Source organism: Lepisosteus platostomus, chromosome 5, assembly GCF_059453375.1.
Source record: "Lepisosteus platostomus isolate fLepPlt1 chromosome 5, fLepPlt1.hap1, whole genome shotgun sequence".
NCBI lineage: Eukaryota > Metazoa > Chordata > Actinopteri > Semionotiformes > Lepisosteidae > Lepisosteus > Lepisosteus platostomus.
The window spans coordinates 12,785,591-12,905,773 of record NC_142615.1 but is presented as its reverse complement, the minus strand read 5'-3'; the positions used below and the strand labels follow the sequence as shown (position 1 = coordinate 12,905,773).

At 44.4% G+C, this 120,183-nt stretch overlaps 2 protein-coding genes, 2 long non-coding RNA genes, 7 other non-coding genes and 1 pseudogene across 14 annotated transcripts; 8 read left to right on the top strand and 4 right to left on the bottom strand.

Annotated features, from left to right (window-relative positions):
- Positions 1-12,095: 12,095 nt before the first annotated feature.
- On the bottom strand, positions 12,096-16,311 carry LOC148663695 (uncharacterized). The gene is made up of 3 exons (XR_015936439.1): positions 16,173-16,311; positions 15,072-15,210; positions 12,096-13,370 (listed from the first exon to the last, which is right to left on the bottom strand). It is a non-coding gene; the product is annotated as an uncharacterized LOC148663695 (long non-coding RNA).
- Positions 16,312-30,031: 13,720 nt separating this feature from the next.
- LOC148663694 (5S ribosomal RNA) lies at positions 30,032-30,149 on the top strand (annotated as a pseudogene).
- Positions 30,150-30,772: 623 nt separating this feature from the next.
- Positions 30,773-30,931, bottom strand: LOC148663693 (U1 spliceosomal RNA). The gene has a single exon (XR_015937801.1). It is a non-coding gene; the product is annotated as a U1 spliceosomal RNA (small nuclear RNA).
- Positions 30,932-38,817: 7,886 nt separating this feature from the next.
- Positions 38,818-38,873, top strand: LOC148663692 (U7 small nuclear RNA). Its single transcript, XR_015939011.1, has one exon. It is a non-coding gene; the product is annotated as a U7 small nuclear RNA (small nuclear RNA).
- Positions 38,874-51,233: 12,360 nt separating this feature from the next.
- Positions 51,234-52,407, top strand: LOC148663691 (zona pellucida sperm-binding protein 3-like). Its single transcript, XM_088632865.1, has 5 exons — positions 51,234-51,399; positions 51,477-51,594; positions 51,794-51,894; positions 51,972-52,045; positions 52,217-52,407. The coding sequence occupies exons 1-5, from the start codon at positions 51,275-51,277 to the stop codon at positions 52,405-52,407; spliced, it is 609 nt and encodes a 202-aa protein (XP_088488991.1). The 5' UTR covers positions 51,234-51,274.
- A 9,600-nt stretch (positions 52,408-62,007) lies between these two features.
- LOC148663689 (uncharacterized) lies at positions 62,008-70,417 on the top strand. Of its 4 annotated transcripts, none has more exons than XR_015936433.1 (6): positions 62,008-62,138; positions 63,926-63,965; positions 65,343-65,613; positions 65,859-65,987; positions 66,563-66,623; positions 69,515-70,417. It is a non-coding gene; the product is annotated as an uncharacterized LOC148663689 (long non-coding RNA). The 4 variants fall into 4 exon arrangements; XR_015936434.1 differs by lacking the exon at positions 62,008-62,138 and adding an exon at positions 62,538-62,560; XR_015936432.1 differs by lacking the exon at positions 62,008-62,138 and having other exon boundaries at positions 63,616-63,965.
- trnar-ucu (transfer RNA arginine (anticodon UCU)) lies at positions 69,219-69,312 on the top strand. Its single transcript has 2 exons — positions 69,219-69,256; positions 69,277-69,312. It is a non-coding gene; the product is annotated as a tRNA-Arg (tRNA).
- Positions 70,418-75,300: 4,883 nt separating the features above from the next.
- LOC148663688 (uncharacterized) lies at positions 75,301-79,949 on the bottom strand. Its single transcript, XM_088631390.1, has 2 exons — positions 79,477-79,949; positions 75,301-76,781 (listed from the first exon to the last, which is right to left on the bottom strand). Exons 1-2 carry the CDS (start codon positions 79,844-79,846, stop codon positions 75,700-75,702), a joined length of 1,452 nt encoding a protein of 483 aa, XP_088487516.1. The 5' UTR covers positions 79,847-79,949; the 3' UTR covers positions 75,301-75,699.
- Positions 79,950-97,994: 18,045 nt separating this feature from the next.
- On the top strand, positions 97,995-98,066 carry trnap-agg (transfer RNA proline (anticodon AGG)). The gene has a single exon. It is a non-coding gene; the product is annotated as a tRNA-Pro (tRNA).
- Positions 98,067-100,178: 2,112 nt separating this feature from the next.
- Positions 100,179-100,250, top strand: trnap-agg (transfer RNA proline (anticodon AGG)). Its single transcript has one exon. It is a non-coding gene; the product is annotated as a tRNA-Pro (tRNA).
- A 2,116-nt stretch (positions 100,251-102,366) lies between these two features.
- On the top strand, positions 102,367-102,438 carry trnap-agg (transfer RNA proline (anticodon AGG)). The gene has a single exon. It is a non-coding gene; the product is annotated as a tRNA-Pro (tRNA).
- Positions 102,439-108,930: 6,492 nt separating this feature from the next.
- Positions 108,931-109,049, bottom strand: LOC148663684 (5S ribosomal RNA). Its single transcript, XR_015938079.1, has one exon. It is a non-coding gene; the product is annotated as a 5S ribosomal RNA (ribosomal RNA).
- Positions 109,050-120,183: the final 11,134 nt, after the last annotated feature.

The window sequence follows — 120,183 nt, the reverse complement described above, 5'->3', positions numbered from 1 at the left end:
TCCCACCTGTCAGCTCCTCACAAGCAGAGGGCTCCGGTACTGTACATCAACACTCCCAGCTGATCCTCAGTAACAGCTCCTGGCATAGAAACACGACCCAGCGCTTTCCTGTCAACTCTTGTACACTTGAACAAGTAACAGCTTTATTCCCTGCTGGTAAGAGGAGAGACATGTCACTATAGATACAGTTCACACCTGAAGAAGGCTCCACAGACGATACGTTGTGTTTTCTCTCTTCTCTTTTCAGCAGGAATAAACCTGGTACTTGTTTTATCTTGTATATATATTTATTTATTGTAGTTGTCACTCAGTAAAGCGCTTTAAGAAACCACCTTTAAAGGCGCTATATAAAATAAAGTGGATTATTATTATATAAAACTCACACAACGTCAGCTCTTGCACACTCGTGTGCTTCTGCATCGACAGCTGTCTCCCGTCCTCAACTCGACCCGCAGACCCACACGAACTTGACCTGTCGAACCTGCTGTCGGGCTGCGGCTGGTTTTTACTGAAACGGAATGAATCCGGATCGGAGCCGCCGGACTGTCAGTGGGCCCGTCGCCATGGAAACCAGACCAACCGAACCACCTCCCCTGCTCGTCTAATAATATCGCATATGGCCACCATTGCAGGTTATTTGAGCCCTTCTCTGTGAATAGCAGGGACCGCAGCCATCGGGCTGATGGGAGATTTCCCTTTGGCTCAAGTAGCTGGCTGGGACCCTGTTGAGTGACGCCGGAGGCCTGGGTTCGAGTCGCCGACGTTGGGGAGCCGACCTGGGGCGACAGTGGCGAGGGCGCGTACCCACGTAAGCCCAGGAGCATTACAATATTAATTATTATTATTTTTGTTGTTCTTGTAACATTTGGATCTTGAAGTCAAACTTTTCACACATCCTGTACCATTTCTCACCTCAGCGTCTCAGACTCAGTGTTTCCTCTTTTAGTTTTAATCACACACTCTTCGGCGCTGACCAGATGTATATCTATATGTGCTTTAGTAACACTGATTCATGACTCGGTGAAAAAATTAACGCAATTTACCAACAGGTACAGGACATTTGGGAAGAAAATAGTTCGCAAGCTGATTTTTTACTTCCCAGTATAAATGTTATCTGCCGTCTTAATGGGACAGTTTATAAAACTCTTCAGGACCGGAGGACACAGGTGAGAGAGACATATAGCATTATTATTATTATTATTATTATTATTACCAGTACAGAAGCACCACATTTTAAACCAGTTTAAACTGGGACAGGGTGCAACCCGGATCAAGACAAGAACTGAGAGATTCCTCAATCAGTTTCAGTAAACCCCACTAATACCCCGTGTAGGAAAGAAGACTCGCTTGTCACTCCTGTTCTGTCCCGGTGTCGCAGTAACTGGGACTGAAGCAGACGGAGAGGAGACGTGCACTTCCAGAACTTTCCTTCCCGCTCAGTTCTTCCAGCTGAGCCCCAGACGGACTTTTCCCCTCCTGAGGAAAGAACATCTTCCTACACAAACAGCCGGTTTCTCTCGGAAACACTGGCAGCCCACAACAGGCACAGCAGAGGGAGCGTTTTTACCAGCTGCGCTGCCACACGGACACCAGGACTCCCCTCATCTGCAGAAACACCAGGGAAGAGCCTCCGCCCTCCCTCCCAGCCCACGGGAGATTCCTGCTGGAAGGAGCTGGCGGGGGATTCCCAGTCATTCCTGGGATTTCCAGGAAAGAACCGACTCCTCACCTGGGACTAAAACAGCCCTGAGAGGAGCTCGATCGCTCAAACTCGGAGCGTCGCTTAGCAAGCGGCACAGCAGCAGGATTTGGAGGACGAGCGAGTTTTGGTGCCGTAATTAAAAGGATGAGCCAGAAGCGGGTTTTGGCGCATGTTTTGCTCTTTTATTATCGGCTCATGAGAATAAAGTTTCCACCACGGAGTAAAAAGAAAAACGCGCTATGGTATCTCACCGTTTTGACTTTAGTTCTCAAAATTACTACTTTTATGACTCGTAATTGTGAGATATAAAGTCCTAATTACCGAAAATAAAGTCGTAATTCTGAGACTTTAAGTCGCAATTGTGAGATATACTAGTCTTCTGTCACATCAGCTAAAAAATCACTTTGTAGGTTGGGTGGTGATATAGATAATAGACTCACAAAAAAAAAACATAAAGATACTTCAATTTTTCAAATTGTACATCCTCTTCCTTCTCTTTAAAAAAATAATTAAAAAAGTGCCAATTGATCAAGAAAATGTCATTTTATGATGGGGTATTGAAGAAGAGTTTGTTAGTCCTGTCTTTTGCAATAAACACACTGTATTTTTGTTTTACATTTCACCTTTAATATATATTTCACTTTTTTATATCAACAGTATCCCAGTTAAGTTTTTAGCCTTGGAAAGAGGTTCAGACACAGTGACCCTTTCCCTGATCCTGCTGGTGGATCTCAAGAAATCCAGGGATCCAGTCACTATCTGGGATCTTTGCCCATCAGTCAAACACACAAAATCACAAGTAATAATAATAATAAAAAAACAACTTTATTTTATATAGCGCCTTTTAAGGTGGCTTCTCAAAGTGCTTTACAGAATGACAACAATAGAACAAGATCATACACAAGACAAAACACAATTACAATATACAGAGGAGAGCATGGATGGTGGTACTAAGAAAAGCAGAGAGGTGAAGAATGGAACCAGTTCAGTAAAGGCTTTTCTGAAGAAGAAGGTTTTGAGTCTGGATCTGAAGGAGTTTAGAGAAGGTGACTCTCTGATATCCTTGGAGAGAGAGTTCCAGAGCTTGGGGGCATAACAGGAGAAGACCCTGTCACCCATACAATGTAGACGGGCTTGGGGGACAGTAAGGAGAGCAGAATTAGAAGAGTGAAGGTTGCGAGGTGGGGAGCAGAGCGATAATAGTGCAGACAGGTACAGTACTGAGGTGCCAAGCCATGCAGAGCCTTATAGGTGCGCATGAGGATTAGTCCCCACAGAATTTGACCGGAAGCCAGTGCAAGGACTCCGGAACAGGAGTAATGTAATCACTTGCATTAGACCTGGTCCGGATTCTGGCTGCTGAATTTTGGACATACTGCAGTTTGTTCAGAGTAGATTTAGAAACTCCAGCGAGTAGAGCATTACAGTAGTCAATTCCTGAGAACAAAAATGTGTTGATCAGCTTTTCAGCCACAGTTAGCGATAGCATAGGGCGTAGTCGAGTGATATTTCTGAGGTGAAAAAAAAGATGTTTTGACAGTATGCTGCACATGTGTGTCGAATATTAAACCAGAATTGAATATTACCCCAAGGTTTTTCAATTTAGACTAATAATTTAAAAGAACTGGGGTGCTGTTCAAGGCAGAGAGAACAGGAAAGAAAGCACACCCCCAAGTTACAGACATTAGTGTTACAAGTATATACATATACACTGTTACAATTACAGTACCTCCAAAAAGTATACATGACATATACAAAAAATACCATAATAAAAACATGATCAAAACAGAATATTAATTTAAAATTAGTTTTCATTTTTGTGTTTGTTCTTGTGTGCCTGTGGGTTGTGCATGCTCCTGTGCGTGAGTCTGTGCTGCTCTGGCTTCTCCTCACAGTAAAGCACTGAGTTCCTGCTCCTATCACTGTTCCTGCTGCTGCTCCTGTTGGGCCCCCAGGGCTCCTGCTAGGGGCCCAAATGCTGCCCTCAGTCCTGCTCCCAGTATCACTGCTCCTGTGCTGAGCTGCTGCTTCACCAGGTCCAGGTGTCTCTCTGCCTCCTCTCTGGCCTTTTCCTTATAGTGCTGCCTGAGCTCCTCCATCTCCCTCCTGTGTGTTCTCCTCTCTCTCTCCTCTCCCTCTCCTCTCTCAGTTCCTCCATCTCTCTCTGCAGCCTCTCTCCTCAGCTTCTCCTCCAGCACTCTCCTTCTCCCCTCATCCCTTTCCTCCAGCTCTGCTATCTGCTCCTCCAGCGCTCTGATCTCCTCTCGTGTCTGGATCTCCTCCTCCATCCTGCGGAAGTAGTTCTGCAGCTCCTTCTGGTGCTTCTCCCTTAGTCTCTCCTCCTCCTCTCTCTGTTTCCTCTCCTCTGTCTCCATCAGGATCTGCAGCTGCCCCTGTCTGATCTGGGACTTGGCCTCCTGGTATATCTTACTGCTGTAGTAGCTGCCCTTGTTTCCTGCTACCAGCTTCTCTATCTTCTCCAGCAGCTCTGTGACCTGAGTGGCGCCCCTGTCCTTGTTGTTGAGGGCGTGATACCTGTTCTCACACTTTCCCAGCAGCCACTGGAGCTCCCTGCTGCCTGTGTGCACAAACTCCTCCAGCGTCCTGCTGGTCAGCTCATCAGCGTGGGTGAACAGGATAATGGTGTGTTCCAGGGCCTTCTCCCCGAATATCTCCAGTGTCCTCTTCTCCTCCCCTGTGGATCGGCCCAGCGGGGTCACCAGGAGGAAGGCATGGGGTCCCAGGGCAGACAAGTTAACACAGAGCCCCACATCCTGTCTCCTGTCCCCCTCAGACAGTCCAGTGTGGAGCCAGTCTGGAGTGTCCACTACAGTCAGCCATCTCCCGGACACTTCCTGTCCTCTTCCGGCTCTCCTGAGTGACCGCGGAGCTGCTGGCTTTGGAGGGAAACTCTTCTGAGCCCAGGATGGTGTTTCCTGCTGCACTCTTCCCAGCACCAGTCCTGCCCAGCAGCACCAGTCTCAGCTCAGAGGGGCGGGGCTGGAGTCTGGGTTTGACTTAATTCACTGCAACAGGAGGAGAGACAGGAACATCAGGGAGGATACACATGAGAGGAGACCAACCTTTCCACAGATAAGAAGGGTTCAGTTTGCTCAAGAGTCAAAACTTAAAGAGCCATTATAAAAGAGACTCATAATCTTTAGCATCAACTAACTACAGAGTTTTACGGGATGTTCATGATTTTGTGAACTTTTGTCAGAACTTTTCCCCCCCAAAGTGAGTCAAGTTTCATTTTAAAAATCATGTTCACTTACCGGCCTTCAAGCAACAACAGTCATGCTGTAGTACTGTACTGTTACAGGGGCTGCCAGGAAACCAATTGGTAGAACAGGAGGAACTTTATGCGCAACCATGAATCTTGCAGAATGTGGGAATGTGAGGGGTTCAATTAGGAGTGAGATTGTGAAACAGTGGGCTTGGGAATGCAATGCCGTTTGCAAGGGAGAGTGTGGGGCGTGACAGGGGCAGAGTGTAGAAGGAAGTTAATTAAAAAAGGAGAGATAATCTCTTCAATCCAGTTAAGAACAGCACTCTAGGAGAGTGTGCAGTCCAGTGCAATCATCCTTCTGGTATTTCACTCTGAAACTGATCACACCCAGAGTCAGAGTCCACTGTGTCTTTACTTCAGAGTATGAGAAGAGAGAAACAGCCTTAAAGCTTAGCACCTCTCAGCGGAATAAACTCAACCTCATGTTCCTGGTACCACATCCCCACGGCTGGGCTGTCCTGCAGTGATTCTCTTCCTCAGTCGGTAAGGAACTGTCCCTTCAACACTGAGACCTTCAGTCTTGACCACTTTGTTAAAAAAGCAAAATTCAGACTCCAGGCTGTTCAGTAATTCTCCATCTCACCCTGTTTGACACAGATTCTACAACAGGCTGCTGCTGTTTAGTCACAGACTCACTGATCTGCAGACAAGCTGTGAGTCTTTCAGACTGATGTACAGAAACAGCTCTTGTCTGGGTTTCTAATGACCTGCTGATGGGCTCTTTCATCCATTCCTGTCCTGCAGGACTTCAGAGCTGCCTTTGACACTAACAGATCAACTGAGGAGGCCATCGCCACTGCTCTACACACTACCCTCTCACACCTAGACAAGAGAGAAACGTATGTGAGAATGTTGTCGATTACAGCTCAGCATTCAACACCATCATACCCTTAAGGCTTATCACCAAGCTCCAGGACCTAGGACTAAGCTCCCCTCTCTGCAATTGGATCCTGGACTTTCTGACAGGCCGACCACAGGTGGTGAGAGTCAGCACAAGTACATCCTCCACCCTGACTCTGAGCATCGGTGCCCCCCCAGGGCTGAGTAATCAGACCTCTCCTCTACTCCCTATTCACCCACGACTGCATCGCCAGGAACAAGACAAACTCCATCATCAAGTTTGCGGACAATACAACGATCATCAGCTTGATCACGAACGGTGATGAGTCTGCAAACAGGGAGGAGGTAGAAACGCTGACAGCATGAAGTCATGACAACAGCCTCTCTCTGAACACCAGCAAAACTAGGGAGCTGATCGTGGACAACAGGAAGCACCAAGTAACAGACCACGCACCCATTCACATCAGCGGGTCTGCAGTGGTCCAGATTTTCAAATTCCTAGGTGTCAACATCATAGACGATCTAACCTGGACCTACCACACCAACCCCGTAGACAAGACAGCGGCTATGCTTTCTCCGCAGACTGAAGAAGTTCTGAATGCCGTCACACATCCTGACCAGCTTCTACAGCTGCACCACTGAAAGCATCCTAGCCGGCTGCACCACTGCCTGGTGTGGTAACTGCTCCGCCCACGAGCGCTAGGTCCTCCAGAGGGTGGTGAAACTGACTCAAAACACTACCGGCTGCGCTACTGAACACAGAGGATATCGACTCTGTTAGATGCCTCAGGAAGGCCAGGTCCATCTTCAGGGACCCCAGTCACCCAAACCACAACTTGTTCTGTCTACTACCATCTGGAAACAGTACCGAAGTATACAGACCAAGATCACCTGGTTTCGTAACAGCTTCTTCCCCCAGGCAGTAAGACTACTGAACAGCCAACCACAGCAGATGCCTGCAGTTACCTCCTTGAACTGCACTCTCAGGACACCTACGAAGAGCACTAAATACCTCCTACCCTGTACCCTACTACTGTCAGGACACCTAAATACCTACAGATGCAGCCATTCAAAATGGGTGGGGTATTTCGCGGTATACCCCGGTGGGCGTGTCGCGGTATCACACAGTATCACGGGGTTAATCGCGTCATTTGACGTCATGCCAGAAAGTATCCGGCATCATCTTGTAAAACCACCAGTAGGAGCCAATAAAGCTTAACCTCTCATGTACAGCATTTGAGCTTTTAAATTTAAACTGTGTATTACAGCATGTTAATCATCAGTCATTAAAATGTTGGTATATTTTATGAAAGCAAGATTGCTTAGTTGGACAAAAGTACACAACCTACCTTAATAAGAAATATTTATGCATCAAAGCCTTTACCGAAGATATTACTAATAGTATTAATAATGAATGACTTTGGACAAGCTGTATACTCAAAGTATAATTTCTTTAGCACATTTGTACAAGCACTTGGAATCTGTCCAAGCCATACTTTGTCAGGCATTTTCTTTTACTTCAACAGACATAAAAACTCCCTTGCTTTTAACAGGTTGTTTCATAATTTCTAACTACGAAAATTATTTAAAATGCGACACTTATCATTCAACTAGAGCTCAAAATATCACAAGGATCCTCAAGAGCACAGCAAAGACTGTATTTAAAGATACTTGTATCAGATACATGAGTATCCAGGCTTTTTTATCAACGCTTTCTTTTCCGTATACCAGATATTATGGAACCACTTCAGAAGGGTGTGAGCCAGTCAGATTCGAGGAATCGGTACTTTAAAGAAAAAATACACACCGGTATTCCATTTCTCTCTAAACATTTTAAGCATCGAAGTATTTAACTAACATGTGAAATAGCGTGTGAAAAAGTGGTAGTTTTAAGCTTTTCTGCGAATATAATATGGAATCGCGTATCTAAAGAAATTAATAACGATATGATTATATTCGTGTACTGCGACAGGGCTGTGTAGGGCTGTTTCGCCTCTCTCTTCATGTGACTTCCCTTGTAGCCCACTGGTCTACGTGCCTGATTACCAACTCATGGGTTGTGTGTTCAAATCCAGCTGGCGTTGTGACTTTTCTTTAAACAAACATTTCTTCGAAAAAATAGAATAGCAATATTATGGACAATCAATTGACTTTTATATTTCAAAATATCATAACATGATTGAATCTAAGTCATTTTTGATAACAATGAATAGTCACCTTCTTCCCTTCTGACAACGGTCCCTGCTTCTGCTTCCTGCTTCTATTGTGTGTGTGTGTGGGGGGGGAGGGATCCCTTCAGATCTCCCTTCAGATTTAAAAGGTTATTAATCATATCTTCAGTGTCACATCTTACCAGTGCAGCTGATCTTTTGCTGCCTGGGTGGGTGAACTATCACAAAGCTTTAGAGAACCTAACATTTCTATTATCAACAAATTGTAAATTTGTAATAGAGTAAATTTTTATAGAGCATTTCGCAATCACGCATTTGTTTCCAATCATGCAAAGTACAGTAATTTTTGAGAATCGATTCACCATGCCTTTCACATGCTCATAAAAGAGATTGATTTAGGAACATAAACATATTACCGTATGCAAACTGTACTGTATACAGTATGTATATGTATATTTAATGTCTTAACTGTGCCCATTTAAGTATTGAATATTTTAATGGAATTTTACCACTGAAGGGACATCTTAGTACCTGAGCATAAAAAGAATAGGAGCATACTGTAACGCGTGTGAAGGCCATAAACGATATGAATTTTGGAACTTAAACATACAGTATATGGCTTGTCTCAGTAGTTTAAAGAAAACATACACACCAGTATTCCATTTCTCCCTAAACATTTTAAGCATCGAAGTCTTTCATTAACCTGATACCGGAGTCAACAAGCATACTTTTTAGAATTTGATTAAAAGGGAATATAATATGGAATCGCGTATCTAAAGAAATTAATAACGATATAATTATATTCATGTACCGCAACACAAGAATAGTACACGCTGTACATTGTCTGTTGATAATGTTTCTGTAGTGCTTTTTCAGCACACTGCATGTGACCTTGCTGGTGGCTCTGTGGGTTAGGTTCCTGACTCCCATGTCACACAGCCTGTGATCGAATTCCACTGCAAACCATTACTTTTTTTTAACTAACATTTCTTTGAAAAAATGAAATGTTTCCCTTGGTCAGAGATTAAATAAAACCTCACTCGCACCAAACAAATTGATATTTCTAAATATCACAACATGATCGAATTTAAGTCATTTTAATAACAATGAATAGTCACCTATGCGTTACAAAATAAACATTTATATTGATTTGAATCGCGTTTTGATTTAAATCATAAACGCGTATTTAAATATATGTGTTTTTTGATTCACAATCAGACAAATGCAACATAAATTGATATCTTTGTCTTCTAAGTATCTTAATAAACTTTCAGCATAGCTTCCTCCCCGTTTAGATTTATTTTTCTTAGGATCTTGGGAGCAAACGTGGAAAGATTAGATTGTAATTGTTTTTATTTGTTAAATACATTTTATAAAAGTGTAATCTATGCTAAACAGTTGTACACCACCTGCTATAAAGATACATATTGTAATACTTTCGGTTCAGATAGGACAGAAACGAGAACTCAGACTTGCGGAGTTAAAGCAAGTTAAAGCCTTGATTTTATATATCACCTTTAAAAGTGGAATCTCAAAGCAAAGTAAATATCCAACACTGATTGTCATGCTAATAAAGCACCTTGAATTTAATTGAGGGAGAGAGGGGGGAGGGCGAGCAAAAGAGCCAGGAAAGAAAGGCAAATAAGAAACACTCCACAGACATTCACAACAGCGACATATCATAAAACGTTTGCACATATAGTTAAGTTATTACTTGGTTTTCAAAGTGCAATGAAATACAATATTGTTGTTGTTGCTGTAATTGTTGTTTTTATCCTGTAAAGCATTTTGAGAAGCCACCTTTAAAGGCGATACATAATAGCTCTGATTCTTATGGAATGTGTTCCGCCGGGGTATATAACTACCGGGGCAGTATAACTTTGTTCATGCACATACAGTGGCATGTTACATTATTAATTTGGGTGTCTCCTCTTGCCAGAAAGCTTTAAATTGCATTTTGAGTGCGGTTTTTGACTTTTTCTAAATTGCAACCCATAAATAAAGCTGATACAGTTTAGACTTATTTTAAACTGTATTACAGCAGCACAATGGACAATGCAACGTAAATTGCAAAAATGCACTTGGAATCTGTCAAAGCCCTACTTTGTCAGGCATTTTCTTTTACTGCAACGGACATAAAAACTCTCTTGCTTTTAACAGAGCGTTTCATAATTTCTAACTACGAAAATTATTTAAACTGCGACACTTATCATTCATTCCATTTCATTTCATTCCATTATCAGTCTTCCATTTCTCCCTAAACATTTTAAGCATGAAAGTTTTCTGAAACGGTACCCAAATATACGATTGCTGTATAGAATGAATTTTAATTTTAAAAAATTATTTAATTTAACGAAAATTAAGCTGGAAATCTCGCCCCCTTCTACTTTGAAAATACCTGTGAAACTGGTTTAATTCGTCACAGCCAGCACTCCCGCAGAGAGGGGGGTTGTACTCGTTAATGTCTTAGCCAGGACACATCATTATATCTCATTTTGTATTTCTATAAAAAAATCGTTTGCCCAGCCACCATTGCTGTTATTGTTTTTATCCTGTAAAGCGCTTTGAGGAGCACAGCTTTCTCACCACTTAGATTACTTTTTGATACCATCCTTACACAAAGCAGAAACTTCTTGTATTTTCCGATGACATACAAGTGGAAAGATTACAGATTTTAATCCTCTTTTTTCTGAACCAGGGAAAATCTGATCATGTTTCTCTAACAATAATACATTTATTTTACATATCACCTTTAAAAGTGGCATCTCAAAACAATACAGTAGATGTAAACCACAGATTACAAAGTAAATACCCAGACAAACGCAAACGTGTTTTTAATAAAATGCTTTTATTCATTCAGCAGAGAGAGAGCGTAAAACCTGGGCGTAACAGCTGTTCCTTTTTCTGATCACTCGCGCTCTGGATAAACGTCTCACCTGTCCTGTTCTTTGTTTTCCTAATTTGCCGATTATGCCTTCTGCGATCCACTCCTGCCCTCACACCTAAAGAAGACTATTTTAAATTTCTTTGCGCGGTCCATTGTGCAATTAACCCTTGTATGTGCTGTCCTTAAGGTGATATCACATAAAGGTGATATGTAAAATAATGTTTTTTTATTATTGTTATAAACATGATCAGATTTTCCCCGGTTCAGAAAAAAAGATCTAAAGTATACTAGTTAAGAAAAATAAATCTTGTGGGATTTGATCACAGACCATGTGACATGGGAGTCAGGAACCTAACCCACAGCGTCACCAGCAAGATCACATGGAGAATGCTGAAAAGGCACTACAGAAACATTATCAACAGGCAATGTACAGCGTGTACTATTCTTGTGCTGCAGTACATGAATATAATTATATCGTTATTAATTTCTTTAGATACGCAATTCCATATTATATTCCCTTTTAATCAAATTCTAAAAAGTATGCTTGTTGACTCCGGTATCAGGTTAATGAAAGACTTCGATGCTTAAAATGTTTAGGGAGAAATGGAATACTGGTGTGTATGTTTTCTTTAAACTACTGAGACCAGCCATATACTGTATGTTTATGTTCCAAAATTAATATTGTTTATGGCCTTCACACGCGTTACAGTATGCTCCTATTCTTTTTATGCTCAGCTACTAAGATTTCCCTTCAGTGGTAAAATTCCATATAAATATTCAATACTACAACGGGCACAGTAAAGACGTTTACTGTAAATCTTTCTACGACAGACCAACGGACCACGAGTGCCCCTGTCGGTCAACCAATCACAATGCGTGACGCAGTAGCCAATTACCTCCGGTACGTGTCTGTACCGCGCACTTTGAATGGCTGCATCTGTAAATACCACCTATCCTTGTGTTACCTCTGCACTATCTGTAAATTGCAATTGTGTAATCTGTTGTATCCTAATGTTAACCCCTATAAATTCCTGTCCTTCTACACTTCTATCCCTCTTAACGAACCTTTAACCAACTCGCGGGGAAAGCATTTCAATGCCGACAACACTGCTGTGTGCTGTACTGTTCGTGCATTGATAAATAAGCCTAGATTATTGATTGATTGTTGGTCAGACAGTCTTGAGGAACATATTACAGAGATTGAGCTGCTGTGTGATGGATTAAATCTAATCATCCAGATAGAAAACAGTTCAATTACAGCACAGAGGATTTAAACAGACACACATCTGTGTGCCACTGTTAGTAATACAGTACAGAGCGGAGCACAGTATTATTTTAATTCCTAACAGGAAACAAGATGGTTGAATCTCTGAGTTTGATGACCAGTAAAATCAGTGACTCAGTAATACAGCTTCAATCACACTCACTGTTGGGAGGGTTGAATTCTTTACTGTTTCTCCTCTTGACAGCCAGTCTGGGCTCCTCTGTCTCTTTCTCCAGCTCCTCTTCCTTCAGTGTCTTTCTCATCTTCTCCTTCAGCTCCTCTTCTCTCCTGCTTCACTCCTCCTCCAACCTCTGTCTGAGCTCCTCATCTCTCTCTCTCCTCAATCCTCTGTCTCAGCTCCTATGTCTCTCTATCTGTCCTCCTCCCTCTGTGTGAGCTCCTCCGTCTCTCTCTGTCTCTCCTCCTCTCTCTGTCTCAACTTCTCTGTCTCTCCCCCTCCCTCTGTCTCAACTCCTCTGTCTCTCTCTGTCTCTCCCCCTCCCTCTGTCTCTCTCTGTCTCTTCTCCTCCTTTTGCTTAATATATTTTTCTGGTTCAGTGTGTAGTTGCTCAATGTCAGTTGTGAAGTACAGCCCATAGTTTCCTGCCACCATGTCCTCTATCTTCTCCAGGAGCTCTGTGACCTGAGTGTGGTCGCCCCTGTTCTTGTTGTTGAGAACATGATACCTGTTCCCACATTTCTCCACCAGCCACTGGAGCTCCTTCCCTCCTCTCTCAATGCGCTGCTCAATGGTTGTGTTTCTAAGTGTGTTCTCCCAGGTGAACAGCACTATTGTGTGTTTCCACACTCTCTCACTGAGAAGATTGAGATGCTTTTCCACTGATCTCCAGTGGTCTGTGATTGAGTCCAGATTAATCTCCAGGAGGAGAGCGTGGGGTCCTGGTGGCACAGAGACACACTGGGCTGAATCACCTTTTTATTCCAGTCTAGAGTGTCCTCGAAAGGATGCTCCTGTCCACCTGAGTACCACTGAACACAGAAATACCATTCTGGTGTGTTAACTACAGTGACCTGCCTCCCAGTTACTTCACCCTGTCTCTTCTCAAATTCCTCCATTCCTCTCTTAGTGTCAAACTCCTCTCTGCCCAGGATGGTGTTTCCTGCCGAGCTCCTCCCAGACCATCTCTCCCCCAGCAGCATGATCCTGATCTCTGAGAGACACTGTGGTGCCTCATGGGAATCAGCCTGTTGCTCCCCTGTCAGAGAGAAAGATCACAGATTACCAAATTTTTATCACACATGCAATTTTTGTATCTATTCTCTCTCTAGACACATGTCCTTTGATGGTAGATGATTTGTTCTATTTTTTACTAAAATATATGGGGGGTCAAGTGACCAATTCAAGATGCCTGCTGAAATTTAAGCTCTGCCCCACCTTCTCTTTATTTTCTTTATTTTATTCAATCTCCCCCCTCATTGTTTACTCAGCTATTAACTGTGACACCAACATGTCTCCCAACCATGGCAGAGGCACAGGAAGTGCAAGATTTTCCTTTTTGTGTGAAGACCCGAGCTCACAGCACCCGGTCAGGGAGGAAAGAGCAGATGACAGATAAAACTCCCAACCTGTGGAAACCTCTCACTGCCTGCAGGCACCCCCTGCTGGTGAAGATCAGGTCAACTTGTTCACCGCCTCAGAGAGCTCATTGATTGAACACAGTGCCTCACCACCAGCGAGGCCGAGATACAGAAACAGAGGGTGAGATGAGCAAAGGGCAGAACTGATGGTGCAAAAGTGTGAAAGTCATGGGCCTGACGTGGACTTCGGAGTTCCACACCACCTGTCGGATTCTTTCACATGCAAGCTGTATTGAACTTGTATTAGATAGTTAATGACCGAGTCCACAGGTCACCAAGCCCCGAAGTGTGTTGGTGTGATTTCACCTCTTCCATCAGAGAGCAAATTCAGAATATTCTCACGGATTTCCAAAGCCAGTCAAACTATGCATGTGAAGCTACATCTGTTCATGTTACCTGTGTCCAAGATTCACATTATAGATGATCATTTCAGGACAGATGAGTCAAGAAATGGCAGAGGTCAAAGGAAAAATGGAGTTAGTGTCTAGGCCCTCTTCACAGTACTAAGTTTTAATTAGTTAACTGGTGTAGAACAGCCAGCTGATCAGAGATGCTGTGTCCGTCCTGCTGTTGAAATTCTGTACAGCAGAGATGTGTTTTCACCTCCTTCATGATGGAGTGGAAGAATCAGGTCAAGGTGACAGTACAGCTCAGGAAAGGAAAAAAAACATGAGGAATGACCTATTCAAAAAGAAACAGTTTTATTTGTCTGAGGTGATAAAAATCCCAGTTACAGCTATGGGTCAGTTTCTCCGGTCATCAACTTTCTGAACACAAGAAGTAGGAAAACAAAAAACAAGGACAGAAGTTTTGGGGACTCAAGTTCAAACACTGAAAGTAGAAATTCCCTGGCTACTGTCACATCTGGCCCTTGTATCCATCAGTGACTAAATAACGAACAGGCAAGACTCTTTTTATATTCTGCGTGTCTCTCTGCTGCTCCGGTTTCAAACAGGAAACAACCATGTCTGAACATATCAGCCGTGTTTAAAACTCCTGCAGATACATTAGTGAACCTGAGGTTTTACACCAATTAAATTGTTTTTACTGTAAATTAACTTCTTAGTACAAACCAGGGGAAATATATGATGTCCTTCCTGTTCAGGTTTCACAGTACTAATCTCCGATCGCTGACAAGAGAAAGTGAAAGTAAATCAGCTCCTCTCTCTTAGTTCAGACCCTGTGTGTTTGACAGACAGAACAAACTCTCAGCAGACAGGAAGAAACTTCTCCAGCTGCTGCTGTGCTCTGTGACAGAGAAGAGACCTTCAGTGACTCCCTTACCGACACTCTGACAGTTAGAACAAGAGACATCTCACCAGGGCTGAGCGCTGAGCTCTCAGATGCCATCTCTCTCTCTCCTTCCCTCTTCCTGGTGACCTGAAGGAGAAAGACTTCCTGTTCTCTTCAGGTAAAGGTGAGCTCACCTGGGTGAGGAAGAGTCTTCTCTGGCGCCACCTGGTAGATCAGTACAAACGAAACTTAATAAACTGCCAGGAAAATTCATAACGCATCTATTCACTCAGGAAGCATTAAACATTAAAATACTTTTCATGAGTAAACTCTCATGTGACTCGTGTTGTTCCAGTAACAGGCAGGTCTGTCAATCAATACAAATGAAAGTTGCTTCAGGTGAAAGACTAAGAAAACCCAGATATTTTAAAAGTAACTGAGGCAAATCGCACAAGCTGTGTCTTTAATACAATTATTAACTACAAATGGAATGAAAAAGCCACTTCTCCTGTGAACCTGGAACACTGAGTCAGTGTTTTCTGATATGTGCCTGTATTAAGAAGAGCTAATATTTTATATGTGCATCAAACAAACACTCTTACTGGGGGAAAAGCATGTAAAATTAATTTAAAAGAAACAAGTAGTATTTAGAGAAACAGGTGAAAACATCACCAAGGACATCAGAGAGTCTACTTCCCTGAAGTCTTTCACATCCAGACTCTAAACCTTCTTCAATAAAAGAGCTTTAATTTCACTGCCCCTGTGTAATTCTGCTGTTTCCTCTCAGTGTGGACTTTTTCTCTGGAATATAAGGCGCTATATAAGATACATATTATTAATGTTCTCACTTCAGCGTTGTTAATTTACCTGCAAAGAATTAAGGAAGTATATTAATAAACTCTTTGTATAAAAAGAATCAATTGTGCTGTTTTTGTTTTAGATTTTGTCCCAAGGCTGTATTCCAGGCATCACGGATCAGGAGAGAGAAATTGTTCGGGGATTTAAATACGATTTAAAAGAAACTGATATGCTTTAAACAGGCTTCGATGTACGATGAGCTTTCAGGAGCGTATATCCTGAAAGCGTGATTTTCGAGCACTTTCTCGATTTCAGAACTGAAAATCCATAATTTCTCGCTAAACCGACACACCGTGAGAAGAGAGAAAAGTTCAGAATTTTCTCCTGACCTTCGGAGCGGCCGTGCCGGCGCTCTAACCCGCTCCGGTCCGCAGGTCCGAGCGCAGTTCACATGAAATGAGCAGAACCGGAGGAACCGGCACTCAGGAATGCGGAGGAACTGGAGGCACCGCCGGGAGCGAGTCACGGCACCGGCGCGCCGTAATACTGCGAGAATAGGCGCCTCTGCAGCCTGAGAGATTCGCACGTCCAGGACCCGCCTCGCCCGGCTCTCGCAGGGAAACCATGTCCACGGAGAAGACGGGCGGGTTCCACGAGTGTTCGTGCCCAGACCACTGTGAAGAGTTTCTTCTGTGGGGCTGCCGTGTACTAGCGGTGACCGAGGCTCCAATAAATGCGGGGACTTCTATAGTAGAGATAAAACGGTAGGAGAGCTGACAGGTGTGTCTATATGGAGGCTCTGTTTTAACTGTGCATGTGTAGCAGTTATTAAATTATATAAATTATATCAGCAAACAAATTTAAATGAAATAAATAATTTCGATATAATGTAATCTGCATTTTAATAAACACATGAGTGAGTGAGATATGTTTTGTGACGTGTTATACATGTTACATGTTGTTATGTGTTATACTGTACATGTGCAATATTTTTCTTATTTTTTGTAATAAAATAATGTGCTGTGGTTTTCTTTTCTTCTCTCTTTTTTTGTTTCCATTCTGTTTAAATGTACAGGAGTGCTGGGTGTCCATAAAATTTTCCCTCAGGGGACAATAAAATCGTATCTATCTAGTGTATATCATGATTAGATGTTACATCAGCTACAATCGTTTTTATACTGTGTGCTTGTTGAGATAGAAGGACTCATTACAGTCTATAACAGTACAGAATCATTTATATCTCATTTATATATACTGTGTGCTTGTTGTGATGGGTATCCTACAGACAGGACTCAGTACAGTCTATACCAGTACAGATTCATTTATATACACTGTGTGCTTGTTGTGAGGGGTATCCTACAGACAGGACTCAGTACAGTCTATAACAGTACAGATTCATTAATATCTCATTTATATACACTGTGTGCTTGTCGTAATGGGTATCCTACAGACAGGACTCAGTACAGTCTCTCTCTCCTTCCATCTTCCAGGTGAACTGAGGGGGAATAGTTCCTATCCTCTCAGTGAATCAGTGACATGCCTTAGAACAACAACCACCACAAAACAAATCAAAGTCGAATCACAGCAAAAGACATACAACACAACCTTACCCACTGGAGCACACACAAACACAACACACACTAAACAACACACACACAAACTGAAATACTACTTCAACTTAAATAGAGAAGCTGAGTATTTGACCAGGGTAAGAAACAGCAAAGAGGAACAGAAACTGAGGAAGTATTTCAGTATATCACAGCGAAACTTGAAAAAGGAAGATACCTCCACACTAACACACTGTGTCACGGATCTGTACTGACCAGCAGTCAGGACACTGGGGTCCTCACCCCTACTCTCACACACAGTGTCCTGGATCTGTACTGACCAGCAGTCAGGACACTGGGGTCCACACTCCTACTCTCACACACAGTGTCCTGGGATCTGTACTGACCAGCAGTCAGGACACTGAGGTCCACACCCCTACTCTCACACACAGTGTCCAGGGATCTGTACTGACCAGCAGTCAGAACTTTTTTTATATTTATACATACTGTATGTGTCATTGTCAACACCCCTACTCTTACAGTGTCCTGTCTGTGTCTGTGGTTTGTAACCTTTCTTATGTTCAGACAGATAAGGGAGAGAAATTGACTTTTATGTTTTATATTGACTTTATTCTCATGAGCCGATAATAAAAGAGAAAAACTGGCGCCAAAACCCGCTTCCGGCTCGTCCTCCGGATACCGCTGCTGCGCCGGTTGCTAAGCGACACTCCGAGTTTGAGCGCTCGAGCTCCTCTCAGGGCTGTTTTAGTCCCAGGTGAGGAGCCGCTTCTTTCCTGGAAATCCCAGGAATGACTGGGAATCCCTCGCCAGCTCCTTCCAGCGGGAATCTCCTGTGGGCTGGGAGGGATGGCGGAGGCTCTTCCCTGGTGTTTCTGCAGACGAGGGGAGTCCTGCTGCCCGTGTGGCGGCACAGCTGGTAAAAACGCTCCCTGTGCTGTGGGTGTTGTGGGCTGCCGGTGTCTCCGAGAGAAACGGGCTGTTTGTGTGGGAAGATGTTCTTTCCTCAGGAGGGGAAAAGTCTGTCTGGGGCTCAGCGGGAATAACCGAGCGGGAAGGAAAGTTCTGGAAGTGCGCGTCTCCTCTCCGTCTGCTTCAGTCCCAGTTACTGAGACACCGGGACAGAACGGGAGTGATGAGCGAGTCTTCTTTCCTACATGGGGTATTAGTGGGTTTTTTTAGGAAACAGGACAGAGACATATAAAAGGACACCAGTGGGAGAGAGTGCTTGATGAATCTCTCAGTTCTTGTCTTGATCCGGGTTGTACCCAGTCCCAGTTTAAACTGGTTTAAAATGTGGGACTTCTGCCCTGACAAGACCCCACATGTGTCTCCACATGAGACGGGAGTCCTGTAACATGTGTTTAGACAGAACGTGTGTTTAGGGGAGAGTTTCTGGACGAGTATAAAAACCGGGAAATTCGCTTTTTACAGCAACACTTTCTGATTAAAATGTCCCGTTACTTCACTCTCAAGAAAACAATTTAAAATGAGTTGTTCCTTCCAGAAATTGATTATTTATTTCTTATTAGAAAAAGATTTCATCTCTTGACTGTTACTCCCCCACGAGGCTGAAGTTGGCTTCTTATTTGCGTTTTTCGTTCCACCTTAAATGCTGCTGCTGTGATGTTATATCGCCTTTCCCCTGTAGATGGCTCTCTACAGACATGTTTAACTGAAACGCATACGGCCAAAATTGCAGGTTGTGCGAGCCGGCTTACCAGCGCTGTGACGTCACCGCCCTTCCCTGTGAATAGCAGGGACCGCAGCCGTCGGGCTGACGGGAGATCTACCTTTAGCTCAACTGGCTGGGTCCCTGTTGAGTGATGCTGGAGTCCAAGGCTTGAGTTCCTGATGGTGGGGGGTTGATCTGAGGTGGCAACAGTGAGGGCGCATACCCACGTGAACCCAAGAGCGGTACAATAATAAAAATAACTAAAATGTGCAAACTTCAAATCGTCATTGATAGAAGCTGCCATCAATTCCTGCTGCAATGCTCTTGTATTTTTATTAATAGAGAGACTCGGAGAAGGGATGTGAATACTCGTGTGTCTTTACTTGATCGACCTCACTTCCACCCTCCATTTCTGGGTATTGTTGGTAATGTAGTACACAAGCAGCTCGCCAGATACAGCAGGTTCACACCTGTCAGTTCCTCACAAGCAGAGGGCTCCGGTACTGTACATCAACACTCCCAGCTGATCCTCAGTAACAGCTCCTGGCATAGAAACATGACCCAGCGCTTTAATGTCAGCTCTTGTACACTTGAACAAGTAACAGCTTTATTCCCTGCTGGTAAGAGGAGAGACATGTCTCTATAGATACAGTTCACACCTGAAGAAGGCTCCACAGCCGAAACGTTATGTTTTCTCTTTTCAGCAAGAACAAACCTTTAATGTTTATTATAACCTTTAGTTATTATTATTTAACTCCTGGGAGACCTGCAGCTGATAGTGTAACTGTGTTTGATCCTGTATCAATTTTTTTATTAATTGTTGTTGTCATTCAGTAAAGCGCTTTGAGAAGCCACCTTTAAAGGCGCTATATAAAAAACACGACCCGGCGCTTTAATGTCAGCTCTTGTCCACTCGTGTGCTTCTGCACCGACAGCTCTCTCCCGTCCTCAGTTCAACCCGCAGACCCACACGAACCTGACCTGTCAAACCTGCTGTCAGGCTGCAGTGGATTTTTACTGAAGAGGAATGAATCCGGATCGGAGCCGCCGGACTGTCAGCGGGCCCGTCGTCATGGAAACCGAACCAACCAAACCCCCCGTGACAACCCTCCTTTGCTGGTCTAATAATAATAATAATAATAATAATATGATGATGATGATGACGATGCTGGCCGTTTCTCTCACCCGTGTCCTCCAGTCTGGGGGAGTTGGAGTTTCTGTGAGAAATTGTCTTTCACTCTGAGTCTCTCGAAGGGATGATTCATAACAATAATTACTTGACTTCTTAGCAAATAATTTATCATTAGTATAAATTAGTACCACATAAAAAAGTGCTTATAGGAGACAGGGAAGGAATTTCATATATGTGCTATATGAAACCACATTCTATCTGTCTGTTATTATTAATTGGACTACCATCATATTCAACCTTTAACCAGGTGTGATACAAGATAGGTACTCGAGCAAACATGAAAGTCCTGCCAAGGTGAAGTCAAGCATTTTATGGAGCAGACAGTACCCGTGATCTTTCACAACCTTTCTTTGATTTGTGAAACTCTTCTTTCGTTTTGTTGTTAGCTCCTCTGCCTGTGGTGTGAACAGCAGGACATTGTTTGTTGAAACTGAAATTCGTCAGTACCTGGTGCTGCTGAGCTATGCACTCAGGCATTTTTAGTCTTTTGACAAGGTCAGACAGACATCCTAAAAGTTCTGTGACAGAAATCTGGAAAAGCAAGGGAACTGCCAAGATAAATTGTGCTGAATGATAAGATCACTTTATTAGCCCTATACAATTTCTTGCATTAGGAATTTGTCTTTTCACATACTCCAGCTTGCTCTCCATGAGACACACAGACAGGAAGAGAGAAGCTTGGGGTCTGAGAGCAGAGTTAGCCATTTATATGGTGCCCCTGAAGTAGCTGGGGTTAAGGGTCTTGCTCAGGAGCCCAACAACGCAGGATTCCTCTGCCAGCTGTGGGATTTGAACTGGCAACCTTCCAGCCCAAGCACAGATCCTTAGCCACCCCACCACCCATTACTATTTATACACAATATTAATACCAAAATCTGAATTTTATAAAGACCTGGGTTCCAGAGTTTTCCATGTGAAAATTTAAGCATATTTATAAAGGCTTTCTAAGCCTTGGGAAACTGTCGAGGTGAAAATTCTTCCACCAGGAGGGTTAACATGGTGGAGATTGTTGAATTTAACCAACTGACCAGGGCCAAAAATCTGTCACATGACTCTTTGGAAGAGTTTCGTAAGCGTAAGTATCAACAACAAAGTGAAATTTACTCGCCAGGCTCTCTGCAACTGTCTGCTACTTGGCTCTGTATATCACTTAAGCCTTTCCTGGCATTTACTGTAGTTACAAAAGCAGGAAGACCCCCACCCTTCCTTCTGGCGCCATGTTTAACCATTCCATGTCCCAATCGCAGCGGGCCAGAGAGAAAAAAGTGAATCCCAGCAATGATACAAATATATTATTGTGGTCAGGGGGAGCAAAACATCAGTATTTACTGTTTGTAATTACTGTAAGACTTATGGCTGAATTCTGAGCCTAAATATAAAGTTAAAATCTCAAAAAACAGAGGAATGTTGGAAACGTGTGACTGTTCAGGGGCATAAATACAAATAGAAGATAAATGCTTTTTAACATCTCAGATCAGTTTCATCAAGGTCTCCAAAACGAACAAGAAAAAGAGCCTTTTCAGAGAACAACTACTTCGTGTTTACATAGAATAAGTAGATGTATGAGTAATCGGATTTCTCATTTGTTTAAACAGTGAAATTTCAGCTGCAGAAGATCGCACCGGAGACAGCACTAGCTCTGCTTCTCATAGACATTCAGGAAAGGGTGAATTAAGCCATTCCAAGCACAATAATAGGGCAAGTGCAATAAGTTTAAAATATACATCAAGTAATGTAAATTAAACAGCTCTGTGGGACAAGAAACAAAAGATAGAGAAAACCTAAAAGCTAAATGTCAGTCTAAATTAAGACAAATGAAAATTTAGGATGTTAAAGTTAATACAGACACTCCAGTACATTAACACTGCACTGAGAGAGAGAGGAGTAAATACAGACATACTGACTGGACACTCCTGTACATTAACACTGCACAGAGAGAGAGGGGGGTTAATACAGACACACTGACACACACCACTCACACATACCACAGCACTGCTACAGGCACAGGGTTTAAAATTAAGGGAATATATTTATACAGTAGATACAGATGCAGCTACAGTAGAGATACAGAACAGATAGAGTACAGCAGACATATAGATGTAGTACAGATATTGAGACAGTACAGTCCTGGTACTGGGAATGGTTTCAAATATACAATATATATCAATAATAATATATACATGTACAATATAGATCTAGAGAATATATCTATAGCTACAGATACAACTACAGTAGAGATACAGTACAGATATAGTACAGTAGACATATAGATATAGTACAGATACTGAGACAGTTCAGATACAGTACTGGTACTGCACAGCACTGCTTCAGGCACACAGGTTTAAAATAAATACAATATGGATCTAGTGAATATATCTATAGATACAGCTACAGTAGAGATACAGTACAGATATAGTACATTAGACATATAGTTATAGTTCAGATATTGAGACAGTACAGATACAGTACAGTACAGATAGAGTACAGTAGACATATAGATAGATAGATAAGACTTTATTGATCCCAAAGGGAAGTTGAGGTGTTACAACAGCCCAGCCCAAGACAAGCAAAAACAAACATCAGAATAGACGAAAAATTAAAATACATACAGTAATACAAAATAAACATAAAATAAATATATAGGTGTGCGCAAAATATGCACAGGTAAATATAGATTGAGTGTTTAAAAAAGTACAATAGTGCAACATGCTGTCCATAGATGAGCAAATGAAGGGCTGACAGTCCTAGCCTAGGGCAGCGTTATACTGTACACACAGCCGCCGGGAGGAAAGACCTGGGAAAACGTTCCCTTGAACACCATAGCTGGAGCAGTCTGTTGCTAAAAGTGCTCCGCTGCCTAATAACAGTCCCATGAAGCGGATGAGAGGTGTTGTTCATGATGGCTGTGAGCTTGGGCAGCATTCTCCTCTCAGCCACCACCTCCAGGGGGTCAAGGCTCAGCCCCAACACAGAGCCAGCCTTCTTGATAAGTTTATTGAGCCTATTTGCATCTCTTGTCATGATGCTGCTGCCCCAGCACACAACAGTGTAGAAGATGGCCGCTGCCACCACTGATTCATAAAAAATGTGTAGCAGTGTTCCACACACACACCAAAGGACCTCTATCAAAATAGTCAGCTCTGACCTTTTTTGTACAGGGTGTCAGTGTTGTAGCAGCGAGGCTTAATAATAAGGCAGAAGTAAGTGTTTCTGAGCTTTCCCAAATTAGGCCCCATTTCTCTGTTCATCTCTGTGGTGCAGCCACAGAGAGACTATTCATGCAGGGTGATTTAAGGTCCTAGGACAGCTCCCAAAGGGGGATGCACTTAGCTAAGCCTGGCTATCATGATCAATGGTCATCCATTGGCGCCTATCTGTCTAGGGAATGCCAGATGGACATCTGGACTGCATTACTAAGTGTCAGGAGTAAGTGACTCATATCTCACCTTGATCAACCAATCAGGGACTGGTAGGGCCGAGTAACCCACGTGGGACTCTGATGCCCATGGAACTTTCAGCCAATCAACGAGCTGAAGTTCTTCATGCGAAAAACCCGTATATGACCATAGGCAACAGAATAGCGCAGTCTCCAATTACTCAGACTGTAAGCACGCGAATAAAGCTTTGTCTGAATTCTGAAACCCTTCCTTTACGTCCTGTTTTCATTCAGGTAAGAGTCAACTATATGCACAATACTACTGACAGCAGGAAGATTAAAATATTCTTTACTCAGCAGCTTATTAAAAACAGCTCCCATGATGTTCAAACCGATTTTTTACACAGAACACTGACACAGCTTTGCGTTCTGAATCTCTTTTTCTCGTGCGTTTATTTAATGTGGCACAATGCACTGGGATAGGGGTATTCTGTTGACAAACCAATAGCATTTAAACCACAGCACCCACAATGCTGCAAGTAAGTGTTTTGCACACTAAGCAGAGAGCGATGTCTTCCTCGTTAGTATAGTGGCGAGTATCCCCACCTGTCACGCGGGAGACCGGGGTACATCAGGACGCGCATTGAAGTGAAAGCAGGATGCGCTGCGACATCCACTGTGTAGATCCCGCCACACTAAGAGGTGAGTGGGTCTGTTCGATCACAGCGCTAGGCGAATCCCCAAACAGTGTGCGTGGCAACGAACGAAACGGGCCTGTTTCCGCCCGGTTTCGATCCGGGGAAATCGGGCCCAGTAGTGGCGGGATCTGTACAGTGCATGTCGCAGCGCTTCAATGTGCTTCCTGATGTCCTACCCCAAGAACAGAAAAGACAGAGTCCGCAGCAACAACAGCTCAGGTGTCTGCACTGGAGCTAAGCTGCCCCCATCTCCTCTGCTCTGCTCTGCGGCTCCTGCGGAGTGGAGTCCTGCCTGGAGCCGTGTTAGCAGGCGGCGGCTCCCCGCGCCCTGTCTGTGCGTCGTGTCCAAGAGCTCCTGGGAGGAAGAGAGAGCCCTCCCACTCGGGGGCTTTTCCACGGTCTGTGTGAGGAGGGGCGGGTGTGTCCATTAGCTTATCGAGCGGAAGCCTGGGGCGGCGGAGAGCTGTGATCATGCAGACCTTGAGGTGTCACCTCTTTGTCTGCTTTCCCGCCCCCCCTCCGCCCAAGCTCTGCTCCAAAGTAGCCCGGCAACCCCTCACACCTGCACGTGTCACAACCTAAGGTGTGGTCATGAGACACCCATGGGGTGTCGTTCTGTTCTTGCTAATTGTTTCCTGCCCGTCGCAGGCAGGGGTCCATGCAAGGAAGATGCGCTGGACAGAGCTCAGAGGGCACAGCTGGATGGCTTTCCTTCTGAGTGACGTTCCTGCAACACTCTCCCGCTCCTCTTGGTGCGCTCATGCCGCAACACAGGAAGGCTGGAGCAGGTGGGTGTGTGCTCTCCGCACTGCTGAAATAGCTCAGTTGGGAGAGCGTTAGACTGAAGATCTAAAGGTCCCTGGTTTGATCCCGGGTTTCAGCGTTTTGTTTCATTGAGCCCTCTGTTCCTCTCTGCAGGGCCCCCTTCCTAAAGTGACGCTTCCCTTTCTCAGCCTGAAACGCAAGCGAGACACAAGCAGCAGTCCCTGCAGGTTTCCGTAGTGTAGCGGCTGTCACGTCAGCCTAACACCTGAAAAGTCCCCGGTTCGAGACTGGGCGGAAACAGCCTCGTTTTGCACGCTCCTGTACTTCACAGAGGTCTTGAGCGACCGATCATTTGTTGCCAATGTATTTCCGGTGCCTTCATGCACTCTTGTACCAAACGCACGTTCCTTCTGTGCGCGGAGCCGATCATTTGCAATTGGGCTGTGCCGACAGACCAGGACGAGCTCTGTCGGCTCAAATGCAGCGCAGGACCTGCAAGAACAACAGAAAGATTAGCATCCAGCGGGGGCCTCTTAGTGAGCCCAAGATCTCATCAAAAATCGGCTCCAGCAACAGGGCTGGGCGCATTGTTCCATTCCCCGACGACTCTTGGTGTAAACAAGTCTCTCCTGGTCTCTGCTTGAATTGCACTTTCCTGCATTTGCTTTGGTGTAACTGGCTTCCCCTGCATGGGCGAATGTGAAGAAGATCCTTAGTAAGTCATTGAAGAAAACCGAGAAGAGGTCGGAGTGGCCTCTGTCGTTCATCAACGATGAACGATGCTCCGGATGTCCTTTTTTAAAAGGGTGATATCCTCGAGCACATCGAAGCCACTGTGCAGCATCGTGTAGAGACGCTGCAGCTGCCTCTGTTTCCTGGCTAGCACTCCTCTCCGTCTGGCAGCAGCCTTCCTTCCCTCAGCCATGAAAAAGGCCTTTGTCCTCACCTTCACCTCCTCCCACCACTCTCCTACTGACCCGTACAGACACTGCAAGGACAGCCACTGTGATAGTTTCTCCTTGTAGCGGGATACTACCCCCTCGTTCTCTAGCAGCTTTGTGTTGAGTTTCCAGAGGCCTGGGCCAAAGACAGTCCCGCCCTGGAGTTCCACTCTACACCCTAAAGCCTGATGATCTGAGAAGAAGACAGGCTGAAGAGTGACCCCAACAACTTTCACTCTCTCTGAGACAAAGCAATAGTCAATTCTGATTCCTCCCTGACCATGTATATCCTGCTGTTGTGGGATATATACATCTATATGTGTCTGAGAGTTTAAAGTCTTGAACTAAGTTTTGCAGGGCCAGTGAGCTGGAATCCAATTTTATCAGAGAGCTAGACTGCCTATCTGTGTGCTCTAAGATACAATTAAAATCCCCTCCCATTATCACGTCTGTGCTACATAACAATAGGGGAGAGAGTGCTTTGAGTAGCTCCACCCTTCCTCCCACGTCAGTAGGACAATACACATTGATTAGACGCAGGTTAACGGTCCCCCATTCCACATCCACACACAGCAACCTGCCATCTATGACCCTCTGAATACTTTTCAATTTGAATGCCAATCCTTTGAAAAGAATGGCCACGCCAGAGGTTCTGTTGTTATTGTCCCCTGACCAATCAGAAGGCCCTTTATCCCACCTATCTTCAAAGCTTTTATACCTCTCTTGATTTACTTCTTTTTCTTTTTCTTCTTACCAATTTCCTGCCAGCCATCCTCTGAATGAGCCTTCATCAGGGTGGCAGCAGTAAAAGCGTTCACGGAGTCCATTTCAAGGAAAGGGGTAGAGGGAGGGGTGGAGGGGTTCCAGCTGTCCCCATCACCATGCTCTCCTTCCTCCTCGCTCGGGGAGAAAATAGAGTCATTTCTCCTTTTCCTCAAGTCCAGCTCCTGGGAGCACTGAGGGGAAACGGGTGCAGCCGATGCACCAGTCTCCTCTTCCCCCTCACCCACCAGCTGCTGCAGATCCTCCGTGATGGACTGGATGGAGGAGAGGAGGACATCTCTAGCACTTGCAGAGTCTGAGAAAAGCAGCTCCGCTGAATCCTGGGTATCCTCGCTGGACCCACTCCACCGGGGGGCCCCACACTGGCCCTCATTCTGAGGAGCAGGAGTGGGGGAGGGGTCCTCGCTGTTCTCGGGGGTTTTCAAACCCTCGTGCTTGTCTGGTGCAGTCTGCAGTTGTGGGGGCGTAGTGGATTTCTCTTCCACCGGCCCCGGAGCCACAGCAGGACTGATCCTGGCTGGAGGCTGAGAGTCTTTGTCCAACAAGGGTTCTTTGTTTGACTTGTTACTTGCTTTGGATTTTCGGGCCGGTTTGGCTGAAACAAGCACTGCCTCATCCTTTCTCATTTTGAGTTTATTGGCGTAGGCGTGAGGGCAGTTCTTAAAAACGTGTCTTTCCGAGCCACATAAATTGCAATTTGGCAGCATTGAACAGTCAGAGGCTAAATGTCCCTGTTTGCCACAGGTCTTGCAGCATTTCACAGTGCAGGACGATGCCAGGTGTCCCACAGCACCACAGCGCTGACACACCTTTGGTTGTCCCACATAAAAAACATAGCCATTGCAGGTGCCCAGCCGGATTGTAGAGGGCAGGTGCCTTAAGCCTCCATTTACACTGTCCGGTAGCAAGCGAACCTCGAATTTCCTTGCTCCTGTTTTTATACCATCAACATCTTTAACCTCAGTTCCATGGTGGACGGTGCAGTACTGGTTAAGCCAGGTGTGAATGTCCTCCGTCTTTGCCAGATCCGAGAACATAACAACATGCACCGTTTTCCTCTCTCTCTGTGTCAGAGGCTGCAAGTTGATCTTCTCAAGGGCAGGAACTTTCCCTCTTTTTGCCTCAAACACATCCACACATCGTTCAAACAGAGAATAGGTAGCAAAAACAACCTCAAATGCTTTCTGACCTGGGAGAGCGAAGATGAAATCCAAGTGCCGAGGTTCAAAGCCAAGTTCCTTCTGCAACACTTTTTTCTGCTGAACTGCATGCGATCCATGAAGAGGTCATCCAAAAGCTCAAAACGCACAGCATTCTTGCGGGATCCAAAAGTTGCCATTTCGTAAACTGCAAAACAAACACTGCTTTAACAAAACAAGAAAACAATCCAACTACTCCACCTACAGGATGATCAAGGTATCACCCCTGCCAGGTAAGTATAAGTTGTATAAGGCCCTGCAAGCGGCCTGCACCCACAGCACAAAGCGCGCAGCCTAGCCCAGCTCCTCGCCCCGCACGCCACCGCCTCCTGCTGGGCCCACTCTTTCGCACACTCACACGCCACACTAACACTCAAAAGGGTGGGCAAAACGAGAAAACGAGCGCGCCGTTTCCTACACATCTGCAGTCGCCATTGCGCATTCGCAGCATGTCCCGGGATGCAATTCGGCCTCATTTGCATAACACCAGACCCGCAAATCGCTACGCAAGCTCGCGTCGTGCGCCTGCCACGCACCGAACAAACACCGGAGCCTTTTCAGCAATTTCCAAAAAATGGGCCTGCTCGCCTGCCCACAAGGCTCCGTCTCTTACCCGCTCTCCAGAGCCTGCTGCCTTCTGTGCTGTTCTCTCAGCACCGCTGCAGCGCACACAACTCCTGCAGCGCGGGGAGAAAGTTTCCACGCTCCGCCGCAGGGAAGGCTCGCTCCGTGCGCACACGTCCTTTCAATGCCAGTTCAACAAGTGCTCCGCATTAGCAGCGTCGGGGCTCCGGCGTGTCGCACCTCACCTCACCTCGCACAGCCCCCTCCTCGAATGTCTGGCGCTGGGCATGCCCTGCTCTCCTCCACCTTATCTTATCGCGTGTGACCACCGACAATGGCCACAATGCCGGGGAATGGCACCTGTAAAGTGTTAATTGGGGCACAGGAACAGCCCGTCTCGTCTTGGGGGCCGGCTTCAAAGACAATACAGCAAACACAGCGGGGCGGGGGAAGAAGACGACACGACACATGCAGGTACCTTCAGCTCCGGTGGGAACGAGTCATTTGTCGGTCTTTTCAAGTGCTGGGAGTCGAGTAATCCTTCGCTTGTATCGTTTCTCCCCGGTGACTAGATCTCACCCTGCGACTCTCGACTGGGCTCACCCACGGCAGCCCAGCAGGTGTGAGCCTAGCCGGCACCCGGATGGGAGATTCCCCCCGGAAAAGCTCAGGTTGCTGCTGCTCCTACAAGAGGTGTGACTGGGACCAGTAGGGAGCGCTCACCCTGCGGTCTGTGTGGCTTTCTTATGCCCCAGCATCCTGATTGCGACACTCTGCTGCACAAACAGGCGCCGTCCTTCGGGGGAGGCATAAAACCGAGGTCCCGACCCTCCTTGGCCATTAAGAAGAGTCTCTCTCTGGTGTTAGTGTTCCCCTTTACCAATCAGTCTGGGTCTCCTCCTAATCCCCGTCTCATATGTAACAATCAATGACGAGGCCCCCCTGTCCCGCGATATTGTATTTGTCTCCTGGCGGCTGGCTGGCGCCGTGAGATTTAGTACTCGCGCAAGAGACCGGGGGCAGAGCGCGAACGCAGTCCCCCGCCCCCCACAAAGTGTGCGCTCCAGGTTCCCTCTCGGGGCTCTGCAACACAGCGGAAAGGCAGCGAGAAGGAGCCTCTTGCTCTGACGCCGCAAGGCCACAAGAGGGCGGAGGCGCCGCGCGCCCGGCCGACGTGTTGGACTGGTGCGCTTTATGTGCTGAAATAAACACGTGACAGCCCAGAAATGTTTTCAGAGTGCTGTGCACTGGAGGTTTTTGTCTTGTGAAGACTTGCCTTGTGCTCCTCCGTGCAGTTTGTTTGTTCTCCTCCAGTGCGGGACAAGCCAACACAAGGGAGCACATTCGCCAACATCCAGGTACGCAATGCGATTTGGAAAGAGGCTCCTTTCCAAAGAGTTGCACACGAACGATCCTTCAGTCCCGCTCGGGGGGGTACAGAGCCCCAGCCACACACAGCTTCAAGTAGCGAGTCAGGCGCCAAGGCTTTCGCTTGTGGCCACACCATCCTGAATGCACCTGATGTCATCTGATCTTGGAAACTAAGCAGGGTTGGGCCTGGTTAGTACTTGGATGGGAGACCGCCTAAGAATACCAGGTTTTCAAGCTTTTGCTCTCTCGGCCAGCAGGGGTCGCCGTTGGTGCCGTATGCTTTGGGAGGAAAACCTGGAGGATGGAAAGGTGATCTATAGCCTCATCTCTAGAGATGTTTTGTTGCTATGGCATGTGTGTGACCCATATAAAAAAAAACCCGTTTGTAAAACGAATATCGAAGCTGCTTCTAAATCTGCAAATGAAGATGAGTCGATAAACCACTTGTTTTTCGTATAACTATACATATATTCATTTATTACTGATTTCATTCATTGAGCACGGATACAATAGAGGTACAGCCATTCACTGTTTGACATGTCTGCACTGGTACAGAACCTAGCAATCAGAAAACGGGTGAAACTGTCTTGAGAATTAGCATACAGTACCGAGGCCCCCATGACCAAATAAAGGCTAACCTCGATAATCAGCCTAAATAATGCAGACTACAGCAAAACGACTGACTTTGAAAAGGGATTGAATGTCCTGAAGGAGTAGTGTAACCAGCTTGAAATGCTTCTCCGGACCTCTAACTAAAAGAAACCGGGAACCAGCAGTGGCATCGACTCCTTTCGAACTGGGATCCTATCGCAGCTCGTGGTGTCGTAACTCTTCCGTATCTGATATTGGACCAAGCACATCAGGGGAGAGCGCGAACGCAGTCCCCCACTACCAGAAATTATGCAGTCGAGATTCCCACATTTGGGGAATTCGCAGGGGTCAGCACAGCCGGAGTGCAATGGCCGAGCCTCGCTCTGGGTGAACCGATTTTTTTTTTAAGAACTTCACAAAAAAAATACTGGACATCACAAATTAGAAAGCTTTACATTAATATACATACTTAAAACAGTATATATGATCACATCTCATTACATTTTGACACGGTACCAGTTACATAGCAACAATTTTCTTTTTTTCTGGTGCAAATCACATTCTTTACTTAAACATGATCATGTTTTCCTTAGTTTCTTGAGATATTGACCTATGCTCTCTATTTCCCACAGATTTTCTGCTTCCTCCCTCCCTTCTCTCCACAGATCTCTGAGGTAATAGTTCTCTCGGGTGATGAACAGGGCCAGGCTACCTGCTGCCTTGACTGGGACCTCGATGCCTTTGAACAGCCCCATGTTCCTCACTCTCCACAGGGCGTCTTTCCCACTGTTCACCACGGCCCAGATCCTGTCAAACACGTCAGGAGGAAGTTTGACAGGAGAGATGCCGTATATGACGAAAGCAGTGGTCAGGGTAAATTGGGGCGAGAGAGCCTGCAACCAATCTTCAAACTGTGCCCAGAAGGCCTTAGCAAAAAAGCAGGACCACAGGAGATGGGTCACAGTCTCCTCCTCGCCGCAGCCCACCCTAACGCAGCGAGGGCTGGGGGTGAGGCCCCTACGGTACAAGAAAGTTCGTACCGGTAAGCACTGGTGGACGACACTCCAGGCTAAATCTCTGTGAATGTTGCACAGAAACTTAGAGGATGTGTGTTTCCACACTGTCCTTGTTTGGGCTGATGTTAAAATGCCCACAGGGGTCTGCCTATTGTTCTGGGGTGCAACGAAATCTTCCAGTTTTTGGACGCTGACATCTCGGAGGGGAATATGGCCAATTGGGTGAAAACTTTTAACTGTCCCATAAATTGCAGGGCATGTGTCAGAGAGTGGGACATCCAGCTTGGGTCTGACACCCCACACTCTGAACACCTCCCTACCTACCCAGAGCCTGGAAAAATAAGTCCAGGTACACGCTACAGGCGCTGTTGCAAAGCCTCTCAGCACAGAGGCCAGGAAAATGCACAGCAGCTTCGTAGCAATATCTGGGACAGACTTCCCCCCTGAGAGTAGCGGCCTGTACATTATTTCTCTTCTGTCTTTCCTGCTTCCCACTCCATAGAAATTGAAACATCAATCTCCTCACCACCGCCGCAACACGGTGTGGGATTGGGAAGGTAGAAGCCAGAAAATTCAAGACAGGCAAGAGCTTGGCTTTGATGACCAGCACCTTCCCTGTCATGGTGAGGTCTCGGTCCTTCCATTGCATCAGTTTTTTGTTTAAGATTGGCAATTTGTTCTGCCAATTTACTGTTCCCATCTCTTCTCCAAAATACACCCCCAGGACCTTAATTCTCTTCTCTTGCAGCCTGAGATCATTTCCTTCTTTTGGCTCCCTCCAGTTCTGATAAAAAATCTCACTCTTAGATTTGTTAATTTTTGCAGAGGAAGCCAAAGAGAAACGATCACAGCACTGCAGAGCTCTGCTAATTGAGGCATTGTCAGAGAGGAGCAGGGTGACGTCATCCATGTATAGAGATGTCTTTACCTCTCCTCCCCCACTTCCAGGAACTGGTATCCCATTAATGGCCTGATCCTGGCGCAAGGCACAGGCTAAGGGCTCCATAGCCAAAACGAATAACAAGGGGGATAATGGGCAGCCCTGCCTCACCCCTGAACAGACTTCAAAGGGGCGTGATCTATTGCCATTCACCATTACTCTGCTGTTGCTACCTGTGTACAGCAGGTTAATCCACTTTCTCATGATGGGGCCAAACTTCATGTGCTCAAGTACCGATGTTAAGTACTGCCAGTTTAGGCGGTCAAACGCCTTTTCTAGGTCTACACCTAAAATGCACAGAGGGAGGGAGCGATCCTCCGAGTACAGACAGACATCCCTCAACAAGGCCAGGTTGTCGCTCATCAGGCATCCTGCTATCCCACAAGTCTGTTCTTTTTCTACCAGTGAGGCCACTTCATTTTGTAGGCGCAGGAAAAGGGCTTTGGACAGGATCTTAGTGTCCACGCCTAACAGGCTGAGGGGTCTCCAGTTCTTTATGTCATTCTTTGCTCCTTTCTTAAACAAGAGAGAGATAGTGCCTTCTCTTAAGGAGTCAGGCAGCAATTCTGTCTTATAGCTTCCCTCGAATAGGAGCAGTAGCGGATCCTGAAGCAGATCCCAAAAGGTGCAATAAAATTCTTTGGGAGCCCGTCAGCACCCGGAGTTTTCCCCTTCTGTAAGCTCTCCATAGCCTGTCTCAGCTCTTCTACTGTCAAATCCCTCTCAAGTACTTCCCTATCTTCTTCACTCAAAACGTTTTCTAGCTTTGAGGTAAAAAAATGAATTTCTTCATCCTTTACCTCTGTAGAGCTGTACAGTCTTGAGTAGAAGGCCTCGGTGCAGGAGAGGATAGCACTCGGCTCTGTTCTCTCTCGTCCCTCCTCATCAACTACACTTTCCATGACAGACTTGGAGCCTACCACTTTCCTGAAAAAGAAGCGAGTACACTTCTCATTTTCTTCCAAGAACTGCACTCTGCTTCTTAACAGCACTCCTCGACTACTTTCTTCGGCTATTCTCCGGATGTCCTTTTTTAAAAGGGTGATATCCTCGAGCACATCGAAGCCACTGTGCAGCATCGTGTAGAGACGCTGCAGCTGCCTCTGTTTCCTGGCTAGCACTCCTCTCCGTCTGGCAGCAGCCTTCCTTCCCTCAGCCATGAAAAAGGCCTTTGTCCTCACCTTCACCTCCTCCCACCACTCTCCTACTGACCCGTACAGACACTGCAAGGACAGCCACTGTGATAGTTTCTCCTTGTAGCGGGATACTACCCCCTCGTTCTCTAGCAGCTTTGTGTTGAGTTTCCAGAGGCCTGGGCCAAAGACAGTCCCGCCCTGGAGTTCCACTCTACACCCTAAAGCTTGGTGATCTGAGAAGAAGACAGGCTGAAGAGTGACCCCAACAACTTTCACTCTCTCTGAGACAAAGCAATAGTCAATTCTGGAGCTGCTATTCCTCCCTGACCATGTATATCCTGCTGTTGTGGGATATATACATCTATATGTGTCTGAGAGTTTAAAGTCTTGAACTAAGTTTTGCAGGGCCAGTGAGCTGGAATCCAATTTTATCGGCCTTTTGGCTAAGATCAAGTTCAAGGGCATGGCATGCCCGCAGTTCCTGTCTTTCCAAAGTTCTAGAAGGCGATCGAAGATCCTGAAGAGTGCTTGAGCTGGTATCGCCCTAGGTTGAGCCTAGGGGATTAAGGCCAAGCAGCAGCTGAGCTGGGTGGGATCCGGCAGCAACGTTCTCTCTCTCTGCTCTCTCCTCTCCCCTCCCCCTTTCTCTTGCTCTGCCTCCTTGGCCTCTTGGCTGGGAGTAGGTACTCGTGGCCTGCCCGCGGTGCTTGCTTTCTTCCTGGAGACTCGGAAGCACTATCCGCCCCCTCTCTCTCTCTCCTCCTGCGCCTGCACCTAGCTGGGCTTTGCCCACAAGGACAAAGGCCAGGGCTCCCTCGCTGCTCCTTTAGCAGCTAAACCCTCCTCTCCACAGGACCTTGCTCTCTCTCTTTCTCTTTTTTTTTTTCTCCTTTCCAGATGGCAGACAAGAAGACACTGATCCGGTTCCACTGGACCAAGAAAACAGAGACGATGCCAACTGCGAAATCCTTTTTCATTACCTTCCTGAGAGAGATCCTGCAGTTGGTGGCTGGAGATCTCTACTGCCTGCAAGACAACAAGGCAGAGAGATACATGGAGGCCTACATGGCCACGGACGCCTCATATGAAAAGGCAACGAAAATGATCAGAGAAAAAGGTAAGCACCCCGGTTTCTCTGATTTCAGGCCGGAGCCTATAAGGAAGACAAACCAGAGGACCATCACAGTCCTCACATACAACCCCTACGTACCAATGGAACTGGTAACAGTGTACCTAGGGAGGTATGAAACTGTGGTGGGCAAACCGACGGAGATCAGGGACAGTTGCGGCGTCTGGTACGGCAAACGCCAGTACCGAGTCCTCCTGAAAGAGGACCCAGAGGGCGTCGACGGTTTCCAGCAGTCCCGGCCCGCTTCAACATCGGAGCCGACAGGGGGTACCTTTACTACCCCAGGATGCCGGATTTCTGCAAGAAGAGCAGACAGTCCGGCCACAAGGAGAACACGTGTGACATCAGATGTCAGATGTCACAACTGTAACAAAGAGGGGCACCTGGCAAAAACCTGCCGGGCAGCCAAAAAGTGCGACGGATGCAGCGCCGAGGAACACCTCCTTCACCAATGCAAGGTAAACAAACCTTCGTTTGCGCAGGTGGTGGAAGCCGGCCGGCAGAAACCGGTCTCAAGGGAGAGAGGTGAGAACAAAGAAGGCCACACCCCCAGCCGCACCAGTGCCACAAGATGGCCGCCAGGACGACGGACAAAATGGCTGACCAGAGGAAGGGCCCTAATAACTCCCAGCAAGAAGGGAAAGAGAAAGAGGGAGAAGAGATGCAGGGCGGATCCACCTTCGGAAGGACAAAAGAAAAGAGTGGTAAGGGAGAACCGTTTCCTCGTCCTAGAGGAAACGGAACTTTCTTCCCCCGAGGCCCAGGAACAACCGGAGGAGGCAGCCTAGGAAATGGAAACCCTCCCCCCCGAGGCCCAAAGACGACAGGAAGTGACAGCCCAGGAAACAGAACCCCCCTCCCCCGAGTCCCACGGACAACAGGAGGAGGCAGCCCAGGAAGAGGTAACCCCCTCCCCCGAGGCCCAGGGACAACAGGAAGAGGCAGCCCAGGAAGTGGAGCCCCCCTCCCCCAAGGCCCAGGAGCAACTGGAGGTCCCCGAAACTCCTGGAGAAAGGGAAGAAAAAAGCCTTCCCGAAGCGGTGGCGGAGAGTATCCTCGAGGAAGACGAGGATTACTTTGAAGCCGCCCTGGAGCCGGGACTGATGGTAGGGCTGGACCTGTCCAGCATGTTTACCTTTCAGTCCCCAGCGAGACCTGGAGGGAGCCCAGCATATTTCCCCCAGGACCCGAACGAGAGGAGTTACATCTAGGCTAAACAGTGCCCAGATGTAGACTCCCAAGTTTTCCACTGTAAGCACAAAGAGAGGAGGTTCAACTTTCACTTGTATTATCATGATTGTGAAACTTACCTTTCTAACAACTAATGTGAGAGGGCTAAGAGACCCGGTGAAAAGATGGGGATTCTTTCATGATCTGGCCTCAAAGTCTTTCTCAGTTTGTTTCTTACAGGAGGTCCACCTGAAGGATGAAAGCGACAAGCTGACATTCACCAGGGAATGGACGAAGGGAGAATCATGCTGGAGCGTAGGAGGGGTCCACTCTTCCGGAGTGGGAATCCTCCTCGGAAACCCAGAGATGACGCTGGTTTCCTCCTTCTCGGTGGTGCAGGGCCGGATCCTGGTCGCAGAGATCGACTGGAGGGGGCAGAAGTTGAGAGCAATTAACGTCTATGCTCCGACAGAACCCTCTATCCGGAAGGAAGTGTTTGCTGACCTGGCCAGCTGCTGCGCCACCAACAGACAGGTGGTGCTTGGCGGGGACTTCAACGTCGACCGGGAGAAGGGGAGCGACGCTAGCTCGGCAGAGGTGGAGTCGCTACTCAAGCAGTTCTCTCTGGTAGACGGTTTCAGACCGTGCCGCCCTAACGACGCCGGAACGACATGGAAAAACTCCCGGGGAGTGTGCAGCCGCCTGGACTACATCTTTCTGCACACGACCTGCTCCCTGGAGTCGGCGACGGTGTCCCCGGAGTGGTATTCCAACCACGAGCGCTTGACGGTGGTGGCTAACACCAACCTGCCGGCATTCGGTCGTGGGTACTGGAAGCTGAACCGGGAGATACTGGAGGAAGACGACTTCAAGGCGCTGTTCCGTAAAGACTACGCGAGCTGGGTCGATCTGAGAGACGGCTACAGCTCCATGGTGGAATGGTGGGAGTCGGTGAAAGACAGGACCCGAACCCTGTAGCAGACCTACTGCAGACGGAAGGCTGCCAGGGAGAGGAAGGAAGCTGCACGACTCCAGAGACAACTAGAGGAGGAGTACAGCTCGGCTAACGGGGGAGGAGCCTTCAATTCAGCCCGGGAACGGGACCTGAAGGAGAGGCTCCGCAAACTCAATCAGGTCCGAGGAGCCCAGAAAAAGAGGGTGATCCACGGCCTGAGACAGGGAGATGGAGAGGAAGTGCTGGACGAGAGCGACAAGGTAGAAGCGGCCACCACTTTCTACATGGAGCTCTTTTCAGAAAAGCAGACGGAGGTGGAGGCAGGCGATGCTTTTCTGGAGGAGCTGAAGGCACGAGTACCGGAGGAGGTGAGGGAGGACTTGGATGGTCCGATCGCGGCCGAGGATCTGAAGGAGGCGCTCTTGTCCATGGAGAATGGCAAGGTGCCAGGGCCGGACGGACTCCCCAAGGAATTCTACACCTGCTTCTGGGACACCCTGGCGGAAGATCTGGTGGAAGTGGCGCAGGAGATCTTCCGCCGGGGGAAACTCGGAGACACCATGAGGGAGGGCATCATCTCCCTGCTCTCCAAGAGCCCTTAGCAGAGATGGTGAGACAGGACCCTGTCATCGACGGCCTGGAGATACCGGGAGGCGCGGGGGAAACCCTGAAGATCTCCCAGTACGCCGACGACACAACGCTGTTCCTGAGGTCGGACAGGGGGTTGAGGAGGGCCCTGCAGGTCATGGAGCAATACTCCAGAGCCTCGGGGTCGAAAGTCAACCGCCGAAAGAGCAAACTGAAGTTCTTCGGGCCCTGGAAGCACAGGACGACGGCGCCGGAGGCTCTCGAGCTCTGCACGGAGCCCCTCAAAATATTGGGGGTTTCCTTCCAGAGCCAGGACAACGAGACCAACAACTGGACCAAGAGGATGCTAAGGTGAACGCAAAGCTGGGTCTGTGGACAACGTGGTCGCTGTCCTACACAGGGAAAGTGATGGTGTTGAAAGCAGACATCCTGCCGGCTTTGGTTTACCTGGAGGTGGTGTACCCGCTGCCGGCCAGACTCAGACAAGCGCTGCAAGGGATGATCTTCGGCTTCCTCTGGGGCGGCAAGTACGAGTACATCACGAGAAACCGGATGTGTCAGCCGGTCGAGGAAGGGGGTCGAGATGTCCCACATTTCCCCCTGAAACTCGACTGCATCTTCTACTGCAACCTCTGTCGGGCGCTGCGGGAGCCCATCGGCCCTCAGGAGGAGGACGAAGCGCCTAGTCGCCAAATGGGGTTTCCCCACGGCGAGGGAGTGCTGGAAAGGACTTTGGGCCCTATACAGGGATTAAAGGACAATAGCGAGTGGTAGGTTTGGAGGGACTCTCTTAATTGCGCAAATCCACCCCCACTTGCAAAGATTGATAACGGACAATCAATCGCCGTTGTTTTTTATTACATGGAGTGTTAATATGTGTGAGATGTTCCTTTTGAGATGTTTTTTTTGCGGAATAAAGTATATTTTGTAGAACAAAAAAAATCTTATGACAAGGTTTACAAGTTATCTGTTGAACTACATTCTAATAGGTGTGGTCACAGTCCAGGTCATTTGTTTACGTTTTTGTTTCTGGAGCAACTGTTAGATGAAATGTGCTAATATGTAACCTAACTCCAGTGTGAATAACTAGAAGAGGGGAGCAGCTCCATTCCAGACCAAGGTAGCTTTGAGATTGGCTGGGCCAGATCTCTCATTTGCATATCTGATTTGGAAATACAACACTAAACCCCCTTCTTGCATGGATTTAACTTGCACCCAAGAGTCCCCTACTGTGTATTGCTACTTATTTTTTTATGATAAGTGGTGATTAGCAGTTGACAGGTTTTATTTGTTGAATTATAAATGGTTCTGTATTATCACCCTGAATGGCCTGTACTCAAGGTTTGGTAGGGTATGTGTTTTCATTTCATTTACCAAATTGAATTTTTGCTCGTTTAGTATTTGTCTAGAAGGCTTTCTGAAGTCAGGAAGCCCATTTATTTGGTGAAAAAAGATTCTGTATTAATATTAATATTTCTCATACAACATAAATAGGGTCTTTTATGAATAAAAAGATCTTGCACTTGGAAATCTTAATAAAGCTGTGTGCTTCCATACACTCGAGCAGTTTTGATTCCTAATATTTGACCTTAGGTGTGGGAAAGGGTCTTTTTTGCCATTTGATTTCCAATTGATCAGCATAGACCCATAAAGCAACCTCAGCAGTGACAAATGTGCAAAAAGTGATCACTTGTTTTCGCCCGCTTTCAAACTGAAACCCTTTGGTGTGTTAAGAGAATGTGATAACCACTACACTGCGCATGGTGGGAATGGGTGACTTGCAGAGAGTGTTGAACTTCGAGAAAGGACTTCTCTCAGGAATATATTTCCACATTCTGAAGAGGAGATTTTCTCCATTTCTGTAGTCTGACTTCCTCTTTTGCTAGAGAGCTGTAGAATGTGGAGTCACCTATCCAGCTCTGGGAGCAGTGTGTAGATAACAGGTTTGTTACTGCCTGATGAGCACAGTAAATTAATACAGCAGAATAAACACACTGAGTATTTGAAGGGAATTAACAATCTTTTACGTCTCGCCATGTTCAATGCTGCTGTCATTTCTGTAATATTGTGATTATCACATTCATCACACATGCGCAAGATCCCCTGTTTGAAATTGGGCAGAAACAGGTGTCTTTTTATGTTCTCACATTTTGCACTCCTGCCAGTGTTTTATGGATCTTGTTTTGTCTTATTGCAAGAATTCGAATTTCCTGTGTCATTCATCACATCACATCAAACAGCCAGCAGATCATGTCACCTTTCAGATAGTCATTCATTTGCTTCCTTAATTTCCTAGAGACAAGTCTTTTCAGCAGAACTGACAAACGTGGCAAAGCAACCTGATAAGACCAGGTCCTAGAAGTCACTATTCAGTCAGTTACTACTGCCGAAATGCAAGCCCTTCCTCCAGCCTGAAGAAGTTGATCCTACATTACTCAGGAAGAAGATGTATCTACCAAACCTCAGAGAGCTGAACTGGATTACTCCCCTTCTGAATGACGTAACGCTCTACCACGCCTCTTCGTGCACTCATGCTCGAACTTTGGGAGGCTACTGCAGACAGCAGAGGTTAGATCGTACACAGAGGTTGAAATAGCTCAGCTGAGAAAGCCTTAGACTGATGCTCTATAGGTCCCTGGTTCAATCTGGGGTTTTGGCATTTTGTTTCGTTGCGCCATTTGTTCCTCTATGCAATGCCCTGTGTCCAAAGTCACACTTCCCTTTCTCAGCCTGAATCCCAAACTAGAGTCTTTGTGTCCTTGAGTCCCTCTTTTACCGACACTGATGAAGTACAGAAATAACTTAACATATTTTGCACTCCTTATGGTGTTTTATGGTGGGACCTGTATTTCTCTATGAATTTCCTTAGTGACAGCCCATTTGTTTTCAATATATTTCTGGTGAAGTTATTACATCGGTCTCCCCTGGTGGCTTGTTTTCATATCTCACTTCTGACAATGACTTTTCTTATGTCACTTTGATGGGAGTACAATTGGAAAAAAAAACTAAAATGTGTGTAGTTGTTTCCATATCAAACCTGTCTTCCATTTTATACAGTATTCCACAGGAGTGAATCAATTCCTTGTTTAATTTTGCAAATGACCCTGCTGTCAAAAAAACTAAATTCCCATGTAGCCAAGGAGTTGCTGAAAAGCTCCTTCACTTTGATGTTTTGTGTTGTTATAACTAATTCATCTCCTTTTTAAAAAATAGATTTCTGTAGAAGAAAGGTGTCTCACACTACAGTTTAAATTGTAAACAGGTCATAGAAAAAGCTCCTTAGCTCCCTGTCAGGAATCAAACCCCACTCTCCTGTATGACAGGCAGGGGTTCTCACCATGGTTAAATTGCAACCGTAATAATATTGACAACATTAATAAATGCATATATAATTGAAATTGAAAACATATCTAACACAGCATCTTTTCTGGTTATATACCACAATGCATTGCTGATATTTGTTGTTTGCCATTTAGGTTAAATACTGTCATGTTTTTCTCAGCAATCGTCTTTTGATGCGTAAGTATAAATAATGATAATACTATTTGAATACATACAGGTCTTAATATTATTTTGATTAAAAATAGTACGTTAATAAGCAATAAATGGCATATAAAATAGTGTGAAGGTGAAGATCACACAAAATCAACTACAAATGTGGGAATTTTACATTTTTAGGATTATAAATTGCATGTAGCACATTAGCAACACTACAGTAATGCTAATATAACAATAGTGTAAAAAAAATCCTGACCTAATTCCTTACAAATGCTGATACAAAATGTGAATGATTTCAGAGTTTCGGGGATTGGGTCTCCTGATAGAGATCAGAGATGAACTGAGCCATGTGGGAAAGTGTACAGAACTGGTGAACTCCCAATTCCACATCAAGAGGCTGAGCACAATGGAAGAGTCCTGTACACACAAGTGAGTCCTTGACAACATGGACAATCAAAACGTACTGGTATGATATTATATTCTCTCTGTGGTGTAGAAAATATTCACTACTAGTATTATAGGTTACAGATAGGTCATTATATGACAGCTTACATCTGATTAATAGGATCCATCTCTGGCATACATTCTTATTTTTAGTTTATAATGTATAATCTTGCTAATTATTTTAATGCCAAAATAAAGTGTTTTATAAAAAGCTTCATGTTCTAAGAAATTACTACAACTTTTGAACTTTGAAATATTGCCACTTTGTATTCTAGGACTTAGCAAATACTGCAGAAAAGTGGAGTTAAAATGTGAAAATGTGTAATGGGTATGTCTGATTAGTTGATTAGTGAAGATCCAGTAGTAAAAATAGCTTCTAATATTATTTCTAATATAATATTATTTCCAGATAAACCAACTTTGGAGAGTAGGCAACAGTGATTTCAAAGAAAGTGTGTTCACAGTGTTGTTAAGGTATTGCTTATAGATTTTTTTATGTTTTTACATTACATTTTTACTTTGATCAAGTTAAAATATCCACAAAATTTAGCTTAAAGATACCTTGTTAACCACTGAATTTGCAACGTGTAAAACCGCTAAATTGTCTTTTAAAATATAAGGATTACAGTAGTACATTTGATACTAAATATTTGAGTAAATAAACGTTGAGTGAAAACTCGCTTGAGAAATGTCTAAGCTCAGTCATAATTTGGTTTTCAGACTTAAGACAAATTAACTGATGATGGAATTCAACTTCGCTGGCACAAACCAGAAAGATCAAAGACAAAAGAGGTGCCTGGGAGACACAAATCTTTTTAGAGCAATTAAAGGTACTCTTATTCTACGTTGTACTTTCAAACTTTGGGTACTCTTTAATTAGGACAGACTTTATTGCTCAATTACTATGATGCAAGCTAAACTTAATACACTGATTAAGCTTTGATCTTAGTAAACCTTAATGGTTCTTTTTTGAGATTATATTCAAGAAGAGATTAATCATCATTTGTCGATCATTTGTTCATTTGTTGGAGAACTTGACAATCTTTGACAATTATTATTAAATGAGCATTATACAAATGTGCGTTGATATTTTTAATATGTACCTTAATTGTAATATATATAAACACAATTGCTTTGATATGGATGTTCATTTGAAGGATTTGAGGAAACTATCAAGGATCGCAGAACAACCAAAGATACATTTGGGCATCTGATATTGGTAAAGATGAAAGAGTACCGTAAGTGTGAAGCTTGCATACACACGAGAGAAAAAAACAGTTCTAATGCACTTCATTAAACTGATGGTGTGCTTATCAATCGTGCATAAAAAATATATAGCAGAGGATTGTTTCGATCCATCGACCTCTGGGTTATGGGCCCAGCACGCTTCCGCTGCGCCACTCAGCTGACAGCTGTCACAGTGTGATTCAACACAACTGCTCTATCTTTGCTCTCTAAAAGTGCGCCCGAGATGAAAAGTTTCAACGGCAAACGCAGACGTCACTTTGAGCACTTGGTCTTTTATAATACGAATCATCACACGCTGCTCTACATGGGCGTGTCTTCAAGATCGTTGAGAACCAAACCTTCTGCTTTCCGAGGCAACTGATTCTTTCCTTGTTAATTCACAAATCTTCAATGAGAATCAGTGAAACGAAAACCAAACACATGTACACACTCGCGTCCTAGCCTGAAAGAAAAATGATGGAAGCATTTGAGGAATAACAAGAGTAGTCTGAACAGCTCCAGTCTATCAACTGCTCTACAAAGTGATCGCTACTTCCACACCCAGTTTATAACACTGAAAATGATTCAGGAAGCACAGCAAAGTTCTAAAAGCAGTGGTTAAAAAGCGTCTACAGATGCAGCCATTCAAAGTGCGCGGTACAGACACCACAGTAGAGATACCGCAGGTAAGATGACACGCGATACCGCGGTGCGTGATTGGTTGACCGACAGGGGCACTCGTGGTCCGTTGGTCTGTCGTAGAAAGACTTACTGTACTGTAAACGTCTTTACTGTGCCCGTTGTAGATATTGAATTTTACCACTGAAGGGAAATCTTAGTAGCTGAGCATAAAAAGAATAAGAGCATACTGTAACGCGTGTGAAGGCCATAAACGATATTAATTTTGGAACGTAAACATACAGTATATGGCTGGTCTTGGTACTTTAAAGAAAAAAATACGCACCAGTATTCCATTTCTCCCTAAACATTGTAAGCTTCGAAGTCTTTAACTAACGTGATACCGGAGTCAACAAGCATACTTTTAGAATTTGATTAAAAGGGAATATAATATGGAATCGCGTATCTAAAGAATTTAATAACGGTATGATTATATCCATGTACTGCGGCAGAGCTATGTAGGGCTGTTTCGCCTGCCTGATCATGCGAGCTGTCTTGTAGCTTACTGGTCTAGGTGCGTGACTACCAGCTGGCAGGTTGTGTGTTCGAATCCAGCTGGTGCTGGACTTTTCATTTTTATTTATTTATTTTTTAATCGCGTAACATAAACATATTACCGTATGCAAACTGTACTGTATACAGTATGTATATGTATATTTAATGTCTTAACTGTGCCCGTTTAATTGAATTTAAAAAAAATATTTAACACGAACATTAAGCTGCTTACATCTTCCGCCTGAGAACAGTCACCCGTTGCTACCCAACGCAGAATGGTGATTGGCTGACACCATCTGACACCCCTCTGATTGGAGAAAAAATACGTGCTGGTGTGCTATACCAGGAAGAGGATTTCTTTCAATTCTAAACGTGTATTTTAAAAGTTTAAGAAGTAAAAACCTTACAGCGTACACAGATTTCTAAACTGATCAGGATCGTTATCTTTGTCTCATGCATAATAATGTTCACCGCTCTGTCCAGCAAATTAATAATAAACTTTATTTTATATAGCCTTTTAAACGAATAAGTAATTAGATTGCTCATAAACCTAATCACTTGCTTTTTCTTTTTATTTAGGCTCAGATTTCAACTATAGATCGTATTATTAATAACCATAATAACAACCAACCAACAAAAACAACCATATAAACATAATACCAACCAAAAACATAGATAACAACCACAATACAAAATCAAATAATCAAACCATTTTACACTCGCAAAGTCCTCCAATTATCATAATCCCGCCCCTTATGCAAAACCAAACCTTCCTCCCACCCCAGTTTATCCTGTTTATCATAAACAAAATCCAACTCAATTTTCAACATAAAGCATTACACAAAATCAATATCTCAACACTCCATACTCAACAACGATAATTCACAAACAGCCAGAACATGTAACTACACATTCCCAAACATACCTAATTTCCATAGCCCCGCCCCTTATGCAAAACCAACATCGTCTTTCATTAGAAGGTTAGTCTGTTCTACTCTGAGAATGTAGGGGGGGTGGGAAGTGCCCGCGGTCATTTAATTAGTATTAAAATCTTAGTTATCTTTCTAGTTCACAGGTTTGCATGCATAATTTAATTTTGAAAGCCACTGAGACATCAGGTACTACTGTTGTATTTATGAAAAAGAAACAAAACAAAAAACATACTAACAACTGTGCCATCCTACTCCTTAGTTAATACATTTTATTATTCATAAACAGTTAACATTGTTAGCAAAATATTTTGAATTATATTTAACCCTATTTTTTCTTTAGTTTTGTATTTAACTTATTATATGATAGTCAGACTTAATGTATATTAATGTATATTTGAACAATGAAAATATATTTTTACAAGATTTTACATTAAGCACTTAAAATTAATATGGTTAATAATAGTAAACTGTAACATGCTGTAACAAGATCGGTTAAACTGCGAAGAAAATCCTTTCAGAGAAAATGTTTCAGGTGTGAAGAACAAACCTGTTCCCACACACCCTGCCCCCACTACCATTAGAATATACACAAACATTTTAGCGTTTCATTCTGAGCAGAAGACCCTCACACCTGAAGAGTGCTGGCTGTGACGAATTAAACCGGTTTTACAGGTTTCAATCACAGATTGGGACTCAGTAAAGTAACACACAGCGCCACTGGATTTGATAATACTGTACCTAACCAAAATCCGCAATATGGAAACAGAACCTGTGTAATTGTTGATAGATGATGTACTCGTAACATTTTTTCAAGACGAACTACAACATTTAAAAAATGACTTGTATGTACTTGATATCTCTAATCAATCCACGGGTTCCAGCACAAAACGAAACTAAAACGCATACCGTTTAGCGCTTCTTATTAGTTGCTCAAAAGTAATTTGACCGTATGAAATGCATAATATAAACCTAGAAACATATACGTGAGCAGTACTTAAGCACTGTAGTATCGGTGTTAAGACATACCTCTCAAATACTGTAAATCAAGTTAAAAATATCTCAAGACCGATTCTGGTCGTAATGAAACCATGTTTCGTGTATGTTTTCTTTTTCATCTTGAAATAACTCATTTCTAAATACCTTTTTCACTGTTAACATCTTGTAGCAACTTTGCGACAAAATATACACTCTGACAGTTCATCCTGCTACCAACATTAAATAAAACAAATCTTAAGATTTCTATATTTATGTCTTTATTTAGTGGTTTCATTCGAAGCTTACAATGTTTAGAGAGAAATGGAATACTGGTGCGTATTTTTTTCTTTAAAGTACCGAGACCAGCCATATACTGTATGTTTATGTTAAGATTTCCCTTCAGTGGTAAAATTAGATATGAATATTCAATACTTAAACGGGCACAGTTAAGAAATTAAATATACATATACATATTGTATACAGTACAGTTTGCATACGGTAATATGTTTATGTTACGCGATTAAAAAATAAATAAATAAAAATGAAAAGTCCAGCACTAGCTGGATTCGAACACACAACCTGCCAGCTGGTAGTCACGCACCTAGACCAGTAGGCTACAAGACAGCTCACATGACCAGGCAGGCGAAACAGCCCTACATAGCTCTGCCGCAGTACACGGATATAATCATACCGTTATTAAATTATTGAGATACGCGATTCCATATTATATTCCCTTTTAATCAAATTCTAAAAGTATGCTTGTTGACTCCGGTTTCACGTTAGTTAAAGACTTCGAAGCTTACAATGTTTATGGAGAAATGGAATACCGGTGTGTATTTTTCCTTGTGATATTTTAAGCTCTAGTTGAATGATAGGTGTCGCATTTTAAATCATTTTCGTAGCTAGAAATTATGAAACGCCCTGTTAAAAGCAAGGAAGTTTTTATGCCCCGTTGAAGTAAAACAAAATGCCTGACAAAGTATGGCTTGGACAGATTCCAAGTGCTTGTACAAATGTGCTAAAGAAATTATACTTTGAGTATACAGCTTGTCCAAAGTCATCCATTATTAATACTATTAGTAATATCTTCAGTAAAGGCTTTGATGCATAAATATTTCTGATAAAGGTAGGTTGTGTACTTTTGTCCAACTGAGCAATCTTGCTTTCATAATATATACCAACATTTTAATGACTGATGATTAACATGCTGTAATACACAGTTCAAAATTAAAGGCTCAAATGCTGTACATGAGAGGTTAAGCTCCCCCTGGCGGTTTTACAAGGCGACGCCGGATAGTTAGTCACGTGACACACGTGATACTGCGTGATACTGTGACACGCCCACCGGGGTATGCCGCGAAATACCTCACCCATTTTGAATGGCTGCATCTGTAGATACATAAAATGACAATTTCTCAAAAGTAAAATCTTCAGCTTTTAAATATTGTCATCCACATATTTTCGTTTTTCTCTTTTTTACATAACACGCTTTCGAGAAATAGACTGTCTTGTAATGAAGGCTGCATTAGAAAATGTGTGTCTAAATTAAAATCGGGTTTATGACTTCTGCGTTTTTCAGCTTTCTTAGCGCTTGGGTCTCGATTCAGATATTGCAATGAAAGCAACAGGGGAGTAAATTTTCCTTTTCTAAATCAAAGGTGATCTGCTCACAAGGAAGTATAAAAACTTCAGCGTTTACTTTTTGAAGACCGCAAATTGTCGAAACACTATTGCTTCATAAGCTAATAAGTAAGGTTTTTGAGCACGCATTGTATTACTAATGCTGTTATTAATTAAAAAAAAGCTTAAATTCACATAATGGAATTCGGACGGCTCAAAGTAGTCTATTCTTTGGACAACTTTACTTGCCCGCTGAGTAGAGTTTAAAGCAACGGCAGCAGTAGCAGTAGCAGTAATAGCAACAACCTGGTTAGAGTGTCACAATACACTCTATGAAATTATTGCGGCTTCAGATCGTTTTGTTCTGTTGAAGCTGCCTACAGGCTCTGAATTGCTGACATCGGCTGTGATCTTTTTTCAGGTTTCATGAAATTCTTCACATATTTGAAATATTTAATTCGGGTTCGCCTTATACACGGTGCAAACCGTACCTGCAGCAGAATGCTGTGGCACATGAAGCCGTTTTGTTTATCGGTTGTAAGGATTTAGGAGCGTACTACAAATCGAGCAAGCGAAAATAAAATTTAACAGGAGTCACTTTTTGGATTGCTAATTCATTGTGCTCTGCTCGTCTAGGTTCAAATCCCATCCTTGTCATGGTTAAGGCCTGAGACGTGTGTGTTTTTTCTTAACGGTGTTTGCATTTGTTTCCTCTTAACTCTTGTAAACTCAGGATTTTTTTTCCTTGGTGGCAACAATACGCTTCTGCAATACAGTAAATGGTAGACTCTGCTTTCAAATTAGCTGCACCGGGATTTAAAATTCAGGAATATGAATGGCCAATTGCTTACAGCTAGGGTTTTTACGTTTTCTTATTTAGCGATTTGTGTATCAATCTTTTAACAATTCATTAAAATGCTAACAATATGTAAAATCAAAACAACAGCACCGTTAAATGCTGGGGAGACAGGTAGTTGTTTTTTTCATCAGATGCCAATCTCTAATGCTGTGTGTGAGAGCTTACGTACCTTTCCTTTTCTCACATTTTCTGACAACTATTCCAAAGGGGCACCCTGTCAGCTCCTAATACTTTTTAAAAGTCTGCCTGCATGTTTGATTATTGTCGTTTTATTTAGAAAAAGTTCAATATTGATCATAACTAAAGAAAATTAGGATCACGAATAAAAAAAGGGCTGAAGATGCGAGTCGCTCTTGAATCAGAGCTGGGCGACACGGGCTTCTGTTCTGATATGATTGTACGAGAAGCAGGAGGAATCTCTTCTCTCCTATGGAGCATGAGCTGAATCAGGAGTGAGACATTTCGTATGCTCGTGCATATGTTAACACATGACCTACATCGTAAAACTAAATTAAAAACTAACATCTAACAAGTTGTCAAAGACATTCATTTATATACAAACAAGAGACAGACATAGTAATGATTCTACATTAACTTGTCCTGCACTGATCAGACTAATTGAAATGTATGAAAGCCCGTTTCCGCCAGGGAGTTACAAAAAAACGTGCTATGGTATCGCAGAATTCCGACTAAGTAACTCAGAATTGCGACTTAGTAACGCACAACTCCGACTTTATATCTCACATTTGCAACTTCGAAATAGCCCATATTTCATTGTCTGTCCTTTTGTTATTGTAACGGATTCGGGTTCTAGCTAGCAAGACCTGGGTTTGAGCCAATACAGTGAGGCACGAAGTAGGGTGGGAGCGGCGAGGGCACAAGCCCTAGAACCCGAATTCGTTACAATAACAAAAGGACAGACAATGAAATATGGGCTATTTCGAAGTCGCAAATGTGAGAGGTAAAGTCAAAATTCTGAGTTTTTAGGTCGCAATTCCATGATTCTAAGTCACAATTCTGAGATACCATAGTGCGTTTTTTTTACTCCCTGGCGGAAACGGGCTTCCATAGGTTCTCAGTGCTGCGAAGCAAAAGCAATCTCTGGAAAATCAGACAAATTATTATCAGATCATGTCAAAAGCTGATCAGTATTTCTTTACTGGGAAGCAAAGAAATGCTTGTATTACACATTTTAATATGACATGCAATTACACATGAAAAATAGTAAAATTATTTTCATTGCGGTACGTATTGATAGAACAGCCCCCTCGATAAAAGAAAGTGTGGACGGACGTGTCGCATGTTCCGTACTCTGTCTGACAGCGAATTAACACACTTTCCTCGGAAATTAGAAACTAATTGAACAATAAATTAATCTGAGCAAATTTTACACGTGTGGGTGATTTAATTCTGTCGAAATTGCGTGGAACTCCTCCGCTGAGGTCAGATACACACGGGAAAGTGTTCAGGCGGCTTCACGGAGTCCCGCCTCAGACTGGAAGCAGGTTCTAATTAGACGCTGAGAACAATCCGGGTCTCTGTATGTAACTGATTGTGTTGATTGAGCGGTAGTGTGACCATGTGAGTGGTAGCATAGTCCTGCTAGTATAAAAACCTAGTCACCGTGTTCACACTTTATGCTCTCTTGCTTCAACACAGTTTGGTGGTTTACTTGTCTTACTTCTGTAGCAGTTTAGCGGGACGTCAATTTGGCAATGCGCTCGTTTCTCTTTGTGCTGTGCCTGTGCGCAGGGGCCGGTGTCACACCCTCTGCAGCCAGAGGGCGCTCCTTCTCTGTCCTGTCCCTAGTTTCTGGTCTGCTGTCCTTCCTGTCCCTCTCTTTCCCTTGGGCTATATATTTCCGGGTCTTGCACTCTGTCCTCGCTCAGCATTGACGTTCGGATGTCCTGAGACCCGCCTAGCACCAGGGCGCCCCACGTCCGCTCCCTGAGGGCATAGGTTTCTATACGGCATTCCTGAACTCTTTGCACTAATGAGCCCGGGCCTTTTTCCTGTCTCGCCGCTATGCATATGGGTCTTTTTCCGCTCTCCTGCTCCCCACGGTTAGTCCCTTTGGACGTCCGTGACAGATGGGCTCCCTGCACTGATTTCCGCTGGGACTCTCGGGAATTAGCGCTCCAGGCCGACCTCCCGGCTCCTGAAGACGCAGCCCAGTCGGAGGACTTAAGCCTGGCAGATGCGCCCTCCGAAGACCTGTCTGCAAGCGAGAACGACTCGCAGTCCTTGGCTCCCGACTTTCGCCGCCTTCCCGTGTCCAGAGACGCGTACTCGCCCTACTTCGACAAGGAGAAGATGAAGCCCGAAGCTGGCAGCCGCCCCTTACCCGCCTACATCAAGAGCATCCTGTTTCCTCCCCAGCGAGGGCGGCAGCCGGCTCGCCCGGCCATCAGGGGCACCCGAGGAGTGGCTGTGTGGTGCGACTCCAGCAGGATGTACGTGAGGGTCAGTCGGCTCCTGTTCGGCTTCAGCTGTCAGCCATCGGAAGTGACCTTGGGCAACTGCAGCGTCAGCCGAACCACATGCCGTTACTTTTACTTCATCTACGGGCTTCACGAGTGCGGCACCGAGCGATCGGTAAGCAGGTCTTCATCTACATGCAGTGTATCGATGTGAGCTGTAGGGCTAGTGTCGGGGTTGCCTTTCCTGGGAATATCCCTTCCTCTGTGACCCTGCAGGTTGTCCAGGGCCGCCTGGTGTACTCCAACACTCTCTGCTATGCCCCGCCCTCCTCCAGTGCACCTGTGCATCACTTCATTCCCTTCTTATGCTGGTCAAGTACTCCTACAACAGGTAGGCAGGGCTCTGCTGCTGCTGGGAAAGTGTCCAAAAGCCCCTCATCCCCTCTGTCCTGCAGGTTCCACTACTCCTACAAGGTTGGCTATGTCCCCACGTGGGCCAGGAGAAGGACCTTCTTCAAGGACCTGAAGAACAAGCACAGCTTTGTGCTGCTCACCACCAACTGTAAGCTCTTTGAGTGAGTGGCTCCTCCTGCCTGCAGGGGGTGCTGTGTGCAGGTGTAATGCTGCCTCTCTCTCCAGCCCACTGGGTCCGGCTCTCTCCCAAGGATGAGTACTTCCTGGGTCAGCCCATGTACTTCCAGGCCACTGCCTACTTTGCCACAGCGGCGCAGAGGCTATACATCCACTCGTGTTACGTAACGGAGAAACCAGACCAGCACTCGCAGCCCCGTTACCCTGTGATCGACAACTTGGGGTACGGCCCCTTCTGGGAGGGGAGGTGGGCAGGAGCCCTGAGAACCTGCAGGGGTTCATCCTTGTCCTTGTCCCCAGGTGCATGGTGGACAGCAAGGCAGATGGCTGCCTGTCCAGGTTTGTCCCCTCCAAGCAGAAGGATGTGCTCCGCTTCACAATTGATGCCTTCTTCTTCCAGAAGAAGCTGTCCAGGAAGGTACTGCTCTCAAAGGCTGCTCAGCCTTCTTGCTCTACTGATCCATGGTCTGCTTTTTTCATCCATGATCTAGATGTGAACCAGACTGTGGCAGCTGTAGTGCCTAGAGCTGCCAGCTTGCCTTCACTGATGGCAGATGGTCCTTCTCTGTCCCTCTATTGGCCTTGATCCCTTAATGCTGTGACCTTCCCTCTTGCAGCATGAAGTGACTGAGCTGTACATGCACTGTGTCATGGCTGTGGCTCCTGCTAAAGCAACACCAGGGACCAAGTCCTGCACCTACAACAGGGAGGCTAAGAGGTACTTCTGCAAGGAGCCTGCTGAGGGTGCTCTGGGACATGCCAGGTGGAGGTCTCACCTGTCCTCCTCTCCTCCAGGTGGGAGGAGCTGTATGGTGACCATGAGGTCTGTGCCTGCTGTGAGTCCAGGTGTGCTGGCAGTCGGAATGAAGGTGGGTCTCGTTCTCTATCCCTTGTGGATGCATCTCTGCCCAAGAGACAACCATGCTTGGACAACTGAGGAATGATCCCGTGCTGGACAAAGGGACTGTTTAGATGAGTAGCATCACTGTGGGACTCTGGGTATAGCAGATCCCTCACTCCTGGGTGTTACTTGTCCACAGGTACCAGGAGCCTGGTGACCAGCAGTCGGGTGGCTGTGGCACCAGTAGAAGCTCCTCTGGATGTGGGAGCTGACTGGACTGAGGATGAGGAGGGAGACCCTCAGAGCACCAGTGAGGATGTGGAGGGAGCAGAGGACTTTGGAGATGTTTGCCAGTGGACAGGTAGGGTCTGGCAGGAGGAGCTCCTGTAGGGGTGGGTGTCCTGCAGTTCAGCTGGATTGTTCTCCTTCTTCCTCCCCAGGTGCTTGAATGAAGGCACCAGCCTGGTCCTTGTGACTCTCCTGCCTCCACTCGCCTTGTAATGGCAACATCTCAATAAAGCTGTGAAAGACCCTTCTGCCTGCCCTTGTTTCTTTATGGTTTATAGGTTTGAATGGGGTGGAGGAATTCAAGGGAAGTGAGACCCATTAATAAATTGAAGTACTGTATTTGTGGGGGTTCCCCTTTCAAGAATGCTTCCTGTATTGCTGCCAATGAGGACTGAAAATGGCTGGAGTAATAAAGCATTGTACTGGGGGAAGATGGCTGCACTTTTCCTTAGGCAGGGCAGTGTGATCTTTTACTGTGGGAGAGACAGAGGTGTTCAATATACTGGAAATCCTCCTGTTTCCGAGAAGGGTAGTGGTTATGGAGTGAGTTGCTACTGTAGTGCCCAATAAGAGTGAGATCTGGTGTCCTATTCTAGGCTGCACAAACTTCCTAAAATAAACACGAGGAAGGAATTGTCAACAGGGGCTTGGTGTAAAGTAGGCCTTCCTTCCTTAGCAGAGGAATAATACTGCTGTGTGAGCATCAGTGAATAATGGTACAGTTAAAATCACGGAGGTCTTATCTTATGGGTGTTGGTTTCACAGCAGTGGTAGTGGACAGTCATGGGAAGTACTAGGATTGAGACTGGAGATCCCAGTACTTGATCCGGAAGACAGGTGTTCACAACTACCTCTACCAGCAGCACAGACTGTGTAGATTGAGACTGAACGCTTACTACACAAAGCCTCTCCACTGTTTCAGTGTCCCATGTCATGGATTTCAAGTGAATCCTAGTCTTCCTTTGTGACTACCTATAATTTGCACAATCATGATGGCCCACTAAGGCTGTCAATTTTTAGTCCTACTGCAGTGCCCTATTAAAGTTTCAAGGATTTTAGAATAAACTGTTTTATATAATGGTTCCGAAGGTGGCTTCACAAAGCACTTGACAGGATTACAATCGGAATACACAGGATAAAACAATTCCAATAGACTGAGGAGAAAAGTAGAAGCAGAGGGGTAAAGAATAGAACCAGTTCAGTAAAGGCTCTTCTACAGAACAAGGTGTTGAATCTGAATTTGAAGGAGTTTAGGGAAGGTGACTCTGGTATCCTTGGGGAGAGAGTTCCAGAGCTTGGGGGCATAACAGCAGAAGGCCCTGTCACCCATACAGTATATATCATTCATTTAGACCATTTCGAAATTGAACTTGGTTACAACTTCTACATTAGATACTCAAAACAAGAACATAACTCTTAGGAATTAAATTGATATCAACTGGTTGGGATAACAATTGAATTCTCGAGCTGTAATGCATTGAAGTTGAATACTCATCCAATCTCTGGGGATTCAGATCTCCTGCGGGGTCAAAGAAACAGTTGCAGGCTGTTGCTGTCCAATCCGCGCTGTCTGGCTAGGTGCCAGGCTGTGCTGTGCTGCTTGCGATGGTGCGCTGCTGATGCTCACTGAACGGCTAGTTAGTGTTGGCTTTAACTAGCAAAGTTTGCACACAGGAGAAAAGATGACTGTGAGTCCCAGCAAGTCAGGAAGAGGACCGGTTCGTTCCTGATGAAGAGCTAGTTCTGAATAGTGATACAGCTGTCCACGGTTCCGACCTGTTCACGAGGCCTGCTGCTGGTGCTAACCTCGGGTGGATCTTCTGGTTACTCTCTGGCAACCTCCACTCTAGACTCTTAGAACAAAGGAAAGTTCTGGCACTCGGACACACTGGCCGTTCCGTGGTTGTCCGGGCAGAGTCTCAGGATGGTCAGGAGGCGTACTGCGAGAATGTCCTGCCCTTGGCAGCCTTCTGCTCCTGGGCCGTCCTGCCCTGGAATTCTCCTTTGAATTCCCCTTAGAAAAGTCCACAGAATTCTACACTACAGGCTCTCTGTGTTGCCTGTTTTTACCTGGAGGAACTTCAGCTTGTTGATTGGCTGAAAGTTCCATGGGCATCAGATTCCCACGTGGGTTACTCGGCCCTACCAGTCCCTGATTGGTTGATCAAGGTGAGATATGAGTCACTTACTCCTGACACTTAGGAATGCAGTCCAGATGTCCATCTGGCACTCCCTAGACAGATAGGCGCCAATGGATGCCCATTGATCATGATAGCCAGGCTTAGCTAAGTGTATCCACCTTTGGGAGCTGTCCCTTATCAAAAGAAAAGATCTTTAAATCAGCCTGCATGAATAGTTTCTCTGTGGCTGCACCACAGAGATGAACAGAGAGATGAGGCCTCATTTGGGAAAGCACAGAAACACTGAATTCTGTCTTATTAACAAGCATTGCCGCTACACTGGGATAGGACATTCCACACTGGAGTATTATTATTGAGAGACAGGATCACTGTCTGTTCCTCAGGCTAAAACAGGAGATCACACACTGGATTATTATTATTGAGAGACAGGTTTACTGTCTGTTCCCCAGGCTGGGGCAGGAGATCCCACACTGTATCATTATTATTGAGAGACAGGCTCACTGTCTCTTCCTAAGGCTGGGAAAGGAGGTCACACACTGTATTATTATTATTATTGAGAGACAGGTTCACCATCTTTTCCTCAGGCTGGGACAGGAGATCACAAACTCTATTATTATTATTGAGAGACAGGCTCACTGTCTGTTCTTCAGGCTGGGGCAGGAGATCACACTGTATTATTATTTTTGAGAGACAATCTCACTGTTCCTCAGGCTGGAACAGGAGATGACACACTGTATTATTATTATTGAGATACAGCCTCAGTGCTCCCCAGGCTGGGACAGGAGATCACACACTGATCTATTATTATTGAGAGACAAGCACACTTTTTGTTCCTCAGACTCGGACAGGACATCCCACACTGGATTATTATTATTGAGAGACAGGATCACTGTCTGTTCCTCAGGCTAAGAAAGGAGCTCACACACTGGATTATTATTATTGAGAGATAGGTTTACTCTCTGTTCCCCAGGCTGGGACAGGAGATCACACACTGTATTATTAATATTGAGAGGCAGGCTCACTGTCTCTTCCTCAGGCTGGGACAGGAGGTAACACACTGTATTATTATTATTATTATTACTGAGATACAGGCTCACTGTCTGTTCCTCAGACTGGGACACAAGATCACACACTGTATTTTTATTATTGAGAGACAGGCTCAATGTTCCTGAGGCTGGGACAGTAGATCACACTGTATTATTATTGAGAGACAAGCTCACTTTTCCTCAGGCTTGGACTGGAGATCACACACTGTTCTATTATTATTGAGAGACAAGCTCACTGTTCCTCAGGCTGGGACAGGAGATCACATTGAATTATTATTATTGACAGATAAACTCACTGTTCCTCAGGCTGGGACAGTAGATCACACTGTACTATTATTATTGAGAGACAGGCTCAGTGTTCCCCAGGCTGGGACAGGAGATCACACACTTTATTATTATTATTGAGAGACAGGCTCACTATTTGTTCCTCAGACTGCGACAGGAGATCCCACAGTTGATTATTATTACTGAGAGACAGACTCCCTGTCAGCTCCTCAGGCTGGGACAGGAGATCACACACTGTATTATTATTATTGAGAGACAGGATCACTGTCTGTTCTTCAGGCTGGGATAGGAGATCACGCACTGTATTATTATTATTGAGAGACAGGCTCACTGTCTGTTCCTCAGGCTGAGACCGGAGATCATGCACTGTATTATTATAATTGAGAGACAGGCTCACTGTCTGTTCCTCATGCTGGGACAGAAGATCACACACTGTATTATTATTATTGAGAGACAGGCTCACTGTCTGTTCCTCAGGCTGGGACAGGAGATCACACACTGTTGTAGTGTGCTCTCACGAGGCACCAGTTCTGTAGGGGTTTGGGCATTTACTGGGACAATTATTAATTGTGGCAGTTAATCACAAAATTGATTCTTTTAATGGTCTCAGAATCCAACCATGCAATATAACTCAAACAACGCACACACAGGTACTAATACACGAGGATACATTAATTAATATATATAATATGCATGTAAACCTAACAGATCTTATTGTAAGGGTTATCAGAATACAAAAAATATATATTCATTCAGTTACAAAGAGTTACACATATCAAGAGGACATACGTTCGGTATATCATTCATTTAGGCCATTTCGTAATTGAACTTGGTTACAACTTCTACATTAGATACTCAAAACAAGTACATAACTCTTAGGAATGAAATTGATATCAACTGGTTGGGATAACAATTGAATTCTCGAGCAGTAATGCAGTGAAGTTGAATACTCATCCGATCTCTGGGGATTCAGATCTCCTGCGGGCACAAGCAGTTGCAAGCTTGTTGCTGTCCAATCCACACTCTCTGGCTCCGTGCCAGGCTGTGCTGTGCGGCTTGCGACGGTGCGCTGCTGATGCTCTCTGAAAACTGGCTAGTTCGTTTTGGCTGAAACTAGCGAAGTTTGTGCACAGGAGAAAAGATGACTGTGGGTCCCAGCAGGTCAGGAAGAAGACCAGTTCGTTCCTGATGAAGCGCTAGTTCTGAATAGTGATTCAGCTGTCCACAGTTCTGACCTTTTCACGAGGCTTGCTGCTGATGCTAACCTCGGGTGGATCCTCTGGTTACTCTCTGGCAACCTCCGCTCTTGACTCTTAGAACAAAGCAAAGTTTTGGCACTCGGACACACTGGCCGTTCCGTGGTGGTCCAGGCTGAGTCTCAGGATGGTCAGGAGGCGCGCTGTGAGAATGTCCTGCCCTTGGGAGCCTTTCTGCTCCTGGGCCGTCCCGCCCTGGAATTGTCTCACACCCCTGGAATTCTCCTTTGAATTCCCTTTAGAATAGTCTTGGAGCTCTGTGTTGCCTGTTTTTACCTGGAGGAACTTCAGCTCGTTCATTGGATGAAAGTTTCATGGGCATCAGAGTCCCACGTGGGTTACTCGGCCCTACCAGTCCCTGATTGGTTGATCAAGGTGAGATATGAGTCACTTACTCCTGACACTTAGGAATGCAGTCCAGATGTCCATCTGGCACTCCCTAGACAGATAGGCGCCAATGGATGCCCATTGATCATGATAGCTAAGCTTAGCTAAATGCATCCCCATTTGGGAGCTGTCTCTTATCAAAAGAAGACATCTTTAAATCAGCCTGCATGAATAGCTTGAAGAGAGAGATGGGGCCTCATTTGGGAAAGCACAGCAACACTTAATTCTGTCTTATTAACAAGCATTGCCGCTACAATTAGTAGGAAGAAATATACAATGTTTTGAAAATGTAATATGTTTTAAAGGATTAAAGGGAAAAGAAATACTTTATATACGCAAACTAATTCAACTGAGCTCCTCTAAACAATATAGCCTGAAGAATTGCCAAAGCACAATGTATCAATTTGGGTGACACTGGGGGAAAAGGATCATAACATTGAAAACCACAAGGCTTATTTTCAACAGCAAAATTTGTGCTTGAAAATATTTGACAAAAAAAGGAATATTACACGCACGGAAACCAATATTTACCACTAGGATAGAATGCAGCATAGAACAGTTGGATAGAAGGTTAGTGTAACTCTATAGTGCATCACAGAGGTCAGTCTCTTCCCCCTCTTTATGCAGGCTGACTTGTTCACAGTGAACTGTCCTCCAGCGATAGTCAGCTGTAATCACTGACGCAGACCTGATGTTAATACTCTGACAGCATCTTGGCTGATTTGGTTAAAGTGTTTTCCTATTAAACAGGAGATTCTGCGTTCAAATCCCAGCAGTGTCTTTCTACAAAATGTATCACTATGGATGATTACATGCAGCTTGATTTTGTTTAATGCAAGTTTTCATTCCCTTTCTGATGGCTCTCTACAGTAATTTTTAAAAGTACTAATCAGGATGGATTGCTGTATTTATCCTCAGTAAATGGGAATATGTAAGTAGTGATTATCCAAATTGCATTTTTGTGTGAAACAAATTTCAGAAAATCGAAAACCAATTTTCAAAACTCACAATAAGAAGACAAAGGCAAAACATAAGTTCACTTGCACTTTATGCATATTTACCACAACCTTGCCTTCTGATCATAAAAAGTCTTAATTTTAATATAGCAGTTTTAAATGGGACATTCAGAACATGGCATATGAGAATATATGGTTAACCGAGGATGACTTTCTAAATGAAAAAAATATTTTTTCAGTGATTATGACACTTCAGTATGACATAAAATATGCTTCAATGACAGAATAAATAATAATAATAAATAAGCATGGAAAAAATACCCAAAGTGGACATTCATAGTTGTGATGTTAGATATCGGGTGGGTAGCTGCGTCAGCATGCGTAGGCTGCAAAGGAACAAGTAAAGGACTATTCCAGCTGAAAAGAGAAGAAAAGAATTACAATGTTTCGGCTGTGGAGCCTTCTTCAGGTGTGAGAAAGACAGGGCAGTAAGCAAAGATAATTTTCTTTTTATCTTTGCTGAGTGCAGTTTATCGCTGATGACAACATCAAAGACATTAAGGAGTTTTTACGGCTAACAGCTCCATATCAACTTCCTTTCATAACTAACCTCATCAGATCCCTCAACTCCCAACTCTTCCAGTTTCTCACTTCAGAGAAGGATAAAAAACTCAAAATCCTCTACAGAGAAAAACCATCAACACCCTTATCACCTCCACCAATCCTAACCTTGGTGTTACTACACCCTCTGACCTTTCCCTTTCACCCCTTTGCATCCTCAGCTCACATATTTTAATAGTACAACAAAATTACAATAGATTGTACAGTATTTATGTTTAAAATTAAGGTAAATATGTCAAAATATGTAATAATGCTTGCAAGTTCTTAAACAAATCTGCATTGTATTTTTAAAATATTTCAGCAGAGGATGCAACGGGGGTATACATGACGACGACTTTTTCTTGGGTGAATATGGTTTTCTGGGGAGTTGCGACGTTGGGCATACAGTAATTGGACATTTCCCGGTGATTCTGACACCTGTTAAGCACTCGCATTTCCTGCAAATATTAAAATGGTTAAGGTTTCGCTGAGCAATCCAATCGACCTTTGCGAAGACAATGTTTACATCGCAAAAGAAACCCGTCCCTGGGTGGACTCAAACCACCAACCTTTCAGTGAACAACTGAACACGCCACACAGACAGAATGGTGGGTCCATCTCTCACATCACAACTTTCAGGTTAAATTTTTTTTTTGCCAGCTGGCACTATTTCTTCTGCACTGATAATCAAGAATTGAATTTCATTTCTCGCAAGCTGTGTGAATTTCTTGAAATACAAGTTTTCCAGAAAGGAAATGAATACATGCATTTAACAAAATCAAGCCCTTTGTGATAGTCCGAAATTGTACGTTATGTACCACAAGATAGGAAAAAAAACATGACTGGGATTTTAAGCTACGTGACCTACGGTACCAGACCGGGGTAAAGTTAGCTTGAAGTTCGAAAACGATTTTGGCACGACTGTAGCGTTTACACGAAACCTCTTAGAATCGTGAGAATACTTGCTTTGTGTATAAAATACATTGTGAATGCTTTCTCAGCCTTTACTGTTTCATTTTTATGACATTTTTTTGACCAAGCACGAATATTCTTTTGTCCATATCTTCGCAACGGAAGCAACGGAAGCACAGAACGCCTTCAAACCAAATGCATTTTAAAGACCACGACATGTGGATATTTCCACAGCCTCTACATCAAAGTATCAGTGAGCTAATTATCTTTTTTTAAACCTCCGGTTTTTCATCGATGTGTAATTACGCACGAACTGGAACCCAGGGGACCGCTGTATACACAAGTTCACAACGCGAGAAATACTGTTCAATACGGCTTCATGCGAAAAACACATATATGACCATAGGCAAAAGATTAGTGCAGTCTCCAATTACTCAGGCTGTAAGCATGGGAATAAAGCTTTGTTTGATTTCTGAAACCTTTCCTTTACATCCTGTTTTCATTCAGGTAAGAGTCAACTATATTCACAATACTACTGACAGCAGGAAGATTAAAATATTCTTTACTCAGCAGCTTATTAAAAACAGCTCCCATGATGTTCAAACCGATTTTTTACACAGAACACTGACACAGCTTTGCGTTCTGAATCTCTTTTTCTCGTGCGTTTATTTAATGTGGCACAATGCACTGGGATAGGGGTATTCTGTTCACAAACCAATAGCATTTAAACCACAGCACCCACAATGCTGCAAGTAAGTGTTTTGCACACTAAGCAGAGAGCGATGTCTCTCTCGTTAGTATAGTGGCGAGTATCCCCACCTGTCACGCGGGAGACCGGGGTACATCAGGACGGCCACAACACAAAGTACTGACCCCTATAAGATCACGGCGAGTTACCGATACACACGTGGCAGGGCGGAAAAGGCTGTGCTCTCTTCGTGTGACATAATTCGGAAAAGTCCTGACGTTGCATTTCAACTGAGCCCCAGTATACATCGACCCTTCGACACTCTGAGTGACAACTCTCTTGCGTGTTTTCTCATATTTATGTAGTTTGCTTGCATGATGCCGGGAACAGCATGGCTGTTCGCTGCCATATGGTCTAGCGGTTAGGATTCCTGGTTTTTACCCAGGCGGCCCGGGTTTGACTCCCGGTATTAGAACGTGTCGGTTTTGCCTCCTGCTTTCCAAAAGATCAGCACCGTGTACGAAGGAGCCGCATGAAAACTACTCGAACATGCAAAACTGCAGGATCTGCGGGATCTGCACAGTGTATGTCGCAGCGCTTCCTGCTTTCACTTCAATGTGCTTCCTGATGTCGAGTCGTGTGCCGTGCGGAGGCTCTGAAAGCGAGAGCAATGAAAAGGTGCACGACGCTGTGAAAGAAAACAGAGAAGTGAAAGGCAGTCTTTTCTCTAAGGAGGTAGAAGAAGAGCAACTCCCCATCAGGGAATCAAACCCCGGTCTCCCGCGTGACAGGCAGGGATACTCCCCACTATACTAACGAGGAAGACATCGCTCTCTCCGACCCCCGGCATCGTGTCCCGACCCAGCGTGCTGGAAGCCGACGCGTGCTGTGATTCCTTTACGGAGCAGAAATGACGACCGAGGAGCCGTGAGATCATTTCAGCATTTTGCAGCAATTCAGCATTTCAGAAACACAAACGACCAACTCGGAATGAGTTGCTTTTGACGCTTTTCAAAGTGTTCTTTGTGCACGACGACTGCGCCGTCTAGCAGATACAAATGGGTTGTACAACTCTGAACTTGCAAATGGAAGAGGGCTAAGCCCCCTCTCTTTTAGCCCAGGTTCGATCTGTCTCCCAGAGTCACCAGGACACACACACACTGTCTTGTTTCTCATACACGTATAGTGTAAAAATTAAGAACCCAGGACGAAGATGTGACACTCGAACAAACTCTTTATTATTTAACCTGTAACCAGTTATTACCCGGTCAGCCCTCCATCAATCAACATGCAGTTTCACTGCTGACGCACACAAATATTATACATTCTGTTATGAATCGCCTCTCTTCAATGCCCGGTGTGTTTTTTTTTTTTGGGGAGATGTTATATATGTCAGAAAGAGCACTGTGACGTCAGAGACACCAGCCAGGGCGCCGGGATCAGAGAGCAAGACCGCGGGAGGCGCGCGGATCACACTGCGGAGAGTTATTGATCACTTATCTATCGACAACCTATTAATTCAACTGAAGAACAGTAAAATTAACGATTAACTTCACTGATTGGTGAGTACTGATTCTTTTCCCGTTCTTTTCCCTGTTTTAAATATCTAGAAAACGGTCAATACCGCCTGGATCGATCAATTACAGTACCATAGTGCGTTTAGTGTTAATAATGTTCAATCCGAAATTAAAGAATGGTTATTCAAATTATTATTTAGGAATTTAATCCTAGAGCTAGAGAATTATATTCCAAGTTGATAAATTTGTTTAAGTAACAGTTGAAATGCATTTTCCATTTGTTTACAAATCATAAGTATGGTAACCACGGCGACACGCGCCACGTCACTGTGCCCGGCTAGGCGTCTCGCATTTGTCACAAAGAGCGGTGTGACGTCACGGACAGCTACTAATACTAATGCTAGTGTATTCCTGTTAATATTAGTGAGAGTACAACTGGTAGTTTTAATATTAATGCTAGTGTTCATGTGAGTATTAATGATGATAGCGCTACTGATAGTTGTAATGCTTGTATTCATGTAATATTAGTGCTTATTATAGATTTACTGTTAGAGTATTTACACTAGTAGTCATGTTAGTTTTAGTGATAGCATTACTGTTATTATAAGTATTAGTAGTGTTGTAGTAATTTTGTGTTATTGTTAGTAATAATGATAGTGTTAGTCATAGTGATAATGTTACTGTTGTAATATTAGTGGTATTTTTGTTAGTGTTTGTTATAGTGTAACTTTAGGTAAGAGTGTATGTGGTGTCCGTCATTGTGTGAGTTTGTGTCTGTGAGTATGTGTACTGTCTATGTGTGATTCTGTAAATGTGTGCGTATCAGTGTGTGGGTGTGTATCTCTGAGTTTAGTGTCTACAGTATGTGTGTGTCTGTGAATGTGTGCTAGTTTGTATTTTTGCATGTGTGTGTGTGATTGTGTGTATAAATGTGTATGGTGTTAGTCAGTATGTGTAGTGTCTTTGTGTGTGAATGTGTGTGAGTGTGTGGGTGTATATCTGTCAGTGTGTGTAAATGTGCGTAGGTGGGCTTGGGCTCCAATGTTGTCGTAGTAGTAATGGTAGTAGTGGTAGTAGCAGTTGTGTCAGTGGCAGCAGTATTAGTAGCAGTAACAGTACTACTAGTAGTTTTAGAAACATTAGTAGTAGCAGTAGGAGTAGCTGTAGTAGCAGTAGTAACACTAGAACCATGAGCAATAGTAACAATAGTAGTAGTAGTTATGCTGTATTTCAAATCTTTAGTTCAACAATATAGTAAAGCTGTGTTGGAGCTTCACTTTAATAATTGCAGCAGCAGGAGCAGAAGAGCAGGAGTCAAACAACAAAAAGAAAACATCAGTACTTGTTAATAGACCAAGGCTGAACAGTGAGAACACGGCTCACATCCTTCTTATTAATAGTAGCAGAAGTAGTAGCAGTGCCAGCAGTAGCAGCAGTAACAGTAGTACCTGCAGCAGTAGGAACAGTAGTACTAGTAGCTTTAGTAGTAGTAGTAGTAAAATATTACTATTACTAGTAGTAGTAGTAGCTGTCATAGTTGTAGTAGCAGTATTAGTGGTAGTAATAGCAGCAGTAATATTTGTTGCAGCTTCACCATAATAACTACAGGAGCAGAAGAGCAGGAGTCTGTTTCAAAGTATTAAAAAACAACAAAATGATTAACTAGAAACAATCAGTTCTTGTTAATACAGCTGAACAGCTGTGATTTAAGGCCACAATTCCTGCTGGGCTAGCATGGAAAAATGTCATATAATGATATGACAGCATATTTTTAGAGAGGGACATATTATCTTCAGTAAAACTGCACTATCTCTTCACTCCCCTGTCTTTAGGAAATGGGCCTGTTTCGACAGAGCTTTACTGGAACTGCAGGTCAGACTGTGCAGTGAGTTTGTGGTTTGTGCAGTGCAGTGTGATGAGGTATACAGGAAGACACATGGGGGAGCACAGTGTTCAGATCTCTAGTGCTGTACAGAGACACACAGGGAGTCCAGTCAGAGCTCTATTGCTGTACAGTGAGGCACACAGGGGAGCCCAGTGTTCAGAGCTCTACAGGGTGACAGGTCTTCTACCCCCACAGCTGTCTCAGGGCTCTAACAGCTCTCTCAGTGTGTCTTTCAGGGCTGAACAGGAGGGGCTATTCCTGTCAGAATGGAGGCTGACTCTTAGAGCTCCAGAGTCAGTATGAGGAGAAGCTCCCAGACCTGACTGCTGCCAGAACCTCTGAGCCTGAGTGGCCTTGAGCCCTGAGCTCCTCAGCAGCTGAGAAAAGCCTCCTGTCTCCTGTGGTCACAGTGTGGCTGAACACCTGCACTGTCTTCTCCTCTCTCTCCCCCTTCCTGTCTCTCTCGCTGTGTGTGCTCTTATCTGTCCATCTCTCTCTCCTTTTCTCTCACTCTGACAGTCTGTGCAGAGTATCTGAATGGGATGTAACATTGATTGGCAAAGGAAAAGACTTCTCACAGACAGAATAAAAAAATGTATCTCCTCTCAGTCAGATTCACAGCTCAGACTCACACACAGAGCATTGGATCCCTCAGTACTTTACCAAAACTCCTACCTCCTGAACAGACAGAAGCTCATCTCCATCCTTCTATTTATCCTGACAATCTGAGTTCTTCAGTTGAATTGTATTCTAGATATTAAAAACAGGGTCAAAATGCGAAAATAATTCACTCTCACCAATCAGTGAAGTTAATCGATTATTCTACGGTTCTTCAGTTAAATTAATTGGTTGTGAGTATTGCCACTCTTACCAGTGTATTATGATTCTCAGCAGCAGCAGACCAATGGTTGTGTCTACAATAGTGACCAGTTGACCAGTCTTTAGCTCTGAGCAGTGGGACTCAGATCACACAGAAGACCTGTCTGTGTGTGATTCCACACCAGCCCTGGGATTCAGCGTCTCCCACACATCTCTCGCAGACAGTCTTATAAATATACAGTTAAACAGAGTCTGATAACAGTTATACAGTTAATTAAATCATCAAACCGGCTGAGGAGCTGAGAGCTCTGGTGGAAATAAAACCAGGAGATACTCTTCAACCTTCAGGATCAGGTGTCTGATCCTCCTGGCTTCTATTCTGTGGAGATTTGTTTAAAATGCTTAAAAGAGCTCATTACAGGGACTTGTGCCCTTTCTCTTCTGCTCTACAGGAGTATGCTATACTATTATTTTAGTCTGTGAAGTTAACTATTTTTTTTGGTTTAATGAATTTTATTCCTTGGTTTGTCACTCTCCATTTCCAGCTGTTACGAATCGCCTTTATTATTGGAGATGTTATATCTGTAAGATGTTATATCCTGGGCTCCGGACAGGAGTCTCCTCCAGCGGAGACATGTCTGCTCCATCAGAACGAGCGCTGTGACGTCACGGTCACCAGCCAGAGCACCAGGATTAGAGAGCGAGACCGCGGGAGGCAAGCGGAGCGCACGGAGGAGAGTTATTGATCACTTATCTATCGACAACTAATTGATTCAACTGAAGAACCGTAGAATAATTGATTAACTTCACGGATTGGTGAGTACTAATTCTTTTCCCGTTTTGACCCTGTTTGTAATATCTAGAAAACAGTCAATACAGCCTGTATCGATCAATTACCATAGTGCGTTTAGTGTTAATAATGTTCAATCCAAAATTAAAGAATGGTTATTCAAATTATTATTTAAAAATTTAATCCTAGAGCTAGAGAATTATATTCCAAGTTGATAAATTTGTTTAAGTAACAGTTGAAATGCATTTTCCATTTGTTTACAAATCATAAGTATGGTAACCACAGCAACAGGCGCCACGTCACTGTCCACGGCTAGGTGTCTCGCCTTTGTCACAAAGAGTGGTGTGACGTCACGGACAGCAACTAATACTAATATTAGTGTCTTCATGTTAATATTAGTGTGAGTACAATCGGTAGTTTTAATATTAATGAGAGTTTTCATGTGAGTATTAATGATGATAGTGCTATTGATTGTTTTAATGCTAGTATTCCTGTTAATATTAGTGATAATTACAGAGATAAGGTTAGATTATTTACACTAGTAGTCATGTTAGTTTAAGTGATAGCATTACTGTTATTATTAGTATTATTAGTGTAGTAGTATTTAGTGTCAGTGTTAGAGAGGATGATAGTGTAAGTCTTAGTGATGGTGTTACTGTTGCAATATTAGTGGTATTTGTATTAGTGTTATTTATAGTGTATTTGTAGTTATGAGTGTATGTGTCTGTTTGTGTGTGGTGTTTGTGAGGAGTGTGTGTTTGTGAGTTTGTGGATGTGTGTCTATAAGTACTCGTAGTGTCTATGTGTGTGTCTGTGAGTGTGTGTAGTGTCTGTGTGTGAGTATTTGGATGTGTGTCTTTCAGTGTGTGATAATGTGTGTGAGTGTGTGGGCATATATCTGTCAGTGTGTGTGAGTATGTGTGTAGGTGGGCTTGGGCTCCACTGCTGTGTCTGACAAAGGTGACCCATCAACAGGTGTTGAGGTCCAGAGTCACTTGTGAATGGAACCACTTTCCAGACCCACGTCCAGAGATCTGTGAGTGCCCTGTTTTTTATCACTATTACTAGTAATGACAGCAGTAGTAGTAGCAGGAGTATAAGTATCAGAATTAGTATTAGAATCAGAAGTCAAGGTCGTAGTAGTAGTTATAGGAGCAGAAGCAGTAGTAACAACAGTGGCAGTTGGATTATTCAAGCAGTTACTTCAGAAACTAAAGTATTAGACATTTATACTCTACTTTTCTATGCATGTTTTGTAAAGTGCCTTGATGCTCTGGATAAATTAAATTAAATTAAATTCAACTTATTTTTATATAGCGCCTTTCACAACAAGGTTGCCGCAAGGCGCTTAACAAAGGAAGTGACAATACAGTTGATATAAAAAGTCTACACACCCTTATTGAAACTGCAGGGTTTTGTGATGTAAAGCCAGAAATCAAGATAAATCATGTCAGACATCTTTCCATCCTTAATGTGACCTTGCAACCAACAAAATTCAAGAGAAAAACAAACAGATACTTATTAGGAAAAATAATTTAAACTAATAAACCTACAACACCCTGGTTGCATAAGTGTGAACCCCTCCCCCCCAACTAATACTTTGTGGAAGATCCTTTTGCATTTATTACAGCAGTACGTGTTTGTGAATTAGTGTCCATGAGCCTTGCACACCTGGACTTTGCAATTTACTCTGTAGACAAGCAAATCTGTTCAAGGAAGAAACTCAGTTTAGTGAACTACTGGTGAATTCAGCCCACATTCTGTATTTGCTTGTCAGGATGGCATCTAAGGTTTCAGACTTAACAACTGCTGTCTTTCATCTTGTTTGGATGTTCTGGTCTCCGAATGGAAGCGTGGGATCAAATCCTACTTCGGATGGCTTCATTTTTTATTTTTTGTGCATTGTTCCTGTCTTATTCTGCTCGCTGACAATGACAATAGGAGGAAAACAGAGAAACCGCTTATCAAGAACACGATGGGCAGGAAACTGCTTTGTCAACACTTTAATGTGATTAGCAGAAAGGAAATTTTAGATGGGCTCCGATTTCTGCATTAAGAACGTTTTGAGCTGTCTGTAAGTGAAGAAAGATTTCTGGTAAGGTATGCATTCAAAAGTCAAAGACCGAAATATAAAAGGAGCAGAAGAATGCAGCAACACTGTGATTTGTGAGTGTTCTGTACTGTTAAAATCCCACGGGTTTCCATGCTTCTTGGATTTCTTTGCCGAAGAAGTGATTCCTGTTTCATTTTCTATTCACCAGCTCGATTTGCATTACGCCCCTCAAACCTCAAAACCGAATAACACACACTAATCAAAGTTGTACAAGGGCTACACTACTTTGCCCCGTCTAAATACCATAATGTGAAATTAAGAAAAAGCAGTATTTTGACAAAGTGCGGTCTTCAAACAGTAAACACTCATGTGTTTATACTTACTCGGGAGCAGATAACCCTCGATTTAGAAAAGCCTTTGCTTGCCCCTTGCTTTCACAGCGATATCTGAATCGAGCCCCAAAGTGGTAAGAAAGCTGAATTACACAAAGCTCATAAGATATTGGGTTGTCACTGTATGCTATCACGTCCTGCTTGCACTGTTCTACTAAAAGATTAGAGTGATAAGAAAGGACACAAATGACCCTTGAATCCACAATCCTAAACTTAAGGGTCGCCAGCTCTACTGGCCGCGCTTCTCTTGCTCCTTAATTACAACAGTAATATTATTAGTGTTGGTTGAACATGGTATAGTAGGCTGACAGCTGGAACAGGTGGCTCATTTACCTCATTTACTGGTAAATGAGGGAGCTACAGCGAAGGACCTAGGTCCCATGATGAAGCGAGCAAAAGAAATCCATTGGGAAAAAATAGATAATCCTTTGATTTATCACTCTGTAGATAAATCACTCATTAAGATACTGTGCGCCACATTGATGACTGGAGTTCCACGAGAGGTAGAAATTACAGCCAGACAGCAGGTACAGTTAGGTGGAGAAATGACAGTTAGTGATCAGCTTAGGGAAAAAATGGAGAACAGCATCCCTATTAGGGTATGGTCAAAACACGATACTGATGTAGGATTGGTAGAATCAGCCAGCCCTGTGTACATAAGCACAAAACTTGGTGTCAAACTCCCTTGGAAGGCACCATATAGCATGAAGCCTGAGGTAGAAGAGGATATAATAATGACAATTGAAGGACTAGTCGAAGCAGGGGTATTGATAGAAACAAACAGTTGTTGCAATACACCCCTGTTGCCAGTTCCTAAGGCAGATAAACAAAAGTGGAGACTGGTCCATGACCTAAAGGCAGTAAACAAAATAGTACAGGATTGGCCTGCTGATGTTCCAAATCCACACACATAACTGACTAATGTTCCCCCTGATGCTAAATATTTTACGGTAATTGATCTATGTGGAGCATTCTTTAGTGTACCCCTGGCAGAAAAATGCAGACATCTGTTTGCATTTACATACAAAGGTAAGAAATACACATACACTCGTATGCCACAGGGGTTTAAACACTCACCCCATGTGTTTAATCAGATTCTGAAAGCAAACCTTGAAGGCCTGACAGTCGAGGGAAACACTAAAGAAAATACAAGTGATGAACATCAAGTGATGGAGGTAGTTACACAGCTCCAGTTGCGCAATTGGTCAGCGCGTGGTACTTCTACAGCAGTGCACAGCAGAGTCATGCCGAGGGTGTGAGTTCGAACCTCACCTGAAGCAGTGTAGCCTGTGTCTTAAGCTACCGAAAGCAACTGACGAGTTTAGATGCTCTTAGGTATTTGCTAGAGATCGCGTCTAAATTAACATGAAATAAACAAGTGAAGGTTTATTTCATATCACACCCAAAGAAGGCTCCACAGCCAAAACGTTGTGTTTTCTTCTCGTTTCAACATGGAATAAACCTTTCCTCCTTCCTTTGCAGCCCATGCATGCTGACACAGCTACTTACTTAAATTACCATCAGCTGTGGACCTCCAACTGACCTGAGAGATATCTACTTAGACGAGAGGAGCACGATGGAGTACCAAAAACTTGAAAAAGCTCTCGCAGTTAGATTCTGTGTTTTTGTTGTTCCCCAGATATGTTTTTAATGTTGTTTTTCTATATGTTTTGAAGTTGTTTCATTTGTTTGTTTGTTTTTATAGTTGTTAGACCACTACAGGGATTTACCTAGGTTCCCAGAAGACTTCTCGTTTTGTGGTTGTTGTTTTTTTCAAGTTACAATTTTTTTCTATTGATAGGACCCCACGCATTACTGTGGGACTAGTTAACTTTAGTTCTTACATTCTACCTGAAATTACCTCAATAACTACAACTCTTTTTTTCTATATGTAACTACAGTTGCTTTCCAGACACCGCAACTATTCACGATGAATCTTATGAATACGTCTTTATGAATAATAGTAGTATTTATTAATAATTAACTTTAATGTATATCTTTATTAGTAGCTGTATTACAGGTAAGGCATGTACAGCATGTCAGAAAGTTTGACGAAAGGTGTCCCTCTATACTACTGACGTTTTCGCCTTCTCTCAGCTTTTTAAAGACTGTCATAAACGCTCAAGAAGTAATTAATTTCAGTTGGAAGTCTGTTTCTGTTGTCTCCGCTTTTGATGAAGAAAAGCCATGCGTGGGAGACTCCCTCTCTGAAGAAGTTTGCCGCCACCTTGCAAGGGAGAAGAGCCATCACCAAAACAACCACTGAGACAATTAACGTTAAACACGTGAAATGCAAGATGTTGTGATTTTTTTCCCACTTAAGGCTTCTATCATTTCTACTCTAACAAGAAAAAACCTCTTTATTAAAAGTGAGATTTGAACAAACATCTCCAGGGGAAACTGTGAACTGAATGCCCTAGACCACCAGCCATCTTGCCTGGGGTTCTTATAATGAATTATATATTTTATTTCTTTCTCCTCGTTGATAAGAAAAAAAGTGAAATCATGTAGAGAAATGTCTTTCTTTCATGGGGAAAACTAGCACGAGCAAATGTAAAGTTTAGAGCAGTGCTCAATAAAATCGATCAGAAACCAAAAGTGCTTCTTATGCGGATCAGTATATTCCGATACCACTGGTTCTGCAGAAGAAATAAGAAAAGCCGAACTCCTAACACTGTGTTGCCATTAAGGCTACTTAGTTAAAAAAAATATTGGCGTTACAAATTATCCGCCGAGCTGTTTTATGTATCCGGCCACCTCTTTCCTTCCTACTTTGCAGTGAGCACAATTCTTTCAGTTCTTCTCTTGTATTTTCCTTGCTATTTTACTGTCCCTTTCCCCCATGTGAAGATGGATCCACAATCGAAACCATGTTTTCACCCTGTGTTTCTGCAGCTGCAGTCTGTATGAGGAGAGGGAGGTATACAGCATCAGTGGCACAATCGGTCAGCATGTGGTACTTATACAGCAGTGGACAGTGGAGTTATGCTGAGGTTGTGAGTTTGAACCTCAACTGGAGCAGTGTGGTCTGTGTCTTTAGCTACTGAAAGCAACTGATGAGTTTAGGTGCTGGAGAGGAGGTTTAAATAATCTGAAAGAAACAAGTAAAGGTTAATCTGTATCACACCCAAAGAAGACTCCACTGCTGAAATGTTGTTTCTCGTTCTTGTTTCAGCATGGAATAAGTAGTTGCAAGAAAATAAGCCCCCTGAATAGGGACCCTGAGATGCAAAGTTCGATATTCTACTGACTGGGCTATTCACGTCTACTCAGTTTCTTTCTGAAACAACGTTTTTCAAGAAATACTTTCAATTTGTGAAATTTGAAATACAATCTTAATGCAGATTATTTTTTCCCAAAAACTGTAAATGGAGAAAACCGACCCGTTTGAGTCTCTGTGGTACAATTGCTTAGTGCAGTCAGGTGAGGACTAAAATGATAGTAAGGTGCTGGTTGAAGCACAACCAGGCGTGCCTTTCTCACTGATCCAACATGAACATCATCTAGGGAAAAAAGGGGCATGTAATGCTTAATACATTATTGACCTTATTGATAATTGGAGGGAATACAAATGCTTTGCATTTATCGAATTAAAGCACGTAACAACTGAGTACCTGAGTTGATATCACTGGGCAATTTCCAATAATGACCAACATCATCAACTTCAAGTAAAATAAGATTCACACATAGAGTTTTATCTTGGATTGGAGGGCGGGAGTATTCATTTATACTCCCGTTGCATCTTGAGCTAAACTATTTTAAAAATATGACGCATATTTTTTCAAGACACTTGTAATCGCCTTAAAGAGAGTTTTCATGAAGATGTACATTGGCTAGCTCTCCACTGTTAATTGATGGGACTTTTGAAGAAACTGTTCTCATACAACCAACATACAAATTACACATCTTAATAAACATGAAGGGAAATCTGTGTTGTGAATAACATAAAACTGTCACTACACATGATTGAGTCCTTGAGTCTGGCACCTAAGACCACTCAGCCATCCTGACAAGCAGTGGAGGCTGGTGTGTTGAATGCACCCGTTGCTTTGTCAAAGGATTATTAACAACTACTGATAGTTTGTTTTTTCTTATTACAGAGATTTCTACATTGCAAGACAATTGACAATATAGATAAAGTAAAGTCTTGGTAAACAAAACAGGCACGGACAGGGATTGAATCTATGAACTTCAGTTTACGAGCCCAACACCTTACCACTTGGCCACCACACCTTAAAGTAAACAACTTCCAATCAAGGCTAAAATGTTCAAATTCAGAACAAAAAAACTATAAACCTTTGAGTACAAATTGCATGAAGAAGAGGAGTAAAACACGCTCAAATGTGATTATTATTGTTGTTCAAATTATTTTTTTCTGAATCTGATTTACATCGCCTGGAGACAGCAACAACAAAAGAAGTGATTCTTAACAAGTAGATAAGCAGCAGCTGTGTGATTCCAACAGATGCCCCCAAAGAACTTGGAGCTTTAATCCAGCTCCTTAAAGCGCTCGGCCGCGTTACTCTCGACAGCACCTCTTCAACTCTTGTTGTCTGACCTAGTGGTGTTATGATGCGTGGAAGCGACTGCAACTTTGTTTTCTGAGATGCTTTCTTTCGCGTGGTGAAACCTTGACTTCTTTGGCACCTCTGGATATAGTTCTTCTGTGGAGCAGGCTTTCACACCTTTTTTTTTTACAGGAAGATGCATTCCAAAACGATCTCTCCTGTTTTAGAAATGCTTTATGCGGCGTGTTTGATTCAACAGATAAACAGTATTCTAATTGTAGAATGCAGATCTGTGCAGCAATCATACTGGATTTGACTGAGATTCTGAAATACTTCTTGCAAAGGTATTCAGACTTTCTTGATCCTATAATAAAAAACTTCCAATCTCTGATGTTACTGTCCTTAAACTCAGACGTGATGTTCTCCAGACGTGCAGTGTCCCTTTACTCTCGTGTTTTCAAAACAATCTCCGTTTCCGGATGTAGTTGAAGTGGAAGTGGCCAGACTGCAGAGGAAAGTATGGAATGATAAAATGTTTCTACAATTTACAAATTGTGGGTTCAAGTCCCCCCAGCATCCTGTGTAATTTTGATTCAACCTTTCGAAATCCTCTAGCGATCGACTTTGATCAAGTCAAATAGAGGACTTCTTCAGAGTCAACAATCGAAAATGAACCCGAGGCCACAAGGGAGGAATTAGCACTAGACCTGGTCAAGCAAGTAATTGCATTACTCCTGTCCTGTAGTCCTTGCTCTTGCTTCATGTTGACTTCAAAATCCTCATGCTCAGCTATAAGGCTCTGCATGGCTTGGCACCTCAGTACCAGTTTGAGCTATTATTGCCCTACTCCCCACCTCACAACCTCCGGTCTTCTAACTTCCAGCCTTTGAAAACCTAATTAGTAAAACTGAAAGAACCATCTCCATAGGTGTTGGTAGTGCACGAGGAGAAGCTGTGACAATGGAAGAGGAGGAGTGAGAAAGGCATGGATGGAAACCTCTTTTCTTGTGCTAATCTGGAAAAAACGAAAATAAAAGCTGAAACATGAAAAAATAATAATAGCCATAAGAGGAAATGGCTCCTAGCAGCAAGCACCCCTTGTTCATATAGTTGTGACCATCCCCATATATCTCATGGGAGACCGGGGTTCCATTTCCCGACAACGAGACTGGTAGCTTTTCTCCCATCAGATTTCAATCTTTCATGCAGTGTGAGAAAGCGTACATAATTTTCCATTTCTGTCATTTTCTGATGGCTATTTCAAAAACTCCTAAATGCTTTTAGAACATCTACCAATGTATTTGATTATTTTTTCCCCTAAACAAGTTCATTATTGATCATAACAACCTCCAGAGAGCAAAGAATGTGCCGAAGATGTGAGGCGTTGAATCTTGAATCAGCTACATGGGTATCTGTTCTGTGGTGGTCAAGATATATTTGTACGAGAAACCAGGAATCCCTTCACTCCTATTAAGCATACAGGATAGGAATGGGACATTTTGTGTGTAAGTGCATATGTCAATGCATTACCTATATAGTAGTGTATATAGTATATAGTATATTGTAGTGCCATTCTCATTTGCACCATACTAGAAGAACCAAGCTCTTTATCATGGGTGAGAATCAAATCCATGCCTCCAGGGTGACACCACTATTAAAAGCTTTGGAAAATGTGTGAAGTTTTATAATCTATCTTCTTTGTGGAGTGAATGTTGTATTTGAGAGAAAAGCAAAGATGCTCACTAAGGTAGGGATGACCAAAACGTCTGGCTATGCAGGAACTGCAAATCATATTCATACGAGGTCATCAGAAAATAATGTTTAATAATGTTTAATTGCATTTAGTTTATGTGGCTGTTAAAGTGTATATATATTGCGGGTCCTGTCTGGTTTAAAAAAAAAATGCATTGAAAAAAACTGTTAAAAAACATAAAAATATGGATTAGTAATGGTGCCAAAATAGATTTTCTTATTAAGAGAGATTCATATAATATCTCTGTTTCCTCATTATTTATCCTTTATTGCATACATATTTCTTGTATTTGATATGTATTCTCTCTGGGGGTAAATAAAATGTAGATTGTGCAACAAAGACTTTGAGCTTTTTGGTAGATTTTAATCAGATGTGGGACTTTTTTTCTTAAGAGTTACAGTTAAGGAACCTAATCTGTTTTATACAAATTTCTTGCTCAAAATGTAAAATGTAAGTTAAAAGATGTTACACAATTACAAGCCTATCCAATGAGAACAGTCTTAATTGGAAATTAAACAGGACTAAACTTAACATTCCAAGACCAAACAGAAATAAAGAAATCAATTTAGACTTAATTCATTTTAAAACTGAATAAAACTAAAAACTTTATACATTTTATTATACACAAAAAAGTAAATGGCATGATTAAAACTAATTCTGTTCTAATCACCCATAAGTAAGGGTAATAACAGTCAAAATTTAGTTGACTAGACTAAATCAAAAGTGGGTGACTACAAAGAGACTATAACAAATAGACATTTTAGGAACAAGTAAAGGCTTATTCTATGCTGAAAAGTGAAGAAAGAAAACACAATGTGTCGGCTGTGGAAGCTTTAACGAATGTCACATACTAACGCAGCTACCTACTTCAACGAATAGAGATTTCAGTGGAAAACTGGTGACTAAATTGGTGTGTTTTTAAGTCGCCTGACTGGATAAAACACTTCCCATACTAACTGTAGCTGAACTAACTCGCTCCTGTGTGACTGCATTGGTAGATTCTAAAGGTCTCCTGTGTGAGTATGCTGGTTGGCTTTTAAGGTATTTGAATCACTAAAACCCTTTCCACACTGACTGCAGCTGAAAGGTATCTCTCCTGTGAAATTAAGGGTAGTCTGGTGGCTCTGTGGTTAAGGATCTATGTCTGTGGGTGGAAGATTGCCATTTCAAATTCCTCAATTGACAGGGAAATATTACTCTATTGGACCCCTGAACAAAGCCCTTAATCCTGATAGCTCCAGGCATGCTGTACAAAGAGCTGATCCTGTGCTCTGACACCAAGCTTCTCTCCCTATCTGCAGGCCTCATGGTGAGCATGTTGTGAAAAGACAAATACCTAATACACGAAATTGTATACGGCCAATAAAGTGATCTTATTTTATGCGCTGGTGAGCTCTTCAGGTGATTCAGTCATTAAAACTCTTCCCACTCTGACTGCAGCTGAATGGTCTCTCTCCTGTGTGAATATGCTGGTGTGTTTTTAAGTGACCTGACTGACTAAAACTCCTACCACACTGACTGCAGCTGAATGGTCTCTCTCCTGCATGAATATGCTGATGCGTTTTTAAGTGACCTGACTGACTAAAACTCCTACCACACTGACTGCAGCTGAATGGTCTCTCTCCTGTGTGAATGCGCTGGTGGGTTTTTAAGGTACCTGACTGACTAAAACTCTTCCCACAGTGACTGCAGCTGAATGGTCTCTCTCCTGTGTGAATGTGCTGATGTCGTTTTAAGAGGTGCAAATGACTAAAACTCTTCCCACACTGACTGCAGCTGAATGGTCTCTCTCCTGTGTGAATGCGCTGGTGTCTTTTTAAGACGCATGAGTGACTAAAACTCTTCCCACACTGACTGCAGCTGAAAGGTCTCTCTCCTGTTTGAAGGTGCTGGTCGGGTTTTGATTTGCTAGACTGACAGAAACGCTGCTCCTCCCTGTGCCATAACGGCAGTTTGTCCACTCCATCTGAGGAAAGCCTTGAGTGATTCTTCCTCATCCTCTGATCATGCTGTGGTCTCTTATTCTGCAAATGCTCCATGGAATGGTCTTGCTCTGTGTCCTGAAACTGAGATTTGTTTTCTCCATTGTGTCCTTCAGTGTGCTGGTCAGCAGTGTGAATCAACTGGGGCTCCATGTCCTGCTCTTTAACATTAAACTCACTCAGTTCTTCTTTGAGTTCATGTACAGTGATGCAGTAAAGTTCATTACAATGTTCTGCAATATTCTTGGCATCCAGATGATTAATCTTCTCCGTAAATATTAAGAGTCCAGGTGTCTCACGCTCAGGTTCTATCTTCATCATGGGCACAGAGTCCAGATCTTCGACACTCTGTCTGCCCTCTGTGTGCTGCTCACTGAGTGTCTCTTTCCCTTCTGCAACAGTGAGCTCTGTTTCCTGCATCAGATTGGAGCCCCACTCCTCCTCACTGTGCTGCTGTTCAAGAGGAGCCCTTTCCCCAGCATCAGGGAGAGCACTGGCCTCTGAGCCTGTAAACACAGGACAAGAAAACAAGACCTTTATAATAATAATAATAATAATAATAATAATAATAATAATAAAAATCTTCTCAAAGTGCTTTACATAATGCCAACAACAACAACAACAAAAAACACAATATAAGCATGATGAGAATACACTGTTTTAGGAGACAGCAGATTGTGGTACAAAATACAGTAGGAGCAGATGGGTAAAGAACAGGTAAATAAAGGCTCTTCTAAAGAAGAAAGTTTTGAGTCTGGATTTAAAGGAGTTTAGAGAAGGTGACTCTCTGATATCCCTGGGGATAGAGTTCCAGAGTTTAGGGCATAACAGAAGGGCCTTTCATTCATAGAGTGTAGACAGACCGGGGGACAGATAGGAGACCAGAAACAGAAGAGAGAAGGTTGCGAGGTGGGGAGTAGAGCGATAATAACTCAGACAGGTACTGAGGTGCCAAGCCAAGCAGAGACTTATAGGTGAGCAGGAGGAATTTTAAGTTGACACGAAACTTGACAGGAAGCCAGTGCAAGGACTCCAGGATAGGAGTAATGTGAACACTTGTACTAGACCTGGTCAGGATTCTGGCTGCCGAATTTTGGACATAGTTTGTTCAATGTGGATTTAGAAACCCCAGAGAGCAGAGCGTTATAGTGGTCGATTTGGAAGAAGAAAAAACTTTTCAGCCACAGTTAACGATAATATAGGGTGTAGTTGAGCAATATTTTTGAGGCGAAAGAAAGAAGTTTTGACAATATGTTGCACACGTTGGTCAAATGTCAAGCCTGAGTCAAATATCATCCCCAAGTTTTTCCAATTTAGACTGAAGCTCAAGTACAGAACCATCTACAGATAGGGTTACAGGATTGGCTTTACAAAGTTGATGGGGGGGGGGGGGGGTTCCAATAAGCATGACTTCAGTCTTGTCACAGTTAAGATAAAGGAAATTTTGAGTCATCCTAGTTTTTATGTCAGAGATGTAATTAGATAGAAAAGAGACAGCCACATTAGCGTCAGGTTTGGTATGGATGTATATTTGAGTATAATCAGCATAATAATGACAGCTGAGGCCATGTGATCTAGTATTTAGCCCTGAACTTTAATACGAGCTTAGAGTAGCGCTCAAAAGGAAGTACTATCCACGCAAAAAGTAGCTTACATTTTAAACTTGAGATAGCAAAGATATTATTTAGTAGCATGTTAGTGGGGCCAGCGGGGGGCGCCCACCCTGCGGTCCATGTGGGTCCTAATGCCCCAGTATAGTGACGGGGACACTATACTGTAAACAGGCGCCGTCCTTCGGATGAGACGTAAAACCGAGGTCCTGACTCTCTGTGGTCATTAAAAATCCCAGGGCGCTTCTCGAAAAGAGTAGGGGTGTAACCCCGGTGTCCTGAACAAATTTCCAATTGGCCCTTACTAATCATGGCCTCCTAATAATCCCCCTCTATGAATTGGCTACATTACTCTGCTCTCCTCCCCACTGATAGCTAATGTGTGGTGAGCGTTCTGGCGCACTATGGCTGCCGTCGCATCATCCAGGTGGATGCTGCACATTGGTGGTGGTGGAGGGGAGTCCCCATTACCTGTAAAGCGCTTTGAGTGGAGTGTCCAGAAAAGCGCTATATAAGTGTAAGCAATTATTATTATTATTATGTAATTTAAGTTTTAAAAACTAATTTTCCAAACTTGATATACATCAAAGATTCAAACACATTTAATCTCTTTTAACACAGATAACGTGAAAAGGGATTAAAACTACAGCAGACAAGTACTTTACGTAACATTTTTACACAAATTCATGTATAGCCATTTAGTGGTGAACAAAAAAATTCAAATACTGTAAATAAAAATGTAAAGAATGTGGGAAACATAAAAAATTCAACTCTTATACACGCAGCTGAGTTCCTTATTTGGGAACTAGTCACTAGTTATCATGCAGCATCACCATCGATATGACAAGTACAAAGAGGAAAGGCAAGTCAAGAGAAGTTAAGCTGTATCACTGTTTTTATTATACTTTAAACTACATACATGCATGTACTAGTAGACTCCCAATCGATTTGGGTTGTTTAAGCAGAGGGGAATAAGTGGGTATAAAGGGGTGTTCTGATTATAGGCGATTTTAGATATACAAGCTATGTTACAAACCTAACTACCGTGAAAAAGTAAGTCTACTGTAATAATATCACAAGTACATTACATTTACACTAACAGTGCACTGAAAGAAAATGAGGGGTTGATCCAAACACACTGACTGGACACTCCAGTACATTAACACTGCACTGAGAGAAAGGGAGGTTAATTACACACACTGACTGGACACTACAGTACATTAAGACTGCATTGAGATTAGTTAATACAGACACAGGCCCTGGAGGACTGCAATACTTAAACCAATTAAAATTATTTTGTATACACAATCATTAGTATACATATAATAATATAAATCAATAAAACGTAAAAACAATATATATATACACATAAGTCTTCTTTCTTAATTACATTGTATTATTATCTGATTCAGTGAAACACTGTAACCAGACAAAACAGTTCAGTTTCCAGTTAAGAATCCCGTTGTTACATCACACAAGTCTTTACCACTTCACTCTGCCTCTCTCCACTATACTCTCACCAGTGAGGAAGTTAAAGACACTGTTTTTAAACTCACACACACCCTGACTACATACAAGTCACCTCACTGACCTGAGAGCTGCAGTTTCGTGTCCATTTCTTCTTTTATTCCTGCAGGGACTTCACAGGGAAGCGTCTGGGTACCCTGATCTCCTCCTGCTCCCGAATCCTTCTCGCACAGCTGCAATCTCCACTTCAGGCTCTCGTTTTCCTTCTTCAGCTGCGCCATTTCACTCCCGACACTGTCCTCCACACACTGTGTGATTTTAAACACGGCCCGTCTTACCAGTATCTTGGAGATGCTGCGGAGTTTGTTTTCAATCTCCTCAGAGTCAGAAATCCTGCTTCGAAACACTCGTGAAACTTCATACACGATCGATTTGAGCAAAATCTCCATGAAAGAGTGAAGCTCAGTTTCCAGATTGAACAGTAAAATTGTCATATTTAACCAAAGTTGATCACAAATACAGAGAGAGTGCTGTGCTGATACTGAAATGACAAACACTCCTACGCACCTACGGGTCTATATGATTGCAAGAGTTTGAACTCACACTTGAAGCAGGAACAGGAACTGAGCGATCACTCCTCCTACATCCTGCCACATGACGCACTTCCTTAGTGATTGTTGCTATGCACTTCACGTGAAGGACTTTCAGTATGTTGTATCTTGTTGAATATACAATGAAAAAAAATGTAGCATAGTTTACAAATATATGTACATACAATATACACATATATATATACACACGTACAAATATATATATATGTTCTATTTTCATATATTTCCAGATCCTTCGCCTGTATTGAAATAAATAACAGCACTTAAACGTGTATTGAAATAAAGGGATCAAACTTTTAATGTAATGGATTCATATCTAAACAATGTCTGCTAATAGACGGTAATGTGAACAATTCCTGTTGCCAATTGGTTTGATATCTCCAAGACATCCAAGAGATCAGGTATTGAAAATATTTTTTTAAACAGAAAATGTTAAATGGAAAGTAGGTCAAAAACCTTCTGATAATCTAAGTACACCATACTACATGTTCTGTGCATCCATTAGTTCTATGGGCTTTATGGCATTTAATTAGTTAGACAAATTATATTTCTGATTACAATAGATAGTTTTATATCTGTATTCATAATAAAGGTTGGTTTTATTATAATTTATGATTTCTATAATTTATAGTAATCCTTTGTTTCATTTTTCAGAAAAAGACTGCAATGTTGATGGAATAAGAAAAAAAAAGTCCCTAAAAGACTGTGATTTGAATGAAGCATTTTTTGTCAACATTTAACATTTTGCAGCTCTCTGACAAACCAGCAGCATTCTGACAGAAAGAGCAGTTGTAAACTGTCATTGTCTCAGTTGTCCAGAGGAGCAGAGTGACTGAGAGGTCAGAGCTGTTAGCTGGTATTGCCAGTGTGAGGACAGCTCTCCAGCTCCGTCTCATTGACTTCACACCACCTGAGTGCTGATGCTCTTTCTCTCCTGCTCGTCTCCTCTCCACTCCCGTCTTTTGTTCTTTTGTTTGATTTATCAGCTGTCCCTCATACATGAAGGAGGCACCAAAGCCAAAACATTGTGTCTCTTTTATTTTCACTATGGAATAAACCTTTACCTGCTCCTTTACCTTGTCTGCAGTCTCACCTCCTGCTGCTCCATTGTCTGCAGTTTCTGTCCAGAGTTTCACCTCCTGCTGCTCCATTGTCAGAATGAATGATGTGTCACAGGACTGTTCTCACCTGTTAACACCCAGTAACATTTCTGCCCAGGTGGCAATTTAAATACCTGATTCTGTATTTTAATGTGTCTGTTTTGTGTTTAATGTCTTCATCCTGCTCTTTTTGTAATGAAATTGTTGTACTTGAAGTTGTAAAACTCAAACCTTGGTTTACCATGAGATTTTAACATGATTTCTTGTTGTAATGTTCATCTGCATTTGATATGTTTATATTTCACTATATTTACTCATAATCATATGTACTCATACATACTCCATGTAGATAATGTAAACGAAATCTCATGTCACAGTAAAGGCTCACACAGCGAGAATTCTTGAAGAATAAAATCACACTACACAACTTTGGAACATCACGTCCAAGTTTAGTGACAGCAACATTAGAGATTTTAAGCTAAGAAGTTCCAGATCACCTTTTTATTAAAAGTTCAAGCAAAATTGAATAACTTTGCAAGGAACATTTCAAAATCTCAATCAAATCCAGTACAATCCCAATGGATTAATCTGAATTTACTCCCTGCGATCCCGACGAGTTTGGAAACAATTTTATGGTTCTTATGGTAAGAAAAATAACACAAGATCACACAGATTCATTAATGCTTACATCATAATGTTATTAGACTAGGACACTGATGTGAATATGTGTTTGGGTTTCTATTCACCGATTCTTGTTGAAGACTTGATGATTTACAATTAAAGAATCAGTAGTGTCGGAAAGCAGGAGCTCTGTTTCTCAGCGATCTTGAAGGCATGTCTATGTAGAGCACAGTGTGAAGATCTGTACTAAAGAACACCAAGTGCTTAATGTGACATCTTTTACCATTGCAACTTTTCATCTCAGGTGTACTTTTAAGAGGCATAGAAAGAACAGTTGTGTTGACACTCTCATCACACAGCAGAGTGGCGCATCTGACGCGTGCTGGGCCCATAACCCAAAAGTTAATGCAGCAAAACCCTTCTCTTCTATGGACATTTTATGGAAGACTTAAGCACACCATCGGGTCAATGTAGTATAAGAAAAAAAAACATAAACAAAGTCTCTTTGTATAAGTCCCGTTCTAAGTTTCTTGCTTTTGTGAGCAAACTTACCCAGATCTGCAATATTTTAAAATATATGGAATAATTAATTGGAAATAACTAAATTATCGACAATATCCAGTTATATACTTGGACAGACAAAAAAAAAGATTATGATATTACATATACCCACATACCTCATATCCTACATATTAACATACTGACCAGAATAATTGAAAAGCTATGATTCTGAACCCCTGCAGTTAGTGTTAATTAGAAAAACAACAGTGCTGCAACCTGAGCACAAGTTCAGCTGTTTTCCAGCTTTGCTCTGCACGGTTTTTCGTTGCAATTGAGCTCAGAGCTGGAGATGATCTCCAGACAGTATGGTTAACACCTGGTTAACTAGTCCGCAGCTGTGTGCTCCTTTCAAAAGTTTGACCCAATTGACCCAATGTGTGGTTCTATAGCTGTCAGATGCAGTTCCCTTACATAAAGGACATTTATTACTGAGGAGCCCGATTGACAAGCCAGGCAGGAGTCAGATCTACAATTTTCTGATCCACGTGATTCTGAATACTTGATTCAGGCCCATTTATAGCTTTCTCTGTTCAAGCTAAAAATAAAAAGGTTCAGTGCGTATCAAAGAATCATCAATAAATTGAATGCGGAAGTTAAGTCCTGTTCTAAGTTTCCTGCTTTTGAGAGCAAACTTACCCACATCTGCAATATTTTAAAATATATGCTGTTGTTGAATTGGAAATAACTAAATTAAAATATCCATTTCCAGTTATATACTTGAACGAGACTGAAAAAATAACAATAATGACCTACATATTAACACATTGATCAGAATAATTGAAAAGTTTTGATTCAGAACCCCTGCAGTTAGTGTTAATTAGAAAAAAACAAAAGTGCTGAAACCGGAGCATAAATTCAGCTGCTCTCCAGGTTTGTTCCACATGGTTTTTCGTTGCAATTGAGCTCAGAGCTGGAGATGATCTCTAGATAGAACCGTGTAAACTAGTCCGCAGCTGTGTGCTCCTTTCGAAAGTTTGTTGCAATTGACCCAATGTGTCGTTCTATAGCTCTCAGGTGCAGTTCACTTACACAGAGGACATTTATTACTGAGGAGCCTGATAGGTTTAAAAGCAACACGAGTCAAGCAGGAGATGAACCTACAATCTTTTGATCTGCGTTATCCATTGCGTTACTGCCCTTCCTCTCACATTGCTGTACTGCACCAGAGTGAGCTCAGCGCTGTAGTACCATCTATAATATATGGGGTGGTGCGGTGGCTAGGGATCTGTGCCTGTGCCTGGAAAGTTGCAAGTTAGCGTCTCGAGGCCAGCAGAGAAATTCTCTTAATGTTAGATGCAAGACAATCAGATGTCAGGAGAATCTTAAAGCTCCTGAAGCAGGAGTAGCAGTAACAGCAATGAGGTGGGTAAAGTTTGGGATTTCTCATTTTCTTCTGCACAGCCACCGTGTCAGAGCGCACTGCTCAGGATATAAAGGGAATTACAGCTTCAGATTATTTTTACTGAGCTCTGCATTGTTTTATTCATGCTGCCTACATGCTTTGAATTGCTGACATTTTCTGTATGCATTTCTTTTTCAGGTTTCATTAAATTCCTCACATTGGAGCCAACACTTAAATATTTCATTCGGGGTTGCATAATACATGGTGCAAACCTTATTTACTGTGGAATGCTGTGGCACATGAAGCTGTTTTATTCAGTGGGGAGGTTTGATGCGCATATTGCAAATCAAGCGGGAGAGTAAGAAATCCAAGAAGACATTCAATTAAAAGAAATGAAAAGAATCCAAGATGCGTAGAAAACTGCAGATCTTAAAAATGCAGAACAGTTACACAGTACAGTACACTGTGGTGCAGCTTTTATATTTCGGTCTTACACATTTGAATACATACTTTACCGTAAAATCGTGCCTTGATTACAGACACCCCAAACAGTTCTTAATTCACAAAGCAAAGGCTATCTAAATGTGCCTCTGTTTCTTTCCCTTTCAGGATATTATTAAAGATTAGAGAGTACCATAAGTGTGAAGCGAAGAGAGAAACTCAAAACGGAGCATTAATAAACACAGGGAAAGGGAGTCTTCTCTCACATTTCAGTGAATCTAGGGTGTGCTCATGAACCGAGCATAGCAGAGGATGAATTTGACCCATATATGTCTGGGTTATGTGACCTGAACGCTTCCACTGCGTCACTCACCGTAAAATGCTTTAACACAACTGTTCTTTCTGTACTTTCTAAATGTACTCCTAAGATTCAAAGTTTCAATAGTAAAGGAAGGTGTCACCTTGAGCACTCGGTGTCTTTTTAATACAAATCATCACACTGCTCTACATAGACCTGTCTTCGGGATCCTTACGATTGCTGAGAAGCAAAGCTTTTGCATTCCGAGGATACTGATTCTTTCACCGTAAATCCCCAATTCTTCAACAAGAATCAATGAAAACCAAACACTTATACACACTTGTATCCTAGCATGAAAGCAATATGATGGAAGCATTTGAGAATCTCCTTCACAGCACAGATGAGAATTTCAATTTCTTCCCCATTGCAGAGCATGTATGGGCACTCCCTCAGTACCCTAGTTTGTAAAACCACGACTTAAAGGTCGAAGCACTTTTTAATATTCTGGAGTCTCTCATTTGATGACCAGAAATAAACAAATTTATGTCAGAACTTGAAAAGCTTTCTAAAATTGTTCGGTGCTTCTTATTAAAAGAAATGACAAGAGCAGTCTGAACAGCTCCAGGCTATCAACTGCTTAATATAGTGATCAGCAGCTTGATAACCAGTTTATAAGGCTGAAAATGATCCTGGAAGCACAGCAAACTTCTAACTGCTACTAGTGTTTTGGGTTTTACAACCGAATAACAAAACGGCTTCAATTTCGTCGATTAGACTCAGTGAAACGTAAATACCTATGATATTTGCGGGAATTGTAAGTGTTTTGCACAAGTCGAACCTAACGTCAAAGAACGTTCACCATTGTAACCAAGGCAACCACAGGAGCAACATTAAGAAGCACAATCAATTCCCCATTTAAATCTTTCCTGTAAGGTGTGCTTTGTGAAAGCATGAAGTAAACCCCCAGATTGCTTTTGAACATGGACAAAGTATTTCTGATGGAGCGCTATGCGCAAAGATTTAATAAGCTTTACCCCTGCTGATGATTCGGCATGAAGAAGTAAAAGTTTCACAGACAGTTTCACAGAAAAGCAGCTCGCCACCACAGCCAATAGTAAATGTACTTGCCGGCACACTACCATGTACACTGGCTCATAAGTGATCTCTTATCCTTGATGTTAAGCTGACAGCCTGTCTTTTAGAAAGTCTATCTCTAAACACCTTGGGAAGCATCTCAACAGACTCTTTTACTGATCGTCTTGCAAATCAGAGGAAACAAAGTCTTAAAACAGTGTCATTTGGCAGCGGTGGGATTCAAACCCACGCCCGAGAAAGACTGTAGCCTAAATCCAGCATCTTAGACAGCTTGGTCACACTACCTTCCACAGGGCTGATCTTCCTCACGTTGCTGGCTTGGAAAATGCCGGGGGCTTCAGCTCTTGTCATCAGATCTAATGGTATCATGACATGCGGAAGTGACTGCAACTTCATCTTGCTTTCAACAGCACAAACCGGCACAAACGTGCTGTTTGTAGCAGCGCGACTCCACGGAAATCTAATGAATTGAAAAGCAACAACCAAACTCCTCTGCTATTACTGTTGCTTTTTTCATAATTTCTTCAAATCCTTCATTTGACCATCGATTTCGATGATAATACCACGTGAATTGTGGTTTTCTTTGATCGCCAATTTTATTCAAATACCAGCCTTTTTACAGCTGTCTTGCATGTTTCACAAGGTATAATAGCCCCCCTCGCATCCTCAGCTAACATATTTTAAAATTGCAACAAAATTTCAATGGATTATACAACATGTTTGTTTACATTTATATAAAATTAAAGTAAATATACCATTATATCAACATATATACAGTGCTAACCTAATAATTCCTGTCAGGTTCTCCATCAAATCTGTGTTGTTATTTTAACATATTTTAGCTGACAGTGTAACGGGAGTATAAATGAATTTTCCTGCTAGCCATTCAAAGACTAAATTCCTTGGGTGAACATGATTTTCTCTGACCTTGCCGGTATTGGACTTTGCCGGTGATATTGAATTATGTCTACAACTGTTGTAGTAGTTCGTACTTGAAGTTCGACATGTGCAAAGCACTCGCAATTCCTGCTAAAATCATAGGTGTTCAGAACTCCAGAACTCTTTGTACTGCTGAGCCCGGGCTAACCCCCGTTCCTGTTGCTTCCCATAGGGTCTTTTCGCTCTCCTGCCTCTCCACGGTATGTCCCTTCCGACATCCGTGACAGAATGCTGACCCATCTACGACCCCGCCAGCAGTGCTTTTTTATCTTGCCGCAGTTTTTTCTTTTTCTCTGGGCTTTTTTTTCAGTTCTCCTATTCTAATCTCGGGATGCTACTCGTGACTTCCGTGTCTGTGAGCGGGTCATTCTGTGTTATGCCATTCCGACATACACTCCTGAATACCTGGCTTTCCTCGGGTTGTCTCTCCTGGGATCCGTGATTGGATGTTGATCTGGCCCTCCTGTCATCATCGCTGGATATCATTCCATTCTTCTGTGCCTGTGAGTGGGCCCTGTGCCTGGCTCTCCTCAGGTAGATCACTTTTATATCAGTGATAGAATGTTGAGCTTTTTTCCTGCTTTCCTGTTCTCATTGCTGGATATCACTCTGAGCATCCATGTCTGTGAACGGGTTTCGTGCCTGGCTCTCCTCGGGTTGTTCATTCCGATATCAGTGATAGAATGTTGAACGTGTTTTGCCTAGTTTGTGGTATTTTTCCCAGGTTTTTGTCTTTTTATTTTTTGTTTTTGTGTTTTGATTTTTCATTTCCTGGTTTCCCCTCCTATTTGGTCCCCTTTTTGGTTCCTACCTGTTTTTTGTTGTCACCCCGGTCTCCCAGGTTTATGTTTGTTGTGGTTTGTGCTTGTGTACTTGTCTTTTTTTTTGTTTTAAGCCTCCGGAGCTCTACCTGACCCCCCCCCTTCCTCTACCCAATAAAGGTTTATACCCTGGAGGAGGGGGCAGCTCTCAGCCGTGGACTTCCGCTGGTTTCCTTTCAGTTAAATGAGGTTTTTCCTCCCCCCAGTGCTGTGCAGCTCATTTATTCGTTGGGTGTCTGGAGCCGCCCATGAAGGGGGGGGGTACTGTCATGCCCTCTGTAGCTTCTCTGTCCTGTCCCAAGCTTCCTGTGCTTTGCTCTCTTTCCGGTGTCTCTCTCTCTGGGATATATTTCCGGGTCACTTATTCTGCTTCGCTCAGCATTGACGTTCGGATGTTCTGAGACCCGCCTAGCACCAGGTCGTGGCTCCATCCATGACCTGAGGGCATAGGTTTCTTTACGTCACTCCAGAACTCTTTGCACGGCTGAGCCCGGGCTAACCCCCATTCCAGTGCTTCGCATGGGGTATTTTTCACTCTCCTGCCTCTCCACGGTTTGTCCCTTCTGACTTCTGTGACAATAGTTAGTTTAAATAACAAATATGTTTAGAAACAGCTGGGTGAGACTAAAATGTTACTGTTATTCCTCTCAAACTTCATTTAATAATACAATTAGTCAGCATGTGTAGGCTGCAAAGGAACAAGTAAAGGTTTATTTCAATGCTGAAAAGAGAAGAAACTAAACACAAAGATTCAACTGTGGAGCCTTCTTCGGGTGTAAGAAAGATAGGGCAGTCAGCCAAAACGTTGTGTTTCCACAGCTGGCATTGTGTTTGTTTTCTTTTGAGTATGGAATAAAAGTTTACATGTTTGGTTAATAATTTTAGTTTTTTTCTCGAACAACCTAATTTGGAATCAATTTGCCTGTGAAAATGTTCTAGATTTATTTTGAACCATTCACTTCCTGAACTTTGTTTCTGTGCTCCAAACTTACTTACTGAGAGACTTAGACTAGCAGACAAACAGATTGCTGCTTCTAAAATTCATAAAACTTTTCATCTAAAGCAACTTCTAATATCTGAGTAATGCGAGTACAGTACCTTTCTCATTAGTACAACAGCAATGACTGTTCTGTAAATTGATCATTTCTGGTTACTGTCTAACTTTCATAATCAAAGGACTGCTGCAAATAAGAAATAATTTTCTAGCACAGTTACAATGACATTTTGCTACCAAGGCATACATTGGCACAAATCTACCAGACCACAGACAAAGAAAAAGAGTTGCTTATTTTTAATCATTCCCACACAAAGTTCCAAACAAATCTATTTTCCTATCCTCATCTAGTTAATATAGTAGCACTTTTAACCCTTAACCCTTCAATATGATTCACTTGTTAAAATGAGGCGATCAAAGTGTCCTGGTACACCACCCCTGTCCATGTTAACTGCACATGGATTAAATGCTTAAATTCTGTGGTAAAAATGCTAAATATACAGTGCTAATGAACTAGCACAGCACTGTTGATTTTTCCATCACGGATCAAAAACAGCTATGATTACTGATACTTGTCAATTGTCTTACCTCAGCTAATAACCTTTTATGGCAATCTCAAATTTAACTTTCTGTAAATACTCTTCAATGTTAATAACTTACCAGGCTCCACTTTATTTTTCAAATCCGAAGCAGTTGGGTTTTCATTAAGTTCATTAAAACCTTCACTGGAGAGATCACTTAAACATGTAAACGGATCTTCTGTTTTAAAGGTGTCTAAATCCATTTTGGACAATGTTTATTTCTGCAATTGTGTTCTTAAATTTAGTTGACTCTTCATCCACCCAGTTGAGAGTGTTAACTTTAGGATGCTTTATCGTTGTTTCTAAGTGAGCTTGTTCCGTTCACTTAGAGCAGATAAAAAATTAACATCCTTTTATTTCCTCCTAATAAACACCTGCTCACTGCCCACTAGCACATCATCCAATCAGTTTTAGTGAGATTAAATAACCTTTTTTGGTTAGCATTGGCATTACCTCCGCCTCTTCTTTCTTCTTTCTTTCACTTTGTTTTTATCTGCCCTACTCTGCAGAGTATAACAGAGTATAAAACATGGGACATTCCCACAGATGAATAATTCATGAGTTTCTCAGTTTCGGTTGTCGGTTTCACTTTCTATTTGTCGTGTATCCATCCTCAAATAACATGATACAGACTGTATTTTGCTTTTTAAGATAATCAATGTAACGGTCATTTTAAGTAACATACTGTACTGCTGTTGACAAGAACAACAAACATCAACAAAAACACAAAAGAAAACCCTGCATATTCTGTCTCAGTTTAGCTAATAGACTTTCGGGACTGCTGTCCAATCACCAACAATTTCTAAGGTGAGCTTTAACTACAGTAATGTCCAATAGGTCTCTGTTTTATATTTTTTGTAGGATTCAGTTATAAAATCTTATTTCCTGTGGCAACCTATATCCTGTGGTGGTTCCCTGTGGTGTGTGTGACTTTGTCATTTTAAAAAAAAATCTTTAAAATATATGAAAAATGGGTGAATACCTCTTCTCTAACTCAAGTGTTTTCCTGACAGAATCCTTTATTTCTCAGGTAAGAAATAATGGGATTAAACCACTTAAGAGACATTCCAGGAGAAATTTCTATTAGATGTTACGAAGACACAGATCCTCTTCTCCACTCAGTCTGCCTGAGCTGTTAAATCGCCATTGCCGCATAAATAGCAAGAAGTAATCGGAGCAGAATGATGGCAGGGCCACTCATAATAGGAGAAAGAAATATACAACTGCTCTATTAAACAACTACATCTCTCTTTCCCTTAAATGTTGTGCAAGAAACAATTAGAAACAAAAAGGAAGAAAAACATGCTTGTGAAAAGCTTCCAACTGAAAATGTTGTTTTTATTGACCAGAGCAAAATGTATTTTCTATTTTGGTTTTGTTTTGCTCATGCGTGCATATTTACCATTTTAGATATATAATGCTGTAAAGGTTTATACTGTATGTGTTTGTTCTGTATTTGAACTTAAAAGTTGGAAAAAAAATTCTCACTGCTCAATCCAGGAATGAGAAAATCTCTGAATCTCAGGGAACATTTAGGGTACAAGAAGTGACCATTTCATAGACAATAACAATGGGAAACAACCCCTTTAGATAATAGACAGTGTATATCTGGAAAAACAAAAATTTACATAACATTTTTTACAGCTAAGAAAGACTGGAATAACACCTGTGTGATATGTAAGAGGACACGGGGAAGGGTCATCTCTAACAGGTACTTCCGAAATGAAACGCTGAAAATGCTAGAGATGGACCTTAGCGAGATGGCGGACAAAAAGAATCGGCTGACCAGTAGATGGAAAGGGTCTACCTTAAGAGACAACGAGACACAGCTGAGACGCATCAGGAACCGGGATATAAGTGGCCCGGAGGCAGTGAACAGGGTGGAAGCCGGTAAGGTGAATGCGTTTTGGAGGAAAAGAGTGGAAAGAGGTGGATGTTAAGGATCGGGCTAACGAACGACTGCAAGGAGAAAGGTTTATGATTCTGGATTACGGACACTGGTTTAGGATACATCGCGGATTGACTTTATTACGAACTTTTGGAACTTGGAACGAATCAGGACTAAGGGAACGGATTACGGACTGTATTAGGAAGACAGTTGTTGGAAGAAACGCCACGGATCGGAGGACAGTAAAGTGTGGTGTAAGTACGACCTTCGTTTACATAAACTATTCCCCCGGAGACACCACAGATAGCAATGTGGAACAATTGTACAGTGTTTCATCAGTACCGCAGAAATTGCATCTCTGTCTCTGCTTCTCCCTGCTAGCAGTGGGAGCACAATTTGTGCTCTCTGGAAAGTCAGGTCTGTCTGTGACCAGTTTCTGTGTCCAGACTGTGGTCACTGAGCCTATCCTGTCTGAGCAGTCAGGTTTGTGTGTGTCCAGTTTCCATGGCTAGGCTGTGGTCACTGGTTCTGTGTTCTCTGGGTAGCCAGGTCTGCCCGAATACATGTCAATCATCATATTTAATTTTTTTTCTCTTTAGTTTTTGCAGACATTTTCTATAGCATATCTTAACCTCAGATATTAAGTTTAATAAAATTTTGGAATATTAATATTAAATGTCCAAATAGTTTTGCAAGGCACCATATTCACAAAATTTCCTACACAACCTAAATAAATGTCTGCTACAGTACATTTTTTCAGTCCTTTGTAAAACAACTCTTCAGTACACAGGTCTCCTATCGCAAATGATAGACAATTAGCAGCAAAGGGGAATTTTAATTTCACTTTCCATTTCCTGTAAGCAATGTGTTGTCAGCAATATTCTGAGAACAAAATGAACTGGAGTGAAAAGGTCTTTATTTACAGGTTACAGGTTGCAATTAGTCCTCTTACGGAAGGAAGATTCTTTAACAAAGTGAAAACAGACTAATCCAAGGTTATTAGCACTATCAAAATTCTTTCTGGAGACAGATGAGAAGAAAACTGAAAATCTCTATATTGTTATATAACAGCAGAAATTATTGGCTAAGTTATAATGAGAGAGCTGAATCCCCCCTAACTGACTATCAAGGCGTCCAGTTGCTGTTCATTTTCACTTTCAAGGTGACTCTAAAGTGTCCCATTTGATCCCCACAGATCAATACTAGCAGCCAGCCTGATTCCAGCCAGGATTCAGTCACTGTCTCCCAGACATGCTCCCTCATTGTTTCCACCAGCAATGGATTTCATTACTTCAGCAAATCATTTTCACTAGTAGATAACTCAATTCATTGGCGCATCCAGGTCCCGCGCTCGCATGATGCAGGAATCAATGCAGAGACCCAAACTGAGTGGGTGTCTGGCTTTTAAGGGGGGCTGGAAGAAAGCTGAAACAGGGGGCAGGTGCACAAAATCAAATCTGACGTGAAAGAACCGGAGCACCCTTAAGGGGGAGGGACTACAATCGTGACAGCATGAATACTAATACATGACAATACATTTATTAATACATAAAATGTGCATATAAACATAACAGATCTTATAGTGAGGGTTAGCAGAATACAAAAGGTATATATTCAATAACGAAGAGTTACAAACCAATAGGGACATACATTCAGTATACCATTCAAGTGTACCGTTTTGTAAATGAGCTTTGATTACAACTTCTACACTAGATACTCGCAAGCAAGTACATCACTGATAGGAATTAAATTGATATAAACTCAGGTTGAGGTAACAATTGAATTCTCGAGCTGTAATGCAGAATGTTGAATACTCATCAAATCTGTGTGGATTCAGATCTCCCACGGACACAAGGGAACAGTGACAGGCTGTTGCTGCATCCGATTGGTGTCCTCCTGCCTGGTGCCAGCCAGTCCTGTTCAGTGTGGGAGAAGGAAGGAGAGATTCTTCCTGCTGTGCACAGGCAGTGGGCTCTCTGAAGACCTAGTTAGTCCCGGCTGAACTAGCAGAGCTTGTGCACATGGAAAGTGACTGCGAGTCCAAGCAAGTCACACTCTTTAGATGGGAAGAAGACCAGTTCGTTCCTGATGTAGCGCTAGTCCTGAATCCTGAGATTCAGCTGTCGACAGTTCCGACCGTAGTTCACTCGTTGATCAGGCAAGCTTTGGAGGTGGAGTACCGGTGGTTCACGAGGCTTGCTGCTGGGCTAACCTCGGGCGGATCCTTTTGTTACGCCCGGGCAACCTCCATTCTCGACTCTTAGAACAAAGTCAAGTCCTGGCACTCGGACACACTGGCCGTCACGTGATTGTCCGAGCTGAGTCTGAGAGCATCCTGGAGGGGCCTTTTCGGGGTGTTGTGCTGCCTGTTTTATCTGGAGGAACTACAGTAGTTCATTGGCTTAAAGTTCCGCGGGCATTCGAGACCCACGTGGGGTTACCCTGCCCTACCAGTTCCTGATTGGCTGATTGAGGTGGAGGATGAGTAACAGTGACCTCTGACCTTAGGGTTGTAAACCTTGGGATGAGACTCTCCCATGGAATCTCCCAGACAGTAAGGCGCCAGAGATGACCACTTATTAGGGTGGCTGGTGAATCTCAGCCTTGGGAGCTGTTCCTTATCAGGAAACTCTATCAGCTAGAAAAACACCTTAAATGTGAACCAGATGGAAAGGCCTCTCTGTATCCAGCTGCACTGAGATGAGGGAGAGAGGGACTGGCAAGGGAGCAGCAAACTTAATTCCTGTATTTTAAATACGCCTTGCCGCTACAGAAGTGTCCTTAGAAGAAAAACATCTTCTATGATAGTGGTACAGTCCATCACACCCCTCCTATAGCCTTTCAAAGAGAAAAAAAAATGACAACAAAGTATGTCTATGTGTGGTAATCAACCAGGTCTTACAAACATTCTTAAACCCTTCCACCTCCTTTCATTGCAAATGATTTGTACATGTTAGAAGGTTAATTTTGGCTTCTGATATTATGGTGGATTAAGAGTCCTGAAATCTTTGTAGAAGTACAAAGATGAAAGAAAGGGCAGTGTAATCATGGCCAAGAGAAGGCAAATGTTGGACTATCTGCTTGGATTGAATGGAGCAAAACGTAGGCAACTCCTTGAGCAGAACCTGCTTCATCCTTCAGACTGGGGTTTCTGAAGATCTGTACATTTGAACTTTCGAAGTGACTAAAGTAAAGGAGTTTTCCCTTTTTACCACATAATTCCCACAGATCAACACTAACAGAGAGCCTAATTCCAGACAAGATTCAATCACTGTCTCTCAGGCATCCCAGCAGTGGATTTCATGACTTCAGAAAGCCATCTTCACCAGTGGAGAACTCAATGCTCTGAGGTTTACTGGCAGAGTCTCACACTGGGTAATGTTAGATGTTGATAAATAATGTCCTATGGAATTCTACTATTGATAAATTCTACTATGGAACTGCGATGTGTCTTGAAAAAAATCTTCTATGATAGTGGTACAGTCCAGCACAGCCTTTAAAAGAGAAAAAAAAAAACAAGGTAAGTCTGTGGTGTAATCAACTAGGTCTTGCAAACATACTTAACCTCTTCCAGCTACCAACATTACAAATGCTGTTTACACATTAGATGGTTATTTTTGGCTTCTGATATTATGGTGGATAAAGAGCCCTGGAATCTTTGTAGAAGGACAAAAGAAGGAAAGAAAGGGCAGTGTAACCATGGCCAAGAGAAGGGAAATGTTGGGGAGAGCTTTTTTCATTCACTTTTTATCATTGTTTTTCCAGCCCAACAAAGATCAACATATATGAGCAGGCATCCTGTGCCAAATCCAATCTGCCTTCCTTCCAAGCATACAGGAATGTGAGTGAATTAAATATTGACATATGAAAATACACAAAAATATGCAATCACACTGTAGTGTGCTTTCTGAAGGCACCAGTTCTGTAGGGTTTGGGCATTTACTGGGACAATTATTAATTGTAGCAGTAAATCACAAAATTGATTCTTTTGATGGCTTTAGAATCCAACCATGCGACATAACTCAAACAACGCACACACACAGGTACTAATACACAAGGATACATTTATTAATACATAGAATATGCATATAAACCTAACAGATCTTATCGAGAGGGTTATCAGAATACAAAAGGTATATATTCAATCAGTTACAAAGTGTTACACATATCAAAAGGACATACGTTCAATATATCATTCATTTAGACCGTTTCGTAAATGAACTTGGTTATAACTTCTACATTAGATACTCAAAACAAGTACATAACTCTTAGGAATTAAATTGATATCAACTGGTTGGGATAACAATTGAATTCTCGAGCAGTAATGCAGTGAAGTTGAATACTCATCCAATCTCTGGGGATTCAGATATCCTGCGGACTCAAAGAAACAGTTGCAGGCTGTTGCTGTCCAATCCGCGCTCTCTGGCTCGGTGCCAGGCTGTGCTGTGCGGCTTGCGGCGGTGCGCTGCTGATGCTCACTGACCGGCTAGTTAGTGTTGGCTTTAACTAGCAAAGTTTGTGGACAGGAGAAAAGATGACTGTGGGTCCCAGCAAGTCAGGAAGAAGACCAGTTCGTTCCTGATGAAGCGCTAGTTCTGAATAGTGATTCAGCTGTCCACAGTTCCAACCTGTTCACGAGGCCTGCTACTGGTGCTAACCTCGGGTGGATCCTCTGGTTACTCTCTGGCAACCTCCGCTCTAGACTCTTAGAACAAAGGAAAGTTCTGGCACTCGGACACACTGGCCGTTCCGTGGTTGTCTGGGCTGAGTCTCAGGATGGTCAGGAGGCGCTCTGCGAGAATGTCCTGCCCTTGGGAGCCTTCTGCTCCTGGGCTGTCCTGCCCTGGAATTCTCCTTTGAATTCCCTTTAGAAAAGTCCACAGAATTCTCCTGAATCTTACTACAGGCTCTCTGTGTTTCTTATTTTTACCTGGAGGAACTTCAGCTCGTTGATTGGTGAAAGTTCCATGGGCATCAGAGTCCCACGTGGGTTACTTGGCCCTACCAGTCCCTGATTGGTTGATCAAGGTGAGATATGAGTCATTTACTCCTGACACCTAGGAATGCAGTCCAGATGTCCATCTGGCACTCCCTAGACAGATAGGTGCCAATGGATGACCATTGATCATGATAGCCAGGCTTAGCTAAGTGCATCCCCCTTTGGGAGCTGTCCCTTATCAAAGGAAACCTTAAATCAGCCTGCATGAATAGTTTCTCTGTGGCTGCACCACAGAGATGAACAGAGATGGGGCCTCATTTGGGAAGGCTCAGAACACTTAATTCTTTCTTATTAATAAGCCTCGCTGCTACAACACATATGCAGTTTGAGCAAACATAAGACAATAACCAAGTACCACAAACTACCAGGCATCTAGTATCATTAGCAGTTCAGGTGGGGAGCTGCATCACCATGTGTAGGCTGCAAAGGAACAAGTAATAGGTCTATTCCATGCTTAAAAGAAAAGAAAGAAAACACAACATTTCAGCCGTGGAGCCCTCACACCTGAAGAAGGCTCCACAGCTGAAACGTTGTGTTTTCTTTCTTCTCTTTTCATCTAGTGTCATTAGCCTTTTAACAGTTCCTGTCAAAATAAAATAGAAATGGATAACATTCTAGAGAGAGTTTGAAATACCAAGGTACAATTTAAAACATATCTCTTCCACTACAACCACAATATTTTGGAGAGATCGTTGAACCTCACTGTTCTGACATGTCCGTTAGCCTCCGTTCTGCTTCAGCAATGAATGTGGCGGGGCACATTCTGAGGGAGATGAGGTCAATCATGTGGCAGGAAAACCACGCTATGCTTTTTTTTGAGATCCTGAAAAGGACAGAAGGGCCATGTATATGTGTGCAGCTGGATATGTAATTACAGGTGGCGTAGCAGATTCTGCTGAAGCCCCACTGCCTGGTGTGGACGGTAGCTGTGTATATTGCAGCAGAATTGTGCATGTGAGATCAAGGGGGCATGTCATGTGTTTCAGCACTTCACTCCCTTCAGTAGCACATGATTCCCTGAGTTCGTTGGATGACCTGTGGACCGATCTTTCACGATGAAGAATTCTTTAAGAAGAATAGATCTCGGCCCACCATCCCAATGCCTCCGTCTCAAAACAGCAACCTCCCACTGCCCTTAGTCTGCAAGGCAGTCCTTTCAAATGCGATGACAACGCCTAGACCTTCGTTGCCTTTTGTACGAGCTGAACTTTTGTGCTCATCAATTCAACGCTCTTTCCATCAACTCATCTTGTCTTTTGACGCTTCGTGTTTTGCGCTCCTTTGACTATCGGCATATCGGGTGACTGCAAACACTGAAGTTCTTGCTTACGGAGTGTGGAACATTGTTTTCAAGTGATCGCTGTTCTGTCATGTTGACGCCGAGTGAATCATTCTTTGGCAACATGGGCAGGCTGACAGCAGTGCGAGCGAAAGTAATGGCAAATTTCTTGACTTATTTCTGAATGTGAATGTTCTTTAGAAAAGGGATGCGGCGTTGCTTCTCGCCCGTGTAAAGGTCACGCATTCCAGACGTGGTTATGAGCGAACAGTTGCCGCAAGTGTTTGAAAAGAGCAAGAGAGGAAGCAGCCCTGCCCCGTGTGAGGATCAAACTCAGGCCCTTCAGATGACGAGACTGACGCACTACCAATTACACCAACAAACCCAGCTGCAGGACACACACCGGAAAGTTTGCCTCACATGGATTTCAGTCGCCCGTTCCCTAATCTTTAGACGCCCTCTGCTGAATGTTGCATTTGCCTTTTGATCTCACCCATACATTTTTGGTCTGTTTCTGTTGTGAGTCCGTCTTTCAGATCTCACCTAGCACAAGTCTCTCTGGCTGAAGTGGCCTCTCTGCTTCAGCATCGTGCCCTCACTCAGCCACTAAAAATGTCACTCGGACTTCTGACAAGCTGACATGAAATGTCAAGAGAGAGTGGCGGAGACGCTTAAGCCAGAGAGAAGATGAAAAGGGGGCGTGGCTGCGAAACGCTTGACAGCTGCACGATGCTCTCCATGCAAGGCGTGACCACAGGCTAAAGGACACCTTTTGGCACATCAAGCTCTAAGCACACACCTGGAGGATGCGAGAATTGATCCTGCTACCTCCCACATGCAAAGCAAGCGCTGTACCATACAAACCAACCCCCCTCGCTGGGGCTTATGCCTCGGCGTCACCTAGTGCCGCTTGTTCCCCTCTTACCGGGCACAGTTCACTGCCCTTCGTCTACAAGGCAGTCGTGTAATTGCGGCTTTCTTGACTTATTGATGAAGGTCTGACTGGACGAGCGAATGACGCCTCTCCCCCATCCTCAAGCTCGCGACAGATTGAAATGGAAAGTGCTGCTGTGGCTCGTTGGTCTAGTGGTATGATTCTCGCTTAGGGTGCGAGAGGTCCCGGGTTCAACTCCCGGGCGAGCCCTTGTGTGCTCTTTTCCTCCTCTTCCACAAGACTGGGAACTGATATCCACATCACTTCGCAGCGTCTGCTTATGGCAAACGATGGAATGTGACTAATGACTGAACGAGCCTGGTGAATTCTCATCACGTGGCACAATGAGAGCGTGCAGTCAGCTGTCCGAGGCGGCAACCTCATTGCTCGTTCAAAAGAACACGTACTGAAAACTCATCACCACTATGTCGTAGATGAGCACCGCGATCGCTTGTTGTCATGCGTCCTTACTTGGGAAATGCAGAAGCAAAAACTGCCCTCTCTCAGCCACCGAAACGTGTGCGGCTCGCCTTGCGCTCTCTGCGCCTCGCATATTTGTGGAGCTGTCTGCTCTTCTTTCTGTTGAAGTAATCAAGTTACGGGGCGTCCTGCAGCCTATGATGTTCTCACTGAGAGCTTTCAAGATTTGAAGGAAAACTACGAGCTTGATTGCTCAAGTCGAACGAATGTGATTGTTAAGCAATCGATGATCAAAAGCACGTCTTCTAACAATTCCTGAGAGTATTATCAGCACTGTTTTCACTCGGATATACTTTTCACTTGCTAAGCTGACAAATTGGACGAGAAAATGCCGGAGACGCACTCAGTGCAGACTGAGGTTGGGAAGGAGGTGTGGCCCTTCAACGCTTGACAATTGAAGGACATTCTCTCCGCAACGGAGGAGCACCTGTCAGAAGTCACAGAGGCTAAATGAGAGCACCAGGCTCCTGGAGCTCTAAACTCAGACCTGGAGGATGCGGGCATCAATCCCGCTATCTCTCGCATGCTAAGCGAGCGCTCTACCATTTGAGCTCATCCCCCTCAATTCATGCTTCTCGGCATCATGTCTTACCGCCTCTGCCCCTCTTACCGGGCACCGCCCACTGCCCTTGGTCTGCAAGGCAGTCCTTTCAAGTGCGATGACGACGCTGGGACCTTCGTTGCCTATTGTACGAGCTGAACTTTTGTGCTCATCAATTCAACGCTCTTTCCATCAACTCATCTTGTCTTTTGACGCTTCGTGTTTTGCGCTCCTTTGACTATCGGCATATCGGGTGACTGCAAACACTGAAGTTCTTGCTTACGGAGTGTGGAACATTGTTTTCAAGTGATCGCTGTTCTGTCATGTTGACGCCGAGTGAATCTTTCTTTGGCAACATGGGCAGGCTGACAGCAGTGCGAGCGAAAGTAATGGCAAATTTCTTGACTTATTTCTGAATGTGAATGTTCTTTAGAAAAGGGATGCGGCGTTGCTTCTCGCCCGTGTAAAGGTCACGCATTCCAGACGTGGTTATGAGCGAACAGTTGCCGCAAGTGTTTGAAAAGAGCAAGAGAGGAAGCAGCCCTGCCCCGTGTGAGGATCAATCTCAGGCCCTTCAGATGACGAGACTGACGCACTACCAATTACGCCAACAAACCCAGCTACAGGACACACCGGAAAGTTTGCCTCACATGGATTTCAGTCGCCCGTTCCCTAATCTTTAGACGCCCTCTGCTGAATGTTGCATTTGCCTTTTGATCTCACCCATACATTTTTGGTCTGTTTCTGTTGTGAGTCCGTCTTTCAGATCTCACCTAGCACAAGTCTCTCTGGCTGAAGTGGCCTCTCTGCTTCAGCATCGTGCCCTCACTCAGCCATTAAAATTTCACTCGGACTTCTGACAAGCTGACATGAAATGTCAAGAGAGAGTGGCGGAGACGCTTAAGCCAGAGAGAAGATGAAAAGGGGGCGTGGCTGCGAAACGCTTGACAGCTGCACGATGCTCTCCCTGCAAGGCGTGACCACAGGCTAAAGGACACCTTTTGGCACATCAAGCTCTAAGCACACACCTGGAGGATGCGGGAATTGATCCTGCTACCTCCCACATGCAAAGCAAACGCTGTACCATACAAACCAACCCCCCTCGCTGGGGCTTATGCCTCGGCGTCACCTAGTGCCGCTTGTTCCCCTCTTACCGGGCACAGTTCACTGCCCTTCGTCTACAAGGCAGTCGTGTAATTGCGGCTTTCTTGACTTATTGATGAAGGTCTGACTGGAGGAGCGAATGACGCCTCTCCCCCATCCTCAAGCTCGCGACAGATTGAAATGGAAAGTGCTGCTGTGGCTCGTTGGTCTAGTGGTATGATTCTCGCTTAGGGTGCGAGAGGTCCCGGGTTCAACTCCCGGACGAGCCCTTGTGTGCTCTTTCCCTCCTCTTCCACAAGACTGGGAACTGATATCCACATCACTTCGCAGCGTCTGCTTATGGCAAACGATGGAATGTGACTAATGACTGAACGAGCCTGGTGAATTCTCATCACGTGGCACAATGAGAGCGTGCAGTCAGCTGTCCGAGGCGGCAACCTCATTGCTCGTTCAAAAGAACACGTACTGAAAACTCATCACCACTATGTCGTAGATGAGCACCGCGATCGCTTGTTGTCATGCGTCCTTACTTGGGAAATGCAGAAGCAAAAACTGCCCTCTCTCAGCCACCGAAACGTGTGCGGCTCGCCTTGCGCTCTCTGCGCCTCGCATATTTGTGGAGCTGTCTGCTCTTCTTTCTGTTGAAGTAATCAAGTTACGGGGCGTCCTGCAGCCTATGATGTTCTCACTGAGAGCTTTCAAGATTTGAAGGAAAACTACGAGCTTGATTGCTCAAGTCGAACGAATGTGATTTTTAAGCAATCGATGATCAAAAGCACATCTTCTAACAATTCCTGAGAGTATTATCAGCACTGTTTTCACTCGGATATACTTTTCACTTGCTAAGCTGACAAATTGGACGAGAAAATGCCGGAGACGCACTCAGTGCAGACTGAGGTTGGGAAGGAGGTGTGGCCCTTCAACGCTTGACAATTGAAGGACATTCTCTCCGCAACGGAGGAGCACCTGTCAGAAGTCACAGAGGCTAAATGAGAGCACCAGGCTCCTGGAGCTCTAAACTCAGACCTGGAGGATGCGGGCATCAATCCCGCTACCTCTGGCATGCTAAGCAAGCGCTCTACCATTTGAGCTCATCCTCCTCGCTTCATGCTTCTCGGCATCATGTCTTACCGCCTCTGCCCCTCTTACCGGGCACCGCCCACTGCCCTTGGTCTGCAAGGCAGTCCTTTCAAGTGCGATGACGACGCTGGGACCTTCGTTGCCTATTGTACGAGCTGAACTTTTGTGCTCATCAATTCAACGCTCTTTCCATCAACTCATCTTGTCTTTTGACGCTTCGTGTTTTGCGCTCCTTTGACTATCGGCATATCGGGTGACTGCAAACACTGAAGTTCTTGCTTACGGAGTGTGGAACATTGTTTTCAAGTGATCGCTGTTCTGTCATGTTGACGCCGAGTGAATCTTTCTTTGGTCAACATGGGCAGGCTGACAGCAGTGCGAGCGAAAATAATGGCAAATTTCTTGACTTATTTCTGAATGTGAATGTTCTTTAGAAAAGGGATGCGGCGTTGCTTCTCGCCCGTGTAAAGGTCAAGCATTCCAGACGTGGTTATGAGCGAACAGTTGCCGCAAGTGTTTGAAAAGAGCAAGAGAGGAAGCAGCCCTGCCCCGTGTGAGGATCAAACTCAGGCCCTTCAGATGACGAGACTGACGCACTACCAATTACGCCAACAAACCCAGATGCAGGACACACTCCGGAAAGTTTGCCTCACATGGATTTCAGTCGCCCGTTCCCTATTCTTTAGACGCCCTCTGCTGAATGTTGCATTTGCCTTTTGATCTCACCCATACATTTTTGGTCTGTTTCTGTTGTGAGTCCGTCTTTCAGATCTCACCTAGCACAAGTCTCTGTGGCTGAAGTGGCCTCTCTGCTTCAGCATCGTGCCCTCACTCAGCCATTAAAAATGTCACTCGGACTTCTGACAAGCTGACATGAAATGTCAAGAGAGAGTGGCGGAGACGCTTAAGCCAGAGAGAAGATGAAAAGGGGGCGTGGCTGCGAAACGCTTGACAGCTGCACGATGCTCTCCCTGCAAGGCGTGACCACAGGCTAAAGGACACCTTTCGGCACATCAAGCTCTAAGCACACACCTGGAGGATGCGGGAATTGATCCTGCTACCTCCCACATGCAAAGCAAACGCTGTACCATACAAACCAACCCCCCTCGCTGGGGCTTATGCCTCGGCGTCACCTAGTGCCGCTTGTTCCCCTCTTACCGGGCACAGTTCACTGCCCTTCGTCTACAAGGCAGTCGTGTAATTGCGGCTTTCTTGACTTATTGATGAAGGTCTGACTGGACGAGCGAATGACGCCTCTCCCCCATCCTCAAGCTCGCGACAGATTGAAATGGAAAGTGCTGCTGTGGCTCGTTGGTCTAGTGGTATGATTCTCGCTTAGGGTGCGAGAGGTCCCGGGTTCAACTCCCGGACGAGCCCTTGTGTGCTCTTTTCCTCCTCTTCCACAAGACTGGGAACTGATATCCACATCACTTCGCAGCATCTGCTTATGGCAAACGATGGAATGTGACTAATGACTGAACGAGCCTGGTGAATTCTCATCACGTGGCACAATGAGAGCGTGCAGTCAGCTGTCCGAGGCGGCAACCTCATTGCTCGTTCAAAAGAACACGTACTGAAAACTCATCACCACTATGTCGTAGATGAGCACCGCGATCGCTTGTTGTCATGCGTCCTTACTTGGGAAATGCAGAAGCAAAAACTGCCCTCTCTCAGCCACCGAAACGTGTGCGGCTTGCCTTGCGCTCTCTGCGCCTCGCATATTTGTGGAGCTGTCTGCTCTTCTTTCTGTTGAAGTAATCAAGTTACGGGGCGTCCTGCAGCCTATGATGTTCTCACTGAGAGCTTTCAAGATTTGAAGGAAAACTACGAGCTTGATTGCTCAAGTCGAACGAATGTGATTGTTAAGCAATCGATGATCAAAAGCACGTCTTCTAACAATTCCTGAGAGTATTATCAGCACTGTTTTCACTCGGATATACTTTTCACTTGCTAAGCTGACAAATTGGACGAGAAAATTCCGGAGACGCACTCATTGCAGACTGAGGTTGGGATGGAGGTGTGGCCCTTCAACGCTTGACAATTGAAGGACATTCTCTCCGCAACGGAGGAGCACCTGTCAGAAGTCACAGAGGCTAAATGAGAGCACCAGGCTCCTGGAGCTCTAAACTCAGACCTGGAGGATGCGGGCATCAATCCCGCTACCTCTGGCATGCTAAGCGAGCGCTCTACCATTTGAGCTCATCCTCCTCGCTTCATGCTTCTCGGCATCATGTCTTACCGCCTCTGCCCCTCTTACCGGGCACCGCCCACTGCCCTTGGTCTGCAAGGCAGTCCTTTCAAGTGCGATGACGACGCTGGGACCTTCGTTGCCTATTGTACGAGCTGAACTTTTGTGCTCTTTCCATCAACTCATCTTGTCATCTTACAGTCTGGGTAATTGGAGACTGCACTGTTCTGCTTCCTAAGGTAATATACGGGTTTTTCGCATGAAGCCGTATTGAACAGTATTTCTCGCATTGTGAACATGTGCACACAGCGGTCCCCCGGGTTCCAGTTAGTGCATAATTATGCATCAATGAAAAACGAAATTAGCTCACTGAAAGTTTGATGTAGAGAATGTGGAAATTTCCAGAAGTTGTGGTCTTTTAAATGCATTTGGTTTGAAGACGTTCTGTGCTTCCATTGTGAAGATATGGACAAAACAATATTTGAGCGTGGTAAAAAAAAGTCATAAAAATGACAAAGTGAAGGCTGAGAAAGCATTCACAATGCATTTTATACACAAAGCAAGTGTTTTTGTAACTCTAAGAGATTTCGCGAAAGCACTACAGGCGTGCCAAAATCGTTTTCGAACTTCAAGCTAACTTTACCCCGGTCTTAGAGAAAGGACTGCCTTTCACTTCTCTGTGTTTTCTTTCACAGCACTGTGCACCTTTTCATTGCTCTCGCTTTCAGAGCCTCTGCACAGCACACGACTCGACATCAGGAAGCACATTGAAGTGAAAGCAGAAAGCGCTGCGACATGCACTGTGCAGATCCCGCCACACTAAGAGGTGAGTGGGTCTGTTCGATCACAGCGCATAGGCGAATCCCCAAACAGTGTGCGTGGCAACAAAAAAAGCTGCTCTGTTTTGAACTGGGGACATTGCACGTGTGAGGCTAACGTGATAACCACTACACTATGGAAACGGTGGGAAATTGTGCCCAGTGGCCCACTGCTGAGCTTCACCAATGCTATTCAGGGACCAATGCTATTCGATGTGAATTAAATGCTATTCAACTGTCCAATTCTATTCAGGGGTGGAAAAGGGTGGAGCCGTGTGTGTCTTTTGTTCAAAGACACCCCCATCTCAGAACTGGAAGTACAAGCCTTCCTCCCGCAGGTCCACAAAGATGTTATTGTTTAAGAAGATCCTGCGAAAGTCGGCCATCCGCCTTTCAGCCCTGCAGTAGTCCAGGCTGAGAGAGAAGCAGTCCTTCACCCTGGCAATGTACAGCCTGACAAGGTCTGGCTTCAGGCCATTGTACATCATGAGGTTCCTCCTCTCCCAGACAGCTGTCCTCGTTAGGCTGAGGAGGAGGTTCACTAAAATGGCGTTAACCCCCCCCCTCAGACCCGCGGTACCCAAAGAGGAACAGCTCTTTCTAGGGCACCCCGTCAAGAACAGCTCCTCGAACAGAGCGAAACAGGCCATCCAGCAGAACCATCAAGTACGCCCTGGCTCGAGCTGGGGGAAGATCTTACCCCAGAACACCTCTGAGACCGGCACTCTGAAGCGTTTCGCCATCATCAGCCTGTAGAACATGCTGGTGGTGCACCCCAGGAGGTCCACCCCACGGTCCCCCCACTTCGCCCTCAGCTCCAGCCAGGCCGGGCCTGCTGCCCCGTCTTGTAGATGGAGCTTCTCCAGCCAACTGTCCGGGAGACCGAGTTTGAGCTGCTCGTAATCCTGACGGATCTTACTGACAGGCAGCTCGTCGTCGACCTCTCGCACAGCGTCGACAATAGCCTGGGTGGGCAGAAATCCGTCCTTTACTTCATAAAGAAGATCCTTGACCTTGGATATGCCAGCCCCGTAGAGCTGCCTGTTCCATCGAGACACCAGCAGGGGGTTGAGGAACAGAGGCTTTTCCAGAAGCTGGGCCCGGGTCTCCGACGTGTAGGAGACATGCTGGGACATGAACAACCCCCTCGCCAGCAGGACCTCCCTGTAAAAGGAGGGCAGATGTTTTATCAACCCCGGAGTGAGCCTCACCAGGAGGGTCTCCTGCCCCAAGCCCCCGCAAGTCTCGAGGTAGCTTGCCATACCAATCTTCCAAATGCTGACATTATCCAGGTCAAGGAACTTCTTCACTACTTTCAGCCTAAAGCTTTTCAGCTTCAGGCCTACATCACACAGCTTCAGCCCACCCCTGGAGATTTCCCCAATAAGGATGTCATGAGTGACCCGCGGAGGCTTCCCCTCCCACACGAATCCAACCACCAGTTGCCTAATCTCATTCTCTACCCGTTCAGGAAGAGGCATCACAGACAATGGGTACCACAAGAGGGACAGGCACAGTGTGTTAACGAGCAGGACCCTTCCCTTTAGGGTCAGGGACCTGTGTCTCCACCGATTTAATTGGCCCTCATCTTAATGAGCTTCTCCTTCCACAGGAGAAGCCCAGTGGCCTGCTCATCAGCGTTAATGTAGACGCCAAGGACCTTCAGGTGACCCGTCTCAACCCTGAAAGGGTAGCCGAAGAGCGGGGCAAGGTCTGCCCTCCCCACCGGCATGACCTCAGACTTCTCCAAGTTTACCTTGGCGCCCGAGGCAGCGCAGTAGGCCTGCACCACCTCTAAAATGGCCGAGATCTCCGCCAACGTCAGTCTGGTGTCGTCAGCATATTGGTAGATCAACGAGGTGGCGGTGCCCCCAGGCAAGGTCACTGGAAAGAAGCTCGTGAGGGAACCATTCACCTAGACACAGCTCACGATCCCCTTGTCCCCTTGACCCTCACACCTGAAGAGTGCTGGCTGTGATGAATTAAACCAGTTTTACAGGTTTCAATCACAGACCATGTGACATGGGACTCAGTAAACTAACAGCGCCACCGGATTTGATAATACCTAACCAAAATCCGCAATATGGAAACAGAACCTGTGTGATTGTTGATAGATGATGTACTCGTAACATTTTTTCAAGACGAACTACAACATTTAAAAAATGACTTGTATGTACTTGATATCTCTAATCAATCCACGGGTTCCAGCACAAAACGAAAGTAAAACGCATAGCGTTTCGCGCTTCTTATTAGTTGCTCAAAAGTAATTTGACCGTATGAAATGCATAATATAAACCTAGAAACATAAACGTGAGCAGTACTTAAGCACTGTAGTATCGGTGTTAAGACATACCTCTCAAAAACTGTAAATCAAGTTAAAAATATCTCAAGACCGATTCTGGTCGTAATGAAACCATGCAAGGGAGTTTTTATGTCCGTTGCAGTTCTTTTGCAACATGAATATAATTATATCGTTATTAATTTCTTGAGATACGCGATTCCATATTATATTCCCTTTTAATCAAATTCTAAAAGTATGCTTGTTGACTCCGGTATCACGTTAGTTAAAGACTTCGAAGCTTACAATGTTTAGGGAGAAATGGAATACTGGTGTGTATTTTTTTCTTTAAAGTACCGAGACCAGCCATATACTGTATGTTTATGTTAAGATTTCCCTTCAGTGGTAAAATTAGATATGAATATCCAATACTTAAACGGGCACAGTTAAGACATTAAATATACATATACATATTGTATACAGTACAGTTTGCATACGGTAATATGTTTATGTTACGCGATTAAAAAATAAATAAATAAAACTGGAAGGTCCAGCACCAGCTGGATTCGAACACACAAACTGCTAGCTGGTAGTCACACACCTAGACCAGTAGGCTACAAGACAGCTCGCATGAACAGGCAGGCGAAACAGCCCTACACAGCTCTGCCGCAGTACACGGATATAATCATACCGTTATTAAATTCTTGAGATACGCGATTCCATATTATATTCCCTTTTAATCAAATTCTAAAAGTATGCTTGTTGACTCCGGTATCACGTTAGTTAAAGACTTCGAAGCTTACAATGTTTAGGGAGAAATGGAATACTGGTGTGTATTTTTTTCTTTTCATGATAGGTGTCGCATTTAAAATCATTTTCGTAGTTAGAAATTATGAAACGCCCTGTTAAAAGCAAGGAAGTTTTTATGCCCGTTGAAGTAAAACAAAATGCCTGACAAAGTATGGCTTGGACAGATTCCAAGTGCTTGTACAAATGTGCTAAAGAAATTATACTTTGAGTATACAGCTTGTCCAAAGTCATCCATTATTAATACTATTAGTAATATCGTCAGTAAAGGCTTTGATGCATAAATATTTCTGATAAAGGTAGGTTGTGTACTTTTGTCCAACTGAGCAATCTTGCTTTCATAAAATATACCAACATTTTAATGACTGATGATTAACATGCTGTAATACACAGTTCAAAATTAAAGGCTCAAATGCTGTACATGAGAGGTTAAGCTCCCCCTGGCGGTTTTACAAGGCGACGCCGGATAGTTAGTCACGTGACACACGTGAACTGCGTGATACCGCGTGATACCGCGACACGCCCACCGGGGTATGCCGCGAAATACCTCACCCATTTTGAATGGCTGCATCTGTACATGCTCGGGAAAGCGAATCCGAACAAACCTCATGCCATCAGCAATGGTGGTCCCAGGGTAGTGGCGCATCCTGATGTCCGAAATCACTCTCACCCCCCAGCTACTCAGCTTCTCCTTGATAGTCTAATCTGAGATATATGCCGGGAGGTGGAGGAAGGAACCACTACCTCCTTCCGCTCCAGCCAGCGTCAGTAGCAGGGTGTGCTCTGCACATCCAGCCCCACAGCCACCGCGTCTGCATGTTCCTTTGAGTCCAGAGTCAGTTCAAACTCTTTTGGCGTCCGGGGGTGGCAGGCAAAAAGAGAGCCCTCCCCACAGACGCCGTGCACAGCTGCGATAATAGCACCCGCAGACGGTTTCTCCACGCCGCTCACATCCACCACAACAGTATGCGCCCTTGCAAAAACCTGCCGGGGGGGGTTGGTCCGAATTCCTCATCCTTCTCTTTCCTACAAACCTCTCCTCCTCCACTACAATAACATTCTCTGCCTCCATGTTTTTTCCTTCCATTAAAACACAAACAGGACTCAGCAAGCAACAAAAACAAAACAAAAGTCTCTCCCCTCCCCAAACAGAGCTAGGCTGAAGGGGAGGGCTTCAAAAATCAACAAAAAACACCAAAAAAACACAAAAATTCACAAAAAACAAAGTCTTACTAAAGACAAACAAATCCTCTTCTTCTTCTCCTTCTTATAGAGAGGACAGCTCCGTCACCTCTTTTACAACGCTGCTTTTTTTCCCTTGCGTTTTTCTCTTCTTCCCACGTTCTCTCTCTTCACTGCCTTCGTCCCCGCTCTATTTCACTTCAGCCTTTCACTCTTGCTTCCTTCCAATGAGGACGGAGCTGCGGGAGAAAGGGCGCTATAGAGGATCGCTGTGGAGAGCTGCTGCTGTGCTTTGACATCTGAGCTCTGTGGAAAACGATCTCAATACAATTCTGAAAAACGCGACTCCCCGAACGCCAGCCGAACAAGTCTCCACAGCCGAAGCGCTGTGTCTCTTTTCAGCTGGCGATAAACCTTTCCTCGATCCTTTGCGGACTTGTAAAACTGTTCATGATCAGAATAAAAAACGCTCACGCTAATACACAAGCACCCGTGTCTCGCCAAAGCTGACAAATAAACAGACGGACAAGCCGCACTGCACGTGTGAACAGGGGAATGAGCGAGCGAGCGGGGATAGGGCGCCTCCTGCGCTTAAAAGCTTACAGCACCTGGTATTCCCAGGCGGTCTCCCATCCAAGTACTAACCAGGCCCATCCCTGTTTAGCTTCAGAGATCAGACGAGATCGGGCACATTCAGGGTGGTGTGGCCACAAGCGAAAGCTATGGCGCCTGACTCGCTACTTGAAGCTGTGTGTGGCTGGGGCTCCGTGCCCCCCGAGCGGGACTGAAGGATCGTTTGTGTGCAACTCTTTGGAAAGGAGCTGCTTTCCAAATCACATTGCGTACCTGGATGTTGGCGAATGTGCTCCCTTGTGTTGGCTTGTCCCGCACTGGAGGAGAACAAACAAACTGCTTGGAGGAGCACAAGGCAAGTCTTCACAAGACAAAAACCTCCAGTGCACAGCACTCAAAACATTTCTGGGCTGTCGCGTGTTTATTTCAGCACATAAAGCACACCAGTCCAACATGTCGGCCGGGCGCTCTGCGCCTCCGCCCTCTTGTGGCCTTGCGGCGTCAGAGCAAGAGGCTCCTTCTCGCTGCCTTTCCGCTGTGTTGCAGAGCCCCGAGAGGGAACCTGGAGCACACACTTTGTGGGGGGCAGGGGACCGCGTTCGCGCTCTCTTGCGCGAGTACTAAATCTCACGGCGCCAGCCAGTGGCCAGGAGACAAATACAATATCGCGGGACAGGGGGGCATTGATTGTTACATATGAGACGGGGATTAGGAGGAGACCCCGACTGATTGGTAAAGGGGAACACTAACACCAGAGTGACACCCCCGGCGGCTCTTTTTGAGAGACGCCCTGGGATTTCTTAATGGCCAAGGAGGGTCGGGACCTCGGTTTTACGCCTCCCCCGAAGGACGGCGCCTGTTTGTGCAGCAGAGTGTCGCCATCAGGATGCTGGGGCATAAGAAAGCCACACAAACCGCAGGGTGAGCGCTCCCTACTGGTCCCAGTCACACCTCTTGCAGGAGCAGCAGCAACCTGAGCTTTTCCGGGGGGAATCTCCCATCCGGGTGCCGGCTAGGCTCACACCTGCTGGGCTGCCGTGGGTGAGCCCAGTCGAGAGTCGCAGGGTGAGATCTAGTCACCGGGGAGAAACGATACAAGCGAAGGATTACTCGGCTCCCAGCACTTGAAAAGACCGACAAATGACTCGTTCCCACCGGAGCTGAATTTACCTGCATGTGTCGTGTCGTCTTCTTCCCCCGCCCCGCTGTGTTTGCTGTATTGTCTTTGAAGCCGACCCCCGAGACGAGACGGGCTGTTCCTGTGCCCCAATTAACACTTTACAGGTGCCATTCCCCGGCATTGTGGCCATTGTCGGTGGTCACACGCGGTAAGATAAGGTGGAGGAGAGCGGGGCATGCCCAGCGCCAGACATTCGAGGAGGGGGCTGTGCGAGGTGAGGTGAGGTGCGACATGCTGGAGCCCCGATGCTGCTAATGCGGAGCACTTGTTGAACTAGCATTGAAAGGACGTGTGCGCATGGAGCGAGCCTTCCCTGCGGCGGAGCGTGGAAACTTTCTCCCTGCGCTGCAGGAGTAGTGTGCGCTGCAGTGGTGCCGAGAGAACAGCACAGAAGGCAGCAGGCTCTGGAGAGCGGGTAAGAGACGGAGCCTTATGGGCAGGCGAGCAGGCCCGTTTTTTGGAAATTGCCGAAAAGGCTCCGGTGTTTGTTCGGTGCGTGGCAGGCGCACGACGCGAGCTTGCGTAGCGATTTGCGGGTCTGGTGCTATGCAAATGAGGCCGAATTGCGTCCTGGGACATGCTGCGAATGCGCATTTGCGACTGCAGATGTGTAGGAAACGGCGCGCTCGTTTTCTCGTTTTGCCCACCCTTTTGAGTGTTAGTGTGGCGTGTGAGTGTGCGAAAGAGTGGGCCCAGCAGGAGGCGGTGGCGTGCGGGGCGAGGAGCTGGCCTAGGCTGCGCGCTTTGTGCTGTGGGTGCGGGCCGCTTGTACAGCTCATACTTACCTGGCAGGGGAGATACCTTGATCAGCCTGTAGGTGGAGTAGTTGGATTGTTTTCTTGTTTTGTGGAAGCAGTGTTTGCTTTGCAGTTTACGAAATGGCAAATTTTGGATCCCGCAAGAATGCTGTGCGTTTTGAACTTTTGGATGATCTCTTCATGGATCGTATGCAGTTCAGCAGAAAATTGTTGCAGAAGGAACTTGGCTTTGAACCTCGGCACTTGGATTTCATCTTCGCTCTCCCAGGTCAGAAAGCATTTGAGGTTGTTTTTGCTACCTATTCTCTGTTTGAACAATGTGTGGATGTGTTTGAGGCAAAAAGAGGGAAAGTTCCTGCCCTTGAGAAGATCAACTTGCAGCCTCTGACACAGAGAGAGAGGAAAACAGTGCATGTTGTTATGTTCTCGAATCTGGCAAAGACGGAGGACATTCAAACCTGGCTTAACCAGTACTGCACCGTCCACCATGGAACTGAGGTTAGAGATGTTGACAGTATAAAAACAGGAGGCAAGGAAATTCGAGGTTCGTTTGCTACCGGACAATGTAAATGGAGGCTTAAGGCACCTGCCCTCTACAATCCGGCTGGGCACCTGCAATGGCTATGTTTTTTATGTGGGACAACCAAAGGTGTGTCAGCGCTGTGGTGCTGTGGGACACCTGGCATTGTCCTGCACTGTGAAATGCTGCAAGACCTGTGGCAAACAGGGATATTTAGCCTCTGACTGTTCAATGCTGCCAAATTGCAATTTATGTGGCTCGGAAGGACACGTTTTTAAGAACTGCCCTCACGCCTACGCCAATAAACTCAAAATGAGAAAGGATGAGGCAGTGCTTGTTTCAGCCAAACCGGCCCGAAAATCCAAAGCAAATAACAAGTCAAACAAAGAACCCTTGTTGGACAAAGACTCTCAGCCTCCAGCCAGGATCAGTCCTGCTGTGGCTCTGGGGCCGGTGGAAGAGAAATCCACTACGCCCCCACAACTGCAGACTGCACCAGACAAGCACGAGGGTTTGAAAACCCCCGAGAACAGCGAGGACCCCTCCCCCACTCCTGCTCCTCAGAGCGAGGGCCAGTGTGGGGCCCCCCGGTGGAGCGGGTCCAGCGAGGATACCCAGGATTCAGCGGAGCTGCTTTTCTCAGACTCTGCAAGTGCTAAAGATGTCCTCCTCTCCTCCATCCAGTCCATCACGGAGGATCTGCAGCAGCTGGTGGGTGAGGGGGAAGAGGAGACTGGTGCATCGGCTGCACCCCTTTCCCCTCAGTGCTCCCAGAGCGAGGAGGAAGGAGAGCATGGTGATGGGGACAGCTGGAACCCCTCCACCCCTCCCTCTACCCCCTTCCTTGAAATGGACTCCGTGAACGCTTTTACTGCTACCACCCTGATGAAGGCTCATTCAGAGGATGGCTGGCAGGAAATTGGTAAGAAGAAAAAGTAAAAGAAGTCAATCAATAGAGGTATAAAAGCTTTGAAGATAGGTGGGATAAAGGGCCTTCTGATTGGTCAGGGGACAATAACAACAGAACCTCTGGCGTGGCCATTCTTTTCAAAGGATGGGCATTCAAATGGAAAAGTATTCAGAGGGTCATAGATGGCAGGTTGCTGTGTGTGGATGTGGAATGGGGAACCGTTAACCTGCATCTAATCAATGTGTATTGTCCTACTGACGTGGGAGGAAGGGTGGAGCTACTCAAAGCACTCTCTCCCCTATTGTTATGTAGCACAGACGTGATAGTGGGAGGGGATTTTAATTGTTTCTTAGAGCACACAGATAGGCAGTCTAGCTCTCCAATAAAATTGGATTCCAGCTCACTGGCCCTGCAAAACTTAGTTCAAGACTTTAAACTCTCAGACACATATAGATGTATATATCCCACAACAGCAGGATATACATGGTCAGGGAGGAATCAGAATTGACTATTGCTTTGTCTCAGAGAGAGTGAAAGTTGTTGGGGTCACTCTTCAGGCTGTCTTCTTCTCAGATCATCAGGCTTTAGGGTGTAGAGTGGAACTCCAGGGCGGGACTGTCTTTGGCCCAGGCCTCTGGAAACTCAACACAAAGCTGCTAGAGAACGAGGGGGTAGTATCCCGCTACAAGGAGAAACTATCACAGTGGCTGTCCTTGCAGTGTCTGTACAGGTCAGTAGGAGAATGGTGGGAGGAGGTGAAGGTGAGGACAAAGGCCTTTTTCATGGCTGAGGGAAGGAAGGCTGCTGCCAGACGGAGAAGAGTGCTAGCCAGGAAACAGAGGTAGCTGCAGCGTCTCTACACGAGACAGTGGCTTCGATGTGCTCGAGGATATCACCCTTTTAAAAAAGGATGTTCGGAGCATAGCGGAAGAAAGTAGTCGAGGAGTGCTGTTAAGAAGCTGAGTGCAGTTCTTGGAAGAAAATGAGAAGTGTACTCGCTTCTTTTTCAGGAAAGTGGTAGGCTCCAAGTCTGTCATGGAAAGTGTAGTTGATGAGGAGGGAAGAGAGAGTACAGAGCTGAGTGCTATCCTCTCCTGCATCGAGGCCTTCTTGTCACGGACGTCCAAGGGGACTAACCGTGGGGAGCAGGAGGGCGGAAAAAGACCCATATGCGTAGCGGCAAGACGGGAAAAAGGCCCGGGCTCATTAGTGCAAAGAGTTCAGGAATGCCGTATAGAAACCTGTGCCCTCAGGGAGCGGACGTGGGGCGCCCTGGTGCTAGGCGGGTCTCAGGACATCCGAACGTCAGTGCTGAGCGAGGACAGAGTGCAAGACCCTGAAATATTTAGCCTGGCTGCAGAGGGCGTGACACTTCTACTCAAGACTGTACAGCTCTACAGAGGTAAAGGATGAAGAAATTCATTTTTTTACCTCAAAGCTAGAAAACGTTTTGAGTGAAGAAGATAGGGAAGTACTTGAGGGGGATTTGACAGTAGAAGAGCTGAGAGGCTATGGAGAGCTTGCAGAAGGGGAAAACTCCGGGTGCTGACAGGCTCCCTAAAGGGGTGTCTGCTTTTACTACTTGCACGAATGAAGGCAAAAAAAAGTCAATCGATGTGAATGAACGGCGCTTTACAGAGGAGTACTGCCTGACTGGATCGTTGATGAACGACAGAGGCTACTCCGACCTCTTCTCGGTTTTCTTCAATGACTTACTAAGGATCTTCTTCACATTCGCCCATGCAGGGGAAGCCAGTTACACCAAAGCAAACGCAGGAAAGTGCATTTCAAGCAGAGACCAGGAGGGACTTGTTTACACCGAGAGTGGGCGGAGAATGGAACAATGCGCCCAGCCCTGTTGCTGGAGCCGATTCTTGATGAGCTCTTGGGCTCACTAAGAGGCCCCCGCTGGATGCTAATCTTTCTGTTGTTCTTGCAGGTCCTGCGCTGCTTTTGAGCCGACAGAGCTCGTCCTGGTCTGTCGGCACAGCCCAATTGCAAATGATCAGCTCCGCGTACAGAAGGAACGTGCGTTTGGTACAAGAGTGCATGAAGGCACCGGAAATACATTGGGAACAAATGACCAGTCGCTCAAGACCTCTATGAAGTACAGGAGCGTGCGAAACGAGGCTGTTTCCGTCTGCTTTCAAACCGGGGATTTTTCGCGTGTGAGGCCAACGTGATAACCGCTACACTATGGAAACGGTGAGAATACATGCCCAGCGGCAGTGAGTATTCAACTTCATTGCATTACTGCTCCCAACCAGTTGATATCAATTTAATTCCTAAGGGTTATGTACTTGTTTTGAGTATCTAATGTAGAAGTTGAAAACTTCTAAAGTTCTAAATGAATGATATACCGAACTTATGTCCTCTTGATATGTGTAACTCTTTGTAACTGAATGAATTTATATCTTTTGTATTCTGATAACCCTTACGATAAGATCTGTTAGGTTTACATGCATATTCTATATCTTAATAAATGTATCCTCGTGTATTAGTACCTGTGTGTGCGTTGTTTGAGTTATATCGCATGGTTGGATTCTAAGACCATTAAAAGAATTAATTTTGTGATTTACTGCCACAAGAATAATTGTCCCAGTAAATGCCCAAACCCCTACAGAACTGGTGCCTCGTGAGAGCACACTACAACAGTGTGTGATCTCCTGTCCCAGCCTGAGGAGCAGACAGCGAGTCTGTCTCTCAATAATACTAATAATACAGTATGTGATTCCCTGCCCCAGCCAGAGGAACAGACAGTGAGCCTGTCTCTCAATAATAATAATCCAGTGTGTGATCTCCTGTCCCAGCCTGGGAAACAGTGAGTCAGCCTCTCAATAATTATAATACAGTGTGATCTACTGTCTCAGCCTGAGGAACACGCAGTGAGCCTGTATCTCAATAATAAAAGTACAGTGTGTGATTTCCTGTCCCAGCCTGAGGAACAGACTGTGAGCCTGTCTCTCAATAATAATAATACACTGTGTGATTTCCTGTCCCAGCCTGAGGAACAGTGAGCCTGTCTCTCAATAATAATAATAATACAGTGTGTCATCTCCTGTCCCAGCCTGAGGAACAGTGAGGTTGTCTCTCAATATTAATAATACAGTCTGATCTCCTGTCCCAGCCTGAGGAACAGTGAGCCTGTCTCTCAATAATAAAAGTACAGTGTGTGATCTCCTGTTCCAGCCTAAGGAACAGACAGTGAGCTTGTCTCTCAATAATAATATTACAGCATGTGATCTCCTGTCTTAGCCTGCGGAACAGACAGTGATCCTGTCTCTCAATAATAATAATCCAGTGTGGGATGTCCTGTCCCAGTCTGAGGAACAAACAGTGAGCATGTCTCTCAATAATAATAATATAGTGTGGGATCTCCTGTCCCAGCCTGAGGAACAATGAGCCTGTCAATCAATAATAATACAGTATGTGATGTCCTGTCCCAGCCTGAGGAACAGTGAGCCTGTCTCTCAATAATAATAATAATACAGTGTGTCATCTCCTGTCCCAGCCTGAGGAACAGTGAGGTTGTCTCTCAATATTAATAATACAGTCTGATCTCCTGTCCCAGCCTGAGGAACAGTGAGCCTGTCTCTCAATAATAAAAGTACAGTGTGTGATCTCCTGTTCCAGCCTAAGGAACAGACAGTGAGCTTGTCTCTCAATAATAATATTACAGCATGTGATCTCCTGTCTTAGCCTGCGGAACAGACAGTGATCCTGTCTCTCAATAATAATAATCCAGTGTGGGATGTCCTGTCCCAGTCTGAGGAACAAACAGTGAGCATGTCTCTCAATAATAATAATATAGTGTGGGATCTCCTGTCCCAGCCTGAGGAACAATGAGCCTGTCAATCAATAATAATACAGTATGTGATGTCCTGTCTCAGCCTGAGGAACAGAGAGTAAGCCTGTCTCTCAATAATAATAATTCAGTGTGGGATCTCCTGTCCCAGCCTGAGGAACAGACAGTGAGACTGTCTCTCAATAATAATAATAATACTGTGTGAGTTCCTGACCCAGCCTGCGGAACATACAGTGAGCCTGTCTCTCTATAATAATAATTCAGTGTGGGATCTCCTGTCCCAGCCTGAGGAACAAACAGTGAGCCTGTCTCAAAATAATAATAATACAGTGTGTGATCTCCTGTCCCAGCCTGGGGAACAGTGTGCCAGACTCTCAATAATATTAATAATAATAATACAGTGTGATCTACTGTCCTAGCCTGAGGAACAGACAGTGAGCCTGTCTCAATAATAATACACAGTGTGTGACCACCTGTCCCAGACTGAGGAAAAGACAGTGAGTCTGGCTCTAAATAATAATAATACAGTGTGGGATCTCCTGTCCCAGCCTGGGGAACAGTGAGCCAGACTCTCAATAATAATAATACAGTGTGATCTACTGTCCCAGCCTGAGGAACAGACAGTGAGTTTGTCTCTCAATAATAATACAGTGTTATCTCCTGTCCCAGCCTGGGGAACAGACAGTATGCCTGTCTCTCAATAATAATAATAATACAGTGTGTGATCTCCTGTCCCAGCCTGAGGAACAGACAGTGAGACTGTCTCTCAATAATAATAATAATACTGTGTGAGTTCCTGACCCAGCCTGCGGAACATACAGTGAGCCTGTCTCTCTATAATAATAATTCAGTGTGGGATCTCCTGTCCAACTCTGAGGAACAGACAGTGAGCCTGTCTCTAAATAATAATAATACAGTGTGTGATCCTCTGTCCCAGCCTGAGGAACAGACAGTGAGCCTGTCTCTCAATAATAATAATACAGTTTGTGCTCTCCTGTCCCAGCCTGAGGAACAGTGAGCAGTCCTAATAGTTACCGCATTCCTGATTTAGCTCAGCAGCTTTTATTTCGCCTGAAGCGCAAGCAACTTGTGAGAACAGGTTGGGTTTGCTGTGCTCAACTGGTTCGGCGTCTTCGTGTCGTAGCGCCACAACGGTGTGTTTTCCTTCCTTCTCTTTTCAGCCCAGAAGAAACATTTTACTTGTTCCTTTTGTAGCCCATGCATGCCGACGCCTGTGTTGTGTTGTGGATTTTCCCCTTCTTGAATTTGTACTCCTCCTCCCTCTCTCTCCCTACCTCTACCTCTCCCTCTCTCTACCTCTCCCTTTTCCCCTCCCTACCTCTCTCCCTACCTCTACCTCTCCCTCTCTCTACTTCTCCCTCTCTCCCTAACCCCCTCTCTCTCCACCTCTCTCCCTCTCCCTCGCCCTCCACCTCTCTCCCTCTCTCCCTCTCCCTACCCCTCTACCTCTCTCTACCTCTCCCTACCCCTCTCTGCTCTCTCTCACTCTGGAGTTTATTTTCCAGACAGAAATCCAGCTCCGTCCCTCCTGTGTAAGATTGGTGATGCAGGATGAGAGCCTCTAACCGAGAGCACTGCAGCGGCAGGTTCTGTGGTCTGTTTCAAATCCGCCCGCGATGAGACACCGAGGAGAAATGAGGAGCCCCAGGCGCGGTAGAAAATCACCCAGGAAAGAGACTTTCAATGTAGGAAAAAAAAGTCGTTAGTAACGGACATAATATGTTTGTTTTGTTTTTTTAATCGCTGCGATGTGTGACTAAGCTCATACGACTAAGAGTTGCCCCCTTTGTCTAGATCTGGTAACCTGCTTGTCGCTGGTGGGCCAGATCGTGTCCCCCGTCACTATACTGGGGCAATAGGACCCACACAGACCGCAAGGTGAGCGCCCCCTGCTGGCCCCACAGAGAGGGAGAGGTAGAGGTAGGGAGAGAGGTAGGGAGGGGAAAAGGGAGAGGTAGGGAGAGAGGTAGGGAGAGGGAGAGGTAGAGGTAGGGAGAGAGAGGAGGAGTAGAAATTCAAGCAGAGGCCTGAGTGGAGCACTGTCGTATGGCCCTGACATCAATCCCTCAACTCTCTGCATAAAGCAGTGTCTTACGGCCATGACATCCCACCCCCACCACTCTCAGTGGAAAGCACTGTCGTATAACCATGACATCCCACCTCCACCGCTCTCTGCGAAAAGCAGTATCTTCAGGCCCTGACATCCCACCCCCGCCACTCTCTACGTAAAGAAGTGTCGTATGGCCCTGACACCCACCCCTCCACTCTCTGCATAAAGTAGTGTCGTCAAGCCCTGACATCCTACCCCCGCCACTCTCTACGTAAAGCAGTATCGTCAGGCCCTGACATCACACCCTCACCACTCTCTGCGGAAAGCACAGTCGTATAGCCCTGACACCCACCCCTCCACTCTCTGCATAAAGCAGTGTCATCAAGCCCTGACATCCCGCCCCCGCCACTCTCTACGTAAAGAAGTGTAGTATGGCCCTGACATCCACCCCTCCACTCTCTGTGTAAAGCACTGTTGTATGGCCCTGACATCACACCCCCACCACTCTCTACGTCAAGCAGTGTCGTCAAGCCCTGACATCCCACCCCCGCCACTCTCTATGTAAAGAAGTGTCGTATGGCCCTGACACCCACCCGTTCACTCTGTGGTTAAAACAGTGACGTCAAGCCCTGACATTCCACCCCCTCCACTCTCTGTGTAAAGCACTGTGGTCTGGCCCTGACATCCCACCCCCTCCACTATCTGCGTAAAGAAGTGTCGTATGGCTCTGACATCACACCCCTCCACTCTCTGCGGAAAGCACTGTTGTATAGCCCTGACACCCACCCCTCTACTATCTGCAGAAAGCAGTGTCGTCAAGCCCTGACATCCCTCCCCCGTCACTCTCTGTATAAAGCACTGTCGTATGGCCCTAACATCACACCCCCACCACTCTCTGTGTATAGCACTGTCGTATAGCCCTGACACCCACCCCTCCACTCTCTGCATAAAGCAGTGTCGTCAAGCCCTGACATCCCACCCCAGCCACACTCTACTTAAAGAAGTGTCGTATGGCCCTGACAACCACCCCTCCACTCTCTGCGTTAAGCTGAGTTGTCAGGCCCTGACATCCCACCCCCGCCACTCTCTACGTAAAGAAGTGTCGTATGGCCCTGACATCCCACCCCCACCACTCTCTGCGGAAAGCACAGTCATATAGCCCTGACACCCACCCCTGCATTCTTTGCATAAAGCAGTGACGTCAAGCCCTGACATCCAACCCCCTCCACTCTCTACGTAAAGAAGTGTCGTATGGCCCTGACATCCCACCTCCACCACTAACTGCGTAAAGTAGTATCGTTAGGCCCTGACATCCAACTCCTGCCACTCTCTGCGCAAAGAAGTGTCGTATGGCCCTGACACTCACCCATCCACTCTGTGCTTAAAGCAGTGACGTCAAGCCCTGACATTCCACCCCCTCCACTCTCTGCGTAAAGCACTGTCGTCTGGCCCTGACATCCCACCCCCGCCACTATCTGCCTAAAGCAGTATCGTCAGGCCCTGACATCCCACCCCTGCCACTCCCTGCTTAAAGTGTCGTATGGCCCTGACATCACACCCCCACCACTATCTGCGTAAAGCAGTATCTTCAGGCCCTGACATCCCCCCGCCACTCTCTGTATAAAGCACTGTCGTATGGCCCTAACATCACACCCCCACCACTCTCTGCGTATAGCACTGTCGTATAGCCCTGACACCCACCCCTCCACTCTCTGCATAAAGCAGTGTCGTCAAGCCCTGACATCCCACCCCAGCCACACTCTACTTAAAGAAGTGTCGTATGGCCCTGACACCCACCCCTCCACTCTCTGCGTCAAGCAGTGTTGTCAGGCCCTGACATCCCACCCCCGCCACTCTCTGTGTAAAGCACTGTTGTATGGCCCTGACATCACACCCTCACCACTCTCTGCGGAAAGCACAGTCGTATAGCCCTGACACCCACCGCTCCATTCTTTGCATAAAGCAGTGACGTCAAGCCCTGACATCCCACTCCCGCCACTGTCTGCGTAAAGAAGTGTCGTATGGCCCTGAC

Bases quoted from the DNA above. Each gene is read 5' to 3' on its own strand.
- LOC148663691 (XM_088632865.1), top strand. From the start codon at position 51,275: ATGTACTTCCAGGCCACTGCCTACTTTGCCACAGCGGCGCAGAGGCTA. The intron at 51,400-51,476 runs GTACGGCCCCTT...CCTTGTCCCCAG, and splicing joins CCTGTGATCGACAACTTGGG to GTGCATGGTGGACAGCAAGG. The intron at 51,895-51,971 runs GTACTTCTGCAA...CCTCTCCTCCAG, and splicing joins TACAACAGGGAGGCTAAGAG to GTGGGAGGAGCTGTATGGTG.
- LOC148663688 (XM_088631390.1), bottom strand. From the start codon at position 79,846: ATGACAATTTTACTGTTCAATCTGGAAACTGAGCTTCACTCTTTCATG. The intron at 76,782-79,476 runs GTCAGTGAGGTG...CTGTGTTTACAG, and splicing joins CACGAAACTGCAGCTCTCAG to GCTCAGAGGCCAGTGCTCTC.